This window comes from Notamacropus eugenii, chromosome 1, assembly GCF_028372415.1.
Source record: "Notamacropus eugenii isolate mMacEug1 chromosome 1, mMacEug1.pri_v2, whole genome shotgun sequence".
In the NCBI taxonomy this organism is placed as follows: Eukaryota; Metazoa; Chordata; class Mammalia; order Diprotodontia; family Macropodidae; genus Notamacropus; species Notamacropus eugenii.
In genome coordinates this window covers 479056760-479198220 of record NC_092872.1, presented here as the reverse complement: position 1 = coordinate 479198220, position 141461 = coordinate 479056760, and the positions used below count along the sequence as shown (strand labels likewise).

The following is a 141461-nucleotide window of genomic DNA, read 5'->3' as shown; positions in this document are numbered from 1 at the left end:
CTCTTATCTGAATTCGGTTCTGGGCACTGTGGTTTAACATGGACGTTGATAAGCTGGAATGTGTCCAGAGGAGGGAAAGTAAATAAACCAGGATAATGAAGGATCTTGAGACCATGTAGGAGGAAAGGATTAGCTAAAGAAAACTGGTATATTTAGGCTGAGGAAGGGAGGACTCAGGGGGGAACCTGATAGTTGTTTTCCAGTATTTAAAGAAGCTGTGATTTGGAGGAGGGACTATGAGGGCAGAGTTAGGAACTTGAAAGATGGATATTTCAAAGAGGCAGATTTAGGTTTGATGCCAGGTAAAATTGTCTTAACAATTAGAGCTTCCCCAAAGTGACATGGGTTGCTTAGAGAGACAATGATCACTCACTGGATATTTTCAAATAGAAACTGGATGCCAATTTTGGGCATAGTAGTGGCAGGGATTCCTTTCCTGTATGGAAAGGAATGACCTAGCTGGCCACTAAGGTCCCTTCTGCGTAGAGTTTATGCCACTACACTTTTAGTTAATTTAACAATCATTTATTAACAACTACCGTGTTTGAGGCGATAGGGTAATAGGGATTTGAAGAATTGAAATGGACTGACCGAGACAAGCACAGGCAAGAGTTAATTGAGAATTTGGGAGTGTCTTTATTAGCCGGCAGCTGTCCACAAAGGAAGCAGCCCTGAACAAAGGTGTGTGTGCCTTTTAAGCATCTTAGCACTTCCTGGTACAGCCTTGCGGTTCCAATAGCACACATTTTTCACAGTTTTGACAGGGGTTCCTGGGTACTGCTAGGCAAAGGGGTACAACAGAGAGTGTAGCCACCAACAGAAAGTGGCTACTAGGCCCAACCCTGCCTAGAACTAAACAGACATTATCTCAATCCTGGGGCTTTGGGAGGGGGTGGGGAATAATGTCCACTTCAGAGTAAAACATAAAATAGTCCCTGCTCTCAAGGGGTTTACATTCTACTAGACCTGAGAAAAATGGCATATACACAGATGAACAAAAACACATATATATGTGTGTATAAATATATATAATAGACATACATATGCATACATACACATACATGTACATATGTGTTGTGTTAGGTGGTTCAGAGACATTTGCATACTCTCCTAATTGATGAAGATTGTTTACTTAATGTGACTTACTGGCTATATGAGGGAATTAGTTGTAGCTAGAGGGAAGAGGTCCTGCCTTCTGGCTTCAAGCTATGAGAGAGAAGACAGGATTCCAGGGATAGACTGGAACTTCTCTCTCACTTCTTGGCCAAGTGACCAGATCAAGGTCACACATGTAGCAAGTAGCTGAGCTAATATTTGAACCTACGTGTTATGACCCAGAGAAGTGGACAGAGTCCTGGGCCTGGAGTCAGGAAGACCTGAGTTCAAATATGACCTCAAACACTTACTAGCTGTGTGACCCTGGGCAAGTCACTTAACCCTCAGTTTCCTCATCTGCAAAATGAGCTGGAGAAGGAAATGACAAATCACTCCAGCATCTTTGTCAAGAAAACCCCTAATAGACTCGTGAAGAGTCAGACATGACTGAAATGACTGAATAATAGCAAATGTGCCTGGCACTATGTTAAGGACAGCAACAAAAGCTTCTGACCCAAGGTCTGGAGCTCCTGCCAACATTCTGCATTTGCCTCTTTATTTCTCTGTGAATGCCAGATGCCCTTAGGCCTTTGGCAATGACACAGGCTGGAGGAGGTTGATTGGTCAAGTCCTGACATTCCATTGCTGAGAAGGGATGTGATTCTTTGTGACTAGAGCATGGATATGAACACTGGTATGATACTCCTCCCCCATTTACAACTCTGGGGGGAAGGGAGCGAGGCTGTGGAGGAAGAATTATTCTGGCCAAAGTCCCAGAGGCCACAATGTTGACCCAGCAGCCTAGGTGACCCAGCCCCTAGAAGCCTCACAGTTCCTCCTCTATAACAGGGAGGCATTACTAAGGTGTGTCATTACTAGGGTGATTGGCTAGTGTTTTATTTAGAGGATCAAACCAGTTATACATAAAGCTAGCTCTATTATCCCAAGGGAAGGAGAGGAAGATTCCCCATCTTGGATGAGAGACACTGCCAGGAATTTTTGGGGTTTTTTTTTTCACTAAGTGGAGCTCTTAAATTTCTAAAGATTCCTCTTGGAATTTGGAGATTGCAGAAGGAAAGATTTGTGGGTATCCTATGCTTGACAGGAATTGTGGAAAGAGAGAGAGAGAGAAGACCTGGCCTGTATAATCCTGTTTTCCCATAACTACACAGCCAAGCTCTGTGTGACCCTGGGTAAGTCAGTTTACATGTCTTGTTCTCCTAGTTTCTTTAACTATAAAACAAAGGGACTTGATTAGAGGGTCTCTTAGGCAGCTTTTAGTTCTGAGCCTATGTTTTTACATTAAGAATTACCCCTAGCATCTTCCCAAAGACCAAGATATAAAGACATAAAACATAGATGCAATTTGCTGGCATAGAAGTCTGATGCATGCTAGCTGTAACCTTGAGTAGGTCATTTAACTTCTCATCATCCCTTCAGGCAACCCCAAAAACTAAAAGCAGGTGCCATTTTGCATTGTCGGAAGGAATTTCCTTACTGAGAATTTTCTAGACCCATAAAATCACATGTGGGTGTCTCCCTGCCCCGCACCCCCCCAAATATGCTAGGCACCAGAGAATCAAAGTTTGAATGAGTGAAAAAACATTTATTAAGTGGCATAATTATTATGTGGCAAGTACTTTGCTAAGGCTGGAGACAGAAACCTAGAAGGTTAAGACAGGCCTTGCCCTCAAGGAGCTAGTGAGCAGGGGGAGCTACAGTGATTTAGAAAGTTCAGGCATCGTCAGCAGAGCCATTTACTAGAGATGAAAAATGACAGAGACCTGCCCTCAAATCGCCTATATCTAGTGTTGGAGATGGGAGAAGAATGGACAGAAACAGCTAAAATGCAAGGGAGACTGTGATAAAGTTAAAGCAGGGAACATTGATAAGTGTTTTTACTTGCAGTGTCCTTGGTGGGAGACCAGGTAGGGATGGAGAAATGCTAAAGATGACTTTAAGTCACAGAGGAGGCAGAAGAGAAACAGAAAGGGTGAGGTATCCTGTATTTGCTTTATAGGTGTCCCTGCCTTCAGGAAGTCCCATAACTGAATTACGCCTAAGGTTATCCAGGTGTCTTCCTCCCATGAAACATCTCCCCACCTCCATGGCCAGAGCAGCAGGCCTGCCTCCCTACCTGCCCTCCACCTACCTGCAGTCATTCATTCTCCTGTAGACAAAATCTGAATTCCGAATTCAGTTGGAAGGATGAGCACCTCTTTCCCAAACCAATATACTTTTTGAAATTTCCATTCACTGCCTTAGCAGCAGTCTCTCTGCTTGCCTGACACCTGAGCTCCAGAGCTCCTGATTCCAAAGACAAATATGGATGTTATTTAAATGCTATCTTCAAATCCCATTATATAAGAACCTGCCAATTCCCTGGCAAAATGGTCACAGCCAGGAGTCCCTGCTCTTGCAGGCATCATAGATTGGCCAGACTGTCAGAGCCAGAAGGGACCTTGGATTTCATTTAGTTCATTTCCTTTGTTGTACACAGATGGGAAACTGAGGCTCAGAGAAGGAAATCAATTTGGCCAGTGTCACCCACTGAGTTAGTGGCAGGGCTGGTACTCTTTTCACCATATGTATCACACAGCTTCAAATTCCTTCCAGTGAGAGAAATCAGGTACCAACAAAAAAAGAACCTGGAGCACAGGATGAGTGGGCCAGGGGAGAGAAGGCTTTTAATATGGGAGAGGAGGGTGGCAAAGGCTTCCTGGGAGAACGGGGAGCTCAGACTTGGTCCAGTGTGACGTGGGCAAATCCGCATTTCCCTGCCCTAAGGAGGCACTTCTCACTATCCTTATTTTCCTTCATCAGCTTTCATTTTGGCCTTTTGTCTATGGATAGGACTGGAGCAATGCCAGAGGCTGTGTGGAGGAGATGGTCTATTTTGTTCTCTTAGCCCTGCTTGTAGCAAATCCCTCTTCTTTGGCAATATTCCTCCTGCTCTAGGTCCTTCCCTCCCTCCTCAGCTCTCAGCAAAGGGTCTTTGATTAGTTCATTTGTGGAAACGATGAGTCAGGAATCCAATCGGCTGCCACATCTTGCCTCTACATTTTTTGTATCTGTTTCCTTCTCTCCTCTTCCACGACCACCATTTAATTCAAGCTGTTCGCTTATCATCTCACATCTGGACTGCTGAAGTAGCCTCTGAATTGGTCTTCATTTCTCCATTCTCCCCTCTCTCCAATCCATCCTTCACCTAGCTGACAAATTTACTTCTAAAGAACAAGCCTGAACAAGCCATCCCCCCTTACTGAATAAACTCCAGTGGGTCCCAGATACCTGTAGGATCAAAAACTAACTTAGGTTTAGCCTCTAAAATCCTCCACGACCTGGGCAGGACCTACTTTTTAAGCCTCATTTTACATGTGCTGCCCCTCCACCGACTCGGACCTAACTGAACTGGTCTTGCTGTTCCTCACAGAAGGCATCCCATCTCCTTGGTCTTTGTCTTTGCTCTGGCTTTCTTCTTCTGCCTGGAACACAGCCTCCTTTCCTCTTCTTTCAATCCCTTGTTTCCTTCAGAGTTTAACTTGAGCCAAGCTAGCAAGGCCACCTAATACAAGAAGCCTTTCCTGATCCTGCCAGGATCTTGCATCCCACCAACTCTCTTGCATCTCTTTTCTGTATTCCTATAGTACATGCTATCTCCTCCAGTTAAAAACCAGGGCCTGGTACAGTACAGTACCTGATACATGGTAGGGGTTTAATAAATGCTTGTCAGTTGGTTGGGAGTGTTAACCTGAAAACTTTGTTAAGAAAAGGCAACAGGCTGAATGCATACATTTTATGATTTAATTAATTAATCAATTCCCTATTAAAGAAAACGGTAACATAATGCATTATAGAGCCAGAAATGTTCTGGCTACCCAGTGCAGAAATCTTCTGGCTTATATACATTTTGCCATGAGAAAGGAACTCTCCTAGTTGAACAAATCATAAATTTTGTAGGACAAGACAATTAACAAAGTAATGTTGGTCAGGCCTTGGGATTCCAGCTGGGTAAACACATGTCTTGGTGATAAAGAAGGAAATCCCACCACTAGTAAGTGGCAGGCTTCCTGCCCTAAACAGATAACTGACATAGGAAAGGGTAAACAAAGTTCAATAGAAATTACGACCTAGGTTAAAGGTCTCCTAAGGAGTGTAGAGTCAGCCTTGGCTGGCTTTTGCTGACATAGGAAAAGGCATTCTCTGAGTTTACTTCAGAGAGAACAAAGAGATTATTCCAAAATTTTATATTAAACATTATCAGGAGTTACGTTCTAGTATTGGTTTTCTAGCTAACTGTATAAGTGACTCTGTGCAAGATCCATTTCTCTTTCTTTGGCACTTGGTTTTCCCATCTGTAAAATGGGGAAGGGTGGTGGTGAATGGACTTGGTGTCTCAGGTTCCTTAAAGCTCTAACATTCTATGTTCTAAGGTACCTCCCAGTTCTGACATAGGCCTAAAGACCCTTCCAGGCCTGAAATTCAATCTTTTTAATTTGGTTCCACCTGTGATGATTGCATGTTCTAAAAGTTTTAGGGGAGGGATTTTTTTCACCACATTCTCTACTCCCTTTCCCCTTTGTCTTTATCTCTCCTCTTATTTCATTTTTTAATGTATTATCTTTCCCCATTAGAATGTAAGGTCCTTAAGGGAAGGGACAGTCTTTTTTTTTGGCTTGTATTTGTAGCTCCAGAGCTTAGCATAGTGCCAGGCACACAGTAAGGGCTTAATAAATATTTCTTGACCTGATTATAATACTAAGAGATGATTTATTATTAATATTGCATTATTTGACTTTAGAGTTTACAAAGGGTGTTATTATCTCCTTTCAGCCTCAATAACAACCCTGTGAGATGAGTACTACAGATAGTATTATCCCCAATTTACAGATAAGGAAACAGACTCCAAGAGGTTAAGTAATTTATCATGGATTTATAGAGCTAGGAAGTATCAGAGAGAAGATCTGAACCCTGGTCTTTGTGACTTCAAGTCTAGCATGCCGGATCCCACAGACCACACACACAAAGCTGTCTCTCCTGCTATGACTATGACAGTTTATCTTGTAAGCAATAGGGAGCCACCAGAGGTTTCTGAATCAGGAAGTCATTGGCTATCAGAGCAGAGCATCGGAAGTATTAGTCTGGCAGGAGGGACTGGAGGGAGAGAAATTAGAGGCAGGGAGAAAAGTTGAGGAAAAAGAGACAGAGAAAAAAATAATCCAGAGGAAAGTGGATGAGTACTTGGACTGGTATGGGGGCAGAATTGATGGAGTGGAGGACTTCTCTTTATATCCCCTAGCACTTAGCCCAGAGCCTGGCACACAGTAGGAGCTTCATACATGCTTGTTGACTTGACTTGACATTCATCTGTGCGCCCAGGATGCTTGAGGGCGGAGGACGTGCGAGACTAATCCCTTAGAAGGATTCTGAAGAATCTTGCCTAAATGAGGAGGCAGCTCTGGGGCGAGGGTGGAGCCACCCCCCCGGGTTCGGCGCTCCTCCCTCCCTGGGCGGGCGGCGCTAGGACCTCGCGCTGCTCCGGCTCGGGCTCTGGCTCCGGGCTCCAGCTCGGGCTCCTGCTCCGGCTGCAGCGGGGCCTGGGCCAGTAGCGGCTCCGGGGCTGCGGAGGCGCTGGGGGCCCAGCTGCAGCGCCATGTGAGCGGGACCGAGCACGGGCGCTCCCCGGGGGAGGTGAGCTTGGGGCCTGGGGCAGAAGATGCACGGGGGGGGCCGGCCTGGGAGACAAGATGCGCTGAGCTGGGAGGTGGGGGCGTGAGGGAGCTGGTCCAGGAGCTTGGCAAATGGGACCCTTGGCGCTGATGTGCCTCCAACTCCGTGCCTCGCCCTCGTTTGCGCTTAGGAATCCCCCGGGGACTGGGCGCCGTGGGCAGCCTCCACCCCAGCCTGACGGGTGCTTGGACGGGCTGGTGGAGCCTGCCCCCATACGAATGGAGAAGGGGGTGAAGGGAGAGGGCACGGCCCCTGATGGGAGGACGAGGGCAGGCAGAGTGGGGGGATGCCAGAGCTCCCAGGGGATGAAAGGGTGCTTGGGAGCTCGATCCCCTCCCCCTTCCCTTCCTCTTCTCTATCCAGTCTCCCCATCCTGGGTCAGACTAAGCTGCTTTATCTAATCCCCCGCCCAGGGGTGCGGGGGCTGATCCTCAGAGTCTCTGCTTGCTCTGCTGGGTTCCTGGGCAGTGATCTTTGCCCCCACATTGGGGTTCTGACATTTCTCCACTTTGAATGGGCCCTTAGGCTCTCCAGAAACTTGCTGGCAGCGGGTAATCCCTGGGAGGAGTTATGGGGAAGGGCTCTCGTGAGGGTAGAGGGAGCGTGCCCTGGGGCCAGAGTGCCGGAGGGTAGGGGCTTTGGGAGGGTGTGTGAGCAGTGACAACCCAGAATGCACTGCTCTAGGGCTCCCCTACCTTCTGCCCCCCCACTCTTACAGGGGCCACTGAAAATGAAGAGTTCCTGGCGCAGAGTCGGGGCTCCCAGCGGCCCATGCCTGGAAAAGAGTGGAGTCTCTTGACCCAGATGCTACTTTCATGGAGGGGTTGGTTTTGGTGGCTCTCCAACCCCCATTCTCCTCCCAAATCCTATCTTTCTCAAATCCTACCTCTACAACTGCTTCCTGTCTCCTGCCTTTTTCCTTGATATATTTTTTCCTGAGTCCTCCCACTCTGGGACCTTGTGCTCCTCCACTTTTGGGGGGTGGGGAAGAAAGAAGAGAATAGGATGAGGAGAGTGTTGGGGGAGCTGGAGCTTGGGTCTGTAATGGGACGGAATGTTCTGAATCTACACTCCCAACCTCCCACACACTTAAGGCACAGAGGGAGAGGAGGAGGGGAGAGAAGAATGGAAGGGTAGGCTCTGTTAGTGCAATGGGGACTGGGGCCACGGAAGTATCCTAGGGTCTGACACAGGAGGACTTATCAATTCTCCTTCTTGTGTCTCTTTTTTGGTTTTCCTGTCTTGTCCTCGTTTTACTTCTCCCTTCTTTGGAACCTTGCCCTACCTGCTCGTTAGTACAAGGGGAACCCTGGATAAGTGGGGGGGAGGATTGAGGGGCCGCACTGGTGTACCTAGGGGAGCTTCCTTGGCCAGTAAACCCTGGAGACAGAGGTTTGGAAGAGAAAATTCCCTCCATCTGAGAAATTAGTGGGAACCATGAGAAGCCTGGCCTTTCTCCCACCCCCGCATGGGAGGATGAGGGGGCCCTACTTTCCAGGCATGGTACATGTGATCTGCTTTCAGTTGGCAGGGGAGCTCGGCACTGAGATAGCTGTCACCTGACCTAGGTTTTAGTTCCAGTTCTGACACTAACCTAGCACAATTAGACATTATTAATATCTTAATTGTATTGGATCATAACAGCTTGACCATATACAGTCCAATTTAGCAAACACTATTAGGTGTTCAGCAGCTACCTGAAAGATTCTAGAGAGATCACTTTCTTTCTGTGGGCTTCTATGTCAAATGATCTGGTTGGATCATTAAACTGTCTCATATCCCTTCTGGATCTGACATTCTCTTTTAAGGGCTCTTCTAGCTTCAATGCATTAAGAGCTTAACCAGCTCTAATTTTCTGTGAGTGCTGAATTGCTTTAACTTTCCTCCAGGTATTCTATTCAAACTCGTTATGTGCTGAGTATTCTTTGCTCTTTCTCCTATGGATCTGGTATTCCTTTTCCTGAAGGCCCTCATATCTGCCTCCCCTTCCCTCAATTTCTAATTCAATTTCTCTGTGTAATTCCCCTCGTGGTTTGGTTGTTGCTTGGATAAGCAGATAGCCTTAGATAGGCAACACATTCCCTGCTGATGTTTGAGAGGATCCTCAGTGATCTGCTCTGGGCGGTAGCCTTGGAAGACAGGGATTCTAGCCCTGTCTCTTAGACTTGCTCACTACATGACTTAGAGAAGATACTTCCCATCTCTGGGCCCTCAATTCTCTCATCTATTAAATGAGGAGCTAGATTGGGCTAGATGATTTCGAAGGTCTTTTCCAGCTCTGATGTTCTGATTCTATGTGGACATTGGCAACATTGAGTACTTGTCAAATCTTAAGGGCCAATCCTAGAAAGATGGGTGGAGTCCTGTTGGAGATGAGAATGAGGGTTTGGCCAGAAAGAAACTGGCCAACCAAGACAGGTGGATAGGATGATGGTTGGGAAATTAATCCGAAAAATGTATCTGTAAGACTATCCTCAGGCTCTGATTTAGATTTAGTAAGTATGTCCCTTATTAAGCATGGAAATGAAGAAGAAAGGAAGGAAGGTGGAAGGGAAGGAGAGAGGGAGGGAAAGAAGGAAAAGAAGGAGGGAAGGAAGGAAGGAAAGAAGGAAGGAAGAAAGGAGGAAGTGACTGAGGAAGAAAATGCATCAGTGAGGGACATTTCAGGGCATGGAGAAGGAAGGACATATGGTAAAAATACAGGTTTGTCCTGACTAGTATAACTAGTTCTCCAGTTATAGTTTTATGACTTGGAGGAAGACAGAGTGGACCCCAAGTATGAGATTTGGCCCTTAGCCCTGGGCAGGGACTGGCGGAAACTGTGCTCAGCTTCCTGCATCAGAGGGACCAGCTGTGGGCCCGGATGGGTTATGGGGCAGCTGTGAGCTGGCACTGTTGTAAAGAGTTCATGGCAAAGGAACCATTCCATTGAGTCTGGACCAGGGAAAGGCCTGTCCACCATGGTGGGGGGGGGATCTTCAAGGCTCCCCTCAGGGAGACCTGAGGTACTCCCATGTCTGTCCCATATCTGTCCCATGTCTCAGATCCCTCTCCACTGGGCTGTTCTGTTTGTGGCTTCTGAGTCAGATGGGGCCATTCTTCATTTCCTCCCAAACAGAACTCCCTTAAACAGCATCTCCCCCAGCAGCAGTTCCCTCCAACAACCTCCTCCCGCTCAGTCCCTTCCCATTCTTTCCTTGGCCCCTTGGCCCAGAAACTTTTTCCTCACTCTCCCACCAACGCTGCAGCTAGAAGCTGGGACCTACACTTTGCAGATACTGCCCGAGCTGGCTGCCGCTGCCTCCCCTGCTTCCTGGGAGTCAGCAGGATAAAGAGCAGCTGGGACCAGCCTGCTGGCCCCTCTCTGCTGTTGGCCCTGTGTGAAGTGATGGTTCTTCCTGGCTCTGGCTGGCATCTCTGCTGCCCTCCTCCTCCCTTCTCTTCTTCAGCTTCCTAGCAGTTAAGCATCAACCTTCCTTGCTTGCTGCGTAACTCCTATTCTTGACATCACAATGGTTTTGATTCCTTCTTTAATAAATTGGAGAAGAGTCAAAGAAATAACTATTCACTAGTATGACGTGGTTCTCTCTCTCTTCTCTCTCCTCCCAGGGATCCCCAGGGTCAGGGGCACAACTCTTGGTCAGGGAAAAGGAGAAAGGATGGAGGCCAGGGAAGGGAAAGTAACATCCAGTGTTAGCCCATGACCATGATGTGAATTGCTCCTGAATGGATATGTGAGGATGACTGATTTTTCATCATGGGGCCAGTCAATGGAAATCCTAGCTCTCTCAGGGGTCACTTACTGTGTTTTAAGACCACGTTTGCTCTGGCTATCTGGAAGAGTTAAACCCTTTCCTGTTGGCTTGCAGGTGTGACCCTTTCTCCCCCTCCCCCGGGTGACTGGAAGGCTGCTCCCACCCCAAGATTGGTGGAGAGACATGAATAAAAATAAGGTAAGTGCCTCATCCTTCCCTTATCACTGCCCTGGAATCTTGCTGGGCTCTTGGCCTGCTCTGGACCAGCACTTCCTGAATTCTAGCCTGTCCCTTGGGGGACTTACAGCCTGAGGCCCTTTTTAACTATCCTTTCTGTTCAGCAATAGTACTTTCCAGTATCAGGTTCAAATGCTCTAGGAGCCTGGTGCTGGAGGGCCTCAAGTCATCTGGACCTCAGTTTTCTTATCTATAAAATGGGAATAAGGATTCTAGGCTTGTTTAATTTATAAGATTTGGGGGAGGTTCAATTTAAGAAATGGGTGTAAGAGTGCTCTAAAAAGTTGGTGAGATGCCTAGACTGAACTCTCACCAAGTTTGGGGCCCCTCATTAGGTATACCAAGGAAGGAAAAGTTCTGGCCCATGCCATCAGAGAAGTCCCCACTATATGAATAAGATTGTTGTTTAGTCATGTATGACTCTTCCTGACCCCATTTGGGGTTTTCTTGGCAAAGATACTGGAGTGGTTTGTCATTTCCTTCTCCAGTTGATTTTATAGATGAGGAAACTGAGGCAAACAGGGTTGAGTGAATTGCCCAGGGTTGCACGGTTAGTGTCTGAGGCTGGATTTGAACTCAGGTCTTCCTGACTCCAGGCCTGGTGCTCTACTCATATCATCACCTAGCTCACTGTATACAAATAAGATACAACTGACTAAAGGCAGGATCCAAACAAAGTGACTATTAGTGCAATCTAAATGGGTGCTGAAGAGACTGGAAGATACAAAAACGTTGACTCTTGCACTATACTACAGGCAACTCTGGCCAGGGCTTTTACTGGGCTTGGAGTTAGGACTTTGGGGGCCAGTTTCCAATTTCTTTTGTACCCTAAAGTTTACAAAGCACTTTCATCACAACAATCCTATAAAGCAGTGGTATCAAATTCAAATAGAACGGGATTCCTGAAAACCACAAATTAGCATTATCTAGATTGTGTGAATTTTAATCGATTTTGTTAAACATTTTCCAATCCTATTTATATCAATTTGGCTATAAACTTGAGCATTGCTGGCCTGGAGAGTTTGATACCTCTGTTGTGAGTTAATTAATATGAGATTCCATTTTACAGATGAGGAAACTGAGGTCTAGAGAGGTTAAGAGATTTGCTTCATTCCATAGCTAAAGTCTCAAGTTCAAAGCAGAATCGGAAATCAGATCTCTCCTGACTCCTTCCTTTGGGCCACATTTGTTTGAGGACAAATCCAGGGTTTGAAACGTTGGACTTATTGCTGAATCATCCATCAGCCTGTGATTTAAACCTATCATTCCCCTCTCCTTTGCACTCTCTGGCCACCTCCCTAATTTAGGACTCATTACCTGAATTCATTTAGCAGATTCCTAACTGGTCTCTCCAGTACCATTTTCTTCCCCAAGTTCATCTGTTGTAAATATCATGTTTCTTTATGTCATTCCCTTGCTCAAATACTTTCTATGACTTACAGGTACCTACAGACTAAAGCAAATGTTTTTCTGTCTAATATTCAAGTCTTTCCACTGTTCAGCTCCAGTTTACTAATCCAGACTTATTTCCTTCTCCTGCTGCACTTGAACCCTGTGCTCCAGCCTAACTAGTCCTTCATTGCTTCCCTGAACACACCATTTCATGCCTTTGTTCATGCTGTCACCTCCACCTGAAATGTCCTCTTTCCTCTTTGCCTATCCAAATTCTCTTCATCCTTCACGAGACAGCTAAAGGCCCCCTTTATCCATGCTACACCTAACCCAGGGAGATTTCTCTTTCCCTCATCTAAGGCCTTTTGATTCTTTCTACAAGTGTAAATTATCCTCATGTTTGTCTCCCAATGGGTCTTCTTTCTTTTGGATCATTTACAATATAGTTCGAGACAGGCCTGGGCACAGAGTAGGTGCTCAGCAGATATTGCTGGCATTTGGCAGAGAGGTACCTGCTGTGTCACAGGTGAGTAATTATTGAGTATTTAAGAAGTGTTGTGTAGTGAGATGCAGTCAGGTGTAGCAGGAAGGATGACTTCAGAGAACCTGGCACACCAGCTCTTGCCTTGAGGTCCTTCATTCCACAATCATTCAACAAAGATTAAATGTCTACTGTGTACCAGTCTCTGTGCTGAGTTCTGGGGTTACCAAGAAAGGTAAGACCAGCCTCGGACTCCAGGAGTACACATTCTAAAGGGGGAGGCAACGTGCAAACAACTGTGCATGGTGTAAATAAGGCTGAATCTTAGAGGGAAGGCAATAGCAATGGGGGAAGGGGTGGAGAACTAGAAAAAGTCCCTTTGTGGAGAGTGAAATTGGAGTAGAGTCTTGAAGGAAGTCCTGGAGAGGGGGTGAGGCTGGAGAGCATTCCAGGCATGAAGGACCATCAGTGAGAAGACAGTTGGAAGGTGGAGTATCCTGTTGTAGGAATAGCTAGAAGATCACTGTCAGCTTGAAGACCCAATGAGATGTGCTCCAGCCATCTCCTTGACTGCAGTAGGGAGTAAGGGGGTAAAGGAGATAGTGAGGCAGGTATCATGGGAAAAGTAATCAAATGGTTATCAGTTCTTCATTCCTAGAAAGGACAATGTCAATCATCTGTCTTACTCTGGCTACCATTTCCCTATATATTTTGTCTTCCACCCCTTAGAATATAAGCTCCTTGAGGGTAGCCATTGTCTTCGTTTTTTGTATTTATATCCCCAATGCTCAGTGTATTGCCTGGTAAGTGCTTTTTCATTCATTCATTCATTCATTCATTCATTCATTCATTCATTCATTCATTTCATGTGCCTGGATTGTCTTCATGATTAAGAGGTATGACTTAGCTGATTTTCCCTACTATGGTCTAAGAGTTGGAGGGGGTGTGACTTTGGTTTCTTAGCCTCTGTCTGCTTTTTATCTAGGTTTCTTCCCTTCTCCCTTAGGGCCAACGATCAGTGGTGCTAGTGGCCTTGTTTGCGCTCATCACCCTCCTCATCCTCTACAGCTCCAACAGTGTCAACGACGTCTTCCCCTATAGTCCTCTTCGAGGTCACTTTCACCGGACACCAAACCTGAGGAAGTGGGCCATTGCTGACAGCTATGTCCCAGTCCTTGGCAACAAGGTAGGAAGAGAGAGGGCTGGTCAGTGCAGAGCTTTGGGGCATCTCATCACTTTCTGGGAGTTACTTCTGCTGAGAAGCATGCTTGGGGGAGACCCAGGCATGAGTGCTTTTAGGAGGACCAGTTATTAGGAAATCATAGATCTAGAACTTGGAAGAGACCCCAAAGAATATCTAATCCAATCCTACATTTTACAGAGAAGGAACCTGAAGCCCAGATAGGATAGTGACTTACCCAAGGTGGTGACACAGGTAGTTAGTAGCAGAGGCTGGATTTTAACCCATGTCCTCTTTTTCCAAAGTTAGTCTTCTTATTGTACCACATGCTTCTGTTTATGGGGATGCTCTTTCCAGAGATTGCCCTTATTTATCCATCTACCCAGAAAGGAGAGAGAATAGGTGCATTGGCACACTCCTTCAGAAATGTTCCCTTGGATTAAAAAAATTATTGATGCTTATTTTATATTTCTGTCATTTCCCAATGACTCCTTTCTCTTCCCCTTCTCAAACCAACATTATCCCACCATGTAACAAAGAGTAATAAAGAAAAACCAATCAACACATTGGCTGTTGTCTGAAAATGTGCCTCATTATGTACCTGAAGTCTGTCACCTCTCTGCTGAGAGGCAGGTGACACCTTTTAATGTCAGTCCTCTAAAGTCACATCTTGTCCCCTTTTGATCATAGATCTGAAGCCTTTGAATATTTGAAAATAATTGTAGATGTAGTGTAAATTGTTCTGGTTCTCCCTTGGCTTTTTAAGATAGTCAAATTGAGGATGTAGGCCTGGGGTCAGGACTTCAGGAAATGTGTCCTACCCAATCAGGGGCCCAATCATTGGTTTCCATTTTCCTCATTTGATATTAAGCTCTAGAAGTGATCATGAGACTCTGACCTCATCCCACCTCTGTGTAATATCTTTTGGTTGGTTGGTCCACTGATTGTTGTCCCATGTTCTCAAAGAGAACCAAAATGACATCACTATACTATAGTCAAGTTTCATCGTGTCTGACTGCGGCTGATCAGACCAATGCAAGCTTAGAACGTTCTACCACAGGTAGAGCACAAATAATCCATGTGAACATTTGGGGTGGATCCTCTAAATCTGCAGCCATTTGAATGAGGAGCTTACTGTCAAATTTGTAGATGACAACCAATTATTTAATCAATAAGTATTAAGCATCTAGGCACTATGCTAAATACTGAGAAGATGAAGTAAAAATAGTCCCTGTCCTCAAGGAGCTGACTTTTTTCCCCAATTAACAGGCATTTGTTTTCTCTCTCTCTCTCTCAACCTCTCCTATTTTTATTGTTTAGTTATTTCAGTCATGGCCAACTCTGTGCGACCCTAGTTGAGGGTTTTCTTGGCAAAGATACTGGAGTGGTTGCCATTTCCTTCTCCTGTTCATTTTACAGATGAAGAAACCAAGGCAAACAGGATTAAGTGACTTACCCAGGGTCATGTAGCTACTAAGTGTCTGAGGCCAGAGTTAAATTCAGGTCTTCCTGACTCTGGGCCTGCTGCTCTATCCACTTCTCCACCTAGCTGCCCTAATCTCCCCTGCCCTATTAAAAAGAAAACAAAATTAAAAGCCAAACCCATGTAATAAATATGCATAACAAAAATAAGAGCCAAACCCATGTAATAAATACGCATAACCAAGCAAAATCAAATCCTACGTTAGTCATGTCCACAAAAGGTATATCTCAATCTGCATTTTGAGTCTATCACCTTTCTATTGAGGTAAGTAGCATTTTCCTCATCAGTCCTCTGAAATCATGGTTTCTCATTAAGTTGATTAGAATTCTTAAGTCTTTCAAAGTTGTTTGTCTTTACAGTGTTGTTGATATTACATAAGTTGTTCTGGTTCTGTTCATCTTGTTCTGCATCAATTCATACAAATCTTCAAAGGTTTCTCTGCAGTCTTCCCTTTCAGCATTTTTTTTACAGCACAGTAGTACTGTCACAGTCATATACCATTATCTATTTAGCCATTCCCTATTGATAGTCTCCTCTTAGTTTCTAGCTTTTTAGCACTATAAAAAGAATTGTTATAAATATTTTTGTGCATATAGGTCTTTTTCCTCTTTCTCTGGGGTGTAAACCTTGTAATGGCAAAGGCCATTTAATGACTTTTGAGGAATACTAAATTTTTTTCCAGAATGCCTAGAACAATGGGGTGCCCCATTCAAATCACTAAGAAGTAAATTATAATTCCACTTTCCTTTTTTCTTTTTTTAAAATTTATTTATTTTATTCTGAACTTAAGAAATAAAGCAATCATTTGCATAACAAAGTGGGAGAGAAAAACAGAGGATTGTACCTGAAATTGCAGATCCATTATGTACAGCTTGCTATCCCTTTCAAATATACAAGTTATCCAGTGACTTTCTTTTTTTTCCCCTTTCCCCTCCACCCCAAATTTTGAGATGGCTACCATTAAACACAAATCTTGTGTGTGTGTACATACACATATACATATATACACACACATACATATATATACATGCATACACATATACATATGTGTGTAAGTGTATTTATTTATTTATGTGTCTGTTCTTCTTCTGGATTCAAACAGCATCTTCCTTCATAGGATCTTTGCAGTTAATTTGAGTATTTATAATAATCAGAATGACTTGGTTGCTCAAAATTGGCCTTAAAACAATCTTGTTGCTACTGTATACAGTGTTCTCGATTCTGCTCATTTCACTCTTTATTATTTCATGGAGGTCTCTCCATGCTTTTCTAAAATCATTGAGCTCATCATTTCTTATAGTAGAATAATATTCCATCATGAACATGTACCACAATTTATTTATCCATTTCCCAATTCATGGGCATTCCCACAATGACCAGTTCTTTGCCATAACAAAGAGAGCTGCTATAAACATTTTAGCACATGTAGTTTCTTCTCCATTTTCCCAATCATCTTGGGAAACAGACCTAATATTGGTATTTCTGGGTCAAAAGGTATAGGCATTTTAATTACTTTTTGAACAGAATTTCCAATTTCTCTCAAAAATGGTTGGATCAGCAACAGTGAATTAAGGACCCAATTTTTCCACATCCCTTCCAACATTTGTCTCCTTCCCCTTCTATCATTTTAGCCAATCTGATACCTCAAAGTTGTTTTAATTTGCATTTCCCTAATCAATAATGATTTAGAACATTTTTTCATATGACTAATTTTTTTGATTTATTCATTGGAAAACTGCCTGTTCATATCCTTTGGTCATTTATCAATTGGGGAATGACTCACATTCTTATAAATTTGACAAAGTTCTTTACGTATTTGAAATACAAAACCTTTATTTGGGGGACTGTTTATAAAATTTTTCCCCTCAGTTTTCTACTTTCTTTCTGATGTTAGCTACATTTATTTTATTTGTATAAAACTTTGTAAAAAATTATTATTATTTTATTTGTTTTCAGTGTTCTACAATCACTTCCATATATCTTAGGTTTTTCCCCTCCCTTCCCTCCTTCCCCGCTACCTCCGCACTCCCTCCCTGATATGGCATATGATCTTATATAGGTTCTACACATACATTCCTATTAAATACATTTTCACCCTAGTCATGTTACATAGAAGAATTAAAATCAATGGGAGAAATCATAAAACAAACCAGAACATAATACAAAAGAAAATGATCTGCTTCATTCTGACCATTTTTATTTTTAAAAAATTGTTTACTTTTAGTTTTCAGCATTTACATTTATAAAATTTTGAGTTCTAAAATTTCCCTGCTCTTCCCCTTCCCTGAAATGGCATGCAATCTGATATATGTACAATCATATTAAACATTTCTACATTAGTCATGTTGTGAAAGAAGAATGAGAACAAAAGAGAAAAACCACGAGAAAGAAAAAAAGAGAAAATAGTATACTCTGATCTGCATTCAGACTCCATAGTTCTTTCTCTGGATGTGGATAGCATTTTCCATCAAGAACCTTTTAAAATGGTTTTAGATCATTGCTCAGAAGAGCTAAGTCAAACAAGGTTGCTGTTACTGTATACAATGTTCTCCTGGTTCTGCACACTTCACTCAGCATCAGCCATACAAGTCTTTCTAGGTTTTTCTAAAATCCACCTGCTCATGATTTCTTATGGAACAATAATGTTCCATTACATTCCTATACCACAACTTGTTCAGCCATTCCCCAATTAATGGGCATCCCCTCATTTTCCAATTTTTTGACACCACAAAAAGAGCTGCTGTAAATATTTTTGTACATGTGGGTCATTTTCCCTTTTTCATGATGTCTTTGGGATACAGACCTAGTAGTGATATTGCTGGGTCAAAGGGATGCACAGTTTACAAACCATTTTTAATTTAATGTAATCACAATACTCTGTCTCTTTTTTGTTCATAAATTGTTCACCTGATCATAAGTCTGATAGGTAATATGTTCCATGTTCTTAAAATTTTCTTGTAATTTCTCCCTTTATATCTGGGTCATGTATCCATTTTGACCTTATCTTGGTAAATGGTGTAGGATATAGGTCTATGCTCAATTTCTACTAGACTGTTTTCCAGCTTTCCCAACAATTTTTTTTTTTTTACCAAATAATGAATTCTTTTCCTCAAAACTTAAGTCTTTACACTTGTCAAATACTGGGTTACCATATACATTTGCTTCTGTAGAATGATTCTACTTTTCTAAGATACCAGTTCACAGAAGAACATAACATTCTACCAGGGGAGGCAACTTGTATGTAAATAGAAAGATACAATACATTAGATGACAGACAGAATCAGCATTTTAAAAAATCTGTCTAACATGATAAAACTTAATTGGAACAAATGTGAAATGGTGTGTTCATATTAGGAAAAATCAATTGCACAGATACAGGATGGGAGACAGCTGGATTACCAATTATTCAGTTATTTCAGTTGCGTCCAACTCTCTGTAACCCCATCTGAGTTTTTCTTGGTTGGCCATTTTCTTCTCTGGCTCATTTTACAAATGAAGAAACTGAGGCAAATATGGTTAAGTGACTTGCCCAGGGTCACAAAGCTAGGAAGTGTCCAAGGCTGGATTTGAACCTGGGTTTTCCTGACTCCCCACCAGGCTCTCTGTGCACCATAGCACTACTTAGCTGCCCCAAATCAACAATAGTTCATGTTAAAAAGATTTAGGGATCTTACTGGACTACAAGCCAATAGTTGACATGACTGCTAAACATGGTGGTGTAACTTTAGGCTACCTTAACTTAAGGGAAGTAGAACACCTAAAATGGGGGAGCTGAGACTTCCACTATACTTTGTCCTAGTCAGCAGTGAGGAAGGGAAGGCCACCATAATCCTAGGGCACTTAACATCTTTGAGACTCAGGTCCTTCATCTATAAAGTGAAGATAACAATAGTGCCTACCTCACAAGACTGTTGGAAGAATCAAAAGTGTTTTCAACCTTAAAGCACCACATAGGATCTAAATTTTCATAGAAATACAGCACTGGAAGGGACCTTACAGTCAAAGGGATCCAACAGCCCCATTTTTCTAATGGGGAACAGGTCCTGGGATATTCAGTCACCTACTGAAGGTCATGCAGATAATGAGTGGGATAGCTAGGATTTGATATCAAATCAGGGAACCTTTTTCTTCTTCTCCCTCTGCAGACACTGACCTCCCACTGTCACCAGTGTGTGATCATCACCAGCTCAAGCCACCTTCTGGGCACGAAACTGGGACCAGAGATTGAACGAGCAGAGTGTACTATACGCATGAATGATGCACCCACCACAGGCTATGAGGTGGATGTGGGTAGTAAGACTACCTTTCGAGTTGTGGCTCACTCCAGTGTGTACCGTGTTCTACGGAGGCCCCAGGAGTTTGTCAATAAGACACCAGAGACTGTGTTCATCTTCTGGGGACCTCCCAGCAAAATGCAGAAACCCAATGGCAGCCTGCTACGCGTCATCCAGCGTGTGGGTCTTGCCTTCCCCAACATGGCTGCCTATGCCGTCTCACCCACCCGAATGCGCCAGTTTGATGACCTCTTCCGCGGTGAGACGGGCAAGGACAGGTACCTGCTTCCCTGTTTATTCAGGCTTCCTTTGCCCTGGCATCTCTTTTCCTTCACACTTCAATTTTGCCTAGACCTGACACTGTTCTCCCAGCTTTCAGCATGCATGGCTCTGATTTCTCTTTGCTAGTGTAGTGTATCCTAGCATAAAGAGCACCCTTGTTTTCTGTAGGCATAATAACTCCAACCAATATGAATCAATCAATAAGCATTTATTAAGTGTCTGTTAGATGGCGGCCATTATACTAGTTTTACTGGAGCAACAAAGAAAATGAGAAAACCCTTTGCCCTCAAGGGGTTATGGGCAAGATAGCATTTACACTGATAAGCACATAAAAAGTAAATACAAGCTAGTTGTAGAAGGTGGAGGGGGTAGAGGAGGGTGGCGGTGTAGAAATCAGGAAAGTGTCCATGTAGAAGGTGCTTGAGATGAGTTTTAAATGAAACTAAAAACAGGTGAAGAGGGAGTATATCCCAAGCATGTGCCAAGCAGCTTGTGTAAAGATATGAAGGGGAGAGATGGAATGGGGTATGAGTGTATGTGTGTATGTAAGAGAGGGAGAGGAGGACAGAGAGGGGAGAAAAGAGGGAAAGGGAGAGAGAGAGAGAGGAGAGAGACAGAGAGAGAGGGAGAGGGAAAGAGAAGAATAGTAGTCAGTAGACTGTATAAAAGGGAGTAATACACAATAAAACTGGAAAGGTAGGTTGGAGTAAGATTTTGCAGGGTTTAAGCCTCCAAACGGAGTTTGTATTTAATCCTAGTAGAGTTCATCAAGAGCCACCCTTTTTTTGAGCAGAAGAATGAGATGATCACCCCTAAGCTTTAGAAAACTCTTTTTAGCAGGTTTGTGGAGGATGGATTGGAAAGGGGAGAGAATGGTGGGAGACCAGTAAAAGACTGAGTATAGAGAAGAGATGATAAGACTGGTGACCATGTGCCTGGAGAGAAGGGGATGGCTAGGAGATGTGCAGGTTGACTAGACAAGACTTGGCACTGACTTGGATAGAGAGGGATGACAGAGTGAGGAGTTGAGGATGATTCTAGTTGCAGCCCAGAGTGAATAGAGGGATGGTGGTACCCTTGTCCCACATAGGAAGACTGGGGCTGGGATGGTCTGCAAGAAAAGTTGCCCCCAACCCAGCATGTGCATACCACTCACTGTGCCACAATTCAACATGACTGTTGGTTTAAGTACAGAATTTTACTGAGTTATCATGGGGGAAAGTGGACATTGGATTATAGATCTAGAAGGGACCTTAGAAGACATGCAATCCAACCCCTCATTTTACTGATCCCTTGTCCAAGGTCACACAGGTAGTAAGTAGCAGCAATAGGTTTTGAACTTTGAACCCAGGTCACTTGAATTCAACGTCTACTGTCCTTCTACTGATCCAATGACATCAAGAAAAAGAAAGTACTTTAAGAGGGTCAGATTATAGACTAATACTCTCTTGGCCATGTTTGTTAGATTAAAAGAATCCTTGCACCCCCGAAGAGAGGGAAAACTTGCTATTTAGGAGTAAAGGAGCTGCTAACCTAATAGGTATGAGAATCCTGTCTTTTAGGGACTAAGAAATTCTAGGATCATCATCACCTTTAGAAGGAACTTTAAGGGACAGCTAGGTGGATGTAGTACCGAACCTAGAGTCAGGAGGACCTGAGTTCAAATTTTCAGGTATTTATTAACTATGTGACCCTGGGCAAGTCACTTAACCCCAATTGCCTCCAAGAAAAAAAAGAACTTTGAGGGATTTTCTAGTCCAAATCCTTCCTTTTACTGATGAAGCAACTGAGATTCAGAGAGGTTAAATTGATTTGCCTAAGATGACACAAGTAGAAACAACCAAGGTTAGAATCTAGGTCCTTGGACATAATTCAACACACTTTCCATTACATTGCATTTCTTTTGGAGAAAGATCTGGGGCTCAGGGGTAAATCCTGGCTTTCCTACCAAGGCTATTTTTTTTTTTTTTTAAAGATGAGGTGTCATGAGTATTGAGGGAAGGACATTTCTTCACATTGGCTTCTTTGAATGGTGAGAGTGACTGGCCAGAGGGAGACTGAGGACCAGGTTTTAGAAGGAAGCCTAGGTGGGTGGGTAGATATGGTAGTGAAAGACCAATGCATGGTCTTCCTCTCCTCCCTACCTGAATTTATGCTCAACTCCTTTCCCCAAAGCTACCCCTCTTACTCTCTGCTCCCTGGCTCCTGGCTTGTAGGGAGAAGTCTCGATCCTGGCTGAGCACAGGCTGGTTCACCATGGTAATTGCTGTGGAGCTATGTGACCGGGTCCATGTCTATGGGATGGTGCCGCCCAACTACTGCAGGTAAGGTTTCTTCTCTTCCCTGATCTCTCCCCTCTTTCTATACCCCACCTTGGCTAGAGGTCCATGGGGAGGGACTGAATGTCCCATATCCCCACCTGACCCCATAAATGGGCATATTAAACTGGCTTTGTAGCTTCACCAGGATGACTCTCACTCAAACCATCTGTCAATTTATCCCAACTCCAAAACCATTTAGCCATTATCCCTCTCCTCTGGAAACTTCCTGAGGACAGGAACCACATCTTATTTCAACTTTGCATGTCTGCTAAGCACAATATAAGCTTTCAATAAATGTTTGTTGAATGGATGACTCAGAAGAGATGATAGATAATGTGAAGAGTTGGAAAGGACCTTAATGGTCATCTAAATCCAATTCCCTCTCATTTTAAAGAAGAAGAAACAATGATGTGTCCAAGAACATGCCACTGGTCCCACATTTTAGTCCTGCCTCCACCATGAACTAGCTGTTTGGACTTGCCGTTAGACTCAATTTAATTCAGTTGGCTGGGTCAACCCAGGTATCACTTGGATTATTTTGGCAATGGGATGGTGTGTGTGTGGGGCAATCAGAACCTCAGGGATGTTTTTTATCTTATCAGCAGGTGGGCATCCAGGGGAGTATCTCTTTTCTCCAGTGAGTGCCTTGAGACATGCCATCCTTCAGCAGCATGCTCTTTTCTTTGTCCCCTCTATAGCCAGCAGCACCAGCCCCACCGGATGCCCTATCACTACTATGAGCCCAAGGGGCCAGATGAATGTGTCACCTACATCCAGAATGAGCGTAGCCGCAAGGGGAATCACCACCGCTTCATCACTGAGAAGAGGGTTTTCTCCTCCTGGTCTAGGGCCTACAACATTACCTTCTCCCATCCTTCCTGGACATAAGGGTATCTCCTGGACAATCAGGTCTCAGAGGGTAGGTTCCTGGACAATCAAGGTGTAGGGGGTAGGTCCTGGTCAGTTGGGTCTCAGGAGAATTCTGCTGGCCAATCAATATATCAGCTAATTGATCTTGGAACCTCTAGTAGTCATTCAAGGCCTGGAGGGCATGATCTCCAGGTTATTTGGCATCTTTGAGGGTATCTTTTGGCCAATCAGGGTCTTGAAGTCATATCTTAGCTAAACAGGGTCTGGGTTGTATTTCCTTATGAATCAGGGTCTTGGGATATCCTTCAGCCAACCTGGGTTGTGATCCCATTGCTGAGTTAATTAGAGGACAAGGACATGACCTTCCCCATGAGGCCTTAGTTCTGATTCTTTGGCCCTGAGGTGTTTCTCCCTAAAGAGAAACCAGAAAACGAAACAAAAAAAAACTTCCATTTTCTTTTCCAGATGACTTTAGAGGAAATCCTGGGCCTAGAAACACTGGGGGCCTTGGACCAAGAGCTGAGAGAGGAGGCATATAACATGCCCTTTGCCATGGGCACAAACCACTTTGAATGGTCTCAGTGACCCTGCCCACTGAAGCCTGGGCCTGCTCTCTCAGCAGGTCTTCTAAGTGAAGCAGGACACAGCCTCCTGTTCTCTCTGCTAGCTGGGTTCCTTTTGTCCTAGCCTGATGAGAAAGCCAAGTGCAATCTTAGCATTTCTGTGGCCCTACGCTTTCCAGGGACCTTTCTCTTCACTCCATACAACTTGGAAGTGTTTGCTTCTCCCCATTCTCTGGCACTCAAAATGGGAAGAAAAGGAGAGAGAGAAATGATTGTATACTGTAGGGGATCCCTGGACTGAGACCCTGGGTTCCAGTATCAACTCTGCTGCTAATTCCCTACTGGACCTTGGGCAAGTGACTTTTCCTCTATGGGGTCTCATTTTCTTCCTGTATAAATTGAAAGGTTTGGACTCAGTGACCTCTGAGGTCTCTTCCAGCCCAGACATTTTAAGATTCTATTTCTGACCCCATGCCCTTTCCTTTCCCTCTCTTCTTCAGTTCCTATTCTATTTCTGGTTCTGGGCAGGTGTGGGCTGGGAACTAATGAAGAGAGATCTCTGCTCTGTCAGGATAGGCAAAGGACCTCTCCTAGACTCCTGCTCCCCAGTCCTCCCAATACCTTTTTCTTCCCAAGGCTGTGATTGGCAGGGAAGGGGGAGGGAAGCATCCCACTCCTGAGGGGGGATAAATATCCAGTGGGCTTCATCCCCTCCTCCCTGCCCACTTTACAGCTGCTAATCTTCTTGACAATTAAATCGATAGTGCCTCATTTCCTCTTCTCCATTTGTTTCCCATTCCACCTCCCCAATTTGATAATCTCTCAATCTCGCCTCGGTGAGGTCCGTTCTTACCTACTGAGTGATTTTTCCACTAGTTTGGGAAGGAAGTTATGGCTGCAGGCTTGACTTATACCCAGATTCCAGAAAAAGGAAATGGGCATTCTAACTGCAGCTGGAATTTTGTGTGTGCATCCCTTCTGTCTAGAGGGGTTAAAAGCCCTACTAACCAAAAAGCCAACTGGCTGCTCAAGTAGCAAAGAGGGAATGAGGAGAGAGAGCATTTGGGTTCCAGGTTCCCTCCCTTCCAACCTGTCACTTGGTTGCTGACTGTTTTTTCCCTAGGAGGGCAGCCCCAAAGGAGCTGGTGGGGATAGAGTGGGTGTCCTTAGCTACTGAGCATGCCATCTTGTTCCTAAGCATCAAGATGAGGGACGTGGGATATGTGATAAAGCATTCCTGGATGTGTCTCTTTGAAGGCTGTCTGGGAGTGCCTTGTAGAAGAACGCAGGTTGAGGATAGAGGCTAGGCTAGCATGTGGGTCAGGGAGTATACATTCTGTTCTCGAGTGTCAGCACGAGTCTTCCCCTCCCCACCACCACTACCACTCAATTTCCTCAGCCCTGAAAGGTGATTTTGTAATGGTTTGTACAGGAATAAATATTATTGCGCTCTCGTTGTCTTTCTTTCTTGTATCTGAAACCTCAGCCAAAGCTTTTGCATAGTGGGGTTTCTGTTCGGTCTCTACACTCCAGTCCTTTGGAACTAGGGGCTCTCTAATACCAAAGCCACAGGTGAATATTTGGACGGTGGCCTCAGGCCAAGAAGTCAGACTTTTAGAATTATAGATCTTGAGCCAGAAAGAGAGGGCCTTAGAAGCCGTCTATTCAAAGCTCCTTTTTTTTTTTACAGATGAGGAAACTGAGGTCCAGAGATGTTACATAACTTACCAAAAATCTTACAGATAGTAAGTGGTACGGGGCAGCTAGGTGGCACAGTAGATAGGGCTCTGGAGGGTAGAGTCAGTAATACTCATCTTCCTGAGTTCAAATCTGGCCTCAAACACTTTCTACTGTAGTTGTGTGATCCTGGGAAAGTCACCTAACCCTGTTTTCCTCAGTTTCCTCATCTGTAAAATGAGCCAGAGAAGGAAATGGTAAAACCCCTCCAGTATCTTTGCCAAAAACATCCCAAATGGGGTCATGAAGAGTTGGACATGACTGAACAACCACAGGAAGTTGTAGAGATGGCCCTCCATCTTCAAGTCTATTTCTCTTTCTACCCAAGAATGAAGGATTATTGCTTAAGACTTTGCATGCTAGTCAGTTAAGTTCAAACTTGATAAAGGGGTTGGATCTTAAAACCTGTCTCACTTGCCTTATGTTGAACTATTTCTGATCTGGAAAATGAGGGAGTTGCACTAAATGGTCTCTAAGGCCCTTCCAGCTCTGGCATTCTATACTTTAAGACCCTTTCCTCCCTGATATCCTAAGTCCCTAAGGTCTCTTCCAGCCCTGATATTTTGTTTGTAACTTTAAAGTCACAAAAAAGTCTTGCTTCACAGATCACACAGTCAAAATGCTCTACCCAGGAGGGCCCCATGGCAAAGGCAACAGGTGTAGGTGAAAAGTTAGGAAGCAAGCATTAATATAGCACCTGCTGTGTGCCAGGCGCTGGACTAAGTGCTTTACAAATATTATCTCATTGATCCTCACAACAACCCCAGAGGTAAGTGCTATTATTCTCATTTTACAGTTGAGGAAACTGAAGCAAATAGAGGTTAAATGACTTGCCCAGGGTTGCACAGCAAGTAAGTATCTGAGGCTGGATTTGAACTCAGGTCTTCCTGACTCCAGACTCAGTACTCTATCCACTGCACCACTGAGCTGCCTTCAGGTGATCAGACAGTGGAAAGAGCACTGGATTTGGAGTCAGAGGAACTGAGTTCAAACCTTGCCTCCAATAGTTACTGCCTGTGTGACCTTGGGCAAGTCACTTGAACTCCTTGGGTTTCAGTTTCCTCATCTGTCATATGAAGAGTATGGCCTGAGTGTCTTCTTTTTGTCCTTTCCAGATTTAGATCTATGATCATCCCCCTTGTGATCCATCAACAAATATTTATTACATATTACATATTACATATTCCACTGTGTGCCCAGCCTTTCGATTGTTGTTGTGGAGCAGGCTCTGCAGACAACATGTCTCTACCCTCAGGTGACTTCCCAGTCTAGCTGGGAAACAGGATGAATGAGCAAAATACAAGGGGATGTGCCAAGGGAAAAAAAGCTGTTGTAGATATGGCTAGTCCATCTTTACAAAATATTTATATCCCTTATCTTATTCAATCCTCACTGTAGCCCTGGGAGGTATGGGCTATTATCCCCATTTGATAGCCGAGGAAACTGAGGTTGAGAGGTTAAGTGGCTTGCCCAGGGTCACATGGTTAGTAAATTCGGAGGCAGAATTTGAACTCACATCTCCCTGACTCTTAAATCTAGCATTCTATGCTCTATGATATGTGACCTCTCAGGTCAGTGTGTTAGTGGGAGATGGGAGTGGGGCGGGGGTGGCAGAGGGAAGAGTCAGGGTAGCTTCATGCAGAAGTATGTCAGCTGGGCCTTAAAGGATAGATTAATTCACACAGAGCAGAGGTAATGTGAACAAAGGCACATAGACATACTTGGGGGATAGTGAAATCAATTTGAGTGTTTATTAAAAATCTGCTATCTGCAGGTGCCAGGGTTACAAAGCCAAAAAACAAAGCTGGAGACCGGTTGGCTGAGGTGCAGCTCAGTGTGGGGACTATGTGTACATGTGTGTGGGAGTGAGTTATAGGGGAAGAAGTAGGGTGTGGTAAGCCTGGAGAAATAGATCAGTGACCAAAATCTAGAATCTTGTATACCTTTATTTTTTAAAATTTATTTATTTTCAGTTTTTAAAATTCACTTCCACAAAATTTTGAATTTCAAATTTTTTCCCCATTTCCCTCCCACCCCAGGACAGCATGTATTCTGATTACCTTTTCCTCCAATCTGCCCTCCCTTCTATCACCCGCCCCCCCCATTCCCTTCCCTTCTATTTTCCTGTCGGGTAAGATAGATTTCTATACCCCATTGCCTACATATCTTATTTCCTAGTTGCATGTAAAAACAGTTTTTAACACTCATTTTTAAAGCTTTGAGTATTATTTTCTCTCCCTTCCCCCAGCCCCATCCACCCTCATTGAAAAGGCAAGCAATTGGATATAGGTTGCCCATGTGTAAAGATGCAAAACATTTCCGTAACAGTCATGTTGTGAAAGACTAATTATTTTTCCCTCCATCCTATCCTGCCTCCCCCCCATTTATTCTATTATCTCCTTTGACCTGTCCTTCTACCAAAAATCTGGAATCTCTTAGATAACAATTCTTTCTTTTTTTGGTTGGATGATCTTTTAAAAATTATTATTATTTTTTAGTTTTCAACCTTTGCCTTTATAAGATTTAGAGTTCCAAATTTTTTTCTCCCTCTCCCCTGCCCCCTCCCTTAGATGGCATGATGTAGGCTATACATGTAAAATCATATTAAACATATTTCCACATTAGTCATGTTGTAAAAGAAGAATCAGAATAAAAGGGGAAAACCATGAGAAAGAAAAGACAGCAACAATAAAAGAGAAAATAGTATGCTTTGAATTTCATCCAGACTCCAGTTCTTTGTCTGGATAACATTTTCCATCATGGGTCTTTTGGAATGGTCTTAGATCATTATAATGCTGAGAAGAGCTAAGTCTGTTAAAGTTGATCATCGAATAATGTTGCCATTACTGTGTACAATGTTCTCTTGGCTCTGCTTCCCTCACTCAGTATCTTGAATACCAGTTCTAAATTTTATCATGTAGCCAGTGAGGAGCCATGGCTTGGAGCAGGGGAGAGGCGTGATCCAAACTGTGCCTTTTTAAGAAGACATCCCAATAGCCTGTACAGGATGGTTTGTAAAAGAGGACAGAGATGGAGAATCTAATGTGGTTCTTACAACAGTCTCTGTGTGATGTGATAAGGAGACTAGCAAACATCACTAAGCCCTGTGAGTAGAATAAAGCCCCAAATAGAGTGATGATAATCCTCCCTGCTTTGGGGTCTTAGGACCAACCAGGCCATTGTGACATGGACAAACAGAATGGATACATAGAAGACTGAACTGAACAAACCCAGGCACTAGAGAAATCTATGTTCTATATAATAACATTCCACATCTGTGTCATTGCAGAAACATTGAGTGCCCACTACTGGTCGAAACAGTAATCAAGCTAGACTTGCGCCTTTAAGAGCTGTTATTTAGAGGGAAGGAAGGAGCAACAGGATACAATGGAAGGAGGTTGGATTAAAAGTCAAAAAGACAAGATTGGAGTCCTTGCTGTGCTGCTCGCTCATGTAGCCTTGTGTACCCAAGACTTTTCTGCGCCTCAATTTCCTCATCTGTAAATTTGATGACTGATACCAGCAATTACTAGAAAGTGAACTCGGCTATCTGCATATCTCCAACAACTCTTTCTAAGGCAAACCTGCAGGTATCTGGGAATGAGTTCTAGGGAAGGATGATGGGTATTCCAATTTTCCCAGAATGCCCCTGTTCCACCCTCCTCATTCTCCTTTCCTCGGACAAAAAAAAAAGTTGGGAAGATAGGAACCACAGAGGGGGTCAGTTGCTAGGGAAACAGAACAGGCAGAATTCCTTAAAAACTCAAGAGTGAAACTTCCCCATCACTCTGTTGTCAGTCTAGTAAGAGGCTGAGACTGGGAGTGAAGGGTTCTAACTGAGATCTAGCTCTGTCCCTCTCTCCCTGGTCCTTCTGTTCCAGGTTAGGGCTGATCATCAGTGGCTTGATTGATATCACATTAGGTCTGCCATCATCATCACCACCACCAACATCATCATCACTGTTATTCTAGAAAGTAAGTTCGTATTGCCCCTGGGGAATCAGGAGACCTGCGTTCTAGTCCCGGTTTGATTTGTGATTTGGGAAGTTACTTCCCCTTTCTAGGCTCATTTCCCTAGCCATAAAATGAGGGAGGTGGACCAGACAGATATTTTCTGAGTACTCCTCCAACTGTAACATTCTGTATTCCAAGTTGTTTACCAGACCTGATTTCTCCAACCAGGCATCTCCAAGTGTAATTCTGAATGAATGTAACATTTCTAGCCCTTGGGAGCGTTTGAGCTGAAATCTCTTTTCAGACCCCTGCTTGGCTTCCTGTATGGCCTTAGGGGAAGGTCTGGGCCTCAGTTTACTCTGGGAGAGTAGCTTCTGTTCTGACAAGGCCTGGGAAAGAGGGGGGAGGGGGCAAAGATATTTCAAAGGATAGTCAAACAGTCTGGTGAACTGACTCGAGGACAGGCTAAAGGCACTGAAGACTTGGGAAGGACACTGTAGTTGTTTTCAGTATTTGAAAGGGTTGATATGTTAAATAATTAGAATAGCAAAAGAATTTTGCAAAGCACTGCACGTTATCTCTTTTGATCCTTACAACAACCCTGGGAGGTAGGTGCCATTAATATATCCATTTTGCAGATGAGGAAATGGAAATTTCTTCAAGTCTGAGTATCTGAGGTAAGATTTGAACTCAGGTATTCCTGACTGCAAGTCTAGAGCACTTAAACTCACTGAGCACCTAAGGATCAGTTTGTTCTTTTTGACCCCAGAGGGCAGAAGGGGTAGCACTGGGTAGAAGTTACAGAAAGGTCTATTTTGGCTCTATACAAAGAAAAATCTTAAAACTATCCAACGGTGAAATAGGCAGTGGATTCCTCATCAGTTGCAGTCTTGGAGTGGATCCTAAAGGACTACTGGTTAGGAATATTGTAAAGGAGATTCCTTGTTAGCTACAAGTTGAATCAGGGGTGGGAAACCTGTGGCCTCGAGGCCATGTGGTTAAGTGTGGCTCTTTGGTGGAATTCAAACAAATCCCAAAAGGGTTGCCCTTGAGGACTAGAGGGTCGCAGGTAGCCTCAAGGCCACAGGTTTCCCACCCCTGAACTAGATGATCTGAGTTCCCTTCCAACTCTTAGTTCCAGGGAGGCTATGATTTAATGATTTGGCATTAGAAATAACCCTTCCCTCATCACCCTTGGTCAGTGCAGTCTGCCTGGGCTATCTCGCATGCCAAAGATTTGCACCCCAGGAGAGTCTGTGCACTAGAATGGGGCTAGGACCATACATGCGGCCACTGGAGGGCCCAGCATTTACTGACTGACTCTGGCCTCTTAAGAGCACTTTGGCTGCTAAAGCTCTTCATTACTTTATTTTCCATCCAAAGCATTCCTTGGGACAATGGAGTCTCACATTGATTCTCTCTTTTGACGCCTGTGAGAACCCTAGGCAAGAAGTCCGAGGAACAATTGTTATCCTCATTTTAGAAAGGGCTTAGTAACATGAAAAGTAACGTAGCTTGCCCAGTGGCATATACCAATCATTCAATCAGTAAGCATTTATTAAGCTCCTACCATGGGCAAGGCACTGCAAGGTAACAAAGACACAAAGGAAATGGTCCCTTTTCTCGAGGTGCCTACATCACAGTGTATGTTTGCACGGGAAAAATATAGATGCGTGTGAGTAAATGCAAATACATGCAAAACAAACAAACTATTTGGAGGTAGGTCATAGGAGTGGGGGCAGGGAAGGCCTAGGAAGCCTCATTTCTCCTGAATTTTGAAGGAAGTTGAGATTTTAAGAGACAGAGGTGAGGAGGGAGTGCATTCTAGACCTGGGGGACAGGCTGTATATAGGCAGAGAAGGAAAAGAATAAATATTTATTAAACACATAATATGTGCCAGGTACTATGTAAGTTCTATGGATTCAAAAAGGCCTCTAGGATATAGACAGACAGAAGGGACACACAGATGGCAGATTGAGTTGAATGAGCTCAGGCGTTAGACAGATCCATAACACTCCATATCTGTGTCATTGCAGAGACAGTCCCTGCCTGCAAGGAGCTTACCGTAGCTCTAATGGGAGAAGCTTACAGGCAAACAGTAATGTGATAGCTATTTGAATGGAAAGATGTTGTGAAGGTTGAATCCATAGGATTTAACAACTCAGTGTATGTAGGGGATGTGGAGAAGGAAAGAGCTGATGACTTTGAGGGTGCAAACTGGGGTGACTGAAAGGATGGTGATGTACTGGGTAGAAACAAGGAAGTTTGAAAGAGGAATACCAGAGCAAGGACTGGAATGACTCACAGGCCAACCTTCCCACTTCATTGAATTGCTTCTTTCCCTCTGTTGTGATTGAATTTTAACAAAAGGGCATACTGAGCAAGATCTCTGTACAAAATAACATTTATTAGCAGGGGCATCCTGTCTGTGGGGTAATGGGTCAATGGATTGTTTCCATTTATGCCAAAGACCCCCAAGCAAGAAGTTAGTTCCACTTGTGCACGTTTGAGAAACACAGAACAAAGAACAGAACTTCATGGAATTAAGGGCAACATGATTGGTTATGGAGCAAGGATGTGGGGAACATGATTGTTGGAAGTTTAGTAATGGGAACTAGCAACCACCTCGCTTCTTCTCTCATGAGACTAAGAAGTACTCATTGTGTGAGTCCAGGGGTGAGTCAGCAACCTAGACTTTTGGAGAGCAAACCAGATATCCTCGAAGGATAGCTTGGTGGAGTAAAGCCATCAGGCCTGACTCCCTTTCTAGTCACATGTATTCTCCAAGGTCAGTTAAATTCTGTGAGCAGAGGAGCTAGATTTTTCAACTTAACCTATTGTAGGTCAGTTGAACTCTGAACTAAGTTCAGAGACAAAGAACCACAAGCTAAGCAGTTACAGGACAGAAGTAGGACAGAATCAATTAATTGTAAATGGGTTCAATAAGAAAATGATACAGGGTCAGTCTTAATCTCCTTACCATCTGGTGCCTAAATGGGCTGAAAGGGGCTCAAGAGCAGTGAAGACCTCTAGCAGCCATCCTTGCTTGATGAGTCCCCAGCCAAACCTCCAAATGACCCCACCACCATCCCAGAAAGTATGGTGGTGGCAAGAGTCTCACTGCATTGGGTGTGGGCTGCACCTTTCACTGCTCAGTCTCTGTGCTCTGGGTAATCCTTTCCTGGCCAGCTGGTAATTCCCTCTGGTACATTCATCCTCTCTGATCCCCTGCTTTGCTTACTGCTCCTGCTCCCATTGTCTCCTAGATGCTTACTGGAGCTTTCTTTCCCCTTGCTAAATATGGACAGCATCTGTTTCCTCAGAACAGCTGTGAGATTTATGGGGCAGTAATAGCTCCTTCCTTTTTCAGGGGTGTTTGGTCCATTTCAGTGCATGTTCCTCCCTCCCAAACCATTCACCTCTTTCCCGTGAAATTTCATCAGTATTTCCAACCTCTCCTCTTCTGTTCAGCTATCCTTTCCTCTTAGTCTAATGTTTGCACATTGTCAGGGAATAATAAAATCATAGAACATATTGCTACAAGGGGCCAAAGAGATCATCTATGGTCTCATCTACAGTGGGGATGGGACTCTTTGGGCTAGCATCAGAAATAGTGTTGGATTGAGCTTCTGACTATGGGGAAAGACCCTAGTTTTGGAGCTCAGCAGAACTGAAATAGCTACTCACCCACTCTCCCTGGCTGCATGCCAAACTAGTGGGAAGAATTTTGCTGTCATCAGTTTGATTCCCTATTGGCCTCCTTGGGGGAGGCATTGGAACCTCTTTTGTCAATTTATCAGTTATTGAGTCCTCACTCCACACAGGGGATGCTGAGGTACTAATAAGTAAAGGATGGAAATTGAACTCAGGCATTTGGCTTCCAGGTCAGCCGCTTCCAGAGTGGGAAGGTAAAAGAGACATAGGACTGGGAGTTAGGATTCCTATGTTTCAGGTTCCACTCTGCCACTGATTTCAGGATGTTGGGCAAGTCATTTTTCTCTGGGCCTAAGTTTCTTCATCTATAAAATTGCGTTGACGCTCTAAAACATTCTAAGATTTCCCATGGTGAAGCTGAAGAAGAGAGAAGTCTGGTGTTTCTTCTGATATAATTTAATCTTGTTCCAGTCTTAAATAAACCCAAAGACTGATAATTAACCCCTCATTTCAGCTATGTCTCATCCTCCGGGGGTCTGGATGCCGAAGAAAAGGTTGGGGCAAGATGAGCTGAGAATGGAAGCTTTTCTTATATGTTGGAGTGCTCAGGAGCACCACCCCCCCGAGGAATAAAGGAGGGGTGCAAGTGTTTTCAAGCCTGACAGGATAAAGAACAAAGAGGCCAGATTTAATGAAGAAACCAAGAGAAATCCAGAGAAGAGACCGAATTCTGCTAGCCTTCCCGGGGATCAAAGATGAACTCTATCTTGAAATCTTTCAGAACTTTTATAATTTTCAGAATTCTTGTAAAACTTGAACTGAGTTTTGTTGTAGTTGCTGTCACGTTTCCCTGTTGCCCTGAAAAAACCTCTGAAGGGCTTTGTATTTGACTGGATCAAGGCAAGAGGGGATGGAAATAGCTGGAAGGATGCTTGTCCTATTCTCTAGTGGCTGGGGGAGAATATCCCTGGAACCCTAGGTGGCAGGGAGCTGGACCAAGACTAAAGCTTGTCACAAGAATGGGATGCAAGGAAGTCACGCTAGCTTGAATCTCTGTATTCTTACAGGTGGACATAATGTTGACAACCTGCAATACTTGTCACCCTCACAGAAGTAGACATAGTCTTTTCCTTGGTTGCTTACTCCCTTCCCCTTTCCTGTCATATCTCTCTCCTCTTTTTCTCTTCCTTTTTTCTCTTCTCTTTTCCTGTTTCTTTTTTCCCTTTCCCCCCTTTTTTCCCTTTCCCCTCTCTTTTCCTTCTTTCTTGTCTCCATTCTATTGGTTTCTCTCTTCCTCCTTTTCATTTTTTTCTTACTATCTTCCCCTATCTTCCTTCTTTCCATACATACATTTTCCTTCCACTCTTCTTTCTCTCCCATCTGTCTTCCCTTTTTCTGTCTTTCTCACTTTTACCCTTCCTTCCTCTGACATCTTTTTCTTTCCTTCCTCACTCAGGTACAGACCAAGAGAGAAAATATACTGTAGCACATCTGTTGTGTCTCCCACAATTCCCCCTCGTCCAGCAAGAATGGCAGGTGAACTCAGTTCTCTCTCATTGTCAGTTTTGGAGACCTCTTTCTCAAGTGACCTTGGATTCTAGAAACTTTGGAACCAGATGGACTTGTCTTCCTGCAGCTGGTCTCTTCAGTCTCTGGACCTAAACGCTTTTGGCCTTCCTTGATGGCTTCCTTCTTTTCAAGTAGATGTCTACTTTGTTTGACCCAGGGTGACCAAAATCTCTTCCTGAAGTTGAGTTGAAATTGGAAGTAGAATATGTAAGAATTTTCAGCAACACCTCCTTGAAATAGGGAAATAATTTCAAGAGCTGAGTTTGTGAAACTCTTGGAGGAAAGCTAGAATTCCCCAGAGCCAAAGAGGAAAACAAAGCATTTCTTATTAACTTTACAGAAGAATAGCAGCCTTCAATTTGGGAAGAAAAGACGAGAAGGAAGAGTGTTTGGCTCTAACTTGGTATATTTTGTATTTGTTTCAATGTATACATGTTGTTTCCCTCGAGCTTCTTGAGGGCAGGGGGCTGTCTGTGTCTTTGTATGTCTAGTGCCTGGCACAGTTCCAGGTACATATTTGGCACTTAATGATTGTTGAGTGAACGAGTGCTTATAGTATTTAGAGGTCTCCAGACGATGTACATTTTTGGTGGATCCATTCTTTTTCCTCAGGGAGATATCAGGAACCTATATCAAAAGACCCAAGGGTGTTGGAACCCCTGAATTCTCGCCTTTGCTTTGCCCCAGACTTTATTTGGCCTTGGGAAGACCGCCTGGAAGCTCTGGGTCTTGGTTTTTCCCCATCTGTTATAGAGGGACAATCCTGCCTCCAGGGTGAGAAAGTAGGATAATGCACGGATAACCGCAGGAATAAGAAATGCTTCCTGCCTTCAAAGGGAGGGAAGGAGAGAGTGAGAAACAGAGGCAAAGAACGGGAGAACTGGGATGGACTGTCTTCCCAAGGCTCTGACAAAGGCAGCCCAGAGGGATGGGGGACTCTTTGGGGGGGTCACCCAGCGGGTAAACAGAACGAAAGTAGCAACTCCCCAAGCTGTCGCTACCGCGCCCTCACCGAGGTTGAGTTCCTCTTTTCTCCCAACCTCATCCCTGGGTGGTGCTCGCCCCCTTGATCCGTCCAGGTGTCTGTCTGGCTCCTGCCTCCTCCGCAGACCTTTCCCCCTCCCGCCTCTCCGCCCCCGTCTTTGATGATCCTGCCTCCCGCCCTCCTCCCTCTCCCTCCCTCCATCCCGAGGTGTCCTCGGCGGCGGCGGCGGCTGTCAGAGATCCCCCTCCCAGCATGCCGCGCGCTGTCAGCCTTATATATCTGGATTGGAGCGGCTCCGCGGAGGACTGGCAGGGCAGCGGGCTGTGGGCATCGGGACCAGCCTGCTCCCAGCCGCGGCCGGCAGCCAGCGCCCAGGTCAGTGCGCTCGCAGGCAGCTCGCTCCCTCGCCTCCCCCGGGGGTCTCCAGCCGCGGCTTCGCTGGCGGACTTTGGTGTGTTTGCGTGCGTGCCCGGCTCGGGGTGGTGTGTGCCTTTCTGCACGGTTGTGCGGCTCTGCGCGTCTGCGTTGTGTGTGTCTTTGTGCGTCCTCGTGTGCCATAGCTCCGGGAGTGCGTGTGTGTGCGTGCGTGCGTGTGTTTGTGTGCGTGTGTGTGCGTGTGTGTGTGTGTGTGTGTGTGCGTGTGTGTGCGTGTGTGTGTGCGTGCGTGTGTGTGTGCGTGTGTGTGTGTGCGTGTGTGTGTGCGTGTGTGTGTGTGTGTGCGTGCGTGTGTGTGTGTGCGTGCGTGTGTGTGCGTGTGTGTGTGTGCGTGTGTGTGTGCATGTGTGTGTGTGCGTGTGTGTGCATGTGTGCGTGTGTGTGTGTGCGTGTGTGTGCGTGCGCGCCTCGCTGGGTGGCCAGCTCTCCTGGTCTGCCTGTTTGTGTCTCCGTGCTTGGGCATTACTGTATCTCCAGGTGTCTGCACCCCGTCATTTGTGTCTGTGCTGGCATGCCTGCGTTTCCGTCTGCGTGTTCGTGTCTGTGTATGTCTGCGTGGTCCTGTCTCTGTGCTTGGGCATTTCTGCGTCGAAGTGTCTGCAGATCGGCATTTTGGTGTCTCTGTTTCCATGTTTGTGTATCTCCATGGGTTTGCACATTTGTGTCTTTATGTGTCTCTGCTTGTGTTTATGTTTCTGTCTCTGTTTTGTTGTCACTCCCTCCCCTTCCTTTTCCATACAGTAGCTTCTTTGTGTTACCCTCTGCTCTCTCCCCTCTCAGTAACTGCCTGGCATTGTGTGTGTGTGTTTGCGTGTGTGCCTGTGTGTGTTCCCACTGCACCAGGCATGTCCTCCGTGTGTCAGAGGCCTATGGTAGTACGTGTCACAATGGGACATCCCTCCCCATCCAGGGTTGGGCCTCCCCATGCCAAGCATGTAGGCACAGGCCCTGACCCACAGAGGCATATGAGCTCATGCCAAATGGTAGAGCCTCCCAACATGAAATGTGACTTACCCCCACTGTTGGAAGATTTCTATAATAACTCCATACTAGTGGATGGTTTTGGATATGCTTGGATAAAGTTGGCCTTTCTTGATGCAATCTTGTGTTGATGCATGTCCTTGTATGTTTGGTAGAGGAGGTTAAGTTTGAGGGACATGTGTGTCCTAAACAGGAAAATAGAAACCTGGAGACCAACATGTCCAGGGTTGGAAGAGTTGTTAGGTTATCCCTCCCTGGAACCAGTGTGCATAGGGATCAGTGAGTTTCCTGGGTCCTCACTGGTAGAAGGATGCTCAGGGCCTTGGCTTGACTCTAAATATTACAAAAGGGGTTTGAGTGAATATTCTCCAGAATATTGTGGGTATTCAAAACACGTATCTGTGCCCCTGTGGAGGGAGCTGTAGGGGTGAGGTGGGACAAGGGATTCCTAGCATTCTATAGGGGCTGGGTCAGCCATAAGAATTCTCCTGGGAATGAGGCACAGCGAGTGGGGAACTTACTTATGGAAACAGGTCTCCTGCTTTCCTTTCATCCTTGCCTAATTTTAGCGAACCAATGGAATGCTCCCTTAACCCTGACTCTGAGAAGGGAGTAGAGAAAATGGTGGGTGAAGCTGAGGCGCACTGTCAATGGGGAATCAGATCTTGGACAAGTCATAAAGGCTTTTCTTGAATTTTCTCGTTTGTGAAATGAAGACATTGGGCAAGATGATGGTCATTAAAGTTCCCTCCATTTCTAACTTTCCATTATTCAGGTAACTGGGGAGTCTGAGATTGTGTGTCTCACTCCCTCCCCTCAGGGCTTAGCTTTACTAGGGGTGGTGGGACTCCACTTTGGAAGGCCTGGCTTGAGAGAAAGAAAGGTGGACTCGAGGTCTTCCTAGTAATTTAGCTCACAGCAAGACTGGATCTCCCTTTTGGTTTGGGGAAAAGAGTGGTGCAGTTGGAGTCCTGCAGTGAAGTTGGAATCCTGTGATCTCTCTCTCTCTCTGCCACTTCTCTAACCTCAGACTCACTTCTCTAGACCTCAGCTCCTTCATCTATAGAATGAGTAGACTGAACTAGATGACCTTAAAAGGTCCTTCCGAGCTCCAAATCTATGCTCTGTTCTTTGCCTTTTTATTGGGTCGTCTCAAGGGGAGCCCTCACCAAGCCAAGTCTACACTTGTCACCCCTTTGAAGTGCTCGAGGAGGAGGCCCCTCATTCTCAGTCCATTCTTAGATCAGGCTGCTGCCTTATTAGGGCTGGGCTGTGGGAGTGTAACCTAAGCCCTGCAGAACATTTAACTCACATGCCCATCCCACCACACAGGTGCCCTATACTCAGAGTTATTTTGAGTGGAAGAAACTTCAGACTGCTAGAGGATTCAGCTGTCTTGGGGTAGGAGGGCTACGGTAGGATACTCCCCAAGGTGCTAAACTATTGCTGAGAACTGCCTTCGAATTTTAGCCCCCATGCTTGGACTTTGAGCTAGATGGTGCTTTAGAGGTCGTTTAGTCCAGCATCCTCATTTTACAAATGAGGAAGCTGAGGTCTAGAGAGTTGAAATTCTGTTTCTGGTATAGGGGTAAGGGAGAGCAGTTTTCCTCCTAGCCACCCAGGCTGGCAGTTGGAGAGATAAGCAGGACTCTCATGGATGGGAAACACTAGTTGCCTTTGGCACATTAGGCACATTGCCACAATGCCATAGCTATAATAAGGAATATTTTTATGCAGGGATAAACAATTTCCCCAGATAAAGATATTCCTTATTTTATGGGGAATGGAGTAGATGTAACGATGGCATAGACAAGTGTATCTGTGCTCTAAGAGAGGATGCCCTGGGAGGCCCCAAAGCGGAGGTATCATGATAGAAGGATGCTGGGGGTGTGAGGATGGCCTGGGGAGATTGTATTGGGTGGCAGGGCACCACAGTTGCCCAGGAGAGGAAGCTCCTTAGCTGTCGGTGCCCAGGGGCAAAGTCTCATTCATCCCATCTCAGTTATGTTCATTCAATGCCAGAATTTTGGGCTCAGGATGCTGCTTCCCCTCCCTTCCTGTCCACCTCAAAGAAAGGTAGTTAGCCTTTCCTTTCTGACTCTTCTGCCCTTCCCTTGGGGAACATATGGGCAGGGGAATGGAGGGACTGTTTGCTTTGAGAGGTGTTAATGATGGTGGTGAGGCCTCTCAGGTATACCTCTGACGCTCCTCAGTTCCTCAGTTGCCTCAGAGGGTGTCTCTGAGGCAGAGCAGATGGGCACTCAGCACCTGGCCTAATCTGTGTGTTCCTTTGTGAAGGGGGGGTTGTGTATGTGGAATCTGTCTTTCCTTATCCTCTGCCCTTTGCCTAGGGGGAATTTGGCCACTGTCTCTGGGCTTGAGAGTGGTAATTAAGGGTGTCTATTACACAAAAGCTGTGGTCTTTTTGGGGGGAGGGAGTTTGGCCTGTTGGAGAGGAGGGAAGAGCCAGCTAAGGGGAGTTGAGAGGAATAGGAACCTAGAGGGTCAGATCAGTCTTTTGTGGGCCATGAATTAATCAAGGTTGGGGTGAGGGAGGATTCAGGAAGGGGGATAAAATGTCCTGCTAGGGAAGCCTGATTCGGTCTGGTTTTGGCTACAGGTGAGGTAGGGTGGGATGGGAAACAGAGAAGGACCTATTTCTCTAAGGGATCTTTCTCACCTTTTTCTTTTATCTTACAGCCTGAAGAGTTCAGCAGGCCAAGCTCAGCAGAATGGAAAGTAGGTGCCATTCCTTGACTTTCTGACACCTCTGCTCACTGTGTGGCCTTTCAAGGCCTCAGTTTTTTCATCTGTAAAATAATGGGGTTGGGCCGGATTGCTCTTTATAGAGCTAACAGTGTATAGTTTAAACTTTTTCCTCTCTGTGGCTTAACAATTCTATCTAATCATTCCCTGGAATGAGGCAGTCAGCTCCATAGATCCAGAAAAAGGAGAGGCAGTCTGAGACAGTGGAAGGAGTGAATAGGACTTGGGAAGTGTAGGTCCTGTTTCTGGCTCTGTCCTTAATCAGCTGTGTGATCTTAGGAAAATCACCTTCCTTCTCTGGGCCTTAGTTTTCCTAGCTGTAAAATGAAGGGAATGAACTAGATAATCTCTTTAAGAGTTCTTTTAGCTCTTACTCCACAAGTGTCCAGTGTGGGTGTGGTGACAAGAGGCACATTGCGGGAGGGATGGGATATCATGGGCCACCATTGGACATCACTTCCCCAGGCTTTCCTTCTACTTTTGAGATCCTTAGCTCATGAAGCAACCAGCTCCTGGGAATGGGGAGTGGAGAGAGAAGATAGGGTGGCTTCTTTGCTATGTGTCCCACAGGGGCAAAGTTAATTTTAGAAACTGTGATTAGGAGACCTCTCAGTATCTCCTGGGAACCCAACTCCCCAAGGGCCTACCTCCTCCAGATGGTATTTATAGACTCTGTTCCTTCTCTGGCAAAAGGAGGGGAGAAAAGAGACGGGGCCACAGAGACAAGAGACATATCAAGACTTAAAAAGAGAGAGAAAGTCACTTAGATATTCAGACACAGAGGCCTGATGTGCCTCCTCCCATTTCACTGGAGTGCATCCTTACCCACATTCCCCAGCAGGACCACGTGCTTTGCTAAGGAGGAGTTGGGCTGGCCTTAACTCCCTCACTCTAGGCTCTGGGCCTAGGACCAGCTGAGACTCTTAAAGGAGCCACAGCTTTTTCCATTCCTGTAGTGTTTGGTACATCTTGAATATGGTCTTCATTTACAAAAGTCTGTTCTGTTAGCTCCTGGACTCCCAGGAAGAATCCATGTTACTCACTCCTTGCCTCCAGGTACATCTCCATTAGTGAGGGAAGCACAGGAGTAATGCAAAGATCGTCCTTTGAGCAAATCACTGAATCTCTCTGGGTCCTGAGAATCATAAAATTATAGGACTAAGAGCTGGAAGACACCTTAGAGATGATTTTGTCTAATCTCTTTATTTTAGAGATGAAGAAACGGAGGCCAAATGACTTGTGTAAGGTCACACAGATAGTAAGGAGCAGAGCTGAGATCTGAAGTCAGATCTTCTGAATATTAATCTAGTATTTTTTCCATTATATACTTCATTACCTCAGTTTCCCCAAACGTGGAATAGAAATTTTAGGGAGTATTGTGAAGATGTCAGGATTATGGATGTGAAAGCGCCTTGACCCTCATGCCAGTGCTGTACAAACAAGTACGAGGGATGTGAGTTCATGGGTTCTTGCATTGCGTATGCAGAAGATGGGTGTCCAGAAAGAATGAGAAAACCATTGCTGTGCTCACACAGAATCTCCAGAGTCCTAGAGATTAGTTTGCCCACAAAGAAAATCAATATCTTCTTCCTTGATTACATTTAGCAGACCCACTCTTTGGTGCCCATGATCCACACCCTTCTGGTATCCCTGTACAGGATTTGGAGTCCCAGAAAGGTGGTATGATTCCTTCTGCCACCCAGGAAAGGATAGGATACCGAAAGTCCAAAAGCATTTTTCCTGATGCATGCTCAGCCCCTCCCCCAGGATTAGAATTCTAGAATGTTAAAATTGAGAACCGCCCTTAGTGGTCAGCTCATCCTCTGACACCTGGGCTAATCAGATACTAGGCTACTACCTCCAGGATTGTTAGATTATATATTTAGAGTTGATCTGCTGGGTGGAAGTTCTTGGCACTGTGACCTGAAGAGGGACCTCAGTTGGCATTAGATCCTCTGTTCCTTGAAGACTGTAGCTTTAATTCTTGTGTCCCTGCCCACCTCAACACAGAGACCACAGAGTTAGACTGGGCCTAGGGCCGAGGTCCTCACCACACCCCTCCATTCCCCAGCAACTGTTTCTATGGGAACATGTGTTGTGGCCTGCCAACATCTCTTTCCACCTCACCCTTCCCATAAACTGGGCAATCCTGGGGAGGGGGGTGCTGAGGCAGGGAGGGGACGGGCCCAATCCCTGGCATAAGAACATAGTGGGGGTTGGGGAGAAGAGGGATGGGCAGAGAAAAGGGCCGTGAGATTAAGGGAAGTACCGAGGAGACGGAAACCAAGATCGGGACATGGGGTCTTGCCTGTCTCATGAAAACACCAAAGTAGAAAACTCTGCTAAAGGTATCCTCGGCCCCTTTCCTGTGCTGTTGGGCTGGCTACCATTTGGCTGTTGGCCCCACTGTCACCAAGCCATCTCCCATGTGCTTCCGTCTAACTTCTTTTCCTTTCCTCATCCACAGAGAAACTGAAGAACAGCAAGATCATCTTTGTGGTGGGTGAGTTGGAGGAAGGTTGAGTTAGGAGGCTGGGGCTGTCTGTGCCCATGAGGAGCCTGAGGGGGAGGTGTGGGGATGGTCAGTGTGGTCTCATGGAGCTGAACTGGCCTGGGAGTCCAGAGAACTGAATTAATTCCTTCCTCCCTCCCTCCCTCCCTCTCTTCCTCCCTCCCTCCCTCCCTTCCTCCTTCCCTCCATTCCTTCCTTTCTTCCTTCCTTCCTTCCCTCCATTCCTTCCTTCCTTCCTTCCTTCCTTCCTTCCTTCCTTCCTTCCTTCCTTCCTTCCTTCCTTCCTTCCTTCCTTCCTTCTTCCCTTCTTTCCTCCTTTCTTTCTTTCTTTCTTTTTCTGGAGGCAGTCAGGGTTAACTGACTTGCCCAGGGTCACTCAGCTAGTAAGTGTCTGAGGCAGAAAGAACTGAATTTCAGTTCTGTCTCTGCTGTAATACATAACTTTGGCCAAGTCGTTTGACCTCACAGAGTCTCAGTTTACTTCTCTGTAAAAAGAGGTCATATTGCATTATTTATTGTACAAGGTTGTGAGGAAAGCCCTTTGCAATTCATCAAATGCTATATAAATGTGAGTCAGGTCAACAAGCATTTATTAGGAGCTCCCTGTGTTCCAGATATTATACTAAGCACTGGGGAGATGCGGAAGCGGAAAGATGGGGTCCCTGCCCTCAAGGAACTTACAGTTTACTGGGTGAGACAACATGTAAACAACTTTGTACATACAAGATATGTGCAGTGTAAATGGGAGGTAATCTCAGAGTGTCAATGGAGTAGGGACCAGGAAAGACCTCTTGTAGAAGCTAGAATTTGAGTTGAATCTTGGAGCCAGGGAAGCTAGAAGGCGGAGGTGAGGATAGCTAGTGAAAAGGCACAGAACTGGAGGGTTGTTATTCTAGCCTAGGCTCTGCCACTTTTCTGTGTGACCCTGGGCAAGCTATTCATTTCTCCTCTGAGCTCTAGTTTCCATACCTCTAAAATGAAGAGACCATAACATCTCTAAAACCTCTTCCAGCTATGACATTTGGGGAGGGGTATCTATGGTTCTTTTAGGCGGACCAGGCTCAGGGAAGGGGACCCAATGTGAGAAGATTGTTAAGAAATATGGCTATACACATCTATCCACTGGAGATCTCCTGCGAGAAGAAGTCAGCTCTGGCTCTGAGAGGGGCAAGAAACTGTCAGAAATCATGGAGAAAGGACAACTGGTACCTCTGGTAAGTAGCGATTGTGAGAGGGAGGGGGTGAGGAGGGGTGTCAGCATGAGGGGGACCCAGGCCAAATATCATGCAGCTTGGGGACAGGCTTCACCTCCAACAAAGTGGAATCAAGCGGAGTGTTTAGCCTGTGCCTGTATTTTAGGCACTTTGTGGGGATTGGGCAATTGGGAGGACAAGTCATCATTGATGGCATTTAAACATCCTCACTGCTGCTTTCCCCAGAGAGAGTAAGATGCTGTCAGAGGGACAAGGGAAGTTCTGATTTTTCTCTCATTCCTTACCCTGCAGGGTATCCTGCAGTTCATTTCTCTGAACCTCAGTTTTGTTCTCTCTAAAATGGGGCCAATACCCCTTCTGTCCATGGCACCATTGTTACAAGGGTTAAATGAGATATAATGTGAAATATACTTTAGTGAATTTGGGGTTTATCCCTGTAACTTTCATAATTTTGGATCACAACTTAGCCACCCCTTCTCACCTTCTCAAGTTCTTGTCCATGTTCATCTAAACATGACAGGGGCCCTTCTCTAGGTCTTTTTCCATTTTGTGAGGACCAATGCAGTATTCAAGCTGTCCATATGTCATCTTTCATTCTTGATATGTGACTAGCCCACCTCTTTTTCTGATCTTACATTTCCTCAACCAAAATCCTTTATTAAAACTTTTCTTGTGCAAAATTCATCCTTGAAAATAGGCATCAACCTGTTCATGCCCATCCTACATCTTTCCATTGATGTTTGGATGACACTGAACCTCGATACTTCAGTGATTGTGGTGCTTTAAAGATACACAGTGATTGATCATCCCCAGGAAAATATTCATATTTTTTAAGAAAGTTAGGTTTTGGGACTGGGGAGCAGCTTGGGATCATTGAAGGTACTGTAGCTACCTCCCAAATGGCATCATACCTACTTTCATACTCCTTTCCATCTGGGCCCAACTTGACATCCATCTATAGCATCTTTGCCAGATTTCTGGTCTGATGTTCTAGCTAAATGAATGCCTGGCCTTCCAGTTGCATAACATAGCTATGATTTTTTCATCCTAGCTTTTCTGATATGGATTATTAGGCAAATTTCTTTCAAGCCGTCACTGATTTCATCAAGGGGGCCCTGTATTGTTAAATTGAATACATTTTAATTCAGCAAGAATTTTTTAAAATAACTACTAATGTATTAGGCTCTGGGTTAGTTGCTGGGTATATAAAGACAAAGGGGAGACCATGCCTGTCCTCAAGCTATAATCTATTGAATGTTCTGGGGATGGAAAAGTATTATACAAATGGTGAACATTTAGGGATACTTTTTTAAGGTATATGTTGTCCAGACTTATGATTGCACTAGGTAGGGCATTCCCAATGTGGAAGAACCTTGTACGGATGCAAGTCAGCAACTTTTCTGTAGCTTACTGCCCTAGAGAGTTTTCTGGTACCCTAGGGAAGTTAAGTGACAAAGCTATAGTCCCACAGCTAGTATTCGTCAGAGGTGAGATTTGAACTGAGGTCTTTCTTACTCCAAGGTTGGTCTTCCATCTGCTATACCACAATATTTCTCATGTTACGGATTAATAATCAATCAATTAATGACAGACAACAAATAATAATTATTGTTACTACTGTCCCAATATCCTTAAATGCAAGAGCGGGGGGGAATAAACGGATGGGTGTGAAACCAGGAGAGGAAAAGGACAGAGGAAAGAGGGGGCAGAACAACCAATGATCCTCAAAATTCTTGCTCTATGGTTTGCTTCTGAAAATTAATCCATCAGCAGCTCTTCTGTGAGCCTACCCTTATTGTGTTTCAGGTGCTTTTCTGGGAGAAGTTGCTTATGACTCAGTTGAGGAGGAGGTAGAAGCCCAAACTAGACAGTAGTGTAAGACAGAATATAATTCATGTCTAAAGCATGTGGTGTAGAACAGTACCTTTGCACTTCAGAGGATGCAGGGCTAGGTGTGATTCATAGTAACTTTCCTGAGGTATGGTAGGGCTTGAGTTGGGCTTCAGGAAGATACGTTGGATTTAGAGAAGTGGGAAAGAGAGGATAGGAAATGGGGCAGCAGGTGTGATAAAAAACCAAGGGCATCTTTAAGAGGGTCCGAAAAGGTTCCTGGACAGCCAGGTGGCACACTGAATAGAGAATCAGGAAGACATCTGGCCTCAGACACTTACTAGCTATGTGACTGAGCAAGTCACTTAGCCCCATTTGCCTCAGTTTCCTCATCTGGAAAATGAGCTGGAGAAGAAATGGCAAACTACTCCAGTATCTTTGCCAAGAAATCCCCGAATGGGGTCACAAAGAGTCGGACACGACTGAACAACAAGAGGACTCCCGTGTCTTTCCTCACTGTCAATTCTCTCCCCCTCCCCTCCACTCCCTACCACTCTCCCCCAGGATACCGTGTTGGATATGCTCAGAGATGCCATGATTGGCAAGGCTGAGTCATCCAAGGGCTTCTTGATAGATGGCTACCCTCGGGAAGTGAAGCAGGGAGAAGAGTTTGAAAAGAAGGTAAGGGGGACTTCGGTGTGCTCTGGCCTCCTGTTAATGCTTGACATGCGGGGCTTGGTATGGAAGAGAGAAGCATGTCTTGGGAAGGTGACCAACGGGCTAATGACACCCTTGCTCCACAATTGGCAAGACTCAAAGATTCTTGCTCCCCTTGAGACAGTTAGACTGCGGGAAGGAGCCCAGCTGCAACAGCCAGGAGGACATTTCTGTTGCCAATTGTATTTCTTTTCATATTTCATATTAGGGGATACAGTGGAAATGACCACAAGTCAGTGGGCCAATGTGCATGATAAAAAACCCAGGACACTCCAAAGAGTCCCCCTCCCTTTCACCAACAGGCGTTTAGGTGACATAGTCAACGGTAGAACAGTTGACCAATAGTCTAGAAATACCTGAATTTGAATCTGGCTACAGACTAACACTAGCTGTGTGACCCTGAGCAAAAAATTACTTGGTACCTGCTTACCTCAGTTTCCTTGTTTGTAAAGTGGGGATGGGGCACAGGATAAAGTAAGGATGAGGTTAGGTGGCACAGTTGGATAGAGCACCAGCCCTGGAGCCCCAAGAAGACCCGAGTTCAAATGCAACCTAAGGCATTTACTAACTGTGTGACCCTGGACAAGTCACCTAATCCCGATTGCCTCCCCCCGAAAAAGGACAAAAAAGAAGTAAAATCAAGAAAATAACAGTGCCTGTTTTCCAAGGTTATTGTGAGGGTAAAATGAGACAATAATTGTAAAATGTTAGCTTATAATACCCCGCTATTGCCACTGCTAAGCACTCAGCTTGGATTTGGCTTTGAACATCACATGTTTAAAGTCCCTTCTGTCTCTAACACTACAATTGTGTCTGTGTTTTGTGAAATACAAAGAATATTTAAAAGTTGATTTACCTGTGCCCTCATTAGAGAGGGCTGTATGGAGTAGTGGACTGAAAGCTGACTTCAAAGACAAGAAGGCCCAGCTTCAAGCATCACCTTTAATAGATGTGGGTTTTTCAGTCCTGGGCCCTTAACCTCTCAGAAGCCCCAGGCAAGTTTCTAAAGACTCTAAATCACTGCTAAACTGCCTTGGAATTTCCTCCTCAAGATTTCCCTACAGCAGTGAAATTACAGGTTAGGGATCAAATTCAAATCCCCCAATAGACTATAAACTCCGTGAGGGCAAGAACTTGTTCCATTTTGCTTCTAGGCCCCCACTGTGCCTAGCACAGTGCTTTTGCACATAGTTGGTTTTAAAATGAATGCTTATTGAATTGACTGGAAGCTAGACGCTCTCCATTTCGGTCTCAAGTGATTTTTCCTCCCCTAGACACAAGAGGGTACTGTGGTTACTTAGATTTTCTCCTTGGAGAAAACCAAGAGCCAGCCTTGGTGACCTCACATCCAGGATGGTGGCTGAACATCCCATCCCAACAGCCCCATGGTGATCTAAAGTCGCTGGGCTTTGGCTGAGCCCAGTTCCTTCCAGCATCCCGTGTCTTTATTAGTTCCTGGACTCCCAGAGCAAAGGTTCCTTTCAACATAGACTCATAGACAGTTCTTGCCTTGAGTTTCTGTGCTAGCTTTCCAGCCCTTCATTGTAATGTTTCTTCATCAGCTGAATAATATAACTTACCTGGGGTCACATCCATGCAACTCAACATAATCTTACATCATGTGGGCATTTGGATATTATAACATAGGTTATTCATTCACCTATAGTTATAGGACCCTGAATACACCATTGAAGAATTTTCCAAGCATACAGTCTTGTGGCCAATTCAATTTGATTCAATTTAATGATCATTTGTTAAAGATCCATTTACATGCCAGGCACTGTGCTGGTTGTTAGGGATATACATTTAAAAAATAAAAAAGAGTTTTTGCCTCCAAAAGGAGATTAGACTCTAATGTCAAGATCCCACTCCATAGAAGATGGGCAACATTGACGCAGTGTCGATGGGGCTGTAAAATCGGTACATCCTTCCTGGAAAACAATGTAGAACTATGTTCAAAAAGTACCCAATGTAGAACTATGTCCAAACTAGTGCCCTTTGACCTAGCAATGTCATTCTCAGGCTTATACCCCTAGGAGATAAACAAAGGTGGCAGTTCTTTATGTGGCAGCAAAGAATGGGAAACTAAAAGGATGTCTATCAATTGAGCAGTGGCTAAACAAATTGTGACATATGAGTGGAATAGAGTACTACTGTGCTATAAGAAATGAGCTTCCAGGGAAGACTTGTAGGGACTAGTGCAGAGTAAAGTGAATGAAGCAGGAGGACAATTTAGACTACAACATAAACCCTGGAAAAATGAAGCAAGATTCACAATGACCAGCCACGGTTCTAGAGGATCCATGATAAAGAATGTTGCCCCCCTCCTGACAGAGCAGATGAACTCAGATGCAGAATTAGATGCCCGCTTTTGGACGTAGCCAATATGGGAATTTGTTTTGCTTGATTTTTCATTTTTTTCCATTGGGAAGGAGAAAAAGTAAGGGGGGAGGGAGGAGGGAATACACATTTACATAGCTCTTACTATATGCCTGGCACTGTGCTAACTTTGTATAAGTATTATCTCATTTGAACCTCACAACAATCCTGGGGGATAGGTGTTGTTTTTACATTTGAGGAAACTGAGACAGATAGAGGTTAAGTGACTTATCCAGGGTCACTTAACTAGTAAATGTCCGAGGTCAAATCTGAACTCAGGTTTTCTTAACTCCAGGTCCAGTGCTCTTTCCCTGTGCCCCCAGCTACCTCATAAAAAAGTTGGATGATTGAAAAAAATGAAACAAATCATACCCCACAATGAGTGGAACCATCATGATGTTATGGGATGAAACCTGAGGTTTGGAATCAGAAAATCTGATAATGAACCTCAGCTCTGCTGTTTACCTTGGCGAAAACCTCTGGTTTTCTGAACCTCCAGTTTCTCAATTTGTAAAATGCGGGGGATTGGACCAGATGACCTCAAAAGTCCCTTCGAGCTCTAGGTCATCCGATCCTATCATAGCCACAGATACCAGATCTCACAAGAGAAATGCTCTGGGGCTAACGACATGGAAATTCAGGGAAGTTTGAGTGATTTATGTATTCACTGTCACCCAGCAAATTTAGGAACAATTAGGATTAGAACCCAGAGCTCCTCTGTCCTGATTCCCTATGCCCTTTCTTTTCCTTGTCTCCCTAGATTGGCTCCCCTACACTGTTGCTCTATATAGATGCTGGCTCAGAAACCATGGTGCAAAGGTTGCTGAAACGGGGGGAGACCAGTGGACGAGTAGATGATAATGAAGAGACCATCAAGAAAAGGCTGGACACATACTACAGTGCCACAGAGCCAGTCATCAAATTTTATGAGGGTCGGGGCATTGTGCGCAAGGTGAGGGTCTGGGGGGCGGGGCGGGGCAGAGCCCTGGCTTATGTCTCAGGGGATCTCGGAAACATCAAGGATGGGTTGGGAGACACTAGGCCCAGATCAAATGCAGAGAGGAGGAAGAAGGCAAAGCCAGGGCCCCAGGAAGGAGGGAACGGGAGAGCTGGTTCTTGGCCCCTCTGGATACTGGATATTAGTTCCTTCAGGTAGGCCTATAGAATTAGAACTGGAAGGGGACCTTAGAGGTCATCTAGTCTAACCCCTTCATTTTACAGTTGGGGAAACTGAGGCTCAAAGAAATGAAGTTAATTTACCCAGGGTCACCCTAAGTAAGTAGCAGAACTGGGATTTAGGTCTGGGCCTCTTGACTGCAGACCTTAAAAGCTATTTTCCACCACCTCCTATTGCCGGTCTAGGTTTTGTGATTGTGAACTACCCCACCCAAGTCTTCAAAACCTCAAGTTAAAAAGATCATTTAGACCCTTCTGACAACTGTCCTTGACTACTACTGTCTCCAGAGAAAGAGGTTCACTATCTTCCTCCCTCACATAGACAGAGGTTTTTTTTTGATATCAAACCTAACCCTCTTGTTTGTCTCACATCCCAGATATGGGTGGGGTGGGGTAAGGACATGGATCTCTTAGCCCTGCCTCAAAGAAGCTCTTTAAGGCCACCAGTTCTACCCACCCTGGGTTTCCAAAATCAGTCTAACAACCCTTCTGTCTTCCCACAGATCAATGCTGAAGGCTCAGTGGAAGAAGTCTTTGAAGAAGTCTGTACCCATCTGGATGCCCTGAAGTAATGGGGTTTGGAAAACCCTAGTCATCATCCCTGTATCAGAGAAACTCATCTCCCCCGCTCCTCCAACCCCAAGACAGGAGTAGCCACCCCTCCTGCTTGCCCTTCCTAGCTCCTCCCCCACCTAGCTCTGAGCTCTGTGCTCAGACAGAGGAAGTGGCTTTATCCTGTTTTCATGGACACAACTTCACTAAAGGAATCTCCAAGGACATTTGGTTTTGATTCTTTGATTCAAAGTAAAGTTCACTGACATGTACCGGCATCCCCCTGCTCCAGCATGAGCTTTCTCCTTTCTCTTTATCCAGGGGCAAGAGTTGGGTCTGCCTGATCCTCTCCACCCCTACGGCACCCCACTCAGCTTTATAGGACTGCAGAGTGGTCAATGGAAGGGTAGATGTGGGGCTATCTTGCTCCCCAGCCTAGTAGGGGAGACCCATAATCACCTCACATCTGTCAGCATCGTTCTCCCTGAACGCCCACTATTACCATTCTTTTACCACATTATAGTGGAGTTAGGGAGTCAGGAATGGGCACTCTCTCTACCACCATCTAGTTGTATGACCTTAGGTTTCCTCATCTGTAAAATGAAGGGACAGGATCAGATGATTTCTGAATGTCGCTGACAGCTCTGAAATTCTGTGACCTGCGCTCATAGAACTTGGGACACAAAGCCCATGGACAAATGAAGGGGCCTTCACTCTTTTCCTTAGCAGGAAGGCATTGGTGGTGGTGGGGATGATCCAGGAAAGAGACCCTCAACTCATGGTCTAGCCTCCTAGAGATAGGTTGATGGTTTTTTTGTTTTGGGGAGGTTTTTGGCAAGTGGATAAGATTCCATTATATATTCAGTCATGTGCATAGTACCTTGGGTAGGGGTAGACCAGAGAGTTGTTCGTATCTCTGATATATTTACTAAAAACTTCCCTAGGACTTGCCATCTTCTCAAGCTGTTGTAGTAGATGTCTCCTCTCAATACTTCCACTTCCTTGCCACCCATTCACTCTTGGCCCTTAAAAGTATGGTTTCTATCTCAATCACTGTATTGAAATAGAATGTGTCATGTTCTGGTGGAGAGAGCATTGGATTTAAGCACCTGGATTTAAGACCTGGCATTGCTACTATGTGACTGTAGACAAATCTCTTCCCATCTCTAGGCCTCAGTTTCCACTTTTACAAAATCAAGACTAATTCTCTCTTCCAGCTTTAAATCCTGCGATTTTCTCCAATGATCTTTTTTTAAACCAGTTTTATTGATACCTTGGTGCTTTCTCATATCTCATCTTTGGGGACAAGTATGATCATTTTAACTTTGCTATGTTCATTTTCAATTGTTTTCCTATTGTTGACCTTGTAGCCACTTTGTAGTACCCATTGTTTTTCTGGTTCTAACTACTTCACTTTGCATCAGTTCATATAAATCTTTGGAGCCATTCTGTATTCATCGGCAATGACTTCTTAATGGCCCCATCCAATGGCCTTTTCTCAGTGTGCATTCTCCTTGACATCTGCAGCTTTTGCATATACCTCATCACTTCACAGTTGCTGACAGTCTCTCCTCTGCTGGTTCGTTTGCCTCTGACAACTTTTTCTGGTTGTCCACTATTTCATAGGCTTTCCCCCATCTACATTTGAGTGTGGCTGTCTTTCCTCAACCTGTTTCTCTATTTTTCTTTCTCAGTGATCTCCACTCTTATGGCTTTAATTATCACCACTTTCCAGATGGACTTGTAAGTATATTTTAGGTTCTTCAGCGAGTTCCGTTTCTTACGGCCTGCTAGATATCTTTATCTCTATGATTTTGAAGGTCTTTATCAAAACTAAAATTCTGGGCTCTATATTCTTATTTAGGGAGGGGGAAGAGGAGTTGGATGACTCTCCAAAGAATAACAGTCTACTTGTCTCAAACCCAACATGAATTGATCTCATCCTCATCCCCTCCAATTCTGCATCTCCCCTCTTTCCAACTTCCTTACTTTTCTCAATGTTTTCACCATCCTAGAGGTAGCATGTCAGAGTGTCTATTATGCTGGAATTAGAGTCAGGAATATCTGAGTTCAAATCTTACCTCAACTACATATGAACTGTGTGACTCTGAGCAAGAATAATATTAATAATAGCAAATGTTTACATAGTGAGTACTAGCTGACAGGCATTGTGCTAAGTACTTTACAGTTATTATCTAATTTCATCCTCACAACAACTTTGGGAGGGTAGGTATTATGATCCCTGTTTTACAGTTGAGAAAATTGAGGCAACCAGGTTAAGTGACTTGCCCAAGGTCACACAGCTCCCAAGTATCTAAGGTTGGCTTCGATTCCAGGTCGAGCTCCAGATGCCCATAGTACCTGATTACGTAGCAGTTCCTTCATAAATGCTTATTGAGGAGGCTGGCTTAGGGGCCTCTGTCTTCCTTCCTCACTCTAAATGTATGATCCTATGACCCTGACGCTCAATCTGGGAATGCCAGGTTTCTCCCTGACTCTCCTCCTCCATCTCAAAGAGACAGTCAGTTCCCAGGTTCTGTTCATTCTACTAGTTCTATGAGCACAGCCGCTCTCATATCTTTTCTGTACTGTTCATTCTCACTGACATCAGACTTTATTGATATAGATCTTTATATATATGTCATATATAATCTTTATTGACAATGGCCTCCTAATTGGTCTCCCTCCCTCCTGTTTTTCTCCTCTCTGCACCATCCTTCACACTGTGGCTCAAATTTCCTAATGTCACCTAGGTGGCTCCCCTGGGGCTTAGAGCTTTGGAGCTGAGGTCAGAAAGACCTGAGTACAAATGTGACCTCAGATACTTCTAGCTGTGTGACCCTGGGCAAGTCACTTAACCTCTGTCTGCTTCAGCTTCCTCAACTGTGAAATGGAGATCATAACATTGTGAGGGATCAGATGAGAAAATATTTGTAAAGTGCTTAGCACAGAGCCTGGCCTGGTAGATGCCAGATAAAATTAATGCTTATTTCCTTCCTTCCTAATTTGCAAGTCTAATAAAGTCACTCCTCTGCTCAAAAACCTTCCCTGACCCATCTTAGGTGCCACCTACTCCTTGCAGCCTTCCTTGATTTTCTCCCATTGGAAATGATCTCTCTCTCCCTATAGAACACTACTCTGCTTGAATCCCTCCTTTGCCCCAGCACAGACTGCCTTGTATCCTCCTCATTTGTGTTATGTGTCATATCCTATGTATTAGACTGTAAGTTCCCCGAGGGCAAGCACAGTCTTGTTTCTCATCCTTAAAAACCCAGCCCTGAGCACGGGGCCTGGCTCGATGAATTTGTTGTGGAGATCTACTCTTCTACCTTAGAGAACTTTAGGATTTAAAGCTAGACAAGACCTTGGGTCATTTAGTCTAATTCCCCTCTGTTTTGTAGAGAAGGGAATTGGGACCTCTTGTCCAAAATCACGCACAGAGCTGGTAGCAGCATCAGTGATGGGATTCAGACAGAGCAACTCCCAGACTGAAGTTCTTTTTACTTAAACGTAGAGCATATAACGGAATTAATATTAACAGCTCCCTCCCAAGCTGCCAAGGGGCTCACTTAGCTGGCTTAGTGTCCTGAGGTCTGTCCCTGGAGACAGTTCATCAACAAGGGAATCTGATTGGCCAGCACTGGTCCAACATGTGGATGCTGGCCCCAGGTGCCCTCATCACCCCCTTGACCGGAGACACTGGCACGTGTGCCTCAACCCCAGGGCGTAAGAGGCCCCAAAGGAAGAGATTGTCTTCCAGATGAAGCAGGAGTGGGAGAGGAAGGAAGCCTGGATCAGTGAAGGGTCTGTGTCGCCTCCCTCCTCCCCCATACTCCCCTTGTAGCAAGAGGCCAGAGAGTAAACAGGAAAGACTGGCTGTTCCATGATGGGGATTGGGGGTGTTAGAACGAGCCAGAGGGAAGGTGTGTATGTGTGGGAGCACTGAAGAAGACAGAAGAGAAGGAGAGGCCCTCACCCTTGCTAGTGGGGGGTAGGGGAGAAGGCTGGAGAGCTTGGGCTCCACTGGAGGCTATAGCTGGAAAGGCCTTAGAGAATATCTTATCAAACCCCACTCATTTGACAAATCAGGAAACTGAGGTCTAGGTAGGAAAAGGGACCTGTTCAGTCATGTAATGAAACAGTGGCAGTGGGTAGGTCTCTCAATTCCCCAATCCAATGCCTTTTTCACTCTAAGGCTTTCCCTGTGTCTTTTCCTAGGCACCAGGAAGTCTGGGTCTCATTCCAATTTTCTATCAGATGTGCCCCTCACTCAGACCAGCAGCCCCTGCATCTGTGCTCTTGGACCATCAAAACTAAGGGGAAAGGTCAATGCCACTTGGTATCTTGGTTGGGGGGGGGGGGGTGTTGTACAGTTTGAGAGAAGAGGCTTTCCACTGACAGTGAATGAGAAAGAGGCCAGATGACCAGTCCAGGGTGGTGGAAGCCCCAGACATGTCCATGTCTAACTCCAGACTCTGGCTGCTCCCAAGGGGCTGCTTGCTTGGCACCCCTGCCCCTTCCTTTTGGTCAGAGAGGGAGGCTGTGAAGGGCGGCCAGTCCGGAGCCAGGACAGACCAGCCCCCCAGGACTTGGCCCCTCCAGATCAGATAAGGCCCCGGGAGGACAATAGAGAACACAAACAGTGCTGGGGTGTTTAGTCCAACAGGGTGCAGGGGGCGGCAGAGCCAGGCTGAAGGCGCCGGCCCCAGACAGAGGCCCTGACTTGCCCCTTCATGGGCCGCTGGAGATGATGGAGCTGAATTCCCCTAAGCCTCTATGAGTTCACCTAAGTTTATCCTTGGAACAAGGACTCATTATATGGAGCCAGAGTGGAGATACATCTTAGAGGCCACGTATGTCCAACCCCTTCATTTTAGGAATGAGGAAACTGAGAGCTGCAGAAGATGAGGGACTTACCCAAAGTCACACTGAGAATCAGTAGCAGAAGTCCTAAGAAGTGAGCATTTAGGGTATCACCAGGTGAAGGAGGATTTAGGTGGCATTTGGGAGGCCCTTTGAGGCCAGTCCTGGGAGTAACAGTGGAAAGTTACCTAGTGGAAGAGGTAGACAGGAGACCTCCTATTTGGAAGATGTCCTGTGCATAGCTCACCAAGGGTATCAGAATTTGCAGAACAGAGATCAAGATCCTAGCAACCAGAAGCAAAGGATTACCTTCAAACAAGGACAGTGGAATTTCATGGTAAGGACCTCATCCTCCACCCTGCCTTGTTCATTCACAGGCAAGAGTGGGAGAGGGGTTGGGATCAGACACCTTTTCATGGCCCCTGGCTCTGGGCCGAGACTGGAGACAGGAGGCTGGCCTCCGTGGTCCCCAGGGGCAGCGCCTACATTCCTGGGGTGGCTAGTAGCCAAGGGGACAGCCATTCTTGAAGTCCCTCCCCCTGGGGTCTTAGTCTGAGAGGATGTTCTCTCCTTGATCCCTCTCCTCCCTCCCTTAAGATTCCTGGTCAGCAAGGAAGCCGGAAAGAGCCAGATTCACTGACCAGTCTGTGGAGGAACCTCTGGGGCTCTCCTGAGGAAGCAGACCTGTCTGCCCAGGAGAAGCTTAATTAATTATTCTCTTAGAGGTCCTGGGTCATCTGATAAACTTAGGAGTTCTAAGACCCAGGGGGTCCTGCACACTCCCCATTTGGACTGGAGGTGTGATCTTGAGGGATAATACAGATAATTTCACATTTATATAGTGCTTAAAGGTTTGCAAAGTTGTTTTTATAATACAGGGTATCCCAGAAATCTGAGTGCTATTTTAAGCTATTAAAGCTAAAGCTTAGAACTTCACTAAATGGGAGATAGGTGGTTCAAGAACAAGGCATCCCAAAAGTCTTAACACTGTTAAAAGCTTAAAACTGCACTGGGACTCTTGTGACCCTCTAAATTATTTTACAGATGATGAAACTGAGGCTCTAAAAAGGCTGAGCAAGTAATTCATAATCACATGGTTTGTAAGTGCATGAGGTAGGATTAGACCCCAGTTCTCCCCATTATAAGTCCAGTGTCCTACCCACTATGCCACACTGCCTCCTCTCTTTTCTAATGGTGGTACTTAATGTAGGAGGAGCACTAGATTTGGAGTTAGGTGGGTGAAAGTTAAATAAATAAATAAAAGTGGTTGAGGATCCTGGCTTGACCCATTATTTGACCCAGAACAAATAATTTAATTTCTTTGATCCTTAATTTCCCCATCTATAAGAAAACCTACCTTCCATGATATGGTGAGGAGAAAATGAGATGATATTTGTAAAGTACTTTGCAAACCTTAAAAGTCCCATGTTAGTTATCACCATTATCATCATCGGTGGTGGTGGTGGTAGTAGTAGTAGAAGTAGTAGTACTAGTAGTAGTAGTAGTAATAGTAGTAGTACCATTTTATGAGCCACTTAGACTAGATGGGCTCTAAGATCCCTCTTAGTTCTTTTGGGCAGAAGTCGGAAATCTTAAGAATGAATTCACGAATTCATTCAGGAGAATGCAGGTTCTCCTATGATCCCCTATCTAGGCCTCAGTTTCCTCATCTGTACAATGAGGTTGAACTAGATGGTCCCCACATTTTAGAACTAACAGCAGCTGGCCATTTATCACCCAAGTTCACATCCATGACTTCATCCATCCTCACCTATGCCCTACAAGGCAAGTAGCACAACTATCATTAATCCCATTTTGCAGATGAGAACGCTGAAGCCCAGAGAAGTGATGTCACTTGTCTTAGTTCATCTATCATGCCAGCCAGGGAGTCAAAGCTTGAGCTTGGGGCTCCTTCCCCCCTCCTCTTGTGCACAGGGAGTTATGGGCAGGTAAATGAAGGTTGTTGTTCTGTGGGCCAGTATTACGCACTTAGTGGATTTCCTCTCAGATCCACACCCACGCCAGCCTATGTCGAGTGCCTACTGTCTTTGATGGGAAGTTTCACTTCCCCGTCAGAATTGGTCAGAGTGGCGCCCTTGGCTGGTATTGTCTTTCGAGCTCACTCTCGCCTATAATGTCTGGCTTCCCATTTTACTCACAAGAAACTGAGTTAGTTTTCATGACGCTACTGAGTGCAGAACCAGGATTTAACCCCAGGTCCTCTGGCTCCAAGACCAGTAGTCCTCATTTCCCTGACTTTCTTTAATCTTTCAGGTCACTTCATCGCCTCATCCCTGAAATGGAAGAATTAGCCTACGTCCCAGACTCACAGATTTGATGCTGCAAAGGGCCACAGTGCTCATGTAATCCAACCTCTTCATTCTACAGATGAGGAAGCAAAAGCCAGAAAGCTTAAGCAATGACTGGGATCACACGGGCTATTAGGAAAATGACAGAAGTGGGATTTGAACGCAGGTCCCCTGACTCCAAATTCAATGTTGTTTTCCCTGTACTCTTAGGGATCTTACATGATCCAGCTCTAAATCCTCTCATTCTACCATCTGGTAGGTGATGAGAGGAACTGGGATAAAGGGACAAAGAGAAACTGATATTTAGGGGACTAATGCTGTCCCTGTCCTGGTCCCTGTTCTGGGGAGAGGGCCTTGTGGAGAGAGAGCACAATGGGAAAATGTACAAAGGGAATTTTAGAAAACTCCCTTTTGATTACCCACTATCACTTGCCCCAGAAGCGGGGGTGGGGAGGGTATGGGGGGATAAGGGGGGAGAGAGTACCAATTCAATTCATTTAAATCAACAAGCAGCAAAGGAGTCTCCTGCTTTCGTAGTCTGTCTCCCTGTCTCTGACACTCCCAGCACTCACACCTCCACTGCTCTCTACACAGCCTCTGAACTCCACCATGCCCTCTCCCCTCCGAAATTTCAGGAAAAGGAATAAGACAGCAGGGTGCCCATTCCCCTCCTCTGCCCTAGCTGGGGGCTTTGCTGAAAAGCTAAGGGGAAGCAGCTGGAATCTCAACCCTCATTGTTTTGGATGGATCCCCCCACCCACCCTCCCCTCAGCTCCTTCCTCCCCTAGGGATCCTCTTCCTGGCAGATCTTGCTTAGTGCCCAGATTCCCAGCATTTCCGAGGGTGGGATATAGCGACCATGGGGGCATCAGCAAGGGCCTTCCTCGGCTCCTTGCCTGGGGGCGGGCCAAGGCCCTGGAATGTGTGTTTGGGTTCCTGAAGGGAGCTGCCCTCTGTCCCTAAGGAGACTCAGCGGTCCTCAGACTCTGGCCCCTCCCTTCCTCCTTTCTCTCTCCCTTATCCTCCCCCCTCCCAACTTCTGATGGGCTGTCTTTTCACTGGTGAGAGACCTCTGGGATAAACAATGGGCACGGCCTTTGATCTCATTAGCCACTATCCAAGACGAGACACCAGGAAGGCAGCTGGCTGGATAGGCTAGGAACTGAGGGAAGGGAGCTGTCCAGAGGTGGGGAGGGGGGCGGTGGCCTTCTCAGGCATGGGTGAAGGGAGCTGTCCAGGGGTAAAGTCTTGGTCTCCTGGGACTGGGGAGATTGTAGAGAGGACAGCAGACAAGTACTATCAAATCCATTATCTGCTAATGAAGGAGAGACCGTCTGGAAAATCCTAAAGCAACTGGATAATTTTTTTTAATAGTAAATACTATACATTGGATATAGATTATGAATTACATTAAGTGATTTTTCCCTCTGTCTGGCTAAGTCTATTGATCAAGATGAGTTTGCCTTCGCTGAGCAGAGAGTCTCAGGGCTGGGACAGTGAACTGGGGAATAAAATGTGCCACAAATAGGACACTTGTTGATAAACTAAGAGTACAAGCAAGAGTCAGTTTCACTCCCAGTTCTCTGTTCTCACAAGCGTAGCTCTAGTTGGTCGGGACAACAGGGTTCCAGGGAGGGCTGTTACCATCTCTGGTGTTCTCTTTCCCTCTCTGGGCTTTGGCTCCCCCCCCCCCCACTTTCATGAAGCCCTCCTTGACCATCTCAACCTAAATCAATGTCCCCCTCTTTTGAACTTTTAATGTCTGAGGGCTTTGGATACCTCATTCTGGCCCTTAATCATCGGATATCCTCTGGGGCTACTTTTTTATCGTATCAAGTTTGAGACTTTCTAATCATATCAATACCTCCCTAAGTAGGTATTAAACTACAAGAGGGAAGAAGCTACTTTGCATTGACCAGGGTATCAGATTAGGTATATGGTGAATTTAATAAATTCTTGTTGAATAAATGAATGGACAACCAAGGATCACTCTCTAAAGAGTGTTTTGAGATCCTGAGAAGAAAGACATCAGATTCCTCCTCAAAGGGTACTGACTGTCCCTCTGATCCACCCACCACCAGCTCTCACCTCCACTGCCCACAATAGGGGGTTGAGTCCAACTGACCAGAAAGTGAGACACCCAGGGATTTCCCCTTGGGGACTGATGCTTCTCAGGGGCTGATTGACAGAACCAGATGTTTCCTGCCAGATGTGCCAGTCCCGGTCACTAGAGTCTGGAGAATGCCAAAGAGAGGAGGTGGGATAGGAGTGGGGGAGGGGAGTAAAGAAGTTCTGTCATGCCCTGACAGCCCCCCAGTCCCAAGCCCAGACTCTAAACAGCACTTCCTCTCTCCCTTTGGCTGGTAGCCGCCCCAAAGCCCCTCCTCTAAGCAAACTCATTTCCTGCCTCCCCAGGTCACTCCCCGGGCTGGGCTGCTCGGGAGCAGCTCACTCCAGAGAGTGCCTAGCCTCTGGTCAGCTACCCCAGCCAGCCTTGAGGACAGAGCTCTCTCCCTCTCTCTTTCTCTCTCTCTCTTTCTCTCTCTCACAACCCCACTCAGGGTTCACCCTCCTCTGAGCCCCCGATATCATCCCATCTTTCCTGCCTCTTCCTCTATCTTCTCCCCCCCACACTTCCCCCACCCTTGAGAAGGCTGGAGCAGGGAAGCTGCCGGACCCCTTGCCTCTGCCCCTTTGGTCACAAGGACAACCCACGCCATCCAGCGAGGCCCCCGGCCACCTTACCCCTGGACACAGGATAAGGTCCCGAGGACAGACAGACAGAGGGACAGCATGGACGGAGCCTTCTACATCGCGATGTTCCTGACTGCTTGTGTCTTCAGCCCGGCAAGTAGGTGGCTCACAGTCCCCACGACTTGCCCCAGGACCCTTTCTCTCACCTTCTCCAGTAAAAGGCCTCTCTGCCACTAGGGAGTCCATCTGCCTTTGTTAACTGGTGGTTCTGGGGGCCCCATTTTCCCTCTCTCTTGGGCTAGAATCATTTGGCAGGGTCTCCTTATCCTGGGTTCAGGCCAGTCTCCATCTTCGCCTCCCTTCTAGTCTCTTGCTAGTCTCTTAGAACACAGCCAGAAAATGATGAGTAGAGCCCCCCATCTCTGAACCCTGGTCTACCTCTCCCCACTTGACCCACCCCATCTGGGAATACACCCGCCAGACTCATTCTGCTTCTCAGATAAGGAGAGCTCCAGTAACAGCCTCGTAGAAAGCGCTCCCTGAATCAGGAGAGTTGAGTTTTCATCCTAACCTTACCAACAAACTTGAGAAAGTGACTTCATCTATCTGGGATTCAGTTTACTTTGTAAAATGAGGGATATGGACTCCAGGATTTCTATGGATCTTTCCGGACCTACAGATCCATGCATGATTCTGTAAATAGTTTCCCAGTGATTCTTCAGACTAGATGATTTCCTGGGCTCTTCCTGTCTTTAAGAGTTTGATAGGGAGAAACTGAGGTGGGTTTTTGCTTTTATCAGAACCTTTCCCCCATCTCATTTCCTCCCTCTGCCCCCTACATCCCCAGGTAAAGATAATAGTGGCTTAGAGGCAGAGGTGTATTCAGGCTGATACCAGTTCCTAAGACCTAGGTCCTGGAGTCCCACTCCTGAGGGAGGGAGAGGAGGAGACCAGAGTCTGGGGACCATAGGCCTTTGCCTCTAGCAGAAGGGATGCCCTTCCCTCCACATATTCCACAGTTAGTGTTTCCAGCTCCCAAGTTAGGGATGATTGAGGCTCTACTCATATGGAAGACTCTAGCCCTATACTTCACCTCATGTACAATCTGGGACGGCTGACCAGGGGAGTCTGGGGACTATAATACGGCTCCTTCAGGATGGGGTTAAGGGTTGAGAGTAAAGGTGGCTTGGCACCTTCACAGTGTAATGAACCTGAGACCCAGGTGCTCGTTCTGATTCTGTTACTCAGAATTGGTATGATATTGGGCAAGTAGCTGTACTTCCCTGGGTCTCAGTTTCCATCTCTATAAAAAAAGGAGGAAGTTGGACCAGCAGGGTTTCAAAGTATTCTTCAGCTTTACCACGCTATGTCCCAAGACCCAGAGTAGGTGTAATGTTGTGTTGTAAGGTGCTTTTCAGCTGTGACATTCCATGTTCTAAGGTCATGTTCAGCCCTAATATTCTATGATTCAGTGAAACCAAGAGGTTATGTTCACCCCAGGGTCACTTGAGATTGTGCCTGGCTTTTCCATTTCCCATATTCTCGAGACTTTCCAGAAATCTGCGGAAGGGATAGGAGAACTGGGAGACCCTAGGGAGGACCTCCTGCAAAAACTGCTGTATGTCTTTGCATTGCTGGAGCCCCTACTTGGAAAGAAGCAGAGGCTTCAGAGAAAGCCAGTAGTCTTCCATGAATTACACTATATAGCTCCATATCCTCCCTCATTCTCCCTTCTCCCTCCCTCCTGCCAAGGAACTTCTCTTGTAGGCCCAGATCTCTGGATGTTCCTGGGTCGTGGGATCAGGGGGCCATGGACTAAATTCTGACTTCTCCCTTCTGTGGGGGTGGGTGTTTGAGGCAGGGAGAGTTTGGTCCAAGAAGCCCAAGCAGAAGGTGTCAGGAACACTCTGAATTCTCCAAACAGAGGAGAAGGGGATTTAGAAAGAAAGAAAATCAGCAGAGTTCATCCAGGAGTCAGGAGATAGCAAGGGCTGCCAGACCTTTCCTAGGTCTGTCCCTGATCACTTGGGAGATACTACAGTATCTTACACTATTTGAGTTCCCAGGTACATCATAGATCATCTGGCCTTGGACTTCAATACTTACCAATGCTCTCTGGACCTCAGTTTCCTCTTCTGTAAAAGGGGAATAATACTTGGAGGGCTTTTCAAAGTGCTTTGTAAACTTTAATGTATCCTGTAAAGGTGAGTTTTCCTCCTCCTCTTCCCATTATTTTATATTTAACACTTTATAGATGAGAGACCTGAAGCCCATACAGGGTAGTGACTTACCCAAGTTCCCACAGCAAGTCAGTGGCAGAGCTAAGATGAGAGATGGAGGCCACCCAACTCCTGCTCCAGGTTCTTTCCTACTCCCTCTGGCTGCTTCATTTTGGAGCAAATTTTTGACCCATTTTGTGTTTTTCAATTGTATAAACTGTACAAATTGTATTTACTGGGACAGTTTCTGGTTTGTATCCTATCAGAGTAGGATGCATGCAAGGAAAGTGGATTTGTACATGACTGCCTGGCTGATTGTCTGTGCTGGAGGGTGCGGGGATGAGCCCCAACAGAGGTCTTGTCAGCTCTGTTCTTAGGGGCTACGTTCAGGGCCTGGAATCCTGCTCCTTCTCCTCAGGGTGGTTGATTCTTCCTTCAGAGAATCCATTTAGTGGAAAGAGCACAAGATTCAGAGTCCAAGGATTTGAGTTTCAATCTTAGTTCTGCTTCTTGCTGTCCGCCTTTTGGGGATTCAGTTTCCTCTATCAGTAAAATGATAGGGATGTACCAGGGTCTCTGCCAGCTCTATGATCTCATCTTCAACTTTAGGGAAAAAGGTAGCTTTGACCAGCAAGGTCAGGGGACACATACACACATACAGTCAGCCTCTGGAAAGGCTTGGTGTCTTGGGAGAATGTTGAGATGATAATTTTTCACATTTCTATGGTGTTCAAAGGTTTGCATACATGTTCCATATAGGATATCTCCAGCCTGACATAGTGAATCAAGAGCTGGCTCCTGAGTCAGGAAGAGCAGGATTTGAGACCTACCTCTGACACTGTGTGACCCTGGACAAGTCACTTACCCCAAGCAACTCCCTAAGTCTTGAAGTGACCAAAGTGTTGCTGATTTGCATTGGCATGAGGAGTCTCCTCATTGAGAATTCTCTACGTTGATAAAATTGCACACCTGGAGCATAAAACCCTCCAAAGATTTAAAGGATTCTTCTCTCACAATGCCTTGGGAGCTAGATAATACAAGTATTCTGGATAGGAACTAGACTTGTGATTCCGTTTGTACAGGGAGCTATATTTCTGTGTAGTATATAATATTGTATATACACTATAGATGTATATATAGGTAAGGAAACTCCTTCTGCCAGTAAAAATCAACCCCTCCCTAGGCCCTAGGGCAGACATGTGCCTGCCCCTTAGCCACATGCTGCCTACAACACTGCATCGAACTGGGTTAGAATGTAACTGAGAAATATTTAACAAAATAAATTAAACTACAATATGACAAAGGTATAAATCAACATGTAGCTGGCAAGCCTGTTTCTTTTGGAGTTTTACACCACTGGCCAAGAGTCCTTAAAGGGTCAAATGACTTATCCAAGGTCATATAGCCAGGGAGAAGCAGGATTTGAACTAAGGTCTTTCCTGCTTAGAGGCCAGTTCTCTATTATCTATGCTATCTTATTTCTCAAGTACTTTTATTCCCATCTTATACATGAGGAAACTGAAGCGGAGAGGTTAGTTACTTACTAACAAAAATAACATGTTTATAGACCTAGCACTGTGACCTGGGGTTTAGGGTGACCTGGTTGGGTCAGCCTGGGCTAACCCAAAAGAGATTAGAAGGGGTCAGTACAGAGGACCAGGGCCAGAGTCCTTGGAGTCAGCTTCTTGCTCATATTCCCAAACCCATTCCTCATCTAAAATAAGAATCCATAGCAGGGACAGGCGTCAGGGTCAGATTTCTTCAGAACAGGGCTTCTTAACCTTTTTCTTGAGGCAACTCGGTGATGCCTCAGGGAGGCAGAGAGATATACAGGTAGAGTTCTGGGCCTGGGGTCTGGATAGATCTGAGTTCAAATCTAGCCACAGACACTAGGTGACCCTGGGTCAGGCATTTTATCTCGATTTGCCTCAGTTGAGGCATAACAGAGGGATAACAATAACACCTATCTCCCAGGGTTGTTGTGAGGATCAGATGTGATAATAATTAATTATAAAGCATTCAGTACAGTGCCCAGCACATAAGAAGTGCATATACATGTCAGTTATTATTTTTATTATGAGCCCTTTCTCCGAATAACATTTTAAAAAGAATCACAATAGAAAAAATGTTAAATTTTAAATAGAGGGTGGTGAAAATAAAGATATATTTTTTTTCCCATCCAAGTTCACAGATCCCCTGAAATCTAACAGCCGTCGCCATCAATCTGAAAGAATCTGAAATACTTTTTGTTGGGGGTGGGCAATGGGGAGAAACCGATGTCCTAAGCCACCACCCCTGGACATTCTTCAACGTGGCTTAGATTCCTAGGGATCCAGGGAGATAGTTTCAATCTGGTGTCATTCCAAAGGGAAGAGCAGAAAACTTGTAGAATATTCTCTGGCCTTCACTTGCCTGTTTCGCATGATCTTTGTCTCCTCCGCACTGAAGAAGGGACCACGGAGGTCATTTAATCCAATCTCCATATTTTACAGATGAGGATGCTGAGGCCCAGGGAAATTGAGTGACTTACCTAAGGTCATGTAGGCAGTTAAGTGGCAGAAACAGCATTTAAACTGCCTTTCTATGCCAAATCTCCATGTTCTTTCCTCCATACCACCCTGCCCCATCTCTCTGCTCTCTCCAGCCCAGGATCCCTAACTTAGTATCACAGAATTTGGAAATGGAAGGATACTGAAGATCATCCTGCCCTCTCATTTTATAGGTATGAGGTAAGGGAGGCAGGGCTAGACAGCATTTCATTCACAAAAGATGACGCCATGAACAGCAAGCTCGACATCTATTATAAAAGTTAATGATGTGACGTGGTGGTTAATAAGGCCAAAAAGACCAAGAAAAGTGACAGTCCCATTGTATTCCCTATTGGTCAGAACACACCTGAACAATTCTGGTACCACATTTCAGGAAGGACATTGACAAACTGAAGGGGAACTTTGAATTAGCTTCCCATTCATTACATACAAGAGTCAGTTGAAGGAAGTTGGCATGCTCAGCCTAGAGAAGATTTATGAAGTGAAATATCTCAAGGGTCACAATGTAGAAGATGGATCAGATTTCCTCGGCTCCAAAAGTTAGAGACATAAACAGTTAAGTGGAAGCTGTGGGGAGGTAGATTTTGGCTCTATGCATGCGGAAAATTTCTGGCTATTAGAGTCACCCACAAATGGACTGGGTGCCTTGGGAGGTATGGGATCCCCTTCACTTGGAATATTTAAAGACTCGAAGATACTTTGGGGGTATTATGGCGATGATTTCTGGTCAGGTATGGGTTAGATTGCAGATACAACATAGGAAAGTGAGGCCCAGTTAGGTGAAGCAGTTTGTCCAAAGTAACATGGAATGGTAAGTAGCTGAGCTAGGGATTCAAATCCAAATCCTCTAGTTCCAAATTCACTGTCCCCTTCTAGTCTGACCTCTCCATCAGTAGGCCACAGTGAGTGTTTTCTATGGACTGAGAATGTTAGAGCTTGAGGAGACATTGGAAGTCATTGAGTCCAACCTCATCTTTGTACAGAGGGGGAAACCAGGGCCCAGACAGGAGACAAGACCTGCTCTAGGTCACACAAATTATTGACAGAACCAGCCTGAAACCTATCTGCTGCCCTTTTCCACTAGACCTAAACCTCTGTCACTTTTTGGTTTATTTCTCCATATGTCTTCTCCCTGGGACACATTAGTTTATGGAGGGTTCAGTCCGGTTCAAACATCGACAGATCTCAAAGCACCATTACCAACACTCTTCTGTCTCCAGTCACCCCACTTGCTGGCTGGCTCTTTCCCATAGAAGCCTCCTCCCTCAGACCTTTCGTGTTTCCCTGGTGCCTGCCTAATTGTGATTACGCTTTGTTTTGATACCGTCCCCCCTGGCTGGCCCCACTGGCCATGGGGAGACAGGATGGGGCGTCACACTCCCTTCTGTCTCCCCATTCTCGTCTGTGGCTGGGAGGAGGAGGGGGAGGGGGAGAGAGCAGGCATTCGAAAAAGCCCCAAAGGACCAAAATAAACGGGTGCTTATCTGATCTCCCAGCTGGCCCTGTTATCTGATCATTACATAATGCAGTCCAGCTGAGCCTCTCCTTGCTGATAGAATAAGGGCTTGGGAAGGAGGGATGAGAAGAGAGAGAAAAATGTTAGTTATTTTTTTCACACTTTACTAGCGATCAAATAATTACCTTCATTCCTAGAAAGGATGTGTCCGTCAATTGTCCCGTGATACCTCTCATCGTCACTGTGATTTCCCAGACCAGTCCAGCTCCCCTATTTGTACTGTCTTCCCCACTGGAATGTGAACCTCCTGAGGGCAGGAATAGTCTTGCTTCTTCTGTGCCTGTATCTCTAGCACTTAGTACAGTGCCTGGCACAGATGCTTTTTTGCTCATTCATTTAGAACACTTCTAGATTTACAGAATCTCAAGAATTGTAGTGTTGGAAGATTCTCTCTTAAAGGACAACCATAGAGATCAGAAATCTTCTTGAGTGGCCTGTGGCATGTTAATGTGTGTTAGTCTTGGGCAGTAACTTCAAAGCACCAGGGTGGTGCCCAATGACCTTGTCCCCAGTTATCCTCCCTTTGGTTACTGACACGCAAGATGGTGCCTGTGCTGCTGGTGAAGAGATGGAACTCTTCCTAGAGGGGACCTCATATAGGATAGACCTATATCCAAAAGTCTATATTCCCTGGGACAGAGAAAAGGGACCCGGGGTTGGATGAAAGAGAGTCTAGGGGTCAATAGAAGGTTCCTCTTACCCTCATCCCCCCTACTCCTCCCCCTTTCAATCAGGCTGGCTTCTGTTCCCCACCAAAGTCCATCTTTGATCTCGAAGAAAACAGGAAGTGAGCAGGACAAGATGGAGACACAAACTTCCAAACAGTCTCCCCTTCTCCATCCTCCTCCTCCGGGCTCTGCGCATTCCTCAGGACGAGGTGTAGGGGGCCTGCTTCCTCTCCCCTTCCATGCCTGGCAGAGTAAATTTCCACTCTCTTCCCTCCCAGCTCAGAGCTTCCTGTCGGCCCCAGTGAGGGGAGGCCCAGAATGTAGTCCGGTCATCCTCCTATTTCCCTCACTCCCTGGTATCATGGGATCATAGAGCTGAGAGCTAGAAAGGACCTTAGACATCATCGAATTCACTCCCTCCTCACCTTTCAGAAGAGAACATTGAGACCCAGAGAAGGCAAATTACTTGCCCAAGGTCACAGAACTAATTAGCAGAACTGGGATCAGAGCTCCCAAGTGTCCCCTAGGGTTGACTCTGAATCCATTAGTCCCCTCCTAGACCTTTTAAGTTGGAGAGGCCTTTCCAGATCATCTTTCAGCTTCCTCATTCTACAGATGGGGTAACAGAGAAAGAGGTGAAAAGTGATTTGCCCAAAGTCACAAGCAGGAAGTGGCAGGACCAAATCTGGAAGCCAGGATTCCTGGCTCCTGGTCCTGGGACCTTTTTAATTTAGCACATAACAGTACCTTTAAATGACCAGGCCAGATGTTTTCAATGATTTAAATAGTCAAAAAACAAGTACTGGATTAGTTATCTTTTTAGCCCTCAGAGAACAGAAGACACACTTTCTTCCCCCTCATGTTGGCAACGGACACACACACACACGCACGCACACGCACATGCACACGCACACACACGCACACGCACATACATCCTCCTCCTCCTCCTCTCTGCATTTTCCCCACCCACTGTCAATCCGTTATATAACAAACATGTATCAAGTGATTACTATACATGGGAAATGCAACTACAAAAACCAAAGCTTGCCAAGAAGCTTCCATTCTCTCCTGTGAGCTCTGCTGACTTGTGGGGAGAAGGGACGACCCTAGAAACCCAGCCTCTGACTGTGCTCAGCATCTCTCATTTATAAAATCAGATGATTTGGACTAAATGACCTCAGGTCCCTTTACACTCTAGTTATGTGATCCAAGTATGCTAGGTTAGCACACTACAACAATTCTTTTCCTCAGGCAAGACAGGGGTGTTTGGGGAGTGGGGTGGGGACAGGGACAGGATACCTATCTGTCATTCTGGGGCAGGCATCTGGTTGACACATGGGCAGGGCCACTGGGGCAGGGCCTGGAATTGTAACTGTCCAGCCAACTGTAGTTTGGTAGGTATAACTGTAACTGGAGTGCCCCACCCTACTTCTGGCCCACAGTAGTGCCAAGTTAATAGAGTATCTATATGAGGAGGCATCCCTCCACCCCTGATTTCTGTTAGCTGAGCTCTGGAAGACTTGACAAAAGCACACTTGGAAGGACTCAACAGTTATCCTCAACATCTTGTTAGCACCCAGCAGAAAAATTGAGGGTCCCACCCTAAACTATCTCTACCATTTAGTGGTGTCAGAAGAGGCAGTGAACAGCCTCTGCAATGCATCATCCTTAACAACAAAGATTTAGTTCTCCAGTAGGCACTGGAATATGCACTCAGAGGGACACCAAGGTACAAAGGAAAAGTCCAATGCATCGGACAGAACCCAGGGCTTTTAGAGGAGGAAGGAACGTTGAGACCACATAAGGTTACCCCTTCATTCTCAAGATGAGCCACCAGAAGCTCCAGGAGTTGTGTCTTGTTGGAAGTCACAGAGCTAGCTAGAAATGGCAGAGTTAGGAGGAGACTATCAGTCTCTGTCACCAAACCCTGGGCCCAGCATGATCATCAGACTGGTCCCATAAGAGAGCATGGATTTCTTTTCTCCATCACATTTAGTTTTAGTTTTAGGTTTTTTGCCCAGCATGACTTAATAGTCAGCTGGTTTGGAATCTAGTTAAAAGAGACTTGACATAAGCAATGTCTCTAGGAAAGAACAAGTTTGGGACTTGGTGCTCCCCTAGGAAGTCTTGGGGGTGGCTGGGGGGCCTCCAAAATAGGGACATGGTGTGACCAATCCCATGGTAGGAAAATGGGTCAAATTCTATTCTCTCCTTGGTAGCCAATCGTGGCATTTTTTTCCAGCATAACCACCCTGATCTCTTATCTCCCCACATTCCCTGCCTCTGCCACTTCTCTCTGCTATGCATGCTCCCACCTTTCTTTCCCCTTCTGAACCAGGCACCAGGCCCTCAGGGGAGTCATGGCCTAACTGCTACCTTTGCATCTACAGCAGCTGCTGCTAAGATGCTTTTGTGAAACCTCATCTAGCACACCCACCCCTTTACCCCCCAGATCATCCCTCACCTTGATGGCAGAGGGCCTGGGATATGGTCACACAAGATAAGCAAACATTTCTTTGTTGCTGTCCTTGCTCAGTTGTGACCCCATTTGGGGTTTTCTCTGCAGAGACACTGGAGTGGTTTGCCATTTTCTTCTCCAGCTCATTTTACAGATGAGGAAACTGAGGCAAACAGGGTTGAGTGACTTGCCCAGGGGTCATCTAGCTACTAAGTGTCTGAGTCCAGATGAACTCAGATGAACTTCCTGACTCCAGGCCCAGCACTCTATCTACTGCACCACCTAGCTGCCCAAGCAAACGTGAATGGTTTGCAAATATGCATCAGAGATCTCTTTACATCCTCTTCCTCTTCCCCTTCTTCCAAAGCCACCCCTCTTCAGGACTTCCTTATTACTGTCACGGGCATCACCATCCTTCTAGTAGCTCAGGGTAGTGATCTGGCCTCATCTGTGCCCCTCACCCTCTCTTATCCTACACAGATGCCAAATTATGTCATTTCTTCCTTCCCAACATCCTCAGCATCTGGAATTTGAGCTCTGTTCTCTCTATTTCCAGAGTTCCCTTCTCCCACAGCTACCGTCCCAGTTCAAACACTTGTCACCTTTCTCCTGGACTATTACAATAATCTTCCGGCTAGTCTCCCTAACTTAAATCTCTCCCTCTTCCAATCTCGTGACTCTTCAGTCACTGCTCTGTGCTCAATCAGCTCCGGTGGCTCCCATTGACTCTAGAACTAAATATCATTTCAACTTTATCTCTCACTCTTTTTCAACTTGTATTTTTATAAGTTTTATAATGTACATAGTTACTAGAACAGAAATATACTAAATAATTTATAAATATGTAAATGTAGAAATATTGAAAGTATACGCTCAAAATTTGTTTATTGTTTTTATTGATGAGGTACATGACCGAAAAAGTTCAGAGGTCTTTTTGGAAAAAGCTCTAGACCCAAAATGAGAAACTGAGTCACTTCCTTCACCTTTGGCCTTTCTGGGTTTTGATGGCAACATTTACCAGATATTTAATAATTGTGATTTAGGCAAAAAGAGAGGCCAAGGTGATATATTGGATAAAGAGCTGGCTTAAGTTTCTGGGGAGTCTGAGTTCCAAGTCTCACTGCTCCCAGATAACTGACCATCTGACCTTGGACAAGTCATGTAATCAACTGTCCAAGCCTTGTTGCAGAGCAGATGAGGATCTACATTGGTGAAAGGAGTTTCCTTATTAGGAGTTCTCTAGTGAGTTCCCAGTGAAATCCCAAGTCCAGTCCACATGCAAGGCTCTGGATCGTGGATGGTTTTGTGAACTGGCATTAGAGGTTCTATTCTATTCTATTGCCAGTTCTGTTACTGATTGAGCTGATGATGACTCTCCTTAACCTACAGGGCATTTTTATTCCTTCTCAGGTGTCCTCAGGACCCCAGCGAATAGGTGAGAAGAGGGAAGAACTACCTAGTCCCAGAGATGGAAACTTCCATTGCCCCTTATGGGTTACAGCACTCAAGACTAAGAAACTAAGTTATAATTTTCTCAAGCCTGGTGCTCTGTGTTCTGGGTCAACCATCGGGCTGCCACAGCCTGGGTCAGTCACACATCCTCAGTCATATACTCACTGAGTTGTGATTTCCTGACACCAGTATCTTCCTTTAATCATAGTATTCATTTTAGTAATTTAGGAGAAACAATACCCCCTTGCTTATCACTTTACCTACCATCTTCTCAATGTAAGGCATGAAGAAATGGTCAACAGACTCAGAATTCCAGGACCTAGCCCCTGATGTGGAGTGGGGGGGAAGAGGAGAGGGGAGAGAAGAGCACGGGCATTTCTTTTTTAAAATAGTATTTTATTTTGTCCAGTTACACAATTTTTAATGTTTATTTAGAAAAAGTTTTTGAATTTCAAATTTTCTCCCTCCTTCCCCTCTAAGGCAGTAAACAATTTGATATAGGTTATATATGTGTAATTATATAAAACATTTCCCTATTAGTGATGTCATAAAAGAAAAAACAGACTAAAATGAAAAAAAACATGAAAAAAACAAAGTGAAAATAGTGCTTCCCAACCACCTTGTACGGTATATACTATTATGATCTTTTTTACATGAAAGAAACTGAGGCAGATAGAGGTGAAATGACTTGTGTAGGATCACACGACTAGAAGTCCTGTGAGGCTCAGTGTGGACTCAGGCCTTCATGACTCCAGGCCCAGTGTGATATCCACTGCCCCACCTAGCAGATCCGAATTGTGCATTACAGTCATGTAATAAAGAGAGTCCTAATCCCTCGCACCATTGAAATGCTACGATGAGTGATTTGAAGAGCAGAAAATACTATCATATCCAGCTTCTTACGTGCTGACCCTTACAACCCTCTTAGGTAAGCAGGGGAGAGAGTTTGAATCCATTTTACAGAGGTGAAAAACAAGCCTCATTATGATGAAACAACTTGCCCAAAGTCATGAGACAATGACTTGTCCCAGATGTCAATATTGGGGGTGGAGGGTCTGGATCTCAATGTCCCCCTACCTGATCCCTAGGGGTTGTGAGGAAAATCAGACTGAGGGGAAGGGCAAAGGAGTAGTGCTGAGTGTGGAAGAAGGGGAAAAGAGGCAGATTATAGGTCTAAAGCTAGAAAGGACCCTAGAAGTCACTTAGTTCAACCCTCCTCGTTTGATAGATGAGGTTAAGTAGGACCTGAAGAGATTAATTGACTTGCCTAAGAAGTACACAGTGGTAGAAAAGGATCCGAAGCAGAATTCAAACCCAAGTCCTCTGATTCAAGAGTCAGCACTCATTCTGCAATATCACATTGTCTCCACACCTAGGCTGTCTATTCCACTGGTGAATGAACTGTCCTTGGGGCCCATCCTACCTCTCCCCCTTCCTCTCCTCATCTGTTTTGCCTGTGGATAAAAAAGAGATCCTTTGTTATGCTTCTCAGTCAGAACTGGGACTAGAACCTGAGCTTTCTGACTCCTGCTCCAGGACCTTTTCCACTTTGAAAGCAGGGTCTATAGTCCCCCAGTCATCCCAACCTTCTTCCTCCTCCATCTCTCCCTCCTTGCCCAGATTAGGACACTGACCCTAAAGGTGACTATGTATGTTCCCAAACAGGTTCTCTGGAGAAAGCTGCCTGTGACCTGGAACTCCCAGACTCTGAAACAGGAAAGGTGATATACACCACAAATCAGGTCTCCCAGGGTTGTCTGGGTCAGAAATCCCCTAATTCTGCCCAAGAAGTCCATGTCCTCAACCTGAGGTTTTCAAAGGTGAGTGACTCCTTGCCCAGCTGTCTACAGGGCCGGCTATTACAGCCTGCTCAAGGGAAGTCTCCCCCAACCTGACACCTTCTCTCAACAGTAAAAAGAACCTTGAACAACTATTACTGCCAGGCCTTGATGCCCTGGGGTGAGGGCAGTGCCATGGACATCTTACAGAGAACAGGGTAGTTCTTTCTAACCAAGATACCCATCAGAAATTCGTTTGCAAATGTGTAAATTTTCCTCAATTTTCTGAGTGCTATCTTCAACTAAATGGGTTTCTTTGTGGGCTGATTGGGGCTGGTAAAGCCAAATGACAGGAAATCAATCAACAGGCATTTATTAAGCACCTATATGTACCAGGCATTATGAAATGCAAAGACAAGGGAAACAGTTCTTGTCCTTGATAGATAGACAGACAAAAGACTGATAGACAGACAGACAAATGGATGGATGGATGGATGGATGGATGGATAGATGGATGGATGGATGGATGGATTGGTGGATGGATGGGTAGGTGGTTGGATAGATAGTTTGAATGAACATCTATTAGCACTTACTTTGCACCAGGCACTGTGCTGAGCACTAGGGATACAAATACAAGCAAACAGGACAGTCCCTACCTTTAAGAAGCTCACATTTTAATGGGGGAAGACACAGAAACATTGATGGGGAGTTTTTGCTCAGCATTCATTCCCTTTTAATCTTGGAGCTATAAGTATGTGATGACAAAAATGAAAAAGTCCCTGTCCTCCAGGTTCACCCATTTCAAGTCTGCTAAGGCTTTTTGCAGCTCTGAGTCCTATGATCCTCTCTGGGACTCAGGGCAGGGACCCAGTTGCTTCCCTCCAAGCAAGATACAGAAGGAGCAATGATTGGCCCCAGGTTCCATAGTCTGTGAGAATCCTTAGCCTTTGACCTTTCCTGACCTGAGGCCTCCTCTATAGCTCATACTCCAAAGGAGAGAGAATTTCTCTCATGGAGTCTGGAGATTCCCTAAAGTCATGAGTTTTCCATATGTGGTCTAGTACAAGTCCTTGGTTAAGGGGTCCCCTCTGGGGTAGGCAGTGTGGCAACTTCAAGGAGATGAACCACCAGGAGATGGGCCACCAGGAGAAGCCACTACTGGCGGGCCTGGCTTTCCTATCTCTGATAGTTCTGGGAAGCTTCTTGTAGGAGCAGGGGCAGGAACAAGCAGAGGGGCAGGGCTCTGTTAAAGGTGTCCACCACGTCATATCATGACCCACAGGATACAGGAAACCACTGTCCAGTGTCTCACAGGTTCCAGTCGGGCCCCCTGTTTTGAACTGTGATAAGACAGCTTCAGAATAAACACTCCTCAGAAACCCAGGCCAGCAGGACTGATTCAGCTCTTACGTAGATTCCAGTAGCTCTTATCCCTTAAACAACATAGGCTGGAAATGCTGAGATTTGAGGATTTTCTGATTAATAAGACAGTGACTCATTCTTGATGACAATGGCCAATCCTGTCACAGACCAGGGAAGGCTCCTTCCAGTCCTTGGGTAAGGGAGTGGGGGGTTCCTGCCACCTCCCCTGGGGCCAACTGGGGATATGAATAGGGAGGCACTAACCCTGTGATTTCTCTGGTATAGGGAACTCCCAGGTGAGGACACTTCCCCTACCAATACAGATGGGCACTTTCTCTGTAACTCTTAGAGTTATATAGAGAGCCAAGCGGTTGAGTGATTTGCCCAGAGTCACATATCCATTTAAAATTTTTTTATATTATCATTTATTTATTTTTAACATTCATTTAAAATTTTTTTGAGTTCCAAATTCTCCCTTTCTCTCCACCCCCTCCTCCACCCACTGAGAAGACAAGCAATGTGTTATCTATTACACATGTGAAGTCATGCAAAACGTATTTCTCCATATTAGCCATGTTGCAAAAAGAAAAGTAAAAAGGGAAAAACCATGTTTCGAAATGCACTCAGACTTCATCAGTTTTCTCTCTGGAGATGGATAGCATTTTTCCTCACAAGTCCTTCAGAATTGTGTTGGGTCAGTACAGATCAGAGCAGCTAAGTCTTTCAGGGTCGATTATCATTACAATGTTGCCGTTACTGTGTACAATGTTCTCCTGGTTCTGCTCACTTCATTTTGCATCAGTTTATATGTTTTCCCAGGTTTTTCTGAACTTATCCCTTCTATCATGGTCTTATAGTACAACATACTAGTTGTTGTTGTGTAGTACATTCCACCATAATCACATGCCATAGCTTATTCAGCTGAGAGGCATCCCCTCAGTTTCCAATTCTTTGCCACCACAGAAAGATTTGCTATAAATATCTATATACATACAGGTCCTTTTCCTTTCTGTTTTTGATCTTTTTGGGACACAGACCTAGTAGTGGTACTGCTGTGTCAAAGGGTATGTAGTTTTCTAGCCCTTTGGGCATGGTTCCAAATTGCTCTCCAGAATGGTTGGTTCACAATTCCACCAATAATAAAGCCATTAATTATTAGAGGCAGGACCTGAACCCAGGTCTTCCAGGCTTAGAAGTTAGTTCCCTAACTATGACTAGCTGCCGGCTGGTATAATAGCAATAATAGTGATAAAATAATTGCTAAAAATAAGTTAGCAGTTATATATAGCACATGAAGGTTTGAGAAATATTTTTTACAAATATTATCACATTTAATCTTTACTACCAGTGATATTAAACTGAAATAGAAACAGTAACCACTAATTGATGCATAGAGATACTTGTGGGCCTTATATTGATTTGATTGTTTTGTTATATTTTTATTTGTTTTCATAAATATTTCCCAATTTCATTTTATTCTTAAAGAGGCTGTGTTGGGCACCTCTGTTCACAACAGTTCTGTGAGGTGCTATTATTTTCCTAATTTTATAGATGAGGAAACTGAGGCAAGCAGAGGTTAAGTGACTTGCCCAGGATCACATAGCTAGTAAGTGTCTAAGGCTGGATTTGAACTCAGTCTTCCTACTGACAGGTAGAGTGCTCTATCCACTTCGACATCCCCTTACATTGTGGGAAGTATCCGGGGCCATCTCCAGTGTCCTGATCTTTATCTTGACTCCAGAGGACAGAGTGAGATGTGACTTTGCACAGCCCTGCCTTACTTATGTCTAAGTCACTTGAAAGTCAAGACATCACCTTCCTGATGACATGGTTGTCTTCCAGAATGAAGGACGAACAGTGACAATGTTCCCACATGTGACCTCATCCTCACAATGACCCCAGTCTGAAGGAATGGGATTATTAGAGGGGATTCATATTATTCTGTTGGGCAGCTAGGTGACACAGTGAATAGAGGGCTGGGTCTGAAGTCAGGAGGACCTTTGTTCATATCTGACCTCAGACACTTACTAGTTGTGTGACTCTGGACAAGTTACTTCACCCTGTTTGCCTCAGTTTCCTCATCTGTAACATGAGCTAGAGAAGGAAGTGGCAAACCACTCCAGTATCTTTGCCAAGAAAACCCTGAATGGGGTCGCAAAGAGTCGGACACGATGAAACAAGAGAATGCCAAGTGGGGTCACGGGGAGTTGAACATGAGTGAAAATGACTGAACAACAAAATATTCTACTAGAGCAGGCTGCAGGAGGCAGTACGGACAGTGCATAGAGCGTTGGCCTTGGAGTCTGGGAGACCTGCATTCAAATTCAGCCTCAGACACTTACTAGCAGGTCAAGTCTCTTAATCTCTCTTGGTCTTAGTTTTCTCTGATAAAATGAAGATAATGCTAGCACCTACCTCCCAGAGGTCTTGTGAGGACAAAGTGAGGGGATATTTGTAGAAGACTTTGCAAACCTTTAAGCATTATTTAATTGCAAGCTATTATTGTTATCATTACTTTTAATGTGTAAGGGGAAAGTTCATAAGACTACCTATGTAAATCACTTTGGAAAACCTAAAAACATCCCATGCATGTGAGCTTTTATGGTTGTTCCCATTTTTCTGATGAGAAGACTGAGGCCCAGTGAGGGATAGTGACTTGCCCCAGGTCTCACAGTGAGTCTGTGGCAGAGCAGGGGCTAGAATACGATGTGTTTCTTCCCTGCATTCTGTTACTTCTCTGGATGGTCAGATGAGACGGGGATCAGAGTCCTGGAGCTTGGTGAGCAACAGCTTGTTGGTGTCTGGGTTGGGGCTGACAGACAGTCGGCTCCTGTCTGGGCTTGGGCGGGAGGGGGCCTGGAAGGGGAGAGGGAGGAGGACCAGCCACATGGCTCCGCTCCTAGAAGAATTACTGGAAGCTGCTTTCTATAAGTGACTCCCAGTGTGCAGGGGACAGAGAGACAAAATTCCCTTTCCCGCAGTTGCTGGGTCCATCAACAATGGTCTCTGGAAAACACAGGCAATAAAAATAGAAACGGAGGCCCCACATGGCCCGGGGGTGGGGGAGGAGGAGGGAGGGAGGGAACCCTGGGGTCAGGCAGGGGCCTGCAGTCCTGGTCAGGGGCTCTCATTTTCCCTTCTGGAAGTCACATGAGCCTTACTGGGATCATGGCGGGGGGAGGGTAGGGATTGAGGAGGGAGACTTTTTGCTGCCAAGCATCTATCAGGGCTAGGCTCAAGAAACCCAGCACACAGAACCAACCTCACTGGCCTCTGTTTCAGTAATGTTTCACTCTTCATGGCTCCATTTGGGATTTTCTTGGCAAAGATACTGGAGCACTTTGCCATTTCCTTCTCCAGTTCATTTTACAGAAGAGGGAACTGGGTTAAGTGACTTGCCCAGGGTCACACAGCTAGGAAGTGCCTGAGACCAGATTTGAACTCAGGTCTTCCTGACTCCAAGCCTGGCACTCTATCCACTGTGCCCCTTAGCTGCCCAGAAGAAACCATAGATGTTCTCATATTCTTCAGGAGTTGTTTGAGACAGGGAGAGGTTAAGTGACTTGCCCAGGATCACACAGATAGCAAATGTCAAAGGCAAGATTTGTGCCCAGGTCTTCCTGACTCCAAGTCTAGCTCTCTATTCCCTGTGCCAAGCTGCCTCCATGAGAGTGCTTATGCCTGTACGAACGTCAATCCAGTACTGGAAAAAATGTGTCTCCTTTGCTCTGGAGATGCTCTATGCATCCTATGAAATGATTTATCTGCAAATAGTCCTGCTTTACCATTGTGTTTTCAAGTCTTATTCTCTTATTGTGAGCCTCAGTTTCCCTCTCTGTAAAATGGGGAACTGGTCCTTTCCAGTTCTTAACATTCTAGGATCCTATGCGCAGTAAGATCAACATTCTGCTATTGACTCTTAGGGATTTTCCCAGGTGACTTTTTCTAAAAATCTCCATAGATCTGTCCATGACAGAATGAGAGGAAGGAGTGACCTGATTGTCCTGGCCCCTGCACTGTCAGCAGAGTGTTCAGCCCTGGGGCGGAAAGACCACATTTCCCCAAATGTTGTTGGTGCCAAATTATGAACTTGCTACAACCGAGTTCATCTTGGTTGCTCTCACACTTCCAGAGGGAGTGGATGGGCCCCCCACTGAGTCCAGATGTCCAGAGCCCGCCCCAGTGCCTTGAGGGCCCTGTGCTGCTCTTCCTCCTCCCGCCCTGGCAGGCTCAGTGACCCCCCCGGACAGTGGACAGGCCTGATGCAGCCAGGTCTAATGCAGTCAGGGTTGCCCCAGTCTTCCATCTTGGGTATGCATATCCCCCTGGCATTGCTTTCCCTATCTCTTCTACGCTTGCTGAAATCCTTTCCCTCTTTCTCTCCACCTGCTCTGTCTTCCCTTCCTAAGAAGCCTTTCCTCCCTGCTCTAGGTCATAATGATCATGGAATCATAGCCTCTACAAGTCAGAAAGGACCTCGGAGTTCAGTTAAACAAACCCTCCCTCATCTACATACCTTCTCTCCACCCCCTAGCCTGTTACCACCCTGGTAAGATTCTCATCACCTCTCACCTGTCTCCCTGCCTCAAGTTTCTCCCTATGCCAATCCATCTTCTCTTCAGCTAACAAAGTGATTTTCCTAAAGTATAGGTTTAAATAAATAACACACCAACCTCTCTTTCCTCCTCCACCCCACTCAATAAACTTCAATGTCTCCCTATTACCTCTAAGATAAAACATAAAATCCTGGTTTGTTTTTTTAATTTAAAACCCTTCACAACCTGACCTCTTCCCACTTTTTCAATCTTCTTACACTCTACCCCACTCCATGCACTCTTATCATCTAGCTATAATGGCCTTCTTTCTGTTCCTCACACACACAATACCTCATCTCCCACCTCCATGCATTTGTACTGGTTATCCCTCTCCTCCATTCCATTTCTATAACACTTTGTCCCTTTATCTCTGCCTCTTAGCTTCCGTGGTTTCCCTCAAAACTCAGATCAAATGTTACCTCCATCCTTTGATCCTCCTTACTGAAACTTCACTAACTTTCCTCTGAGGTCATCTTCCTTGAGAACAGGGACTGTCTTTTGCCCTTTTTTGTATGCTCAGTGCTTAGCACGGTACCTGGCACCCAGTAAGCAGGCACTTAATAGATACTTACTGACTAACTAAATGTATATATTGTATATGTACATAGTTATCCACATTTTTTCTCCTTCATTAGACCTGACAGCAACTATTTTTTTTCCTTTCTTTGTATCCCTTGTGTTTAGCACAGAATCTGGCAACTAGGTGACTCAGTGGATAGAGAGCTGGGCCTGGAGTCAGAAAGACCTGAGTTCAAATGTGACCTCAGAGACTCACTAGTGCAAGTCATTTAATTTCTCTTTACCTACATCCACCAGAGAAGGAAATGGCAAGCCACTCCAGTATCTTTGCAAAGGAAACCTCATGGGGTTATGACAAGTCAGACATAAATGAACAACAAAAAGCACTTAATAAATGCTTGTCGATCTAATGTCTGACAACCCACTCATTGCAGAGAAATACCCTCTACTACATACCTGCCAGGTGGTGTCATCCAGCCTCCACTTCCAAGACCACCAGTTATAAGTAGGTGCTCTTGGAGGTAGGCTTTTCTGTTGTTGGGTAGTTGGAGATATTTTGTGTTGAGCTGAACTCTGCCTTTCTGACACTCTCATCCATTGCTCCTCATTCAGGACTCTGGGGCCAATCAGAACGAAACTGATAGCCCTTCCAGTATGGAAGACAGCTATCTTCTCCTCCTGGAGTGTTCTCCAGACTTAATAGCCCCAGTTCCTTCATTTCCAATCCCTCTTTGGCACATTTATGAGTTCACTCATCGTCCTGTTTTGTTCCTGAGAACCAGCCTCCAGCTTGGCAATGTCCTTCCCAAGGTATGGCACTCAGCTCTGTGCTCAGTGCCCCAGTTCTGAATCTTTCCTGCCCTTAATTCTAATTCCTCTCATGGTGCCATAAAAGTCCTCGTTTTTGTCTCTCTTAGAAAACTGAAATATCTGTGTGGGCAGGCCACATGCTATAGACTTCAGCATATACCCCATAGTGCCTGACACGGAGCCAGATGTACAGAAAGTTCTAAATATAGATCTGCTGATCGGCTTCAATATTAGTTCGCTATGCAAAATGGCACTTTAATCTTGGCAACCCAATGTAAGTGTGAGATAGGAACTGGACCAGGGGTATGCTGGAGCTGGAAAGCCGGTTGTTAAATTTTCAGTGTGAGTATGTATGCCTCAAAAGTCTTCCAATACTAAAAATCAGGGCTTGATTTATTGATTTGTTGTTGATCATTTTGATTTGTTTAGACTTAAGAAAGTGATGAAAAATGTTAACCTGCTAAAGGTGTCCTTTGTATACTTTCTCGCCCTTGGGGAGTCAGTTGTTAAACAGCACACCACTGAACTGGAGCTATGATTTCTGTGTATAGGGATTTTGAGGATATGGAAGTTCCCTCTACCGGTGCAGGTTGGCACCTCCTCTGTTGCTGTTTAGTTGATCAGTCATGTCCAATTCTTTGTGACTCCATTTGGGGTTTTCTTGGCAAAGGCACTGGAGTGGTTTGCCATTTCCTTCTCCAGCTCATTTTACAGATGAAGAAACTGAGGCAAACAGGGTTAAGCGACTTGCCCAGGGTCGCACAGCTAGTAAGTGTCTGAGGTCACATCTGAACTCAGGTCTTCCTGACTCCAGGCCCATCTTATCCACTGCATCCATTTAACTGCACCTTAGTTGCCCATAGGGATGGTTTCAGAAAAACCTGGACTTACATGAACTGATACAAAATGAGGTGAGCAGAACCAGGAGAACATTGTACACAGTAAAAGCAACATTGTATAATGATAAACTGTGAACGACTTAGCTACTCTGGTCAATGCAATGAGTCATGACAATTTCAAAGGACTCACAATGAAAAATGTTATCCACCTCCAGAGAGAGAACTGAACTCCATGCAACTGGAGCGTAACTGTTTTCACTTTCTTCATTTTTCTTGTTTTGTTTTGCAGCATTGCTCATGTGGGAATATATTTTGCATGATTTCACATGTCTAATTAACATAATATTGTTTGCCCTCTTCATGGGGGGAGGGGCTACACAGAGGGAGAGAATTTGGAACTCAAAATTCAAAACCATGAATGCTAAAAACATTTGGTTTTTGTGAAGAGTTGCCTAGAGCACTGATAGCTTTAGTGGCCTGTCCAACATCACACGGATAGTACATAGCAGGGAGTGGAGGGGGATCAAATCTGTGCCTTCCCACCAAGGCCAGTTCTCTACTGTATCACAGCTGCCTTTCATCATGTAGGGATTTTGTGATTACCTCCATTTTACAAGCCAGGTAAATGAGGCTCAGGGCAGTTAAGTGACCAAGGACATATAGTTTAATAAATGCAAAAGTCAAGACTTGAACTCAGATGTTCCTGGCTCCAAACCTAGTTGTGTTTAATCTCCTATTTGACAGCTAAGTGACCCAATGAATAGAACGCTGGGCCTGGAGTTAGGAAGGCTCATCTTCCTGAGTGCAAATCTGGCCTTAGACACTTGTTAGTTGTGTGACCCTGGTAAGTCCCTTAACTCTGTTTGCTTCCATTTCCTCATATATGAGATGAGCTGGAGAAGGAAACGGCAAACCACTCCAGGATCTTTGCCAAAAAAACCCCCAATGGGGTCACAAAGAATCGGACACAGCTGAAATAAGCAAGCAACAACAAAATTGCATGGAATTGGCAAATGCATTTTTATGTTCCAGTCTCCCCTCACCCCCACTGGGTATTACAGCTACACTGGGTATTAAAGCTTCAGAGATTCCCTCAGCCCATGCTCAGATCTTTGCCAGTGGAGTGACCTGAGACCTGAGAATTGATCCTCTGATGGACAGAGTAGGGCTCACGGATACCTAGGTTGTGCAGGAAATCATTGCATCTTCCTAACCCAAACACTCCACGTTATTTTACATATTTATTGAAGCGAGATCTGGTTGTAATGAATACTCAAAATAGCCCCAGAAAGTCTGAGGAGGGTGTAGAAGACTTCTCCCTTTGTCTCCACGTGACAGGGGGATTATGGGCTGGTTCCGTAGATGTTCATTTATTCATTCAACAAGCATTTCTTAAGCTCCTACTGTATCCAAGGCTCTATTCTTTGATGTAGTAGAAGCAAAGCAAAAAAAAGCCCCTGACCTCAAGGAATCTATATGTATGCATGTACACACAACGCATGCGTGTATGTGCAGATATATATGTATACACACATGTATACCTCAGAAATAGGCTTCAGATCAAAGCTATACAATGTGTGTATGCATGCACACAAGTATATGTGTGTACATGCATGTATGTGTATGTTGGTGTGTGCATGTATGTATGTTGTGTGTGTACTGGTGTATATATGTTGGTTGGTATGTGTGCACATGTAGGCATATTATATGTTTATATGTACATTGTGATGCAAATATATATATTATATATATATATATACACATCTTTTTTAGGACCAAATTAAATGGGCTACCTTATTCTCCATCATTGGGTCCTAGGATTTGGAAGGGAATTTAGAAATCACCTAGTCTAATCCTCCTCAATTTATCTTTAAATGCATTTTATTGACACCTTCTGTCTTCATATCACAGCCATTTCAGTACCTCCATTCAGACTGAAAATTCCTTTGTGCAAAAGAAAAAGAATTCAGCAAAAACATCCCATGCAGCGCCCACATCTGATGTTCTACGCAGCATTCTGTGCTCAGCATCCCCTGCCTGTCTACCCAGAGCTCCCTGCCCCAGTCCTGCCATTTGACATATGGTCACACAGGAAATGAGTGGCAAAGCCAGTTTTTCTGACTCTAAATCCAACGTGGTCTCCACTACTCTGCCTCCTCTAAACTGTTAAGCTAATGCAGCTCCAGACATAGGGAGGGAAGGCGTTGGGAATCCGTCCCTACAAATCAGAGGGAAAAACTCTCACCGTACCCTCAGAACAGCTATTTGGTTGCCACAAGAGCTCTGACTGCTGTCTTTGTCTCTTTGTCTCTACCTTTCTCTTTTTCCCAGGGTATCTCAGAATTGGAGCTGACTATTCAGATCAGCAAGGAGAATGTCCTTCAGCCCAGAGATGTCCACATTATCCTCCAAGTCCAGGGTTCCATTACTCTTTTGCTGCAGCCCCCAGAAATCTCAGTCAATCTTTTCTTGGTAAGGGCTTTGGGCAAGAGCCATGGGAAGGTTGGCAAGAGGGACAGGTATGTCCCATTTGGACAGATGCAAAGGGGAAATATTATTGACTGTAGCCTTGGCTAAGGTATATCCCTATGTCCTGGGTCTCCTTTACCATCCCAAATCTTTTCATACTTTTTTTTTTTGCTCCCAGGAAAGAAAATACCATAATCTTGGCCAGACCTACCTTACAGAGCCAGAACAAATGAGATTATAGTGGATATAATCATGTGGCCTTGACCAAAGCACACTCCTCAAGAGTCAGTTTACTCACTTGTCACTTGGATTAGATTAGGGGGTTCTTAATCTTTTTTGTGTGTGTCATGAACCCCTTTGGCAGTATGGTGAAACTTATGCACTCTCCAGAGTAATATTTTTAGATGCATCAGATAAAATAAGTAAGATTAAAAAGGAAACCATTTATAATGAAATATATTTATCCAAGTCTTTAAAAAAACAAATTTGCATACCCCAAACTAAGAACCCCTGGACAAGATATGTTCAATGTCCCAGTGAGTTGTTTCTATGAAATTCTAAGCAAAGCTTCTGAGAGTTCATGAAAAAGTTAAAAATGGGAAAGATTATTATTGTCTCTCCAAATAGTGATTTCTATGGTCCCTTTTCACACAAAGTAAATTTAGTTAGAGATTCTCCAAACCTTACACTCTCATTTCATCCTTGGTTAGATCCTCTAACGCCATCTCCAGACTTAGCCCTTGGGGGTGGGCTGGGAGGGCAGAGGAAGGATGAGAGGAAAGAGGAGAGAAAGTCATAAGATCAGAGACTCAAATAATCTTAGGATGCCAGTGTTAGAAAAGGATCTTAAAAGTCATTTAGTCCAGCCCCCCCTCCCCCTCCGGACAAGAATGCTTTCTGGAGCATCTCTGACTGGTCATTCAGTATCTGCTTAAACACCTCCCCTGGGGGTTCATTCACAAGGCAGCACATTCTATTCTTGGACTTGGGCTAATCAATTAATCAAGAAGTTTACTGAAATCACTTACTACATGTCTGACACTATACCAAATGCTGGGAATACAAAGACAGGAAAAAAGAAAAGAAAACCAGTTTCTGCTCTCAAGAAATTTATATTCTAATAAAAACTAATATTTATGTAACATGGCAAGGTTTACAGAGCACTTGATAAAACATCTCATTTGAGCCTCATAACAACCCTCTTATGAGATAAGCACTACAGGTGTTGTTACACCCATTCTACAGTTTAGGAAACTGAGGCTCAGAGAAGTTTAGTAATTTGTCCTTAGTCATATTAGCTAATAAGCATCAGAGGTAGGATTGAAAATCAACTCACTTCAAATCTAATGCTCTTTCCACTAGACCAAGGCTGCCCTTGGGGACCAATTAATCTAATAGGGTAGACTATGGGAAGCACACTCAGAAGACACAAGATACACACCCAGGAGGCACATAAACAGGCGAGCTGAGGAAGAGCTGGCTCAGACTCTGAAGCCAAGTGCTGAGAGAAAGTCTGCAAGAACTGGACAGAAACCCAATCTCTGTCCTCCAGATTCAGCGAAACTCCCTCTCTCCCACAGCTAGGATTGCTCCCCTCTGACAACAGACGTTAGCAGCTGTAGTTCTCAGAAGAAACAACATAAAAGAGGAGGGAGGGAAGGAAGGAGAGAAATAGAAGGGGTAAAGGAGAGGAAGGGGGAGGAAGAAGGGAGAGGGAGGGAGAAGAGAGAGGGAGAGAGAGACAGAGACAGAGGCAGAGAGAGAGGAAGAGGAGAGAGGGAAAGAGGAGAGAGACATAGAGAGAAAGTAGAGAAAGAAGAAAGACACAAAGAAACAGAGAGAAAGAATAGCAGGGAAAGATGGTGGGGGCTAGAAAGGGAAAAGGGGAAAAAAACAGAAAAACCATAGGAAAAATGGAAAAGTAGAAACAAATGCTGAGAGAGGGTAAGAGACATTGAAAAGTATTAGAAGACAGGAGTAGGAGGAGGAATCAGACAGTAAATAGCAAATCAGAGTCCATTATCTTTCACCCGAAAGGTAATGTTCTCGGTCATCATGTAGTTTGACCCCATCATGCCCAAATCTGGACAGGGGCTTGTTCAAGGCAGAGCCAGGCCTAGCCCCCAGGGCTCTTAACTAGGTACTTTTTGCCAGAGCATCTTGGGACATGTGGAGCTAGGTACTCCCTCCCTTTAGTCCTCCCTGGGCAATTTCCTTGCCTGCTGGCAGCCTGCCCCTGTCCTGGTGAGTGATCTGAGCCCTGAGCCAGCAGGGACCCGAGCATGACGCAGAGGACATGAGAAGGGGCCTGAAGTCCAGGGCAGGAAGGTGATAGCTGACTGGCTCCAGCTGGGGCTATAGGGCCTAGTGCCCAGGGGAGGGGAAGCAGCCAAATGCCTTCCCCTCAGTGGCTAATAATACCCTGGACAGATAGACAATGGCAGGAGCAGTGACTGCTATCTGATGTAATCCGGGTACCCAAGGCCCTGGGTATCACCTCTGAGCACAACTTCTTCAGTTGTCCAGAACTGAAAAAGGGCAGGACCACACAACTGGGGTCTCCCCACGAGAAGTCCTCCTGAGCTTCCCCTCTACCCTTGGCCTTGATCCAGTCTAATACATGTGGGGGCTGTAAGGGTGAGAGTTCAGGAGAAACCCCAAAGTTAACCTTCAAAAAGGATGGATACACTGCAAGGGGGCTTGCCTATCTCTTTGTGGGCCAGAGGACTTGAGTATGGGAACTCCCTGCCCCTCTTCTAAAATTCAGAAAATGCTAAGACCCCTAGGGTCCGTGGGAAAAAAGCTAGGGGAATTGGTCAAGGATGAGGGAGGGCAGAAATAAATGGAAGCAGGTCCAGTTGGGAGATGGGGGAATCTAGCCATGGCCCTATGACTAGACGGAGCCTCCAGACGTCATCCAATCCAACTTCTTCCAAACCACCTCAGACCAGACGGTTGTCACTCTGTCCTCATTTTTAAAGAATAACTCATCAGTCTGGTGTTTGGTCCCCTTCATTTCCTCTTGCTCATTCCTCAGTGGAGGGTTAAAGGCCCTGAAGACTGACCTAGTTGCTCCGCAGCTGTCCCTTCTCAGGTGAAATTAATTCTTCCTTTTCTAAATCTCCTTCATCCTGTTTAAGAAGGCAGGCCCCTCAAAACTTCTAAGAATGATGTTGGTAAATAATTTATATTAATCTCTTTATGTTGGCACATGGCCTTCAGCCAGTATGCTCACGTAGTAGTATTCAGAGATGGCGAATGGACACATATACAATTGCCAATTTCATTTATGACTTTTTAAAAAAAACCTCGAAGGATTTGAAAATATTTCCATTCATTCTTTTTTTTTTTGTAAAGTAAAAATATTGTGTCAACTCTGTGCACATTGGTGTTTATATCACAGAGAATAAAATCTTCAAATGCAAAAAAAAAAAAAAAAGACAGGCCCCTCCATGAGAGGCCACTGCTCCCTCTGAGCTCTTGCTATACTTCTGTCCATACTGCTTAGAGAGCATTTGGGCCACTGCTGGCTGCTAGGGATCTTTTCTTAGCTCTCCAAGTAGACAGGAAGTTCTCCACAGGCAAGAACTTGGCTTTCTCTGGCTCTCCGAATGGGCAAACAGTAGGTGCTCTGGAAATGGGGGTCAAAGGATTGAAATAGCCTCTCCCCCTCAGCCCTCCTGCTAATCTCTCCCCCTGACCTCTTGTCCTGGGCCCTAGCCCCTAGGAGTTGGGGGAGGAGAATAGGGATGGAGAGATTCATCAAAGACATTTCTTGGAGAGCAACAGGGCCCTTCAGAGAGGACTCAAGACTCAGGGCCTTCCCTAAGGGAGACTACAATGTAAATTCCATCCCATAACTTACATATGAGGTCAGGTTAAAATGAACACTCAGAGTGTAGGGAAGAAAGTCCCCAGGGAGCAGTTTAGGAAGTGGAGTGGAAAAGAAGGACAGGGGCATCCCTTGGTGAAGGGATGTTATGGACTGGTTGTATATAGATCACAAATTTGATTTTTTAGCTCCAGCTGAAGAACCCTTGTCCAGGGATGTGCTAGTCAATGTTTGACAATTGACTTTCCCTATGAAGACACACTTTTAAGTTTGATCTGCAATATTAATATTTTCTCCATCATTTTCTTAGGTCTGGATAATGAACAAAACAATAAACCAAGCTCTGATTTGTAGCTTTTTCTGATCTCCCAGGTGTCAATACTCACACTGAAAATTTAACAATTGACTCTCTGGTTCAAGCTGGCTTCAGAACACCCCTACTACTTTGTCTGGTCCCCTCAGCAGAACTGGAAACAGTAAAGCTGTTTCCCTGCCCCAGGGTAAAATTCACAAAACATGCCCAGGAAAGCAGGATAGAAAAGCACCTGCAACTTTCTAAATGTAGGAGGATGTCCCGCAAGGGACCAAGGCCTATGTCCCTCCCCATAAGAGCCAAAAAATGCCCTAGCTCCATGGGAAGTGCTCCAATACAGCTCCTGCTACATTAGGACACATTGAACTGAGGGTGAACCACAGACCCTGACACATAGAAAAACTAATCCCAAGTGGAAGAGCTGACATGAAGACCACAGCGTGGCAGCTCCTGGAGAAGAAACCTGTCTGGTAGCTTCCAATTTTTATTAATCATTCTTGCTAGCTAGCTGCTAATTTCAGCTGTTTCTACCTTCCTGAAAGGGCACAAATGCTATCAGTACCCTCTAAATTTTTATGCCCTGGATCAAACTCTACTCACCCTACCCTAGGTGTGGCTCTCCTTTTCTAAGTATTGACAGCATTTCCACAGGATATCTCTGCTCAGAAGAGCAATTTTCTGAGAATTTCCTTCATCTCCTTAGGATCCTACAAAGGTCTTCTTCAAAGAAGCAAATAACTACAGTCTCTTACCAGACTTCTTCAAAATGGAAGAGCTACTCAACTGGGCCCAGAAAACACATGGGGACATTACCTCGTATGCAGAGATAGATGACCCTCAGAGCATCGTCCTCCACGTGGGTCAAGGTCAGCTTCCTCAAGGGAGGGGCCTCCTTGAGGCACAATCTTCTCTTTCCCAATTGCCACCCCATTTCCTTGTAGCAGTGCTTACACCCACTGCAAAAGCTGAAAAAAGACTTTCGAAATTGTCTTCTTCAACACTATCCCTTCCCCATTTTTTTTCAAGGATGAGGGAAAAATGGTGAAGCAACTTGCTGAGAATTAGCCCACAGTATGATGGCAGAGGGAGACACTCCATTTCTCTTTTTCTTGACATGAATAATACCATTTTAGAGTAACTTCCATTTCTTTCAAATATGTTAAACAGTCACATCTAACCTTCATGTTATACCTTCCTTCATCCCACTTTTCATGCTCAGAAGATAGAGTTTGCCCTATCTCAGACCCTTGAAGACAATATCAGGCTGGCAGATCAGAGTGTCTTTGTAGCCACTGCCTTGAAAATCCGACAAACCGTCTCCAAGGCCAATGGTTGTCCCATTGTGAACCAGTATGACCAAGTGTGTTTTGTGCAAGTACTTGTAGGAAATTGTTCATCGTCAGAAGCCTACTTGACCCACAGAGACACACTTCTGTATGTGACAAGTGTTGCTGCTCCTGGCCCAGACTTGTAACTCAATGTATGGAATAAACCTTTTTTTTTTTTTTTTTTTTTACTGACGTATTCTAAATTGATTGAAGTAGGTCTCTTTGTCCCATAAGCAGAAGGGACAGAGGAAGCATCAGGGCCAGAGTCTGAATCCAACGCTTCTGATTCCTGGTCCAGTATCCATGTCAGGAGAGGTTCATGATGTCAATACTCTCTAGGTTCCCAGTAGGCCAGGTCCCTCCACTCCAGCAGCCTCCCCAATGCAATGCATAGAAATTGCAAAACCTTTATAAATATTTTAGAATAAACCCTCATCTTGCAGGTGAAGATACTAAATGATTTGCTCAAGGTTACACAGCAAGTTAGTAGTAGGGCTGTGACTAGAACCCAGGTCTTCAGAGTCCTAGTCAAAAACCCTTGACACTATTGTCTGGAGGGCAAGACTTTCACTAAATGACCTTCCCACCTTTCTTGAGGTTCTGAGTTTCCCTAATACTGGTAGCTGAGCTGGGCCAGAAGATCTGTCTTCCTTTGGGAGGTCCTGAGCCCACTGTGAGTACAACAAAGGCAGCTAAGCATGGCTGGTTCGATGACCTCTCAACCCTATTCTCTCTATCAACTCCTCAGCCTCAGCATCTGAATTCCCATGTATCCCAGAGTCTAACTTCAACATGAGGAACCACCTAACATGGAAGGCCATTGCACCAGGTGTCAGAAGCTGTCGCTTCAGCAACGTGCCGGGCAAGAAAGTGGCTCACATTCTGAAGGTCACACAGGGTTCCTCAAGCAGGTAATGTAGCTGACTCAGGGGTCCCAGTCTGGTCAGGGTTGCAACTACCCCTTTTGTCTCCCTGGAGTTCTTGTTATTTGTCTATGGTCAGCATTTGTTACACCTAGGTCCCATCCATTTGCCAGTGACTATACTCCTCTTTTATCAGCTTGTCACAGTCTGCTCCCATCCCCTTGGGTTGCTGCTTTTCCAACTTGCTCACATATGATTTCTGTCACCGGTCTCCATAGAATGGTCCCATTGCTTAACTCCCAATGGCAGGACAAATTCTCCTCCTTACGCCTAATTATGTGGGTATTGGGGTGGGGGTTCTTATAGCCCTCAGACAGTCGAGGTGAAGATGGACTTGAGCTGCCCTTTGGGGAATATGGTTCCCACATTGGATACTGTGCTGATCCTGCAGGGACCTCCCAATGTCAATTGGCTGATTGATAGCAACCACAATGTGCAGATCGGGGTGAGTCCAGGTTCCTACTCCCTCCTTCCTCTGTCTTCCCCTCACTTAGGGATGGGGGGAACCAACTCCTAGATACCCCATGTGAATAAGATCAACTATTTTAACCAACTCTCAGTTTTTCCCATATAGTTTATCCACTGTTGGGAAGGTCATTGAATTAAAGACTGTTAGAATCGGAAGGGCTGTGGAAAGATGGGCTTGCATAAGTTAGGATGAGGAGCTCTGGGAGAGAAGCAATGGAGGGTCCCCAGCTCTTTGGGGCTAAGGGTAAGAAGGAAGAAAGTGGTTTTCACTGTACAGTGCTCCTTTCTCTTCTGTCCCATTTCTATCTTTGCTCTTCTCTTCTGTATTTGCCTTCCTTTGATCTCTTTCTCTTCCATCTTCTTGCCCTTCATCTTTGCTTCTTTTTCTGTCTTCCTCCTTTCTTCTCCCTTTTCTCTCTCAATTCCTGCTTTCCTTCTTCCCCATCACCCCTTCTCTGTCTTTCTCTATTTCTCTCTCCCTACCTCAGACCACAGGTGAATACTCCTTCAAGATCTTTCCCAACAAGACCATCCCTGGCTCCATCCTCTCTGACACAATGCAGGGACTACTTTATGAAGCCCTAAAGAAGTTCAATGCTAGCATCATCGCCTCCTATGTGGAGATTCCACCTGCCAGCCACATTGCCCTGTGGGCCCCAAGTTGTGGTGAGACTTCTTGATCCCTTCTGAGAACCTCTAGAGCCTTCCCCAAAGCTCAGCCATGATCCAGAGCCTTGGAGTCTGGACTGATCAGAAGGTCTTGGGTTTAGTCCTGATTCTGTTCTTAACCCACTGTATGACTTGGAACCAATCTCTTTGGGTCTTAGCCTCCATGGCTGTAAAATTATGAAGTTTCTAAGGGCCCTTCTGACCACAACATCCCATAAATATACCCTTTGTGGAGCAACCAGGTGGAAGTTGGGGTAGGAAGGAGTTGGAAATGTTGGGCTCCTCATCCTAATCTCCTTATTTTTCCTGCAGCTCCCAAGGTAGAAACTTCACCTTCTCCAGTGCTGACAACCCCACCCATAATGACCTGCTATTTGCCTCTGCTGACTTCTCTGCTTTTGCCCCAGTGCTCCCCAGACAGCATGACACTGGTGTTAAAGAAGGAATTTATTACGGTATGGGCAGGTATTTGGGGGGTAGGGGGTAGGGGAGCACCTGCAAAGAGTGCAGAAGGCAGAGTTTGGGTTTGAGGCTGGTCTGGAGACGTAGAGGAAACAAACAGAATCCAGGAATGCTTGGATCAGCCTCTAGCAAGATGACACTAATACATCTGACTCAAATGTCTGTCTCTTCCATGAAATCTTCCTTGATTTACCTTGCCAGGAATGACCTTCTTCCTCAGTCCATATAGAACAATTCGTTTTGAATCTCTGTAATATTCATCGCTGAATATCAAATATTATAGTTATGTGTTTGTCTTATTCCTCAACTATACTCTAAATCCCATGTCTTATCATGTATGTGTTGTCTTCCCCAGTAGAATGAAAGCTCTCAGTAGAAAGTAGAAAGTCTTTGGATCCTCGTGCTTAGCACATACTAGGCACTTGATAAATGTTTGTGGTTTATCAAAACTTATGCTCTCCCCATCAAAATGCTTTGCACAAAAATGTTTGATGGGGGAATGAATGAAGAATATTCACAAAACAACATCCTGGGCCTCAATTTCCCTTTCTATAAAATGAGGGAATTCAACCTGATCTCTAAGGTGGCTTCCAGTTTCAACATTCTCCAGTCTCATGATTTAGCAAATTAAGATGGGTCTCCCTATCCTGACAGTGCCCTGCTCCTTCTCAGGTCCTGAAGTGTCAGATCAAACATTTATCCTTCCGAGACCCCACTTGCCAGTCACAAGAGAAAGATAACCAGATGGTCTTGAGCAGCACCCTCTATGGATGTGGTATGAATGTGAAGAAAGGTGTCATTTTAGACAATGAGGTGAGTTGAGCCATGATCCTCAGGGAACCAATCATCCATCCAAGAGCCATCCCATGGATCTGCCATCCTTTTGAGACAGATAATTCTGGGCTGTTCCAGTTCTTGAGGACTTCAAGCCTCAAGGATTCCCTTGCATTTTGGAATTCCTAGATTGGATGAGTGACTGTTCCTGGCTTGCCACTAGCTCACTCTATGACCATGGTTGGGCAGTTAACTTGCCCTACCTCATCAGCCCTCAGTTTTTCCCTCTGTAAAATGAAGGGACTGAATTCGACTCTCTTCAAGGTCCTGGCCAGCTCTGACATTCTATGTTCTAGTTCATGATTTCTGTTCCCCTAGGTGGCTGTAACCTTGACCTCCAGTTCTATTCCATTTCTGGTGAGCAGGAACTCTCTTTCCTTTCTCTTCTCCTTCCCTCACTAGAGTCTTGTATTTTAATCCATATTCCTCAGTTAACCCTCAGTTTCCTCACTGATTGCCAAGAGTGGGGGCGGGGAGGGGAGTGGGACATGACTGACCTCTCCTGCCCACCAGTACATACTGAGTCAGCAGAATCTGATATAACTGTGTTCTGGGGCAGGTGGCAGGGGAGGGCGTTCCTTGTCTCTAACTTATATAACACTGGTCATTTCATTTCTCAGGATATTTCCATATTTGTAGAATAGTACATCCACACAATAGTCCATCACATTCCTTGACCTAGGGTGGGACAACCCCAACTAAGACATAAAACACCCTCCCAACTAATGTGCCCATCACCTTGAATGATTTTGTCACACATGGGATCTCTCTGATCTCCTTCCTGGAGTAACTGAGAACCATGTGCCTGCCTCCCTGTTCCTTACAGATAAATGTTGAGTGTCTTAACACCAGTGCCTTCTCTGTCCACATGGAAGCTTACAATAGCCAGAAATTCCTTCAAACCTCCAGAACCATTGAGTTGGGCCAACGGGTCTATGTGCAGGTACAAGTCTTCCTCCCTCCACCACCACTGCCCAATTCCTCAAGAATACTACTCACTCAAGAGACCAAATGAAAGGGGAAGATTCCAGAGTTCCACATATCCAGTCATTGCCCTGCCCACCCTAAGGCTAGTCTTGGACCAAAGGCTCCATCCTTCTTGCTCTTCTGAGTCACTCTTTCCACAGGTGACAGTGACCCCAATAATTGAAGAAATTATTACATACCTGGACAGCTGCTCCCTGGACCTGGGACCAGAGGCTGACCCTGTGGAACTAATCCATGACCAGGTGGTCAGGAGTCCCCGGATGAGCCTCTTGACAACAAATTCCGACAGGATCCGATTCAGCTTCCTTCTCCGAGGTCATATGGTGCCCACACCAATGGCCGCCACACTTAGCTGCGATGTAGGAGTGATCCTGGAGGGCAAGTATGAGGTAAGATGGAGGCTCTGGGGCCCTCTGGGAAATTTGGTTCAGCAAACAGATATTAGGAGGTGGAAAGGACAGAGATCTTGTGGTAGCTGTTATCTAGCTGGCTGTAACCAGCACCTAGCAATACAATGAACAGTGTACAGTGTTTAGAGATAGGTGGTGGCACACTTGATAAGGTGCTGGATTTCAGGAAGACCTGAGTTCAAATCCTCCTTCCTATGTTTTCTAGTTGTGTGACTCTGAGTAGGTCTCTTAACTGCTCTCAGTCTCATTTTCTTCATCTGTAAAATAGGAACAATCATAACCCTTACCCCACAGGGCTGTTGTGAGCATCAAATGAGAGAAAACACATACCATGCATTGCAAACCTAATTACCGTTCAATCGTTTCAATCATGTCTGTCCCTTCATGACCCCATTTGGAATTTTCTTTGGCAGATACTATAGTGGTAGCATTTCTTTCTCCAGCTCATTTTACAGATGAGGAACTGAGGCAGAGTTAAATGACTTGCCCAGGGTCACACAGCTAGGAAGTGTCTGAAGCTAGATTTGAACTCAGGAAAATGAGAAATGTTACATAAAGGGCTAGCTGTCTTATTTATCTGAAGAGTTACTGTCAAACATTGACACAGACAGCTGTATTTCACAATATCATACGATAAATGCTGTAAGTTTCAAAGTTGTAGAAACCTGCTAAGCGCTAGAGGCCAAGGGGACATGAAAGTATATAAGATATAAGACACGGTAGGTCCCTTCCCTCAAGGAATCTGCAGCCTAGTTGGAGAGATAGAATACACACAAAGATCACTAATGTAAACCCAAGGCTAGATGTGGAAATGGTGAGCTTTGTGGTACGTCCAGCAAGTGGTCTGGAGTTTGGGAGTTAGGGGACGCTGCTAGGAACCAGAGCGCCCCGGACAGGTAACGAATCAAAACTTGAAGAATGGGGTAGAGTTAAGCTGTGTGGTGGGAAGCGAGAAGGCTGGCTAAGATGCCAAGATACAAAATGGTATTATTTCTTCCCATACCCTAGACCAAGATTCTCCTTAAGACCTCTATGAAGTTAAACATCAGCAATCCCATACCGACAAGTGAGTAGAACTTTGGCTTCTTCTCCATCCCCCACCCCTCCAGAAGTTCAGAGATGGGTAGAGGGTTTCTGAGGCTGAGACCTGGGCTCCCTCAACTGGAAATCCAGACTGCCAGCATGTGGGGAAGACGACATTGGCCAAGGACTGTGTCTGGGAGCCGCGGGATTCATGAAAGGACAGAAGGGAGGAGAAACTCAAAGATAAGCCCTGAGAAGGGAAGCTGGAGCAGAGCCAAGGTGCCCCAGGCCCATCAGATTAAAGAAGACCAGAAAACTAATCATACAATGTCAGGGGTGGAGGCGACCTCAGATCATCTATCTTGCACCATGTTTGTGCTTGTTAGTGTTGCTAAGCAGGGAAAATTCCTCTTCCCTTGAGATGGCCCAGCCTCGCCTTTTGGCTTCACCTCTGAGCTGTTCTGTACAGGCGACTCTCCTGGGAGTGGGGTAGAAGGGGATGGAAGGACCGATCGGACTGGCAAGCAGCTCTCCTTGGCCCAGACAGTGGCTGTTACCCTGGGGAGTGTGGCTCGGCTTCCTTCCTCTCTGGAACGTGCCTGGGACACATCTCTCCCCTTTCTAGTAGCCCCCAGAATGGATGACTCTCCCCCCTTCCTTCCCCCATGGCTTCCGGCCTCTGTTTGCTTACCTCCCTAAAGACCCCTGTCCCCAGTGAGCAGGAAGAGTCGCTGACCCTGGGGTCAGTGCTGATCCTTCCCCCTCCCTCTTCCCCTCCCCTGGAAGGTCAGAGCCAACATTCCCTAGAAAGGACCCAGGTGTCCAGGAAAGAGAGGAGAGGCCTGTGCTGTCTTAGGGCCTTGGCTTCTTCAAAGGAGCTAGGAGACTTGGTCACACCTTTTAGAGAGCTCCCCAAGCATTGTTGGGGAGAAGGGTTGGTTCCCAGTTTTAAGAGAAATAGAGGGAAACCAGAAGTGCCACAAAACATGGTTAAACCTTGGGTGACTATTCTGCAAATTTAGTCAGGGAGGGACAATTTCCACCATAGGGACTGAGCATAGCCCAAGGACAGCTGATCACGACATTAGGTGGACCCAGGTAAGCCTTGACCACAAAATCTGACTTCGTGGAGGCTGCTGTCCTACCATCAACCCCTTATGGTTAGCCTGGGGTATATCACACACACCCCAACTTCCCACTGCTCATGATGTCAGGACTGAGGAAATAGATTCTCCTTCTGGAAAAGGATAGGGGGCCCAGAGCTAGAATATAATGCCAAAAAAAAAAAATTATCACTGACATGAAAAACCCTCAGGGATCATTGTTTCTTGAAGGAAACAAGGCCTGTGAATATCTGGCTATAAAGCAGGCACACAAAAGGCCTGGGTTGTTTAGAGGATCAGACGCAAGAGGGTGACACTGAAGAATCTTTGGGGACCTGTTATTGATCATTCTCAGCCACTCAAAACCCAATAGATTGAGACACCATCAGTGAAAAAATATTAGGGCAAGAAAGTTAAGACAGGCTGACCCCATCTAGACAATAGCCAGACTGGGATACTGATGGTCACCACTCTGGACAACGGGGTTGGATCTGACCTGCCCAAGGCTTTGATTGGGATTCAGAAGATCCTGAAGGGGTAATGTGAGGTTGGAGGCTCTGTGGAATGGCATGGAACCTTCTTTTGACCTGCCACTTCTCCTGTCCTGCTATCCCAAGGCCTGCGCATGCCTGCCGTCCTGGGAATCACATTTGGAGCCTTCATCATTGGAGCCCTGCTCACTGCTGCCCTCTGGTACATCTACTCCCATACCCGTGAGTACCCTCCTCCCTCTTGGCTAGCATCCCCTCCCCTTCCCAAAAGAGATGGGTGAGCCCTAGGCCTACAGACTGCACATTTGGGCCCCAAGCTGAGCTAGGAATGCTAATGTTCAAGTTTTCTCCTCTTTCTGGCTAATCAGAGAGCACCCTAAGGGAGGGTAGCGGATCAGTTATCTCTCTCTCATGGAAACCAGTCCAGGGGTTATTAGGATGGGAGGGGGAGGTCGGGAGAGAAACCAGTTGGTTTGGAACTCATGGCAAGAGGTGGGGTGGCTTATCACCACTCCAACCATCGGCCCCCACCCAGGTCCTCCAGGCAAGAGGCAGCCGGTGCTGGCCACAGCACCAGCCTCCGAGAGCAGCAGCACCAACCACAGCATTGGCAGCACTCAGAGCACGCCCTGCTCCACCAGCAGCATGGCATAACCCACCCTAACTCACCCCCACTGGCCCAGACTGTACCATCTTCAGCCTGAGAAGGCGCACTTGGCACCCTCTGCCTGGACTGTGTCATCAGATTCCAGGAACTGAGCCTGCCTTTTTCTACACTCTGGATTTTTGAGGAGCCAGCTTGGGCCCAGCCTCTTTTGAACCAAAGATGGTTAAGGGGTATGGGGATGGAAGGTAGGGACTGGGCGTCATCATGAGCCTGACACCTTTAGAGACAAACCACACCACCTACACACACCCAAGGGCAGAAAGGGGTGTTGGCAGCACCATCAGGAGAGACTGGCACAGCTGATAACCAGGAGTCTGGGCCCCAGACTCTTATGCATTCAATGAATGGTTGTGTCCACCTAAACCAGCCCTAAAGACAATCCTATCCCAGAACCTGATGAGTCATAGGCTCAGGTCCTGCACAGAACCTCTTTCCCCATTTCTAACTCTCAAGAGGCGACCCTTGAGTTCATCATTGGGAATCTGGGTTCCAACAGACAATCTCTTAACTGGTCATGAGTTTTGGGGGTGAGAGGCATACTTCCTGAGCTGTATATATGCCTTACAGTATTTGTTATTGTATAAATGTATGGTATTTTAATATTGGTCCAGAGTTTTCTGAGCTCTGGAGAGTCTGCAAATAGAGAAGTGTGAAATTTTATACCCAGAAACCAGCCTGCCCACTTCAAATGGCCTGAGGTTGGTTAAGGGATTGGGGGTGGGGGGAAAAGAATTAGAGCTGAATTCTCACTTTCTAGTGGGTTATCCACCCAACTGTAGCTATGTGGCATTGGCTGGGACCAGTATTTCTCTCCTTCCCCATTTGGATTTGCTCCAACAAACTCCCTAGCCCATGCCCACCCCACCACCAGCCTGCCCCAAGGCATGTTCCCTCTGCCACCAGCCAAGACCTTAAAACACCACCAGCTGGCCCTCCCTTCATCCTTCCCTAGCTGTTGCACCCACAAGATTAGTCACCAACGGGCCCCAGTGCCCACCTGCTCCAGGCCCTCTAGGAGGAACACAGCTCAGGGGCAGGCTAATCAAAGGGACTCCTGGCCAGCAGTGGTCTCCATTCCATGCATGTCAGCAAGAAAAACGATCTCGGGACAAGTCCCTGTTGCCCCTCTTTTGGGCAAAAGGCAACAGGGCTTGGAGATGCAGGATAATGAGCTTCCCCTCAGGCGGAGGGATGACTTGATCCGGAAACCATGTGGCTCCCACCTTCTGCTCTCACTACTGCCACAGAGGAAGAGAACTTCCAGGAAAGCGACAGCTTTTACCTGCATGCATAGATAGAGCCCTAAATCACCCCCTCACTTTAAAGACGTGGGCCTTATACTTCTGAATTCTGGGGAATCACATGTGGAGCAAAGTCAAGTGGTTTGTCCTCCACAACTTGTAATTTGGTGGGGCCAGGAGCTGAACCCTCGGTCTTCTCACTGTGCCACATAACTGCAGTTAGCATTTATCCAGTGCCCTAAGGTTTGCAGAGAGACTTACACGCAGTAAGTATCTCATCTAATCCTCACAACAAACCTAGGAAGTAGGTGCTATTATCTTCATTTGACACAAGAGGAAAATGAGGCAAGCAGGGATCAAGTGTCTTGCCCAGAGTCACTCAGCTATTACTAAGTGCCTGAGGGAGGATTTGAATACAGGTCTTCTCAATCCCACCTCCAGCATTCTTTCCACTCAGCCACCTAGGTGACTGGAAAGAATATCCAGTGTAGGGGAGGTCAGTTTCACTGCTCCCAGTCTTCTAAGAGTATTTCTTCACAAGGATGCCAGGATCCACTTAGATCTTCCGTCCAGAACTCTTAGTAAGATTCTGGAGCATATGTAGTATAAACTGGACTGGGCTTTCAGCCCCCCTCCAGGGTGGACCAGAAAGGAAGCTGGCTTATGGGATAAAGGAATTCGGGAGAGCTGGAAAAGCCTGGATTATGTGATCTAGCCTCAGAATGTTTTAGAGGAGAAACTGAGGTCTCAACTGTGGAAGTGAGTTATCCGAAAGGAACACAGCTCATAAGAACTGGGACTCAAAATCCAGGCTTTCCCTAAGCTACATTTCATGGATCTCAACCTTCTTGTTTGTCTGGGCAGTCAGGGAAGTGTGAGGCATGAGTCTCTTGGGAAAAAAATTTTTTAATTAAAAAAGCTTTAACTCACTATCATCTTGTACTTCATGACTCTGCTCCGCCCCCTCCTTAGGACCAAACCCCACCCAGGGTCAGGGCCCTCAGCTTTCCCAGAACCCTCTGGGAGGAGGAAATCTATCAAGCAGCAGGGCCCTGGGCCTCCAGCCAGCCTGCTCACACAATGCACTGGGCTCAGGCCAGGAAGGCCTCCGGCTCCACAGCTTCCGGGCTCCTGAGGACACCCAGCCGGGGACTGGGGGTGTCAGAGTCTGGGTGCTCTCTAGGGCAGCACTGGGGGTGGGGGAAGGGTTGTAACAGCAGCGGTGGAGGGGGGTTTGCCTCCTCCCATTTTCCAGTGAAAGGATAACTGAGGCACAGAGTGGGTTGCCTCCAGGGGACTTGCACAAGTCAGCACAGTTTGTTAGTAGAAGGATGGGTTGGGACTGAGACCCAGGAATCCTGATTAGTCTTACTCCGGTGAGATGAGCTGTGCCCATTTGAAACTGGAGAAACAGTTCAGTGCCCACCTTGGGCACTTCTGGCCTCCCAGGAAGAGGAGTCCAGGTCACATACAGCTCCCTTCTAAGAGAGGTGACAAAAGAGAGGGTCTTCTCTCACCCCACCCGCACCTCCCCTTCTTCAAAGCACGATGCCTTACAGGGCATGGAAGGTTGAGAAGCAGAAGGAAAAAGGCACCTGTTGGATATGGGGGGGTGTGGGGAAGGTGGGGAAGAGAAGAGGAATGGAAATGAAAAAGGCCACAGGCAGAGGGGACTGCTCCCCCCAGGAATGAGCTTTGGCCCCATTACTGGGACAGAGTGGGATCGAGGAGCTTTAAGACACCACCCACCAGGTGAAGGCTGCCAGTGACCAGAACCTGTATGGAGGAGGCTTCCTTGAGGAGGACAGCCCCCCTGCCAGCCACTGGGTGGGAGTGAAGCCCCCAAGGAAGACCAGGGGGCCGGAAGTGGGGGTCCCGGCCCTGGCTGATCCACTGTAGGGCATGGGAGATGCAGCTGAAGACAAGGGAGTTGGCATTGAGAGGCCGGGGAGCTGGGGGGACCAAGAGAAGAGGCCCATGTAGGGGTCCACTGCTGGGTCCTGAGGCCTGGGCCAACCAGGGGTCCATGCCCACCTTCTCCTCTGCCAGTCGGTCCCACTGTTTCTGGTTCTCCAGACATCGTGTCAGCATATGGTCCAGGGTTACTGTAAAGTTCTGCTGGTCTAAGGGATGGGGGACGAGGGAGACAAGACAGTAGGACGACACCTCAGCACCACCACAGCCAGGGGGAGCAGGACAAAATGCACAGATGGGGAGAAGGCTGGGGTCACAGGGGATAGGGCATCCAAGTTCAACTGAGGCAGCACGGTACAGCAGAAAGAGCCCCAGACTAAACTGGCCGTGACCTTGGGCAAACCACTGGATTTCAGTTTTCCCACATGTAGCATAAGATGAGTGGAAGTGGATGATCTCTCAAAGTCCCTTCCTGTTCTCACACCCTTGACAGTTAAAGATGAAAGAGGGAGAAACCCCTCTTCAGATGCCCTGGACTGCCCTCCTTCCTTCCCAGGCTGGAGTCTCCCTTGGGTGATGGGTTCCTTAGAAATGAAAAGGGAGGGGACACAGAGGACAAGAAGACGTTCCTCTCTCCAGTCTTTGGCACTGGCATTTCAGTTGCCCTCAGAGGCACTGACTGCAGCTCCAGCACAGAACACAGTCCTGTCCAGAGGCTAGGTGGGACTTCTAGAGGAAGGAGAGTGTAAACTTTCTCAGGCTGGATTTGGTGGGGGCACGTGGCTATCTGTCTCTCTCAGAAGGCTCCTGTGGGACAGACAAGGGCCACACCCTGACCCACATCCCACCTCAGTGCTTTGGGGTCCTTGACATCTCTCACCTGCATTCCCCACAGGAGACACTTCAGTCAGGTTGGGGCAGAAGACAGCATAGTCAAACTGGCAAGGCTGAAAGATCCAAGGGAGAAAAAGTGGTGTCAGGGCAGAGGAGGAGTGCCTGTGCCCCCTGGAGCCTCCTGCTCATGCTGGGACGAAAGCTTAGGAACCAGAGACCACAGCCCTTGGTGAGGCTCTGAGGCTGACTAGCTGTGTAACCTTGGGTGAACCCATTCCCCTCTCCTGGCCTCAGTTTCTCCAGTTAGGATGTGTGAGAACTGGATGACAGGACAAACTCTGATGGTCTCTTTACAGGTTCCCTGTAGGGCAACTGCCCCACCTGGTGGACACTGAGAGAACTGCAGGGTCCTTCCACAGTGGGGCTTCGAGTGCCCTCTCTGCTGGCCCCTCAGAGGCTAACTTACCTGCAGTAGTTTCAGTAGAGCCGCTGTGTCCCGTTCTCCAGTGGCATTGAAGAGCAAAACCCGAACCTCAGGGCCACTGTGGGTGACAAATTCAATTCAACTGCACAAGCACTCATTAAAGCCTCACCTGTGTGTCCTACAGTAGGCAGTGGATAAAAAAAAAAGGCTCTTTCTGTCCTAAAAGGCTGATAAAAGTCAGAAAAAGTCCTTACTAGAAATATTTGAGGAGAGGGCAAAGGAGGAGAGGGGGGGGGACCAAGACAGACGGCAGAGGAGTGGGAGAAAATGAGAGGACAGAGAGAGGATTTCAGAGGCTGAGTTCAGGGAGGGTTCCATGCAGGAGGCAGTACTTAAGCTGTGCCCTGAAAGAAGAGGATTTTAACAAAAATGAAACATTATATGACTTCCAGGCATGGAAGGAAAAGGAAACTCCTTCCCAGTTCCTAAGATGGGCACCCAGTGACTCATGTCATACCATTGGCCTCTGGGATCAGAACCCCAACACCTTGAAGCGACTAGCTGGCGCGGTGGACGGAGAGCCAAGCCTGGAGTCAGGAAGCCCTGAGTGAAAATCTGACCTCACATTTACTATCGGTGTGCAAGTCACTTGACATGTCTGCCTCAGTTTCCTTAAATGTAAGATGAAGATAACAGCAGCACCTACCTCTCTGGGTTGGTGGGAGATAGTAATGGTAAAGTGCTTAGCACAGTGCCTGCAAGTGCTACGTACATGTCACCATAGCTTTACAGAGGAACAGGACAGTAAGTCTAAGACAAGTGACCCATCCCGGAGAGAAGCCAAGAGTCCCAACAACATAATTCTCCCATCTTCCCCAAATAACCATGCCACCCTTATCCTCACACCCAGACAAAAGAGCTCACTCGTTAAGCTTCTCCTCAGTGAGCACTGCTCGGCGGAACCACCGCACTGCGGCCTGGATGCTGCTGGTGGTGTGAGCCCCATCCAAGTACCAGGTAAGGGGCCCTCGTCTCAGTATCTGTGTCCGGCCTAGCCATTCTGTGTCCTGCAGCCCTGGAACAAAGTGGTGGGACAGGGAAGTCAATGACTGAGTGTAATCTGTTCCAGGGAGACTGCCATGATCCCCCCCATGACCCCAGGCTGGAACCCCAAACATTCATAGCTCTTCATAAGCCCACCAAAGGAAAGGGCTTCGGAGAAATGTAGTCCAAACTCCTTATTTTATATGAGAAGTTAACTGAGGCTCAGAAAGGTTAAATGATCTGTCCATAGAGCAAGTAGTAGAGTAAGAATTAGAATCCAGCTCCTCTGATGAATTCCACTGCATTTTCTTTGTACATATTTACATATGTTGTCACCCTCCCCCCACAGCTGCCTCCTCTCCCTTAAAGGTAAGCTCCTGGAGACCTGGGCCTGTTTTGATGATTACCATTGTATTCTCAGCATCCAGCACGTAGTTTAATAAATGTTTATTAACTAACTTCAGAAAAAAGAAGTGAAGAATAAAAATTGGTCAGTTATCTATCTTGCATGAATAAGGGACCAGTCTTATCTAGGCAGAAATCTCCATAGTGTAGAAAAGATCTGTTCATTAGGCCTCTACAGGGGATACAGTTTGATAGAAATCTCTCTTAAAAATATAAATCCCTGTATTTAAACTCCATATTCATCAAATAACCTTCAGAGCTGCAATTTGGTCTCATGTATAAGCCTCTAAGCATCTAAAAGTTGGCTGATAGACGAAGGTGATCCACATGGGTCCCTGGGCCAAATACAGGAAAAAAAAAGAATCAAGTGCCATTCTAGTCCATCAGTAAGTTCCACGTGAGAAGGGCTGATAGGAGTCAATTGCCCAGAGCTTTATCACCCTGGGGTGAGTGGATATCATTGAGCTTATGAACCTGCCATACTCGGCATTGGCTCCCCAGGACCTCAGGTGACCCCACCTAAGGGGAGGGTAAATGTCCCATGAGGTATAGACCGACTGAAAGCTGCTGCCCATATTAGAAAAATCATCTTAACAGCAACAAAAAGAATGCAAAAGATGGTGTACTGTAAGAAGCAGTATGTCCAAAAATAAATTAACTGGGGAACAGTCGAACAAATTGTGGTGTATCAGTGTAACAGACTATTATGGCCATGTAACAAAGAATGACTACAGGGAGTTCTGAGAAACATGAGAAGACTTGTAAGAACTGATGCAGAGTACAGACAGCAGAACAATCTAGGTCTAGAATCCTCTAACTTAACTGAAAATTACCCTGAAAAAAGTAGGTGATCTCAGATGAAACCTTGGAAGACAAACACTTCCTGCTTCTCATCAGAAAGGTGGGTAGGAGGACTGAGCGGTCCCGTGCTACCAGACACTTTCTGTGTGTGTCGATTCTGTTTTCATTGTTTTTCTTTGTCGTAAGGGAATTCTACAGAGAGGGGAATAGTGGGAAAGGACTGTAAAAAGAACAAGCCAAATATATTTTTTCAAGGTTGGTAAAAATACTGTAGTAAATGTATCTATAAGAACCAACCTGGCACAAAGTTTTGAGAAAGAGATACATTCCCAGGCACAGGATATGCAAAGACAGAAGGTCTCAAAAGAACACAAATTTTTATAGGCACTCAAACTGTTCAAACTCCCTAATAATCTAAAAAAAGGCAGATTTTAACAAATTTTTTGGTTGAACAATGCTAGGATTTATTTAAATGCTTGGCATTTAGAAGCCCTTCACAATCTGGCTCCTGGCTACATTTCCTTATTTATTTCACATTTGCTTGTGCTTCCTGTAGTCTCTTTGATAGGCAAGCTGAGCTATCTACTGTTACCTGACCTCGACACTCTATCTCCCCTTTAGGTGCCTCTCCATGGGCTGTCTCCCATGCCTGGAATGCATTCCCTCCCTTTCCGCCTACCTCTCAAAATCTTTAGTTGCCTTCAAGTCTCAACTCACATGTGCCAACTTTTATGGGCCTCTAGTTGCTCCCCCCTCTCCATCTATTCATCTGCACCTGTGCAGAATCTCCACCCCGCCAACCTCCTCCCTCCAGCAGAAAGGTAGGGTAGGGGCTATGCTTTACTGTCTTGGCATCCCTAGTATCTTGATGGGAACTTAAGAGAATGCTTGTTGAAATGAGGCAAGTCACACTCCCTTATGCCCATTAAAATTGCCCAAAATGGTCAAAATGGTATAATTCCATGTTCTCAGGACTATGCAGAAGCAGCCTGTCTTACACACAGCTGGCAAAGCTGTGAATTGGCTGGACCTTTGGGGAAGACAATCTAGCAATGTAAGGCTGGTGGTGGTACCCTTAACCCAGGAATCCCACTATTAGGGCTGTACCCTAAGGATGCTTTTGAAAGGGAAAGGAAGAGATCTCTGTACAAAAATATTTTTTTTTGAGGTAGGAAGGCAAGGCAGTTGGGGTAAAGTGACTTGCCCAAGGTCACACAGCTAGTAAGTGTCAAGCGTCTGAGGCCAAATTTGAGCTCAGGTCCACCTGACTCCAGGGCTGGTGTTCCATTCACTGCGCCACTTAGCTGCCCCTACAAAAATATTTCTAATGGCTTTTCTGGCCATTCCAAATAACTGGAAAATGGTCTCCACTTCCAAAAAGTGGAGAACGGCTGAATAAATGGTCATATATCAATGCAATATCATCATTCCAGTAGAAATAACAAATACAAAGAAAACAGGAAGAAATATGCCAAGAATTTATGTGAAGGGATGCAGAGAATGAAAGCATAAACAGAAAATGTTCACTGACTGTGACTGTTAGAGAGAAAACAGAAACAAAACCTGATGAGTAGATGGGCAAAAAAAAGCAGAAAAGAAGAAAGATCATTTTTGTTAGTCGGCAAACTAAACAGATTGTGATTTTACTCAGATTTGATTGTTATGTGGACAACAAACTTTTTTTTTTTTTGTAAGACATGTAACATTTGAAAATGAGGAGGTAAGAGCTCTATGGCCATCTCTAGCTCATTACCCTTATCCCTCAAGGTGGCTCCTGTCGAGCCAAAGTTCATGGGCAAGACAAGTCTGGAGAACCATGAAGGGCCACAGCACATGGCACTAAGGACGGTAAGAGAATCAGAAAGTGCATGGAGATCATGGAAGTGGGGACAAGGCAGGGAAGGTTTCAGGGAGGGGTCCGACTTGAGCTGGGCTGAACAGAAAGTAGAAAAATGGAGAGAATGAAGGAGGACTTTTCTAGGTGAAAGGAAGCACTTCAGAGAAGGGGTGAAAGTGGAAAAGAGATTAAAAGCAGTCAGACCACAAGTGGGGATGGGTAGAAGCATGGGAGAAAACTGGATGGTTACCAACAGTTCAGAGTCCAGATCGGTCTGCCTGAGCACAGGGCTGTTACAGATAGGGTTCGGTTAACAAATATTTATCATGGTACTAGGTACTAGGCACCAGGGACAAAGACAACAAAAACAGTCTTTGCTCCAGGGAATTTACATCCCAATGAGGAAACCAGCATTTATACAGTTAGAGGAATTTAAAAAACACACACAAAGCAGATACCAAGTAACCTTGGCTGAGAAAGCACTAGCAGCAGGGGTGGAGCAGGAAAGGGCCCCGGTAACAAGTGGCATCTGAGTGGAGTCCTGAGGGAAGCCAGGAAGAGCATAGATGTAGAGGGAGGGAGGGAGAGTAGTCCAGGGATGAAGCCCTGTGTGTAAAGAAGAGGCTAGTTAGCTGGCCCTATGGAGAGAGCACTGTGGCTGGAGTCTGGAAGACTCAAAGTCAAATCTGGCCCTAATCACTTACTAGATATGTGACCCTAGGGAAGTCACTTAACCTCTGCCTGCCTCAGTTTCCTCATGTGTCAAGTGGGGAAAAATAGTGGCCATTACTTCCTGGAGTTGTTGTGAGGACTCAATGAGGTATTTGTAAAAACTGCTTAGCCTGGTGCTGACACAGGTGCTTATGAAATCATTCTTTCCTTCCTTCCTTCTTTCTTTCATTAAGGGTGGCTAGGAGGCACAATGGATAGAGAGCTGGACTTGGGAGTCCAATCGGAGTTCAAATCTAGCCTCAGATGTAGTGGCCATTACTCTGGGTAAATCATTTAACCTCAGTTTCCTTATCTGCAAATGGAGTTGACAACACGTTAAGCACCTGGCAAACTGTAAACAGCACTCCCCCAAGGTCTGCTGTTCCTATGACTGACTGCCATGGAGGCCAGTGTGGCTGGAACAGAGTATGTGGAGTGTAATGTGTAAGGAGGCTGGCAAGGCAGGATGAGAACAGGATGTGAAAGGGAGGGGTGGGACCAGATGGGCCCTGAGTCCCTTCCCCTCCCCAGTTACAGGAGATGTCAGGGTACCTACCCTGCTTCATGGGTAGGGGAGGAGAGAATACCGGAGCCAGGGGCAGAGCTCGCCGGGAGGTCAGCCTCGTTGCCTTTACCTTCCCAATACCTGTACGGGAAAGGCAGTAATGTTAATTCCCTATGTCCACTGCCTACCTCACCCTCCAGCCCCGGGGAAACCTATTAAAAAATCCCTGAAGAGGAAAGAGACAAGTAGCACATAAAGCATATACAGTCCTCTGATGGCTCTCCTTATTCTCTCCTAGACTCACAGGGATGGTGGCCACCAATCCTCCCAGGCCATGAGTACTCAGATTCCCCAGCACTCCTGGTCTGGTGAGGACAGGAAACTCATTTCCCTTGAAATCAACGGAGTTAAGAGTTTACACTCCACTTGGTAATTAGAGAAAGTGACAAATAGTCACAAAGCTAGATGGAGACAGTGTATTAGTGTTCTTCACCAAACCTAGCAGAATTATCTGCCTAAGGTACCCCTGCCTATCGCATTCTTAAACCTATTTTCATCTCGTCCTCTTCATCTCAATTCCTACAGGATGACGAGGGGCATAAAGTCACTTGTGCTATACAGAAGATTCTTGCCCAAGCTAGACTCTGAGGTTGCCCTGAGCTCTGGATACACTAACAGTTATTCCAACTGCCAGCTGACTGATTCCCTGACACCTCAAGGAGCATTAGCACCATATATCAAAGAAAGCAGGTGCTTCAGTGCTTCAGTGAATACATACTGGACTGAATCTGGTAGATACCACCTTACCCTTGTGGCCCTGTTGCTGGAGCCAGCAGCGGGCCAGTTGCAGAGCCAGGGCAGCGTTGGCCCGCTGGTGATCGCCTGCCAGCCCCAGGTGCAGGGGCTGCCCTTCCTCTTCAAAGGCCTCCAGTGGGGGGCACAGGTACAGTGGACACTGCAGGGCAGAGGCAAGCAAAAGCTTATGAGGGATGTGGAAATTCAAGGTGCCCTCCTGATTTCTCTCTCCCTTGGCAAATCCTGGCCAGCTCCTCCAGTTCCACCTTTCATTCCTACTTACTCTATGGAGGATGCTCTATTGGAAAGGACAGAAGGGAGTCAAGTGACCTAGCTTCAAGTTCCAGCTCTGTCCCTGGAGTGCTTTGGTAAATGGTTGAAACCCTCTCACTGGGCATCTGATTCCCAAATGAAGGGATTAGACTAGATGACCCCAAGGTTCTCTTCTAGCACCAAAAAAAAAAAAAAAAAAAGCTGGGGCATTTCCTGATCTTATCAGCCCGCTCTAAAGGATTTTAGAGATTAGTAAAAGCTGACATTTACCACACTGCTTTCTGAGGCTTGAACTTAGAGCTGAAGGGACACACCCTCCAAAGATCACTTGGTCCAGGCCCCTGACTTTAGGCAGGTCAAGTATCCTCATTTTACAGAGAGAGGAAACTGAGGCTAACAGAGGCAAAACAACTTTCTCAAAAGTCATTCTGTTACATAGTAGCAGAAGCAGGTCTCAAATCCAAGTGCTGCTTCTAGGGACAGAGGGTATGTGGCTTAGAGGCATTTACTGAATTTGGATCAAGATGGTAGGTGAGGATCAGTTAGGGTTTGGAAGTGGGATAGGAGAGTGCCTTATTTCCCTTGATGGATCAATAGGGCAGATATGGGCAGAGAAGATATGCCCTGGGGATCTCGATGGTATATGTGGCCCAGGAAGGTGACGAAGTTCCTTCCCCGCCAAAATCCCTAAGCACAGCTACTCACCATGAGCTTTTGGGCTCGGTCCTTCAGTACATCCAGTGGGGAGTCTGGCTGGGACACAGTGAAAGCTGGGACTCCAGGCTAAAGAAAAAGGGATTGTAAGGAAAGAAAGGAGATGGGACTAAGCCTGGAGCCATGTCTCTACCCTCCCATAGCCCAGGCCACTCAGGACCCACTATAATACCCAGGTAAATATCTTCCCTTTGTAGAATACTCTACATTTCCAGCTTTAAGCTTATATTTCTACTGCCCTTAAACCCTAAGCTCCAGGACAAACTGGTCTATTCTCTGTTGACGAAAAGGCAAAGTCGGCTCTCCCTAACCTGTGTGTGCCTTTGCTCACACCATGTTTATGAAGACAACGCCATCATGTTTATGAAGACAATGCCATCTCTCTCCTTCACTTGTCTACCTACCCAACTCGAATCCATCTCTTCTATGAAGCCTTCCTTGAATTCCCTGGTTGATATCAATCTTCTTCCTCAGACCTCACACAATAATTGGCTCAGGATCTAACACACTTATCAGCTCAAGTGACACCCCTCTCATGAAGCCTTTCCTGATCCAAAATTACTTTGTATTTATCTCATATATCTTATCTCCTCCAAAAGAATAGAAGCTCTTTGAGAGCAGGGACTGTTTCATTTCTGTTTTTGAATCCCCAGTGCCTGGCACACAGCAAAGGCTTAAATGCTTAATTGTTATAATACACAATACTGCATGATAATAGTGTTTATGTCTTATCCCCTAAACAAGACTTAAGCCCCTTGAGGGCAGAGTTGTGTCTTTTCTAACGTGTGAAGCTTTCTGTTGCTGGAGTAGTGCACTGGTCCAACCATTCTGAATGACAACAATTGGGAACTATGTCCAGAGGGCTAGAAAACCATGCGTCCCTTTAACCCAATAATACTACTACTAAGTTCATATCCCAAAAAAATCAAAGAGAAAGGAAAAGGATCTATGTGTGCAAAAAATAGCAGCTCTTTTTGTAATGGCAAGGAATTAGAAACTGAAAGACACGTACCAACTGAAGAATGTCTAAATAAGTTATGGTATATGATTGTGGCAGAATGCTATTGCGTGGTAAGAAATGATGAAGGGGATGGTTTCAGAAAAACCTGGGATGACTCAAATGAACTGATGCAAAGTGGAGCAAACAGAACCAGGAGAATACTGTATACAGTTAAGAGCAGATGATCAACTGTGAGAGAATAGGTAACTGATCAATACAGAGATACTGAGGCTTACTGCAATGATACAGTGAGGGGGTAGCAGAATCAGAGGACTACAACCAAGGTTTCTTGCTTTCCAGTCAATTAACACCACTGATAGCAGCAGCCAAAATTTACATAGCACCTACTTACTATGTGCCAGGCACCAGTGTTAAAAATGTACAATTATTATCTCATTTGATATTTGCAACAACCTTGGGAAGCAGATCCTGTTATGATCCCCATTTTACAGGTGAGAAAACAGAGAGACAGAGGTGACACAGCTAGTGAGTATGGCAGGCTAGATTTGAACTGAGTCTTCCTGGCTCCAGCCCCAAGGCTCTATCCACTGGGCCACCAAGCTACTATTCTCTTGCTATCTAACTGTCTGATGTTCTTGTACATGCCAGTGTATGTCTTTTATCACAAGCTTCTATAAGACAACAACATACTTCCTCAGGGCACTGGAGGGAGTTGGCATTAGTTCTGAATTCCTGAAATGGAATCCCAGCTCTGACATTTATTAGCTGTGTAACCTCGGGCAAGTCCACTCCCTTCTCTGAGTCTCAGTTTCCTCAGCTAGAAATAGGAAGATTACTTTAGGAGTGTGGAGGGTAAAGTGCCATAAAAATGGGAGGTTGGGGGTTTTTAGTCTTTTGATTTCCTACAAGCGTTATTACCTTAAAGATGCCCCCTTTCTGCCATGCAATCTTCTCAATAGTGTCACCCAGGATGCTGACATGGTCTATGCCCAGAGATGATATCCCACAGACCACTGGCTTCCTGGGAAAAGAGTCAGGGATAAGTGAGAAAAGTCAATGTTGGCCCCACGTCCCTCTGTGGAACTCTCACCCACCTCCTTCATTAATCCCTCTCTACTAGTTGTGGGCAACCAGAGGACTGGAATCTCTATCCCTCCACCTCTACTCCATTACCTGGAGCTTCTCACCTGACAATGTTGGTACAGTCATAAGCACCACCAATGCCCACCTCCACCACTGCTAGGTCCACCTGGAAACAGCCAAAGCATCAAATGTCAGTCCTGGGATGAGTTTGCCTAACATACAGACCCATTGTGCATAAGTGGCCAGGAACACATCCCCTTCTCCTGCAACCCTCCCACCCTGGCTGACACTCAGGAGTAGGCACAGTCCATGGCACACTACAGTCCTATGGCTGCCAGCCCTGGCAAAGCTACTAAGTAATAATGCCCAGGACAACACAGAAGGGTGTGATTAGGCTCTGGGTCTAGAGAGGTGGAGTTTGGGATGATGAGTAGAGGGAGACATCCTGGAGAACCTTACCTTTTCTTGGAGGAAAACGTGGAAGGCCATGATGGTAAGGAAGCGGAAGTAAGGGGGCATGCTGACACAACTACCATCCTGAGGGAAGAGAGAGAGGCAGGAGAGGAAAAAAAAAAAAGGCCAGAAGATGAGAGGCATTGTGGCATGGCAGAAAGAACTAGGACTGAGAGTCAGAAGACCTGAGTTCTAATCCCACTTCTGTCACTAACTTGCTATGCTGACCTTGGGCAACCATAATAACCTCTTGGGTCCCAGTTTTCCCATCTGCAAAATGAGGGGGTCAGATGATATGGTCTCTAAGTCCCTTTCGAGGATACAATTCTAGGGCCCAACCTTACCCTTGCTGACCCTAGATCTGGAGGCTGAAGCCCAGAGGCCAGAACCCAACCTCTCCCTCCAGTTCTGCTCTGACTCTTCCCTACCTTAGTCTCTTCCAGTCGATTGTAGAGTCGCCAGAAGTATTTGGTGAAGAGCTCAGGGCTGATGGGTTCACCATTAATACGGATTCGCTCCCGAACCTGCACCAGATGAGGAGAGCTAAGGGGACAGAAAGATCTTTGTGAGGCACTCTCCAGCACCTAGAGCCTCCTCTGTTTGAATCCTGGGAAAAGCTGGGGTCTCTTCCTGCCCTAAACCCCCATACCTGTAGAATCCAGTTTTCAGGCCATAGCCACGGAGAATACGTTCTGTAAAGGCACAAGTGGAGCCCTGAAGAAACACACGGAGGGAAGGATGAGGGCTCAGATAGCCCCAAGCCTGGGCCCTAATCATGGTCACCTCTAACATATAAAGCTCACACCTCCCTGATCTTACCTTCCCTTTGGTCCCAGTCACGTGGATGATCTTCAGTTGATCTAAGTCCTCTATCTGAAACAGAGAGACACCAGGCTCATAAGGAGAGGCACCAGGCTCCAGATTTCACCCTTGTCTGTACTTTGATTCCAGTTAATGATGGCACCTGTGATGGAATGTGGGTGGGGCGGGGGAAGTCTTCTATCTCTACTTACCTGCAGCCCACTTCGGATTAAATAATGCTTCATGGCTTCCAACTGGACCTGTGGGTCTCCCCGTTCTCGTTTGATCTGCTCTAGGAAGCCAGCATTGGTCTGAAGGGTGTTGAGGGTCCGCACAGCATCCTAAGGACCACAGAGGGTTAGAATTGGACAGGCATAGAATATCAGAGGGAAAAATGTCAACAGTTTAGAAATCACCCTCCCTCTGCAGCCATCTCCTTTTACAGATGAGAAGACTGAGCCTGTCAGAAAGGATCATAGGTTTAGAGCTAAAAGATCTTAGAGGTCAGCTGGTTCTATCCCCTCACTGTACAAATGGGGAAACTGACACCCAGAGGTTAGAATGACTTGCCCAGCATCACATAGGTAGTAAATATCAGAGGAGGGATTTGGGCCCAAATCCAGGCCATCTTCATGACTTAAGGTGATCAAAGCTGAGTTAGGTCAAAGACCCCAGGCTTTCTCAATTCCAGTACAAATCTCATTCCACTTTGCTAGCTAACTTCATGCTAACCAGTATGAACCACTGTTCCCAACAGTTAATAATACTTTCTCTAACCTATCCAAGTCACAGATGGATAAGAAAATGAAGTCTGAGGCTCTCCAATCTCATTCCATATGAAGACTCAATGAGAAAGGGAACAAGTCAGTCTAGTTACAAGTGATCCCTCTAGCCACAATAAAGGCTTCTGAGTCAGCAGCATACTCAAAAGCTCCATCTCTTCCACTATTTGCATTTGCCCTACATCCAAACAGATTTAAAAGAGAAGAGGGAGCCTGTACACTAAGGTCTTGGCTTGAGGGGGACTGGTCCTACCACCTTCATACCCCCTCCCTTCAGCACCAAACCAATGGGATGTCCCAAGGTCCTGGTGTTTGGGGGCAGGATGCCCAGGGCTCCAGAAAGAGTAGGAGATCATCTGATTAGATAATGCCTCTATTTTACAAATAAGGAAAGGGGGGGCAGAGAAAGTCAAGTCTTGAAAGAAGTCACTTAATTGATTAGTGAAAGATGATTAATGAAAAGGGAAGCAGGCCTCAGGGCTTTTATTCTTGTCACTCCAGCACACTAAAAGGTAGTTTGCTAGAGCATAAGGAAACAGTATGAAATGTTTCACCTTCAAGTTATATTGTTTTTCCAAAGGAATGAGTTTTATTTAAACTCACTAGAGGCCAGGGGAATGTACAGGAAAGCAGGTGGAATCATAAACCCCAGGTTGCTTTAGAAAAGGCCCTGACCCAGTGAGGGCTATTTATACTCCCTTCTCTCTCACCCCAAGATCCAATGTTTCCCCACAGCACTCACAGGACCTCCCTGATGCCAGCTATGCGGCCTGGCAGGTTCCAAGCAGAGTTTCCCCTCTGGCGGGTACCAGGTGTCCTACTCTGGCCAGTCACAGGATCCTTGGCAAAGCCAATGGGTGCAAAGTTGGGGTTTGGGCACCCTGTTGCCCCTGGCAACCACGCCAGAAAGGGCAGAGACAAAGGGGACACCACCTTTGTTGGCAAAGATCCCCTCTGCCAAGTCTATGGTGCCAGCCTGGGCTGTAGAGCACCTTGATCCCTTACTCCAAAGCCTGGACTCCCGAGTCCCCCACACTCCTGCACCCCGCAACTCCCGACCCCACCAGAAATCGGGGAGCCTCCCATCCCGTGAGATTCCGGGGTGCCCCCAACCCCTAACCCCATCACACGCCTGGGAGCTCCAAACCCTGACCCCCCACAATCCCTGGTTCCACCCCAGCAGGGCGCCCATACTGCTGGAACCTACTCGACTCCACCCCCGGGCCCACCCAGACTGCGGGGGCCCTGCGCTCTCGGCAGCCCCGCGGATCCCGGAGGTGCCGGTGTGCGCGGCCTCGGCCGCCGCTGCCCATGCGTCCGCCCGGCCCAGTACCTGGTACTCCATGCCGGGCTCCTGCGGCACCGGCCGTGCGCTCAGCCCCCGCCTCGCCGGCCCGCTCCCGAGCGGGGGCCCAGCCGCGAGCCTCAGCGCCGCGTGCAGAGCTCGGCAGCGGGCCCAAGACATCCCGCCGCAAAGCAGCGCCCAGGGGCCCGCTGCCGCCGCTCGCCTCCCGGCCCCGCCTCGGACCCACGTGGGGCCGGCCCCGCCCCCGCGGCCACGTGCCCGCGGGGCCCACCAATGCCCGGCTTGGAGGTCTTCTGTTTCCCACCAATGCTGGGAGGACCCTCCGGTGACCATCTTTGTTCGGGGCGGAAGCTAACGGGCCCGGGAGTCCATGTTCGTCGGGCTCGCCGCTCGTCTCCATCCCTGCTCTGACAGCGCCCGGCGGCCGGCCGCTCCTCCCCCCGTCTGAGGCTTCACCCCCTCCTCTGCCAGCCTGACCACACCTTCAGCAAATGGCAGGCTTTGGCGCAAGCCCATTTTACCGATGTGGACGGCGGTCAAGCGCGGAGAGCGCTCGCTCTGGTCAGCATACCCACCTCCGACGTAGCGTGGCGAGCTCTGGAAGGCACGGACTTGGCTTGGTACCCCAGTCCTTCGCTCCGTGCCTGGCACTCAGTGGCTACTTAACTCCTGCAAAACCCGCTGCTAGTCCCTTGAATTCCCAAGCCCGCTACCCCGCCTCCCCCCGCCCATCCGCACGTAAAAAACGAGAGGGATTAAGTGCCCGAGGCGCCTTCTAATTGCACCCCGACGATTCTAAGGTACTTCTTTAAAGCTACAGATGAGTCTCATGGAAAAGCCGGAATTTAGAGGCAGAGGAGGGACCAAGGGGGACGGAGGAGTCGTTAGCTCCATCCTCTCACCATGGGCTTCCCTGAGCCCTTCACTGTGCCAAGCAGCACCAGACTGGACAGCCAGCCGTCTCCTCGTCTCGACTTCCTGGGCTCCCATTAAAGGATGCTTCGCCCAGGTCCAGCCCTTTAGCGTCATCCCAGCCTTTTCTAAAGCAGAAATCCTCTCCAGAGATCAACTGAGCCTCGGCTTTGAAGTGACCGTGACCCTGGTGCAGTGATCCATCCTCTAGATTCTGGACAGCGAGGCTAACTTTGCACAGCCCTCCCTCACCTAAATCCAATGAATTTACACATCATGACTCAAAGGACATGAAGGACAAAGAATAATTCTGATTGTTCCTTTGTGCCGACCAGAGGAGATCTCACTGATAAAAGAGGAAAACTGCAAGGAGAGGCCCCAAGGCATGTTCTGGTTATACTATACCTTCACTCCACCCCAATGTTTCAGCAATCATTAATCTCATTGAAAGAAAGAGGGTTTAAATATTTATCAAGGCCTGAGAGTATTTTCAATATTTCAGGAAGGGGAGGAAGGAAAAGGCTGTCCAGAGATCACTAGTTATGGTTAGATGAACCTTATATACATGTTAAAGTTAAAGTTAGAGGCTGCTCAGCCTTTTGAATCTCTTATTGGTGACCTCGGACTTCACTACTGTTGGCTTTTGTTTCTCCCCTACACCCTTGTAAAATGGGGGTCTTGGACTAGATCTCTAGGTGGTCTTCCAGCTCAAAACCCTGTGAATGGGGGGCATTTACACATTGTCTAGCTCTTTAAAATTCCTTTTAAACTCAGTTCAAACAGTACCTCCCTATGTGAGAGCTGCCCTAATCATCCCCTCTCTTACCAATGCCTCTTCTTACCCAGAATTACTATGTATTTATTTTGCATATGCGTATGTTTCATTTCTCTCTTTGTAAACCCAAGGCTTAAGTAGCACAGTGCTAACCTTATATTAGGAGATTTTTAAAAATGTTTGTTGATTTCAAAAGCAAATATTGATGAGAGTGAGGAGAAAATGGTTAAAGGCTAAAAGTCTCAGAGTATGTTGAGGAGTGACATCAAAGAAAAGTAAGGCTTTAACTTCTACAGGAGGAACAGCTCCCTAATAAAAACATCTACCTGAGAAGGCAGTCCCGAATAAAGGTTGGGAGGGAGCCGTGGAAGAGAGAGAGGATTGAACTTGATGTCTCTCAGGTCTGGATGGAGGAAGCCAGAGCTGAGGCTTGAAGAAAGATAGATTCTGAGTAGAGATGAAACAGTACATTCCAGGAAGTGGGATTTGCTAATGAAAATGGAGGAAATGGAGTGCTTCAGGGGACAGACTGAAATCCAGTTTGGCTGGAGTTGAGGCTATAAAGAGAACAATGTGGAATAAGGCCAGAAAAGTATATTGCGGGTGGTTATAAATGCTGGCCAATATTTCATCCTCGAGTCAATAAGGAATTACTGTACATTTCTGAGTAGGAAAGTGGCATGCTCACATATGTGACTTAGGAAGATTCCTTTGGTAGCAGTGTGGAAAGTTGGAAAGAATCTGAAGTAGGGCTGGGGTGGAGGGTGGGAAAGAAGGACTGGACCAGGGGGCGGGTGGGTGAGGGGAACCTTTTGACCTCAAGGCCACATGTGACCTAGCTTAAGGACACAGAGGGTCGCATGTGGCCTAATTTGAGGACACAGAGGACCATGTGTCCAAGTAGCCCCAGGTTCTCCACCCCTCTACTGGACTGACTGGCAATTAGGCTATTTAAATGGTGTAGGTAGAAATGGGGACATAAATTAGTGTGGTTACACTGGGGAGAGAGTCGTGAAGGCGAGATGTTGTTGAGGTATCTGCTTAAAAAGCTTCAGCATTCTATCCATTGTGAAGGGAATTATGACTTTTCATATTAATCGATATGATACACGCAATGGATTTACTAATAGATTAGATTTTTCAGAATTGCCTCTTTTGTTCTGAGTCAGAAGCTTACAATGCAGCCTGAAATAATCAAACTGACAACACTGCTGGTGTACCTAACAGCAGCGAATCAAAGATTGTAGAACCTGTTCCCAACACAGAATTCTGGTCCTGTGATCCATCAAAGTAATGACCCCCCAAAGACTTTTGAACAATGCTGTTCCCACAGAACTTCAGGACACTTGTACCTTAGTATTTGTGGGATTTGTGGGCTGGTCCTGGGAAGCCACTCTGGTCCTAGAAAAGATTATAATCCACCTTGGGCACTCCCTTCCTATTGTGATTTATGTATATAATCCCTGTCTTCACTTTCCAGTGTAGAATTCTGATCAGGAGAATTTGACCATTTGCAGTGTGCCTCAAAATGAAACAGGTTAATTAAACAGGTACCAGATTACTTTGGCCTGCTGTTAGGTCATTCTCAGGTTAGAGACTGGCTCAGTAAAATCCTGTTAACACCATCAATCAACTATTTATTTACACACAACACACTCACACACCCCTGCCCTCAAGGAACTTATAGTATGTGTATCAAAGGAGACAAGTGTACACAAACAAGTCAATATAAAATATATGCAGTGTAAATGCAGGGTGATTTATTAGGCTACAAAGCCCTAGCAGCTGGGGAGACCAAAGGAAAAGGCCAGACGTCTCAGTGATGGGGTATAGGCTCTGGGAACCCCTTTGAATTCTCCTTTAATCTTCCCACTTGATCTGGCCAAATCTGTTTCCCTTAACCTAGCCTAGCCCTCCATTGTCAGTTACCTCTGGATTGCCTCCAGCTACCTCCCACCCTGGATCCTATCAAAATTCCATTCTCTAGGTTTGACCTCAAGTCAACCCAGTCCCATCAAGATTCTCCTCAGACTTCTCAAGACCTTCCCTAAACCCCCCCTGTACTTACCCCAGACTACTTGGCCAACCCTAGATCCCTCCCACAATCATTCTGTATGTAAGATCCATCTTGCCTCCATGAAAATGCTCAGATTCAATCTAGTTCAGATTCTGTCTGGCCTGCTTGTCTATACAAATGTTCAGATTCCTTAAGAGTCTATCCAGTATGGTGGATCTTAAATAAACTTTTTTTTTCTTTGGCTAAAAGGTCAGCAGGAAAGGTCTGTCACACCTGGGTGAGAGTGGAACATAGTTCAGTGCAGGCCAGCCCCAGCAAATCAGAAGTGTACTAAGTTGGGAGTGCCTTTATTTGCCTGACCCCTGTTCCTATCCCTTATTCCAGATAGACTCTAGAGAGGTGAGATTGAGGGCAATGGTGACCTGGGATCTTGTAGTTGAAGTCTGTCTAGATGGTCAAGAAGAAAAAAAGCAAGCAATTCTCCCCACTAGTCCTAAAAGAGATCTGAATCAGCAGTGACAGTAGCTGTTTCTGGAATTCTCAGCCAACAGAGGGTAAGGGGATTGGACAACCAGTCAAAGATTACAGGGGTCTCTTTGCTAACATTGAGGCAGGACTCTGTGGCTTTGTCCATACTCGGATACAGGTTGCAGTCCCAGAGCAAGGAGGAGCACGAGCAAACCAGAGCATGCAGCTGCAGTGAAGCAGGGACCCTTGTCACAGTTCCAGGGCAGAAGAGTGCTTGTGGTCACCCACAGACCAGGGCACAGGGCAGGAAGGTAGTAAACACACCTCTCTTTAGGTCATATCACTTTGAAAGAACTGAAAACTTACAGGTCCCTAGAAGTATCTTTGAAAACAGCTATATAAAACCTCTGAAGCTTGGAACAGTACACCCCCTACTCTGGAAGCAGAGCCCCCTTTAACAATGAGTTAAAAGTCAAGAAACAGACTGGGAAAATGAGCAAATAACAGAAAAAAAAATTCTGACCAGAGAAAGTTACTATGGTGACAAAGAAGATCAAAACAAATACTTAAAAGGAAATAACATCCTATACCCAAAGCCTCCAAGAAAAATATGAATTGGTCTAAGACCACTGAAGAGGTCAAAAATGATTTTGAAAATCAAGAGAGTTAGAGGAAAAATTTGGAAAAGAAATGAGAGTGATGCAAGAAAATCATGAAAAATGAGTCAAAAATACTGAAGAAAATAACACATTGAAAAACAGACTAAGCCAAATGGTAAAAGAGGTACAAAAAGCCAATTAGGAGAAGATTGTCTTAAAAAGCAAAACTGGTCAAATGGAAAAAAGAGGCACAAACATTTACCGAAGAAAAAAACTTCTTAAAATGTAGAATTGACCAAATGGAAAAGGAGGTACAAAAGTTCACTGATGAAAATATTTTCTTAAAAATTAGAATTGAGCAAATGAAAGCTAATGACTTTAGGAGGAATCAAAAAGCAATAAAACAAAAGCAAAAGAATGAAAAAAAAGAATGAAAAGGCAATGTGAAATATCTCATTGGTAAAACAACTGACCTGGAAAATAGATCCAGGAGAGATAATTTAAAAGTTATTGGACTACCTGAAAGCCGTGATAAAAAAAAAATAGCCTATATATTATCTTTCAAGAAATTACGATGGAAAACTTCCCTTATATTTTAGAGGGAAAATGAAAGATATCCCAAAATGAAAACTCCCAGGAATATAGCCAAATTCCAAATCTCCCAGATCAAGGAGAAAATATTATAAGCAGCCAGAAAGAAACAATTCAAATATCATGGAGCCACAGTCTGGATTACACAAGATTTAGCAGCTCCTACATTAAAAGATCAGAGGACCTGGAACATGATACTCTGGATATGATATTTTGGAGGGCAAAGGAGCTAGGATTACAACCAAGAATCACCTACCCAGAAAAACTGAGTATAATCAGGGGGAAAAATAAGCATTCAATGAAACAGAGGCCTTTCAAGCATTCTCAAAGAAAAGACCAAAACTGAATAGAAAATTTGACTTTCAAATATAAGACTCAAGAGAAGCATAAAAAAAGTAAAGGGAAAAGGGAAATCATAAGGGACTTAAGAAGGTTAAACTGTTTACATTCCTGCATGGGAAGATGATACTTGTTAACTCATAAGAACTTTTTCATTATTAGGGCAGTTAGAAGGAATACATCTAGATAGAGGGCACAAGTATGAGTTGAGTTTGAAGGGATCTAAAAAAAGAAAATTAAGAAGTGAGAGAGGAACGTACTAGGAGAAAGGGAGAGGTAAAATGGGGTAAATTATCTGACTAAAAGCAAGAAAAAGTTTTTACAGTGGAAGGGAAAAGGAGGGAGGTAAGGAGGAGTGAGTGAACTTTACTCACATCAGAATTAGCTCAAAGAGGGAATACCATACATACTCAATTGGGTATAGAAATGTATCTTTACCTACAGGAAAGAGAGGAAGGGGAAAAGAGAAGGGGGGATGATAAAAGGGAAGGCATATTGGGTGAGGGGGCAGTCAGAAGTAAAACACTTTTGAGGAAGGATAGGGGGAAAGGAGAGAACAGAATAAATGGGGGTGGGAAGAGGGAAGGAATAGGAATGAGGGAAATACAGATAGCAATAGTAACTGTGAAAAAAATTTTGAAGCAAGTTTCTCTGATAAAGGCCTCACTTCTCAAACATATAAACAACTGAGCCAAATTTATAAAAAAGCCACTTCCCAGTTGATAAATGATCAAAAGATATGAACAGTTTTCAGATGAAGTAATCAAAGCTATCTATAGCCATATTTTAAAAATGCTCTAATTAATTGCTGATGGGAGAAATGCAAATTAAAACAATTCTGAGGTACTACCTCATACCTATTAGATTAGCAAATAAGATAGCAAAGGAAAATGACAGCTGTTGAAGGGGATGTGAAAAAGAGACATTAATGTACTACTGGTAGAGTTGTGAACTGATCCAACCATTCAGCAGAGCAATTTGGAATTATGCCCAAAATTTGGAACTATGCATATTCCTAGCAATGCCACTATGAGGTCTATATCCCAAAGGAGATTGTAAAAAGGTAAAGGACCTGTATGTATAAAAATATTTATAGCAGCTCTTTTCTGATGGCAGAGAACTGGAAACTGAGGGGATGCCCAATCAATTGAGGAATGGCGGAACAAATTATGACGGAATATTATTGTGCTATATAAAATGATGAGCCAGAAGCTCTCAGAAAAACCTGGAAAGTCCTGCATGAGCGGATGCAAAGTAAAATGTACTGTGTAACAAAGTAACAGCAATACCGTAAAATGATCAGCTGTGAATGACTTAGTTATTCTCAGCAATACAATAATCCAAGACAATTTTGAAGGATTTAGGATGAAAAATGCTATCCATTCTCAAAGAAAGAACTGATGGTATCTGAATACAGATTGAAGCATAATTTTTTTTACTTTATTTTTTTTTGGTCTATGTTTTCTTTCACAGTATAAAAGAATGGTTTTGCATGACTACACATGTATAACCTATATCAAATCACTTGCCTTCTCAATGGGGGAGGGGCAGGGAGGGAAGAAGGGAGAGAATTTAGAACTCAAAAGTTTTAAAAACAAATGTTTAAAAATTGTTTTTGCACGTAACTAGGGGAAAATAAAATAATAAATTTTTAAAAAATGTCTGATCAAAAAACAAAAAAAAAAGTTTTCATTGTCAGTCAATCAATAAACATCCATTAAGCCAGGCACTATGCTAAGCACTGGACTTACGTAAAATGAGCCTTAAATTAAAAGTCAGGATAGGTGGGTTCTAATCTTACCCTTAGCTCTACCAGTAACTCCCTGTTTGAGCAAACTGCTTCCCTGCTCCAAGTTTTATTTTCATAGAAATATATAAACTCTTCAGTGCTGGAAAGGACCTTAGAGATCATCTAGTTAAATTTCCAATATAGATGATAAAACTAAGGCCCAGAGAGGCTGCCAAAGACCTCACTTCCTCATCTGGCTGAAATGCAGATGGCAGCCCGGTGAAATGACCTTCAAGACATGAGACATACATAAATAGTAACCACCCTTTCCCACTCAGGGTAGATTCACAGGATTCTAAGGCCATCTTGAACAGTGGAAAGTTGGACAATTTGATTTTTCACTATCTAGAGAACTGAGGAGAGGAATCTTATTCCTATCAAGGTTCAAATTGTGGTCACTTCCCCGTTATTCACATGTGTATTATCTTTACTAATGTTTGGGGCTTCCTCTTTCACTCACAGTGCAAGGATCAAGACAGAACTTGGAGACAGGGGTTGGTGCCCCTGTACTGTGTTACCTTAGGAAGCCTTTGCATTCTAAGGCCAAGTGTACTTTTTGAATTGTTTTCAGTTTTAGGTGACCTGTGACTTTCTTTTACTGTCTATATTTTGTCTGGTTGCGAAATCAAGGTTCTTTTCACTACATACATAAGCAGGTAGGTTCATCAACATTACTGGTTGAACCACTCAAGACCTAACTAATACCAAACCATCATATGAGAAGGGTCCCCAAGGCCATTTTGTCACTGAAGTTCTCCCCCTTCACTATTCATTTACGGTTTCTGGATGTTACCTCCAGCATCAAAGATATCAATGCTGAAGAGGCCCCCTGAAGTCTAGATGTAGAACTTTTGAAAAAAAAGAACTAGAATCCCCCTACCAAATACTAGAGTGCTGCTCTCAGACAGTCCTAGGTTGGAAAGGACTCTTGTTATAACTTACCTCTAACCACTCTAGGATCTAGAAAGCTGGGTTGCTCTGGCTCACATCAAAATGTTCACGGTTCAGTTTACATACCTCAAAGGAAGAATTTTCATCCCAACTAAGGCAGGTATATATGCTCCGACAAATCATGGAAACTTTACACCATAACTTGCGTCCTTTAAGGCACAGGATAGATATTGGCCAAAGCCTCCACAGTTCCCTCATCATGTGGCTTCCTAATCCCCAAGTGCCTGTACCCCCAAAGGTATCCACAGGGAAATCCACTCCTCCCACCAGCTCCCTGGTCAAAACTGACTCCTCCCCTGGACAGGTTGACCCCTTTCCCAAGGCTATACACCCAAAGTTACTAAAGCTGAGGGAAATTGGAAGTGGAATGGGGATCTTTCCAGGCAGGAGCTTAGACTCGGGAGGACTCCAATTCCAGTTTCTGGGAAGCATTTCAGATGTCAAATAGTTTAAGCAACCAGCTGTCATCCATTCAATAGCAACAGTTTTTCAACACCTGCTTCTTCCCCACCACCAACAACCCGACTCCAAGTTATCATGATCCAGGGCAGTCTTACCTGTTGTGCTTCTTCCTTCATCTTCTCCTGCCTTCAGAGGCTGGAGTCATGTGGCTGTCTCTTCCTGTTGTTTCATTATTGGTTTCTGAGTTGCCAGGGGTTAAAGGACAAAGGGGAAGGGACTGAAGGTTAATATTTACTGAGGGTCAAGAAAGTGAGCAAGTGTACGAAGCATGAGAGTTTGGGTACTATTAGCTGGAGAGGGCCCCACTGGAACGGCTCTGAAAGTAAATTTCTGGTCACAAGGAGACAGAAAGTATTCAATAAACTACTCAGTTTAAAAAGTTTCCATTCTTAGTTAATCCTCACTGAGAAACACATTGACAATCTCACAGTGTAAAAGTAACTTTAAGAGATTACATCCAAATCACCTCAAATAATGGCTTCCTTTTTTCTTTTTGAGACTGGTTGGTGCAGTGCATAGAGTGCTGGACTTCGAGTCAAGAAGAATAGAGCTCAGATCCAAATTGAGACATTTATTAGCTGTATGACCCTAGACAAGTCACTTAACAATTTGTTCACCTCAGTTTCCTCATCTGTAAAATGGGGATAACAATAGAACTTACTTCCCAGCATGGCTGTGAGGACCAAATGAAATAATAATTGTAGAGTGCTTATCAGCACAGTGCTTGGCACATAGTAAGCGCTATACAAATGTTGGCTGTTATTATAAAATAACCAAGGGAGAAAGATTCTAGTCCTTGATAATCTGTCCCAAAGTCTCATGACTCAGGTGTGGCTAGGAAGTTTTCTGGTCTCTAACCTACATTTATTCCTAACCCAGCTTTAGCTCCTGGGGTTAAAAACCTGACAGTTCTTAACCTGGGGTCCATGAACTTTTAAACAAATATTTTGATAACTATTCCAATATAATTGGTTTCCATTGTAATCCTATGTATTTTAGTTTGTACATTTTAAAACATTCTGAGAAAGGGTCTATACTTGCAGGGGTGGGGAACCTGTGGTCTCCAATGATGCCTTTTGACTGGATCCAAATTTTACAGAATAAAGCCGCAAGTTCCCCACCCCTAGCTATAGGTTTCACCAAATTATCAAAGGCAAACCTATTATAAAGTAGTTTTACAATTTCTGGTTTCAGCTATTATCTGAGACAGACACGAACTAGATAGGAACTAGACTTTATGATTTTTACTAGTATAGGGAACACTCAGATGAAGGAATTCCCCTCTACCAGAGCAGAGTGAATTAGTATCTTCCATGGCCTATTGTCTTAGAGCAGGGCTATCTCCAGGCATCCTGATGAATATCTGACCACTGGACTCACTGGTGACCTTGCACAGCCCTCCCTCACTTAAATCAAAGTCAACTTCAAGTCATGTCACCATCTCCCTGATGTCATGGTTCTTTGGGAGAACAAAGGACAAAGAACATCACCAATCATCTTAGAGAATTGCCTAAAGCAAGGGCATCAAACACCGGCCAGCCAGTGCAGCCTGAACCAGATTAAAATGGAATTAGAAAATACTTAACAAAATGAACATACATACAATAAAACAATATTACATTTTAAAACTAATTCAATGTGAGGCCTGAAGAAATCCTTCAGTACAGATTAGTGGTCTTCTTTCTATTTGAGTCTGGCACTCCTGGCCTAAAGCATTGAGTTAAGTTGCCCACAATCATACAGTGAATATGTATCAAGATCGGATGGGTGGGACTTGAACCCAGATCTTCTTGCTCTGAGACCAAGTGTCTATCCATAGTATAATAATTTCAAATTTACAAGACAGTCAGGGTCATTGCTCTTATCTCAGACCCACATTTCTCTATTCTTAGGTTTTGGTGACACCACAGTTCCAAGACAGCATAGGTTCCAGTGTCTTAGAATACCAGGCATCCAATCTACACACAACAGATGGATCATTTCATTTACTCTATGATTACGGTACTGTGACTTTTTTCAGTGGAGACCCCAACCCTTCTTGGGCTTAGTAGCTTGGTCTCTGAAGTTGTTGTGATCAAAAAGTTTGCCTCCCTGCAAGTGAGCTGGTATCAATTAGGTTGCTCGTCCTCGACAGTAGACATTTTACCCATTGCCATGCCACTTTTGTGTTTTCAACTTGCCCAAGACCTGCCTAGCTGGCACAGACTTCACTTCCTCCAGGAGAATACATTTACCTATCCATCATTACTGAACAACTATTATATGTCTAAGAAACAAAGTATGGTACTTGCTTTGCCTCAGAGAATTTACAGTCCAGTTGGGGATATAGGACATACAAATGAGGGGAAATGGTCTTCTGTTTTGAGTTTTAAAGGTCAGATGAAGAATACAGACATTAAGTGCTATAAAACTTATCATTGTAGACTGTGCTAGTAGTGAAAAGAGTTCAGATTTGAACAGTTGGGCCTTGAAGAGGATGGATGGGATTTGGATTAGCAAAGAGGGATTAAGAAATATCATAGCAGGAAAAGAGCACAGGTAAGAATGTGCAAATTATGTTTAGGGAACTATCATACCAGTTTGGACATTTGTTGAACTGAAAACTGAATGGAGTTGACCAAGCTGAATTAAAAGTTTCTGATGAAGTAGTACCGGGATTAAAGTGTCTGGAACAGAACTGGAAGGGAAAGAGACAGAAGATTAGTAAGGCGACAGTCTAAATGATCCAAATGTGGAGGGTCTAAGCTAGGATTTGGTGCTGGTAATGAAATGGGAGGTTTCACCTCCCCATTGCAGGTGGCAAAGACAAGAGAAAAATGTCTTCTAATGAGAACACACTTGATAAGAAGAAACTCTCAGGGCAATGTTGGTTGGCCAATCTAACTCCTTCCTGGAAGCCAGCAGCCTTATGGGATTAGTCCTCTAGGCAGAAGTTCCCAAACTTTTTTGTTTCATGGTGTTCTGAGTGTCTCAGGAACTTTTGCCCAGCAATGAGGGCCAAATGACATAGTTCGTTAAGAAGTTGGGTCAAAAATGTTAACTGTCTTGTGGCGCCCTCGTGAGGATGCTCGATGCAGCGCCCCAGGAAGCTGTGGCCCAGAATTTGGAAACTGTGGCCCTGAAGCCTCAGGATTCCAGCAGTGTTTCTTTCTTTTTAATAACTTATTTTTTGTTTTCAACATTCACTTCCATGAGATTCAGAGTTTTAAATTTTCTCCCCCTTCCCAAGACAGGGTGCAACCTGATACAGGCTCTACTTATATGTTCATATGAAACATATTTTCACATTAGTCATCATGTAAAGAATTAGAAATAATGGAAGAAACCATGAGAAAAAAGAAACAACAAAAAAAAAACAAAAGGAAAAGAAAGCAAATAGTATGCTTCCATCTGTGTTCAGACTCCAAAGTTCTTTCTTTGGATGTGGACAGCATTTTCCCTCATTAGTCTTTTGGACTTGTCTTAGATCCTTGCATTTCTAGCAGTTTCTAAAAGCCTCTTTCTCACAGGCACGTGTTTGAAGCCCAGGCCATGGTATCATTCCCCATGTCACTTCAATCCTTGGATACATATCCTAGGAATGCACTGACTCCTTTTGTGATGTGGCCACCCTCAATTCTAGAAATCTTTGTAGCTGTATCTGATAGTTTCCCATGACGACCTAAGACTCCTGTGCTCCAAAATCCCTCTGTGACGGATTCTTTGGAGGGAATACCTCTTTACTAAAAATCTACAGGTGGCGATATAAGAGGTCCAATCCTTCCTTGTCCTTCACAGGGCAACCATAAAATGGTGAGGTGGATGGATCACAACACCACATGCAGTTTCTCATTCTCCCACTAACTCTCTGTGATTTTGGGCCAGTCTCTTTGAGCCTCGACATTTGATGTTTATTGCACAAAATAACCATTACTATCCAGTGAGGTTATTGGAGAGATCTAATGGGGGCAGCTAGGTGGGGAGATCTGGAGTCAAGAGAGATTCATCTTTCTGAGTTCAAGTCCAGGTTCAGACACTAACTGTGTGACCCTGGGCAAGTCACTTAACCCTGTTTGCCTCAGCTTCCTCACCTAAAAAAATGAGCTGGAAAAGGAAATGACAAACCACTTCAGTATCTTTGCAGAAAAAGCCCAAATGGGGTCAGACACGACTAAATAACAACAAAAATGATGATTAGAGGATGGACATGGAGGCAATTTGAAAATTATGAATTACTGACACCAAAGATGGTGAGGCTGAGGCTTTAGGCAGCCCCCTCAGTGGGGTCTTTCTGCCCTACTCCTTGAAACCCAAGGCAGGATAGGATTTTGATAACACCATGTAGGCAGGGCTCCAGTTCTGATTCTTCTGGGATTTTTTTGTCAATAGCAGTCTTTAAATAAAAACAAAACATTGTCACAGTGACTGTAATGTTGCTACACAAAACTCTGCAAAACTGATGCACTGTTTAGAGCAGGTCTCATGCCATGGCAGGAGCCTACTGGGAACCGTTTTTCACACATGACTGAATCACATGTCTGTACTCACAGATGACAGAGACACCAGGAAGGCCAAACTGAAGCTGAGTGTGATGGCTGAGGCCTAATCCACAACAAATGGGCTAAAAGACCCATAACTGCTCCTTCACAATAAAAAAAAAAACAACTATTTTCAAGAGTGAAGGAATATTTCTCTACATCTACATTAGGAAAGAAATGCAATCACTTTTAAAATATGACACATTATTTCCACTGTCCTAGCACACTGGGGACTCCTTGGTCTTCATAATACAAACACGCCTTTACCTCTATACTATACAAATGTGAGAGGGCTCTGAGAGAAGAAGCACTATAGCCACTAGCTTTGAAGTGCAAAAGTTTTGGATGGTGCAGTGGCTAAAGTGCTCAACCTGGTGTCAGGAAGACCCGTGTTAAGAACTGGCCTTACACACTAGATATGTGATCTTGAATGAGTCACTTCACCTTTATCTGCCTTAATTTTCTCATCTGTAAAATGTGGATAATAGCACCTACCTCTCAGGGTTGTCAGGAGAACGAAATTAGTTTATAAAGTGCTTTGTAAACACTAAAGCACTATATAAACAATTCTTGCTTTATGTAAATTTATATTACACAAATTCAACTTCACAGAAGGAATTCTGAAAGAAATGGGCATTCTAAAAAACACCTGTGTTAACTTGACTGTCCAGTACTGTGCTCTCCCTCTTTGCTCCTGCCCCTCAGCCTCAGATCCCTCTCACCAAACCAAACCAAACCATCCTTTCTGGTGAAAGCAGATAGACTGTCACCTCTGATCAGGGGCTTGGCTTGAGACCTGGCCTAGAGAGACTGACCTTTATCCCAATCTGGGCAGCCACCTGCCTTCTCCATTCTGCCTGGACCACCCCAGTGATTGTCACCAGCCTATCATGTGTCCTTGAACCATGCCCCGTCCCCTCTTCCACAGGCCTGGGGTGGGGGCCAAATTCACAACATGTAAAAATTGCTTTACATAGAGGTCTGCAGACCCTTCACTTAGTAGAGAACTCTCTGCACATACTAGTAAAAGGTCAGTTTCTGGAGTAGAAACCACACTTTGAGAAATTTAAAAACATTTTGCCTCCAGTTATCTCATTTGATCCTTACAGCCTACAGAGAAACAGCAGGGATAATTATCTCTACTATCACAGAACTTATAACTGAGCCATCAGGGGACCATCAGGCTTTTACTGCAGGCCACTATCCTTCCTCCTAAGTCAGTCCATTTTGGGGATTTTTGGACAACTCTAATTATTTAGTTTTTCTCTACATAAGCCTAAATTTACTTTCCTACTTCTATCCATAAACAATCTTGTCCTATGGGCCTAAAAGAACAAATATAATCCCTCTTCCATGTGAGGTCCCTCAAACTACCTTAAGACCATCCTGTTTTCTCTTCTTCAGGATAAACATCCTAGTTCCTTTAAGTGCTGCTTGGGTGGCATTAATTTAATGCCTTTCATTATTCTGGATGCCATCCTTTGGATGCTTTCTAATTTCCTTCCTAAAAGGTAGCATCCAGAGCTGCCCATTGTATTTCAAGTCTGGTTAAAACCAGGGCAGCAGTCGTAGTCCTGGACTCTGCTATTATCTTACTGTGGCCTAAAGTTGTATATGCTTTCTTGGATGCCCTATCTCTATCCTATCCTACAGCTCATGAATACCACTGCACCCACCCCCCATTTTTCTCAGGCAAACTATTATCTAGCCATGCTTTTCTATCTTGTACTTTTTTTTTAAAACTCAGGTCTAAGATTTTATATTAGTCCTTTCAAATTTCATATTATTAGATTCCACGGAATATCCTACTGTTATTTCAAAATTCTAACTTAAATCATCCTGCACGTAAGCTATCCCACCCAGCTTTGTGTTTAAGTCTTATGTTTAACAGTAAGCATGCATTTATACCTTTATCAAGTCATTAACAAAAACATTCAACAGCAGAATCAAGCAAACTCCCAGGCCACTCCACTGTTTACTCCAAGATGACATCAACTGACAAACGACTGCTCTTTCTTGTCCAGTCACTCAATCACCTCTGAATTCTCTTCAGTACCATTTTCTAGTCCACATCTCCACTTTTTCCTTTGATACCACAAGTGATTGGCAAAAGCTTTGCTGTGACACTAGTATTATTCATACAGCTTTACTCTGATCCACCTAAATCTTGCCCCCTCCCTTCCCTACTCTTCCCAAAAGGAAAAGTTTGCCTGTTCTAAAAATCATCCTGGCTATTGATCTTTGCCTTCTTTCCTAAATCTTTCTTTATATTTTAGAAGTTTCAATAACTGAAGACAGGTCACGGGCCTATCTACACTTTGCAGATCCTAGTCTCTTCCTAGTTTTCTAAAATTAGTACCATACTTACCCTTCTCTAATCTGCAGCATTGTCTATCTCCTCAGCCCTTCAAAGATCAGCACCTCAATCATTCCATTTTCCAGGTCTTTCAATAACTACAATGTAGATCACTGGGGTTAACGGACATGACGCAAAGGCAGCCAAGTCCTCTCTTGCTATCTCCTTTATCTTAGTTATTCTCAATTAGAAACTGCTATAATTGTTATTGTAGTAGTGTAATTATAGTAATTAGTAATTATTATAAAGGATAGCCTTTACAAAAATCATTCTACTTGGCAAATCATACAGAAGCAAAAATCAGATGAGAAGAACAGCTCTACCTTCTTCTCACGGCCAGTTTTGTCAGATCAGTCATCTCTCTGAAGCACAGTTGCCATTTCTACTTTGATCTTTCCTCCAGTCCATTTTTGTGACGCTTAGTTGCAAAGGATTAAACCTTTTACAGATGAAGAAACTTGAGGCAGAGAGGTGAAGTGAGTTGTCCAGGGCATACAGGTGGGAGTTAATGCAGAACTATTTCTACTACACCTCCCCCCCCCCCCCCCCCCGGTGCCCTTAACATCACAAATAGGGCTTGAAAGCCTAATACAAGGTAGGAGAGTTTGAAAGCTATGTATCTGTACAACAGAAATACAGAACAGTCAGCCAGCTAAGAAAAGTCAACTTTTAATTATAACCAGTGTTGCCAAGCAAAAATCAAATGGAGGTTAACATGATACAATTCTTCTAAAAAGAAAACCGAAATTGCTCTTCTGCCCTCCAAACTACAGTGGGATCAAGGAGGGACCAGACCCAACTGATCCCTTTGGATTCCCAGGGGTTCACTCCATGGAGTATCTCCCAGAATACACAATGGGGGGTGTTGGGAGGACCAAGGGATTCAAAATGGGCTGGTGTTCTGATTTTCCCATCAATCAACAGGAACACTCTCCATAGGCAAGACTCAGAAAAACTGTCAGGGATTTTTCTGATACCAGAGGCTCGAAGGTTACCCAAAATAATCTAACCCTCTGGCTAATAAGAGGACAGAAGAGAAGCCTATAGGATTTCTAGGATAACATTGAAATAGGACTGCCTGGGGATACTCTGTATCTGCTCCCCTCAAAAAGGATAGTTCTTTTAGAGAGGAAGACAGTGCCAAATGTCATCTAGAAATGTGGGTCCTGGGGATGGAGTAGGCAGATGTTGCAATGTCTTTCCATCAGTCTAGCTCCCATCCCTGCTAGCTAGTTTGCCATTCTAGTCCTGGCTAAATGCTAGCTGGAATCCCTGATACCAAGAGCAAAAGTTTAAAAAAATATATATGTGCAATGGGAAACAATTAAAAATGCCCCATAATCTCAGCAACATAATAGTCACATATATATATACATATGTATAAAAAAATAAAAAAACAAACCAAAAAAGGCCCAATCTTATGTGTGACCTTAGAATACTCGGTCAAACTCTGTCTGATTAGTGGCTGCTGGATTTCGGCTCTGATTGGCTGGCTGTTGGGGCATGTGCCCACCACCTCTCCGTCGGGGTGGAGCCAGGTACTCAAACATAGAAGTGCTGTGAGTGGAGAGCATATTCTTGAGGTCCGAGGGCATGGGGTCTGACCAGAAGAAGTCATGGTTGAGAGCATCATCACTGTCAATACGCTGGGTGGGGTCCAGCACTAGCAGTTTGTCAATCAGGTCCAGTGCATAAGGGTCCTTGACGTAGGCTTTGAGCCGCTCTTTTACCTTCCGTTTCTGTCCTTTAGGCAGGTCCAGTTTCTCATACAGTTCATATTTATCCACATTGGGCCACACCTACAAGGGAGAGAAGAGCTCTTGTATGGCCATCTTGGGGGAAGGGGGCTTTTATGTGTCAATTTGGTTGAGTTAGTTAGCCAGGCCAACAAGATAAATGGGCCAAAACCAAGAATTTTAATCCAGTTTTCTTCAACTAAACTATGAAGTCATTTTGTCATCTATGTCCCTCACCAAGGAGAAAGCTTGTCCTCCTAGTAGTAACAAGAGCTATGGGCCTGAGACCCCACAGCACAGAGGGCAAGTAAACTGTGAGCTCTAGGGGAGCTTTTCTGTCACCTGCTACAACCCTTTCTTCTTGGGTTCCTCATGTTCTAAAAAGGCGAGTCTTTCCAATTTTCCACATCTAGCATCCTGCACAGAGCCATGCGCAATCAAGTTCTTAATATAATAGTTAAATGTGCTTATTTTTAGCGATCACTGACATTAGCAAAGCATGGTGAAAATTTGGAAGATTGGCAAAAAAATTTTTTGTGTTCTAACTTATGTTCTAATTAAGTAGACTTCACCTACTAGTGAACCCACTACTTGGTAATCAGGGTGGAATGGTAGCAGGTTTCATCCATGTGCACTTTTGCCCACAAAAGCTACTGAGACACAGAATGTGTCCCAAAGGTTGGAGATGGGAGTACAGCTGTAACATCTGCATTTTTAGGTGACTGATGTTCCAGTACTCAGCAAAAAGGTAGCAGTCATAAAATGACAGAAGACCAACACCAAAAGACTATGGGGTTTGTGAGAAAGAAACTTACCTCTGGGGTAATGGAGCCACAGAGCTGACTGATAAGGGTCAGCTGGTGCTGCTCTGTGTTACCCTGCATAATAGGGCTACGAGTCCACATCTCTGCCATGATGCAGCCTCCACCCCAAAGGTCTATTGGGGGGCCATAGTCACGCTCCCCTATGGACAAGAGCAAAAGAGGCAATTGTAGTTATGGAGCTTATTCCATCAGAAACCCCTCAGCTCTCATGCAGACCTCCTGGGAAAAGAGAAAGACAGATGGACTGGATCAGTTTTCTAGTCTGTCCCTTCAATGCAACTAGTCTTCTTGCTCCACTTTCGTGAGGCAACAAGGTGGCACAGTAGGTTGTGTTGGAATTGGATTCAGGAAGAACTGAGTCTAAATCCTGGGTAGATATTTATTAGCAACAGGACTCTGAGTAAATCACCCTCAGCTTCAGTTTCCTCATCTGTAAAATGGGGATAATAACAACACCTACCTCACAGGGGTGGTGAGGATCAAATGAGGTAACATATATAAAGTACTTTGCAAACTTTAAGGCACTATAGTTGGTTATGTCTGACCTCATTTTACAGAAGAGGAAACCTAGATGAGTGACCTGCTCAAGATCACAGAGGTAGTCTGTAGAACAGTCAGCACTAGAACTAGATTCTCATTGCTCTTCCCATTATACCACAGCTTCTAGGACTATAGGAAAGAGTGCTCTCAGATACCAAACCCCATGTCATCTGTTCCACATCATCACCAAGTCACTTCACCACCCCCCACCCACCTCACCCTAGCATCCCCATACATCTACACCTGACAGGGCCATACCAAGCAGCAACTCTGGGGGCCGGTACCAGAGGGTCACCACTCTGTTAGTGTAGCGGTTTGGTTGGCTGTTCTTGGCCAGACTGAAAGCCCGGGCCAAACCAAAGTCAGCCAACTTCAGGACACCATCCCGAGTGATGAGCACATTAGCAGCTTTCATGTCTCGATGCAAAATCTGTTAAAAACACACACAGACACAGATACACAGACACACATACTCACAACATACACACACATTAGTGCCTGAATGTGCCCTTTGGTTTGTGTCCAGTGGACATGGACTCACAAAGGACATCAAGGTACAAGACTGAAGCCTTAGGAAGCCTTTGGTCCACATTCTGCCATCTGAGGCAGCAACTCCCCTAGTTTAGGCACACAATCACTCTTCTCCAAACTCCTATGGAAATTTGAATTCCACTCTCCTCCTTACCTCCTTAAAATCATAGTCCCAGAAAAATGCCTGGCCTTGTGAAAAAATGGACATTTTAATGGAAGGTGGTAGTAGTGAGATTTCTGGGTGAAACCAATGGACTTTTTGAAATTAGAATCACCATAAACTCACAGGCTATTTGCTTATATAGTCATCACTCGCTTAAAAAGCATTTCTCCTTTTATACAAATTCTAACTATCCTTCAAGGCCAGGATCAAATCCAAACTCTTCTCCACTAGGCCTTTCACAATTACCCCAGTCCATATGAAGAACTCTCATAGAGAGCACTTACTAGGTTATCACTCACTTGGATTTTCACTCCAACCCAAGGCAGTCTCTGCCATCCTCTTTGCCTTTACCACCATTCTCCTGGACTGTCACAAGATCTTCCTAATTGGTGTTCCTGCTTCAAGTCTCTTCCCCTCTCCAATACATCCCCTACATAGCTGTCTAAGTGATTTCCCTAAATAACAAGTCTGCCAAGGTAATCCCACTACTCTCTAAAGTCTCAAGTCTCCCTACACCTCCAAGATCAAATATAAACACTTCAGGCTGGCATTTCGAGCTCTCCCCAAACCTGGCCCCCTCCTACTCCTCTGGCTTTATTATACACTATTTCCCCTCACATACTCTTAACTGCTCTCACATACAACACTCTCTCCCATGGTGGCACCTCTGCACTGACTGTACCTTGTGCCTGAAGGCTCTCCCTCCTCACCTTCTTACATGTCTCCTTCTATATAAAATCTATCCTCATCCCCTTAGTTTCTAGTACGTTCCCCACCAAAACCTCTGCATTCAGTTAGCATATACTCTGAAAAAAGGGGAAGACCTTTCTTGTGTCACAGACCTCCGACAATCTGATGAAATCTACAGATCCCTTCTCAGAATGTTTTTAAATGTATAAAACACACAAGATCATAAAGGAAACCAACACAGACATAAAGTTAAAGGACATCGTTATATGCTGTTATCTCCCTGGAGAGAATGGAAGTTCACTGAAATATCTACACCCTTGCCCTCCACTTTCTAGCATTTAAGAAGCGCTCATAAATTGGGGCCTCCCAACAATCCCAGTGAGCCCTTCAACATTTCATGACTGGACTGCTGCACCAGCCTCTCAACTGGTCTCTCCTGCTGCAAATCATCTTGAACTCGATGACAGAATACTCTTCCTAAACCCTGCATTTGACACCTCCTTGACACTGAACAACTACCTCAATCTAACATTTAAGGATCTCCACAACAATCTGATTCTACCCAACAACAACCTTATCTCCTTCTGTTTACCTACAAGTTCCCTCTAAAGAAAGGTTCAAGGCATAAAAGTGGCTCATTCCTTACCTTCCCTCACAGCACAGGTATTCCCACCCCTACTTTTGGTTCCAGCATTTCATGTCCCACCCCTACCCCAATTCTTCCTGGCCTCTTTAAGGGCTGTTTGGCTTACCTTGTTCCGATGAATGTAGTAGAGACCATTGAGCAGCATTTGCATCACCTTCTTGATCTCCGACAGAGTGAACTTGACATGGGCATTGCTCAGCAGCCCAGCAAGGTCGTGTTCGCAGAAATCAAACACCAGGTAGATGCTGCCTTTGCAGCGGTTGTAGGGAGAGGCTAAGATGGGATGAGAGACAGAAGGGTCAAAACCCAGAACCTTCTTTCCCATAACCAGTCTTAAGAGGAACTGTCAGGTAAATCCCTACCAACCCCAGCAGTGATATCCAAAGGGTTGACCATGCTGACTGGGGGGCACCAGGTATGTAAGTCCAATAAGAATTTACCACCATGGACATGTTTGGTGCAAGAGAAACACAATAAACAAATGAATAAAAATCAAGAAAAACAGTATCTGGGAGAGGAAATAGCCAGCACCCAAAGGAAGAAAAGTTCAGACCAGTACTCAGGATAGAACATGATCAGGATTTTATGATTTATTAGTTTCCAAAAATGGAGACAAAGAGGTAGGAACAAACCTTAAACTACAAGAAGATAGAAACACAAGTTACCTTTGGTCCTACAAATCTCAATTAGGTTAACCACATTTTCATGTTTGAGAAGCTGGAGAATCTTGATTTCCCTTAAGGCGGTGATGGGAAACTGGGCAGGAAAAGAGACAGGCAAAAATGAAGAACCAAGGTAACATAACTTAGGGCAGCTGGATTTCAATCCATCCTCCATACAGAAGCCAAAATGATTTATTTCTCAAATACACATCTAACAGTATCATCTCCTTACTCAAAAAGCTTTAGTGTCTCTATTGTCATGAGGATAAAATACAAGTTCTTCTATTTAGCATTTAAAACCCTTCACAATCTAACTCCAACCTATATTTTGAGACTGATTTCACATTATTCCTTTTCCAGGAAAACTGGCTTCTTTATTTTTCCATCTACATAACATTCCATTTCCCACCTCCACATCTTCAGTTGGTAGAAAGCTAGCCCTCCTCACATATACCTCTTGGAATTGCAAGATTCCTTCAAGGTTCAACTCAAGTACCATCTCCTATGTAAGCAGGAGATTGACTTTCCAACTCAAGTACCATCTCCTATGTAAGCAGGAGATAGACTTTCCAAATGAATAAATGGGGAGACAGGAGAGGAAAAAAAAACACCAAGATTTTTTATCCTACCATCTGACTAGACTAGAGGTGTAGTTTCTGCAAAGCTCTTCTATCCCTACACAAAACTTTTAGAAACCTAGAATGAATCTGAATTAGGGGAAAGATCTTTAGAAGTCACTTGACATCCAGTACCATCTCTGTGTAACCTTGAGCAATCTTCTTTTGGTCTCAGTTTCCTTATTTCTAAAACGAGGGAGCTGATATCTAAGACTGTTTCCAGCAAATAAATGTTAAGATTCTAGATCTGTGTTTTCAGAAGCTCAAAATCAAACATACATCTGGACTAAAATTGGAAAATGAAATCTGGGGAATTATGGAATTCATAAATATTCTAGAAAATTTGGCTTCAAAGTGCCAGCCAAACATGACAAAGTACTTACAAGGCTCTACTCTTTTGACTCTAAACACTCTTTACCAAATGGAGCCAAACATCTCAACTCAACCATTTCAATACTGATGAACTCAAACGTTTTCCTGGTGTCCAATTTAACAAATAATGAATCACCCATAACCACCCCTTGTTGTTAAGAACCCTGCGCTGTGGTCAAGATAAAAAGTTTAGACAATCTAGTAGTTCACTGCTTCATCCTTCCACCTCATCTATTAACAGGGCTAGAATGATTTCTTTGTGATTAAACAGATAATGGATAAAAGTTTCTTGACAATAATTTCCTTCTGGATAGTGACAATACAAACACAGGTGCTCACCCTTCTATTTGTGAACTTCTATAAAGGAAACCATGACATATCTGAATGCTTGCTGATAAAAGTTCTGAATCACTCCTTCTTGGGATTGACAACCTAGTTTCTTGCTAGCCAAATTCACTCTTCACAAGCTTTTTATATAAGTCTTAACAAATGGAGAGGGAATGAAATTTTTCCTGGAGGGGCCAATATTCATTTGTCAATATAATTAAAGCATCAGAATTCTTGCCCTACCTACCACACCCTCACTCCAAATCTTTTTAAGGGGTGGGAGTTGAGGAGTATCAACTGAAAGGGGAATAAGAGAGTAGAGTAAGAGAGTCCACTGATAAGTGTGGACTCTGGTGGAGCAGGTTCACAGATTGTTAGGACCAGAAAAAGTTAACAAGGTATTTAACAGAATCAAGTGAACTTTGAGGTGTTAATCAGGATTAGAGGCATAGATAGGAACAATCAGGTATGTAGTTAGAAGGAACTGTGAAGTAAGTCTACATGACCTCAGTCCTACAAGTCTCAAAAATAAAAAGTCAACAGCAACACTCCTGGCTGACTTAAGGTTTTCCATAGATAGTAATCACAGACAACAGGCTGAACACACTGAGAGGACAATGGGGCCAGGGTTTCACAGGCCCCTTCAGCTCAGGAACCAGACTCCATTCACTTACCCCTTCCTTTTCATTTTCCATCAGCACTTTCTTCAGGGCCACCTTCTTGCCAGTTTGTCGATGTTTGGCCTTGAAGACTTCACTGCAAGCCAAGTGATGGCACGTTTGTTTACCCAGGCTCTTTTTCTGCCCAGCACCCTCCTCCCAGAATTTATCAGAAATGGCAATTACCCTTTATCCCAGGTTCTTACATCAATACTAGAGTTGGAAAAAGCTTGGAAGTTATTTACTCTAAAAACCTCTCACTATACAGATAAGGAAACTGAATGGGGGGGGGAGAGGAAAGTATGTGTGCCCAAGATCACATTATAAATTAGTGGTCTGAATCCCAAGCCCTTCAGCTTGCCACCAAACCATACCCTTACTTTAATTGAAAAATACAAACAAAAGCCTGTCTGCAAAAAGATTCACCTTCAGATCTACTCCCATCTTGAAAGTCCCTTACTTTCCAACCTTTCCAGCGCCTCCTTTGTTCAGCTCCTCCCCCGCAAACTGAAGCCCCTTCACCGTCTCTGGGGATTTCCCCTACCTGCCTCTTATCTCTCTACGACCTGAACCTCCTTACCTCCAAAGCGCTTCTGGCCAGGCTGCCCTAACCTCCAGGGTTCCCGGCAGACTCACCCCTGGGGCCGGACCTCAAGTCCTCCAGCCTCCCTTTGTCGGACAGCCTCGAGGCCCCAGCCCCAAGAGCCCCCCTCAGCCTCGAGATCCCCGCCACAAGGGCTCCGCCTCCAGCCCCAGGCTCTAGAGTCAGGCTGTTAACTTTCCAGACTCGGGTCCCCTTCCCAGCGGGCGGTCGCCCCTCGGCCTCCTGGCCTCGGACCCGCGGCTTCGCTCAGGCCTCGCCCTTAACCCTCCCCAGCGTCCCGCGGGCTGTCCCGTTCTGGTCCCGGCCCCGGCCCCCCGGCCCGGCCGGCCCCTGAGGGTCCCTTTCGGTCTGAGGCCTCGGGAGGCCCCCGGTACCCCCCTCCCTGGCCCGGCCAGGCCAGTCCCGGCGCTCACCCGAAGGTGCCCTGGCCGATCTTGGCCAGCTTCTCGTACTTGGACACTTCGTCGCAGAAGGGGCATTCCACCGTGTCGTACTGCTTGGCCATGGCGGCCTCGCCGGTGCCTCCCGCCGCCCCGCTGGCGGCCCCCGCTGCCCCCGGCCCGGGTCCCGCTGCAGCTGCCGCCGCCGCCGCCGCCGCCGCTGCTACCGCCGCCGCCGCCGCCGCGCCCCCCACGCTCCAGCCCCCTCCTCGGCCCCGCCACTTCCGCCTCCCGGGCCACTTCCGGCCCCGAGGTGCCGGCCCCGCCTCTTCCGCCCTGCGGCCGCCGCCGGGACCCCTGGGACTTGTAGTTCCCGGGAGGACGGGGGCTGCTGGGGCTGTAGAGCCGCCACCGCCGCCAACGCCGCCACCGCCGCCGCCAACACTACCAACACCTCCGGGGCCGGGAAGGCGGGGCCCCGGGATGGGGGCGGGGGCGCGGGGCGGCCCGTCCCGTTGCATTGGCCCGGCAGCTAGCCCGCGGAGCTGCTCCGGAGCGGATCCCGGGCGAGCCGCAGTCTCCTCCTCCTCCTTCTCGGCTCCGGCTTCTCCGACGCCGCCGCCGCCGCGGGGCTGGGGGCGGGGAGGGGAGGGCGGGGGGAGCCGCCCCCGGGAACCGGAGCGAGAGCCGGGCCAGGGGACGCTCGCTCCTCTCCTCCTCCTCTCCCAGGCCCGGGCTGGGGCAGGAAGGGAAGGAGAGACTGAGACAGGAGGAGGAGAGGACACCGAGACGGGGTGGGGGCGATGAGGGGAGCCTGGAGGGGAGGGGCTGGGGGCGCGTTATAAAGGGGGGGGTAGGGAGGTGCCGCCCGTTCTCGCCCGCCTACTCCGCGGGCGCACCTGCCGCGACTCCGCCCCGGACCCGGACTCGGACCCGCCCGCTGGGGTGGGGGGAGTGGGGGTTCACGGTACGTCACCAGCCCCAGCCGCGGCCCCTCCCCCCTGGGGGGTCCCGTCCCCACCTCCCCTCGCCCCCGTAAGTGCCGGGGAGAGGAAAGCGAAGAGTGACGTGTGGGCCCAGGAGCCCGGACGCCTGGGAGTCTGCAATCGAGCCCTCGGTTCAGTGCGTCCCGTTTGCCGCCCGGCCGTGCCTCAGTTTCCCTTTCTGCACCCTAGGCCAGGGCACCAGGGGCGCCCCCGGGTCTTAGCCGTCGTGGGGACCGCGAGCAAGCGGAGCCCTTCCCTTCCCGCTCCCCCCACCCCTCGGGCTCCGAGTTGGGAGAACGGCCGAGAGGCGCACGGAGGAGGCGCGGAGTGAGCGGGGGCCGAGCCGGGGGGCGGGAGCCGCCTTCCCCCCGCCGGCCCCCCGGTTCCCTTGGTTGACATGGCAACCTATCGCCGCCAGGGGGAGCTGCGAGACCAGAGGAGCGGAAGGAGGGCGGGATCGGCGGGGGAGGCCTGTTGGGGGCCGGTGGGCAGAGCCCTGGGGGTTGGGGGGTTCTTTCCTTCTTCCCTCGGGCCTCAAAGACCCGGGAGAGCCGAGGGCCAGCTCGCCCTCCTCCTTCTCTGGGTGCATGGGGAGCGGAGGGAGACACGCTCTGCCTGGGCCGCCTCAGTTTCCCCCAGGGCAGGGCGTTCACTTCGCAAACTCACCATGTCCAAAACTGACCTCCTCACTGTCCTTCCAAACGGACTCAGCCGTCAGACTTGGCCGTCCAGGTCACATCGTTCGGGGGGACGAGCTCCTCGGGCCGGACCTAGGCTGGGGACGGTTGGCATTAGCAACAATGAATGCCGCGGAGACCTGCGCTTTCCCCACGTGTGCGCCGCTGTGGGGGGCACCTCCTGCTGGGAAAGCTCCCTCCGGGGCACTGGCTGGCTCAGCCACCAACTCGGCCCTGGCCGGAGAGCCGGGAGGGAGGGCTGGAGCCGAAACGCCTGCTCAGTACCTCAGCCACCTCCACCACACAGTGTAAACCAAGTCTCCCGTGTCAGGGGACGGTGTGTGCCCTCCGCTGGCCAAGACCTTGATCCCTCACCCGAGGTGACTCCCCTGGGAGCCCTTCCATAAACTGTCTACACTTGTTCTTCCTACTGCTTCTGATCATGAATTACAAGAAACAATAGCTCACGTTTGTCTACAAACAGCTTCCCACCACTCCGTGAAGTCAGTGGTGCATGCACTAAACCCCCACTTTGCAGGTGAGGAAAGGTCTCAGGAGCAAAGGGGCTTGCCTATGCTCGTGCAGTTAGTAGGGGAAGACACTAAGCCTGGAACCCAGGCGTGTCTGGTCATCAAAGCATGCCCAGTCTCCTTTGAAGTAGCCTTTTGATTCCTTCTTCCCTCCCTAATCTCCTACTCCCACCAGCTCGGGCATTCCCTCTCCGCACCCTGATCTGGGGCTGTCATTCTGCTCTCCTGGCCTTTCAGAAAGAGTCAAGGAGATTAGCAAGGAACTCAAGCTTCCTGATCCCTAGCCATCTTTGCTTTTCACCTAGATTATTACAACAATCTCCTTCCTGGCCTTCCTCTCTATTCTCACTCTGTCCTGTTCTTACAAAGGCTATTAGAATAACCTCTTTGAAACTATGTCATTTCCCTGTTGGAGAACACAAAATGGCTTCCACAACTGCTTCCAGCATTAAATCCCAAGTCCTTAGCCTAGTGCTCTCTGCCATACCTCTCCAACCTTGCCTCCAATATTGCTTCACCCCATCTCTCCAACCCTCCGCTACCCTCCATGAATTCTCCAAGAGGACTGGTTTCCCCACTATGCCTGGGGAACACCTCTAGAACTTTCCTGTTTCTTTGCCCCCCCCCTTTTTATTTGCTGGCAGCTTCTCTCCTACTTGGAGAGCAGAACCTGGCACATCCTACAGAGGCAATGAAATTCAATTCAAGGAGCATTTATTAAGTACTTACTATGTTCTAGGCGCTGGGAAAGGATAGAGTGGGGGCACAGATAAAAATGAAAGACTCACCTTCCAAGAACTTACACTTTTAAGGGGAGCAGAAAACATATAAATAGAAACTTAAATACAAAATAGATGCAAAATCATTCCTAGGTAGAGGGCACTAGCACCTGGGGGTGGGGGTGGAGGGTCAGTGGGCTTCCTGTAGGAGGTGGCAGTTGAGCTGAGCTTTGAAAAGAGCTAGGGATTCTATGAAGAATGAGTGAGGAGAGAGGGCATTCCAGGCATAGGGGACCACCTGGACAGACACAGAAGCAGGAGATGAAATATTGTGGATGGAAAATTGGAAGCAAATTGGTTTTGCTAAATGCTTCAGTGTGTGAAGGAGGGTGAGGTCTAATAA

General features: G+C 45.7%; 5 protein-coding genes across 16 annotated transcripts; 3 read left to right on the top strand and 2 right to left on the bottom strand.

Annotated features, from left to right (window-relative positions):
- The first annotated feature begins 2015 nt into the window (after positions 1-2015).
- ST6GALNAC6 (ST6 N-acetylgalactosaminide alpha-2,6-sialyltransferase 6) lies at positions 2016-25117 on the top strand. 3 transcript variants are annotated; one of them, XM_072632528.1, is made up of 7 exons: positions 6682-6786; positions 10695-10778; positions 13697-13876; positions 19499-19905; positions 22126-22233; positions 22929-23149; positions 23566-25117. In XM_072632528.1, exons 2-6 carry the CDS (start codon positions 10764-10766, stop codon positions 23116-23118), a joined length of 900 nt encoding a protein of 299 aa, XP_072488629.1. In that variant the 5' UTR covers positions 6682-6786; positions 10695-10763; the 3' UTR covers positions 23119-23149; positions 23566-25117. The 3 variants fall into 3 exon arrangements, with proteins under 3 accessions (XP_072488628.1, XP_072488629.1, XP_072488630.1); XM_072632527.1 differs by lacking the exon at positions 6682-6786 and adding an exon at positions 2016-2288 and having other exon boundaries at positions 22929-25117; XM_072632529.1 differs by lacking the exons at positions 19499-19905; positions 22929-23149; positions 23566-25117 and having other exon boundaries at positions 22126-22227.
- Positions 25118-35372: 10255 nt separating this feature from the next.
- On the top strand, positions 35373-50352 carry AK1 (adenylate kinase 1). Of its 6 annotated transcripts, none has more exons than XM_072632532.1 (7): positions 35373-35938; positions 39680-39718; positions 42213-42248; positions 43308-43471; positions 45866-45982; positions 49158-49349; positions 50077-50352. In XM_072632532.1, exons 2-7 carry the CDS (start codon positions 39712-39714, stop codon positions 50143-50145), a joined length of 585 nt encoding a protein of 194 aa, XP_072488633.1. In that variant the 5' UTR covers positions 35373-35938; positions 39680-39711; the 3' UTR covers positions 50146-50352. The 6 variants fall into 6 exon arrangements, with proteins under 6 accessions (XP_072488633.1, XP_072488634.1, XP_072488635.1 ...); XM_072632533.1 differs by having other exon boundaries at positions 35860-36014; XM_072632534.1 differs by lacking the exon at positions 35373-35938 and adding an exon at positions 38319-38394.
- Positions 50353-59718: 9366 nt separating this feature from the next.
- Positions 59719-98906, top strand: ENG (endoglin). Its single transcript, XM_072632519.1, has 15 exons — positions 59719-60148; positions 72519-72673; positions 83088-83228; positions 88074-88236; positions 89447-89609; positions 89928-90066; positions 90578-90755; positions 91071-91213; positions 91893-92033; positions 92373-92411; positions 92881-92997; positions 93182-93430; positions 94460-94517; positions 96195-96290; positions 96604-98906. The coding sequence occupies exons 1-15, from the start codon at positions 60091-60093 to the stop codon at positions 96720-96722; spliced, it is 1959 nt and encodes a 652-aa protein (XP_072488620.1). The 5' UTR covers positions 59719-60090; the 3' UTR covers positions 96723-98906.
- On the bottom strand, positions 98863-122710 carry FPGS (folylpolyglutamate synthase). 4 transcript variants are annotated; one of them, XM_072632517.1, is made up of 15 exons: positions 122618-122710; positions 111744-111872; positions 111550-111603; positions 111380-111444; positions 111159-111273; positions 110737-110814; positions 110382-110443; positions 110113-110215; positions 108225-108302; positions 107259-107406; positions 106503-106592; positions 102073-102223; positions 101191-101266; positions 100771-100837; positions 98863-100099 (listed from the first exon to the last, which is right to left on the bottom strand). In XM_072632517.1, the coding sequence occupies exons 1-15, from the start codon at positions 122636-122638 to the stop codon at positions 99681-99683; spliced, it is 1656 nt and encodes a 551-aa protein (XP_072488618.1). In that variant the 5' UTR covers positions 122639-122710; the 3' UTR covers positions 98863-99680. The 4 variants fall into 4 exon arrangements, with proteins under 4 accessions (XP_072488618.1, XP_072488616.1, XP_072488619.1 ...); XM_072632515.1 differs by lacking the exon at positions 122618-122710 and adding an exon at positions 122127-122276; XM_072632518.1 differs by lacking the exon at positions 122618-122710 and adding an exon at positions 114522-114983.
- A 7338-nt stretch (positions 122711-130048) lies between these two features.
- On the bottom strand, positions 130049-140252 carry CDK9 (cyclin dependent kinase 9). 2 transcript variants are annotated; one of them, XM_072632524.1, is made up of 8 exons: positions 139168-140252; positions 138180-138882; positions 137178-137259; positions 135191-135281; positions 134632-134798; positions 132754-132925; positions 131947-132095; positions 130049-131194 (listed from the first exon to the last, which is right to left on the bottom strand). In XM_072632524.1, the coding sequence occupies exons 2-8, from the start codon at positions 138665-138667 to the stop codon at positions 130826-130828; spliced, it is 1518 nt and encodes a 505-aa protein (XP_072488625.1). In that variant the 5' UTR covers positions 138668-138882; positions 139168-140252; the 3' UTR covers positions 130049-130825. The 2 variants fall into 2 exon arrangements, with proteins under 2 accessions (XP_072488625.1, XP_072488626.1); XM_072632525.1 differs by having other exon boundaries at positions 139799-140252.
- Between the last annotated feature and the right edge of the window lie 1209 nt (positions 140253-141461).

Bases quoted from the DNA above. Each gene is read 5' to 3' on its own strand.
- AK1 (XM_072632531.1), top strand. From the start codon at position 42,042: ATGGGGTCTTGCCTGTCTCATGAAAACACCAAAGTAGAAAACTCTGCT. The intron at 42,249-43,307 runs GTGAGTTGGAGG...TGGTTCTTTTAG, and splicing joins CAAGATCATCTTTGTGGTGG to GCGGACCAGGCTCAGGGAAG. The intron at 45,983-49,157 runs GTAAGGGGGACT...TTGTCTCCCTAG, and splicing joins GAGAAGAGTTTGAAAAGAAG to ATTGGCTCCCCTACACTGTT.
- ENG (XM_072632519.1), top strand. From the start codon at position 60,091: ATGGACGGAGCCTTCTACATCGCGATGTTCCTGACTGCTTGTGTCTTC. The intron at 92,034-92,372 runs GTGAGTTGAGCC...CTGTTCCCCTAG, and splicing joins GTGTCATTTTAGACAATGAG to GTGGCTGTAACCTTGACCTC. The intron at 93,431-94,459 runs GTAAGATGGAGG...CCCATACCCTAG, and splicing joins TCCTGGAGGGCAAGTATGAG to ACCAAGATTCTCCTTAAGAC.
- ST6GALNAC6 (XM_072632527.1), top strand. The intron at 13,877-19,498 runs GTAGGAAGAGAG...CTCCCTCTGCAG, and splicing joins TCCCAGTCCTTGGCAACAAG to ACACTGACCTCCCACTGTCA. The intron at 22,234-22,928 runs GTAAGGTTTCTT...TCCCCTCTATAG, and splicing joins GTGCCGCCCAACTACTGCAG to CCAGCAGCACCAGCCCCACC.
- CDK9 (XM_072632524.1), bottom strand. From the start codon at position 138,667: ATGCAACGGGACGGGCCGCCCCGCGCCCCCGCCCCCATCCCGGGGCCC. The intron at 137,260-138,179 runs GTGAGCGCCGGG...CTTGGCTTGCAG, and splicing joins ATCGGCCAGGGCACCTTCGG to TGAAGTCTTCAAGGCCAAAC. The intron at 132,926-134,631 runs GTAAGCCAAACA...TGTTTTTAACAG, and splicing joins ACTACATTCATCGGAACAAG to ATTTTGCATCGAGACATGAA.
- FPGS (XM_072632516.1), bottom strand. From the start codon at position 113,952: ATGGTCACCGGAGGGTCCTCCCAGCATTGGTGGGAAACAGAAGACCTC. The intron at 111,604-111,743 runs GTAAGTAGAGAT...TCTCTGTTTCAG, and splicing joins TAATCCGAAGTGGGCTGCAG to ATAGAGGACTTAGATCAACT. The intron at 107,407-108,224 runs GTGAGTAGCTGT...TCTGCCCTGCAG, and splicing joins ACCGAGCCCAAAAGCTCATG to TGTCCACTGTACCTGTGCCC.